Source organism: Oncorhynchus mykiss, chromosome 7 (assembly GCF_057628025.1).
Source record: "Oncorhynchus mykiss isolate SJ-2025 chromosome 7, ASM5762802v1, whole genome shotgun sequence".
Taxonomy (NCBI): domain Eukaryota; kingdom Metazoa; phylum Chordata; class Actinopteri; order Salmoniformes; family Salmonidae; genus Oncorhynchus; species Oncorhynchus mykiss.
In genome coordinates, this window is record NC_143028.1 from 50,022,952 (window position 1) to 50,167,130 (window position 144,179).

The 144,179-nt window shown below is 42.9% G+C and overlaps 3 protein-coding genes across 10 annotated transcripts; 1 reads left to right on the plus strand and 2 right to left on the minus strand.

The window, feature by feature from the left end:
* Positions 1-909: 909 nt before the first annotated feature.
* On the minus strand, positions 910-72,472 carry pax7b (paired box gene 7b). 8 transcript variants are annotated; one of them, XM_036981870.2, is made up of 9 exons: positions 71,954-72,472; positions 70,340-70,575; positions 69,581-69,722; positions 69,217-69,345; positions 40,299-40,486; positions 27,425-27,590; positions 26,648-26,841; positions 4,294-4,543; positions 910-2,948 (listed from the first exon to the last, which is right to left on the minus strand). In XM_036981870.2, exons 1-9 carry the CDS (start codon positions 72,036-72,038, stop codon positions 2,833-2,835), a joined length of 1,506 nt encoding a protein of 501 aa, XP_036837765.1. In that variant the 5' UTR covers positions 72,039-72,472; the 3' UTR covers positions 910-2,832.
* Positions 72,473-84,820: 12,348 nt separating this feature from the next.
* On the plus strand, positions 84,821-87,879 carry LOC110528024 (small ribosomal subunit protein bS16m). Its single transcript, XM_021609802.3, has 3 exons — positions 84,821-85,007; positions 85,639-85,905; positions 86,952-87,879. Exons 1-3 carry the CDS (start codon positions 84,995-84,997, stop codon positions 87,071-87,073), a joined length of 402 nt encoding a protein of 133 aa, XP_021465477.3. The 5' UTR covers positions 84,821-84,994; the 3' UTR covers positions 87,074-87,879.
* Positions 87,880-100,752: 12,873 nt separating this feature from the next.
* Positions 100,753-108,369, minus strand: LOC110528023 (ERBB receptor feedback inhibitor 1). Its single transcript, XM_021609801.3, has 4 exons — positions 108,096-108,369; positions 105,109-105,309; positions 104,400-104,482; positions 100,753-103,954 (listed from the first exon to the last, which is right to left on the minus strand). Exons 2-4 carry the CDS (start codon positions 105,258-105,260, stop codon positions 102,822-102,824), a joined length of 1,368 nt encoding a protein of 455 aa, XP_021465476.2. The 5' UTR covers positions 105,261-105,309; positions 108,096-108,369; the 3' UTR covers positions 100,753-102,821.
* Between the last annotated feature and the right edge of the window lie 35,810 nt (positions 108,370-144,179).

Sequence of the window (144,179 nt, forward strand, 5' to 3'; positions counted from 1 at the left end):
CATCATTACTTTTAGTGAGGTGTTCTCCAATGGAGATGTGTGGTCTGGAGCCTGGCTGTACACACACATAGCCAGAGAACACACTGCTCGGCCCACTGTTCTATTCTGACTCCTTTCCCTGACAGGAGAGGTCCCCATCCTGTATGGCATCAAAGCTGTGCTGCTGAACCCCTGGACAATGTTTCACACTGAGAGAGGTCAGAGGTCAGACAGATATGTAATGGTCCACAGTAAGGTCTGCACTCGGATCATGAGTCCATAAGATCAAGTGCTGGAATACACCTTCCCCATGCTCCTGTCTGCACTTGTAGGTGTGGAATAATAGGTTTCCTCTGGTCACTATCAAAACGTATTGGTCTCTCTCTCTCTCTCTCTCTCTCTCTCTCTCTCTCTCTCTCTCAACTAACAACCTCTTTTATACAATTATTCAATTTAGGAAGTTTAATGGAATTTTCTCCTAATTTAATATACAGAATTCCCTACTTAGCTTGGCTCAAAACACTGCATTTTGGTTTAAAGAAATTCATACAATATAACACAACCAAAAACAACAGAAGGAAACCAGTAAAGAAAACAATCAAATACATTGACTTCCGCAGATCCCTTGCTTAACTACCACTGAACATTGTTGTTGTTTTAGTATAAAACATACTCTTTATAAACAAACAATACACAACCTGCTACTGTACAATTCCCATTTAAAGGCGACAAAGGGTTAAATCCTGACGTGGAATATGAACACGTAACTCACTCCAACTGTTGCAATTTTTTTTTGAAAAAATCATACACAGATATAAATGAGAGATTGGTGTGAAAGTTCAAGTTATAATTCAGCCCAACATAGTTTGTGTCAAAAGTCAACTATGAGTGCTACACAAATGTTTAATATTAGCTATTCTTTAAAAAATGTTTTGTTTTTGTACATTTCTGCGAGTGTGTCGGTCAAAGCAGGAGTTGAATGTCCAGGGGATTAGAAGGGGGTGGATCCAGTTGGAGCCAGAGGGGGCCAGCCAGGCCGGTTACCTGTGCCCTTTTCAATTCAAAGGATTATTTGATTTGACAAAGTGCATGTGAATGGCACAGTTTGCCTTCTCTTAATCTCATCATGGGCAGAGAAGGAATGTGACTGGCATCAGTCAGCCATGCTGGAGGATTGTTTCAAAGGAATGTGACTGGCATCAGTCAGACATGCTGGAGGAATGTTTCAAAGGAATGTGACTGGCATCAGTCAGCCATGCTGGAGGAATGTTTCAAAGGAATGTGACTGGCATCAGTCAGCCATGCTGGAGGAATGTTTCAAAGGAATGTGACTGGCATCAGTCAGACATGCTGGAGGAATGTTTCAAAGGAATGTGACTGGCATCAGTCAGCCATGCTGGAGGAATGTTTCAAAGGAATGTGACTGGCATCAGTCAGCCATGCTGGAGGAATGTTTCAAAGGAATGTGACTGGCATCAGTCAGCCATGCTGGAGGAATGTTTCAAAGGAATGTGACTGGCATCAGTCAGCCATGCTGGAGGAATGTTTCAAAGGAATGTGACTGGCATCAGTCAGCCATGCTGGAGGAATGTTTCAAAGGAATGTGACTGGCATCAGTCAGCCATGCTGGAGGAATGTTTCAAAGGAATGTGACTGGCATCAGTCTGCCATGCTGGAGGAATGTTTCAGAGGAATGCACACTTGGTCCAAACCAACATGGTAAACAGCTACATGTGATTTTATATCTTAATTAAACAAAACATATATAAAACCTGGCTGGTAATGAGAAGGGTCATTTATAATTAGCTTTGACACTATGTTGGTGTTGTTTAATCTCCTTCCATTGTTAAAGTCACATAGAGCTTTTGGGTAGGGGGTTTAGTCCTCCTTGGCAAGGTCCATATTTCTAAACAAAATCCATTCATTTCCCCAATCCTGTTTTTTACAAACAATGCCCTCCTCCCCATGGAGTACAGCTAAGGATGGATGTTGGGAGGGGGGAAGCCATTGGCCGCCAAAGCGCAGCTAATTCGCAGTAGAATCCGCCCAGCTAGACTTCCCACTGAGTGGCCAAGTTCTTTAGGAATGTCAAGTTGAATGTGAAAGCGGGAAGGTCAAATCGCTCACGAACATTAGAGCTCAGGGTCTAGGCGGAGGAGCCCCAGCCTGGAAAACAATCAGCTTCTCTCCGACTGGACCGACACACACACACACACCACTGCAACCCACCACATCACCTCAGTCATCTGCTAGTATTTCACACGGAGAGAGAAAATAACTATGAAGGGAATAACAAACAAAAATAGAATCACATTAATCATAATTGTAACAGCAATAATAATATTAACAATATTGATATAAAAAAAACAAGAGTGATAATCATTTCAATGATATTGGCTTAGTGAACTATTATAAACAACAAGGTCAAAGTACATTTGGAAGTGGCTCTGAGGGTTGTGCTGGACTGGACTGCAGTGTGCACCCAGGGGGCGCGTTCTCCATGCTGGCTGGGGCCATCATCTCTGGGTTGCCTGGGCAGAGCCAATCAGGGAGGAGGGCACATAGGAGTGGCAGAGCCACGGTTTAGGGGTCTTGGGGTATAGGATCGGGCTGCCTGTTGGCTATCCATGGAAAGGCAGTTCTAATGACAAGTCCTCTCGTAATCAAGAGGCAAAAAGACACTCTGACATACACAGAGACATCCTGACTGCCTGCAGGGTGGGGAGGGGGAGAGAGTGCTGCAGTGGTTAGGCTGCAGGGAGGGTGGGGGGGGGGGGGGGGCAGCAGCAGGGTTGTATATGTTAAAGGGGTGTTGAGTTTAGACTGGGTGGAGCCAGAAAGAGGCTGGCTGTTTCAGTAGGCCTGTCCCGTCTCCACCTGCAGCAGTCCCAGGACAGCAGAGTGGTCTCCCAGCTTCATCCTCCTCTGGGTGGACAGACTCACGTTCTTAGTCAGGTAGTCCACTGCAGCTAGAGAGAACAGACACACAGATAAACGTGAGCATGTGAGGGATATACACACATAAATATACATGCACAACACACACAAAGAAACATACACACAACATACACACTGACAGGTGGCCAACTCCTCAAACACACCCCTTTCTGTCCTTTTTGTTCAATGTCATTTTCTTTTTCTTTCTGACTCCGTTCAAAATTACTTGTGGCAGAACTAAGTGGAGTAAAATGAGAAATAATTAGAAAACAAAACATTCTCTCTCCCATGCCCTGTCTGAGGTTGACACAGACTTGGCACAGGGCATGTGCCACCTCATAGAGTCTCCATGCTATCAGTCAGCATGGTCCCAGTGTGTGTCGTGTGTGCCAGTCTTCATTACACTTAGCATCTCTGATTTCATGCCCTCCACACTTCCTATCCCGGATCATTTTCATCAGTAGACAGCAGCTTTCTTTTCTCTCCTCCGTTCATTAGCCAGCCACTGTGCTCAATCACTGTCTTAATTAAGCACACATCAGATCACATCCACACCGCCATCAGTCTCTCTGCTCTGCAAGCTGGCTGATAATAACGCTACTGGCATACATGCACGCACGCACACGCACGCACGCACGCACACACACACACACACACACACACACACACACACACACACACACACACACACACACACACACACACACACACACACACACACACACACACACACACACACACACACACACACACAACAGGACCAAAGGGAGGCTGGCTGGGGAAGTGTGGTTCAGTTTACCCATTATGAAGGGTTGTGACACAGCATCAGTCAATAATTATGTTAATCTAATCAGCCTGTTTCCTGTCCACAAGTGTGCGTGTGTGTGTGTGTGTGTGTGTGTGTGTGTGTGTGTGTGTGTGTGTGTGTGTGTGTGTGTGTGTGTGTGTGAGAGTGCGTGCATGCGTGTGTGTGTGAGTGCGTGCGTGCGTGCGTGCGTGTGTGTGTGTGTGTGAGACAGAGAGAGAGAGGGGTGGCTAAGAGGACAGGGTGCCCCTTAGGGTGTGTTAGTGTCTTTGAAGTGGCCCTCTCCTTGTTCCCAGCTAAGCAGAGCAGAGTGGGGTGTGACTAAGCCAGGCAGCACCGGAGGGTGAATCATAGGCCTTTATCAGACAGACCAGGAGTCAAAGGTCAGGGGGCAGCTCGGCCCAGGAGGTGGTGGAGGTGGGCACCATTTCCTCTAATTACAGTACCACTGGTTCCATTTCATATGAGGTGGAAGACATGCAGGAGACTTGTATTGGTGAGGTCAGATGGGAACTGCATTCAAACACACTCCCTTCCTCACATTCACACATAAATGCAGATGCAGTACTTACTCTGTCCATACTGACTGTACTGGTATCCGGCGGTGACGGGGTCCACACTGTAGCTGGTGGCGCTGTAGGTGGGGGGACAGTAGGACTGGGAGGAGCTCAGGCTGTCCACCCCCTTGATGGAGTCAGAGCGCTGGCTGCAGCTGGCTGAGATGGGGTTGGAGGACTCCAGGCTGCCGTGGAGGGGGGAGATGGAGAAGTCATGTTGGGACTGGGAGGGCACGGCGTTGGGGTTACTCAGGATGCTCATCACCTAGGGAGGGCAGAGGGGAGACAGAGGGGGGGTTAGAGAGGCCTAGGTCCTAAACAACACATGGATGGGATTGAGTAACTACACCAGCAAGTTGCAGCAAACACTGGGAGTTATCACATTACTGAGTTGTACAAAGGCAGCTAAAAAACACCCATTTAACTTTGAAACATGGACCAACAAAAAGTCTTGAAGTCATAAAAAAGGACAGGGGTGAGAGAGAGAGATGGGGTGAGAGAGAGATGGGGTGAGAGAGAGATGGGGTGAGAGAGAGATGGAGTGAGAGAGAGAGATGGGGTGAGAGAGAGATGGGGTGAGAGAGAGATGGGGTGAGAGAGAGAGATGGGGTGAGAGAGAGATGGGGTGAGAAAGAGATGGGGTGAGAGAGAGAGATGGGGTGAGAGAGAGATGGGGTGAGAGAGAGATGGGGTGAGAGAGAGATGGGGTGAGAGAGAGAGATGGGGTGAGAGAGAGATGGGGTGAGAGAGAGATGGGGTGAGAGAGAGATGGGGTGAGAGAGAGAGATGGGGTGAGAGAGAGATGGGGTGAGAGAGAGATGGGGTGAGAGAGAGATGGGGTGAGAGAGAGAGATGGAGTGAGAGAGAGAGATGGGGTGAGAGAGAGATGGTGTGAGAGAGAGATGGGGTGAGAGAGAGAGATGGGGTGAGAGAGAGATGGGGTGAGAGAGAGATGGGGTGAGAGAGAGATGGGGTGAGAGAGAGATGGGGTGAGAGAGAGATGGGGTGAGAGAGATGGGGTGAGAGAGAGATAGGGTGAGAGAGAGAGATGGGGTGAGAGAGAGATGGGGTGAGAGAGAGATGGGGTGAGAGAGAGATGGGGTGAGAGAGAGATGGGGTGAGAGAGATGGGGTGAGAGAGAGAGATGGGGTGAGAGAGAGATGGGGTGAGAGAGAGAGAGATGGGGTGAGAGAGAGAGAGATGGGGTGAGAGAGATGGGGTGAGAGAGAGATGGGGTGAGAGAGAGATGGGGTGAGAGAGAGAGATGGGGTGAGAGAGAGATGGGGTGAGAGAGAGAGATGGGGTGAGAGAGAGATGGGGTGAGAGAGAGATGGGGTGAGAGAGAGAGATGGGGTGAGAGAGAGATGGGGTGAGAGAGAGATGGGGTGAGAGAGAGATGGGGTGAGAGAGAGATGGGGTGAGAGCGAGATGGGGTGAGAGAGAGAGATGGGGTGAGAGAGAGAGATGGGGTGAGAGAGAGAGATGGGGTGAGAGAGAGATGGGGTGAGAGAGAGAGATGGGGTGAGAGAGAGATGGGGTGAGAGAGAGAGATGGGGTGAGAGAGAGAGATGGAATGAGAGAGAGAGATGGGGTGAGAGAGAAAGATGGGGTGAGAGAGAGATGGGGTGAGAGAGAGATGGGGTGAGAGAGAGATGGGGTGAGAGAGAGAGATGGGGCGAGAGAGAGATGGGGTGAGAGAGATATGGGGTGAGAGAGAGAGATGGGGTGAGAGAGAGATGGGGTGAGAGAGAGAGATGGGGTGAGAGAGAGAGAGATGGGGTGAGAGAGAGGTGGGGTGAGAGAGTGAGATGGAGTGAGAGAGAGATGGGGTGAGAGAGAAATGGGGTGAGAGAGAGAGATGGGGTGAGAGAGAGATGTGGTGAGAGAGAGATGGGGTGAGAGAGAGAGAGATGGAGTGAGAGAGAGAGATGGTGTGAGAGAGAGATGGCGTGAGAGAGAGAGATGGGTGAGAGAGAGAGATGGGTGAGAGAGAGAGAGATGGAGTTAGAGAGAGAGATGGGGTGAGAGAGATGGGGTGAGAGAGAGAGATGAGTGAGAGAGAGATGGAGTGAGAGAGAGATGGGGTGAGAGAGAGATGGGGTGATAGAGGGAAAGAAAGAGGTGCCAGTGAGTTCAGTGTTTAGCGTGGGGACAGCGCGGGGACAGCATGGGGACAGCACGTGGACAGCGCGGGGACAGCGTGGGGACAGCACGGGGACAGCAGGGGAACAGCGTGGGGACAGCACGGGGAGAGCGCGGGGACAGCACGGGGACAGCGTGGGGACAGCGTGGGGACAGCACGGGGAAAGCGCGAGGACAGCACGGGGACAGCACGGGGACAGCGCGGAGACAGCGTGGGGACAGCACGGGGAGAGCGCGGGGACAGCATGGGGACAGCACGGGGACAGCGTGGGGACAGCGTGGGGACAGCGTGGGGAGAGCGAGGGGACAGCGTGGGGACAGCACGGGGACAGCGTGGGGACAGCACGGGGAGAGCGCGGGGACAGCACAGGGACAGCACGGGGACAGTGTGGGGACAGCAAGGGGACAGCACGGGGACAGCACGGGGACAGCACAGGGACAGCACGGGGTCAGCGTGGGGACAGCGTGGGGACAGTGTGGGGACAGTGTGGGGACAGCGAAGGACAGCGTGAGGACAGCAGGGTCTCAGGGTGATAATAGAACCACCAGCAGTGCCAGACAGCCCCTGTATATCCCAGAGCCTGGGGGCTGAAGGAGGCCTGAGGCCTACACACCACAACAAGCACTGAGGGAGTCCCTAATCCCCAGCCCCTAGCCGAGCCATCTCATGAATAGTAATGGAGTTGGAAGCAGTAAACGATCCCCTTAGATCAGATCCCCAAACAAATAGACTCTACTAGCCTCACCGAAGGGCCTACTGCTAGTATGAGTTACAGTTACGGCTAGGGTAAGTATTAGGAGTGTTATTTATACAGCATGAGTGCATTTATTTAATACTCAGCAATATATTTCATATTCATCTACAGGAAATGCAAACTTGCAGTATAATTGAGGTTTACATTTTTTTTTAATTGTAATTTCCATTTTGAAATGTCATACTTGTTTGCCCTATCAAATCCTACAAAAATTGTCCATTAATTATAATCCACATAATCATTTACATGTCCTGTTGCTGTAGGGTCATTTTCCTACTGTAGTAAAATGGTTCAAAATAATAACCTCTCTGGGATAGGCGGGACCCACCTGGCCAATTGCCAGGTAAAATGCAGAGCGCCAAATTCAAATAAAATACCATAAAATTCTAACTTTCATTAAATCACACATGTAAGATACCAATTTAAAGCTACACTCGTTGTGAATCCAGCCAACATGTCCGATTTCAAAAAGGTTTTTCGGCGAAAGCATAAGAAGCTATTATCTGATTATCTGTTTTCAATACAGGAGGATCACAAACTAACGCTACTTTTCTAGTCTTGCGCAACTCTCAAACAGTACACATAATGTTAACCTGATCCAAGATGGCCGTACTTCTTCATTACACAAAGGAATAACCTCAACCAATTTCCAAAGACTGGTGACATCCAGTGGAAGCGGTAGGAACTGCAAACAAGTGCATTAGAAATCTCGTTTCCCAGTGAAACCATTGAATAGACAGTGACCTCCAAAATTGTTTTTTCGGAATGGTTAGTCCTCGGGGTTTTGCCTGCTACATAAGTTCTGTTATACTCATAGACATGATTCAAACAGTTTTAGAAACGTCAGAGTGTTTTCTATCCAAATATACTAATAATATGCATATTTTATATTCTTGGCATGAGTCGCAGGAAGTTGAAATTGGGCATGCTATTTATCAAAAAGTGAAAATGCTGCCCCCTATCCCAAAGATGTGTTAAGATCCTACATCTGTACACAATCATAAGTTAACAAATAATAATCCACTAGTGCTATGAATGTTATTATCTCCATTAGACTAGAGGCACAGGCATCACCACAATGCAGTGCAGACGGACGTTTCTACTGAGCTTTTGCCCTAAACATAAAATGTTGAATTAGACTTATATTTCCCTTTTAGGAAAGCAGAGGGAGAGACTCTTAATGGGGGAATTGGTCCCACATATGCTTCCCTTCTATTGCATGGAAGCATCCTCCCCAACATCAGGTTCACGTTGTGTCTCGCTACGCTGGGCTGGCCTTTGGCGCTTTGGCTGCTAAACCAATTAGCTCATCATGGAGGTGGTTACACACACACGCACACACACACACACACACACACACACACACACACACACACACACACACACACACACACACACACACACACACACACACAAAGGTTTAAACACAGTTCACAGAGCTGATGCTGTGGTGCAAAATATCCTACAGAAGGACAGGGCTCCAGTCAATCTCCAGAGTGGACATCTCAGAAACCTTTATACTGTAGAACTTCTTCACTGCATACGTATGCAGTCATACTGCTCAGCAATGCATAGCCAGACACACACACCGCATACGGAAAATGGATCTTATTCCACAAATTAATCTTATTCTGAAAAAAAAATTTCTGAGGAAATATGAAGCACTTGAGGCACATCAGAGACATAAAGGCTGGTTAGCGATTTCCTCATGTTAATTCTATCAGCATGGAAACCCCCAGCCTCCTCCAACCCCACCACTTATTTATACAGAACATGTGACATGTATCTATGAGAGGGAGATTCATGACTCTCTGCATGCAGGACACATGGGATGCTCCCTCCCAGATGGACCGGAGCTGCAGAACAGACTCCGTGTGGAACCTTCTGTCCCCTGCTGTATTGTGCTGAGCTGTGATGTACGTACTATGCTGTGCTGGACTAAGATGTGCTGGTCATGTGACGTGGGTGTGGGGAAGTGCTAGTCGGGGGTCCAGGGAGACAGCTGGAGGGGTGGGCCAGATATAGTCATCAGTTAATTGAAGCTTGATTACATCACTTCCTTATTTAAACATGAAATAATGAAGCAGCCAATAATCAGGGACTGTGCTCGAATCAGCCCTATTACTATTCATAGGTTTAACTAGCTCTTCAAAAGAGAAGGCTACTTTTCATGGACAATTTTATAATTTATTTTTTTCCCGTCAAGATTGCAAAGAAGTTTGCAGTTGTAAAAAAGAGAGGATTGTCTGGAAGGTTGTATCCTTGAGATGCCTCTCCTAAAATCACTCAGATGATTTTGGTTAACTTTTGCTGGAGGGGGGAAAGGTAAGCTCCTCGATTGAGCCGGGTTCATATTAGCTATCTGTAATGTCTTTCTGCTTTCACACAGCTAAACAAAAATCAATGCCATTTCACCACTTCCCCCTATGATCTGATGTGGGTGGAGATATGGCTGATGCTGAGTATCAGCTGCAGGGTGTAAAACACACCCTCAACAGGCCTTTAGACCTGCTCTGCTCCAGAACAACACCACTCAATACACACTTAACCAACACCCTCACTCTCTTTCAGAACAGCCCTCCACTACACCCCTGTCCCCCCCCCCCTCTCTTTCTCTCCGTACAGCGTCCTCAGTGTTCGTTTGTTGTTTGACTTTGTGCTAGGGCTGTTGGAGGAGATAATGTGAGACAGGAGCAGTTTAAAGGACACTGCTCCAGGGCGTTCCCTGCCTCGCTCTCTACAGATAGATTACTTTATAAATAATAATAAAAAACTAATTAATTCTCTCAACTTCTGAGCCCTCCAGCCCCGCGGCGGAGTGAATGGAGAACTGGAAGTTGATACAATGTGCATCCTTTCAGATAAACAAAATAGAGCATTTGTGACACAAAAAGAGGTTCTTTCATACCCTGCTAATTTCCTTAACAGTCAAATTATATTTTTGTGTCTGCTTAAATGTTTGATGAGCCTTTGCTCATTGTTAGATTTGCTGCCAGAATAAAAATTGACTTGCTGTGAGGAAGTTGACTGACAGAAAAAGCAAAAGGCAATATTTCTTTAGGCTACAACAAAGAGGAAAAAATGTCATAATTTTCTTACATACAATACTCACTAAATTCCCCACAGTGACATATTCAAACCACCGTTTCAAAGAGATGCCATCCATCACAATGTTATTTAATACCCTTCATTATCACTACTTATGAAGCACCCAATGTAATATCCCTAAACAATATTTACATAATATCTTTACAGTCACGTAATGTGCTATGCCCATCTTAACCCTTGATTGACCACAGAGAGCTTCAATTTCCTTGGTGTCCACTTTGCTAAGGACCTCAATGTCCAAACACACCAACACAGTCGTGAAGAGGGCACGACAACACCGCTTCCCCCTAAGGAGGCTGAAAAGATTTGCCATGGGCCCTCAAGATCCTTAAAAAGTTCTACAGCTTCACCATTGAAAGCTTCTTGACTGGCTAAATCACAGCCTGGTACGGCAACTACTCAGCATCCGACCGCAAGGCGGTACAGAGGATGGTGTGTACGGCCCAGTACATCAATGGGGCTGAACTCCCTGCCATCCAGGACCTCTATACCAGGCGGTGTCAGAGGAAGGCCCTAAAATTGTTAAAAGATTCCAGCCACCCAAGTCATAGACTGTTCTCTCTGCTACCGCACAGCAAACGGTACCGGAGTGCTAAGTCTGGGACCAAATGGCTCCTGAACAGCTTAAATATTTTTGACTCCATACACACACACTGGACTCTCCCCACACACTCACACATACTTACACTGACACGCCAACACATACACACACACTGGACTCTCCCCACACACTCACACATATTTACACTGACACGCCAACACATACACACACACTGGACTCTCCCCACACACTCACACATATTTACACTGACACGCCAACACATACACACACACTGGACTCTCCCCACACACTCACACATATTTACACTGACACGCCAACACATACACACACACTGGACTCTCCCCACACACTCACACATACTTACACTGACACGCCAACACATACACACACACTGGACTCTCCCCACACACTCACACATACTTACACTGACACGCCAACACATACACACACACTGGACTCTCCCCACACACTCACACATATTTACACTGACACGCCAACACATACACACACACTGGACTCTCCCCACACACTCACACATATTTACACTGACACACCAACACATACACACACACTGGACTCTCCCCACACACTCACACATATTTACACTGACAAGCCAACACATTCACACACACTGGACTCGCCCCACACACTCACACATACTTACACTGACACGCCAACACATACACACACACTGGACTCTCCCCACACACTCACACATACTTACACTGACACGCCAACACATACTCACTCACTCACTCACTCACTCACTCACTCACTCACTCACTCACTCACTCACTCACACATTACACGTACACACATACGCCACACACACACACATACACACTCATCACATATGCTGCTGCTACTGTCTATTATCTATCCTGTTGCATAATTACTTTATCCCTACCTATAGTGATCGGAAAGTATTCAGACCCCTTGACTTTTTCTACATTTGGTTACGTTTCAGCCTTATTCTAAAATTGATTGAACATTTAAAAAAATATAAATCTACACAGAATACCCCATAATGACAAAGCGAAACAGGTTTTTAGAAATGTTTTCTAATGTATAAAACATAAAAAACATATATACCTTATTTACTTATGTATTCAGACCCCTTGCAATGAGACTCGAAATTGAGCTCCGTTGCATCCTGTTTCCATTGATCATCCTTGAGATGTTTCTACAACTTGATTGGAGTCCACCTGTGGTAAATTCAATTGATTGGACATGATTTGAAAAGGCACACCTTTCGATATAAGGTCCCACAGTTGACAGTGCACGTCAGACCAAAAACCAAGCCATGAGATCGAAGGTTGTCTGTCGAGCTCCGAGACTGTGTTGAGGTACAGATCTGAGGAACGATACCAGAAAATGTCTGCAGCATTGAAAGTCCCCAAGAACACAGTGGCCTCCATAATTCTTAAATGGAAGTAGTTTGGAACCACCAAGACTCTTCCTAGAGCTGGCTGCCCGGCCAAACTGAGCAATTGGGGGAGAAGGCATTGGTCACGGAGGTAACCAAGAACCCGATGTTCACTCTGACAGAGCTCTAGAGTTCCTCTGTGGAGATAGGAGAACCTTCCAGAAAGACAACCATCTCTACAGCACTCCACCAATCAGTCCAGTATGGTAGAGTGGCCAGACGGAAGCCACTCCTCAGTAAAAGGCGTATTGACAGCCTGCTTGGAGTTTGCCAAAAGGCATCTAAAGGACTCTCAGACCATGAGAAACAAGATTCTCTGGTCTGATGAAACAAAGATTGAACTCTTTGGCCTGAATGCCAAGCGTCACATCTGGAGGAAACCTGGCACCATCCCTACAGGGAAGCATGGTGGGAGCAGCATTATGTTGTGGGGATGTTTTTCAGCAGCAGGGACTGGGAGACTAGTCAGGATCGAGGGAAAGATAAACAGAGCAGAGCGATCCATGATGAAAACCTGTTCCAGAGCGCTCAGGACCCCAGACTGGGACGAAGGTTCACCTTCCAACAGGACAACAACCCTAAGACTGTAACGTAACAAAATGTGGAAAAAGTCAAGGGGTATGAATACTTTCCGAATGCACTGTATGTACATATCTACCTCAATTACCTCGTACCACTGTACATCAACACAGTACTTGTACCCCATGTACAGAAGGGCAAAAAAGAGTTTAGTCAGCCACCAATTGTGCAAGTTCTCCCACTTAAAAAGATGAGAGAGGCCTTGTAGAATTTTTTATGAATTTATTTGCAAATTATGATGGAAAATAAGTATTTGGTCAATAACAAAAGTTTATCTCAATACTTTGTTATATACCCTTTGTTGGCAATGACAGAGGTCAAACGTTTTCTGTAAGCCTTCACAAGGTTTTCACACACTCTTGCTGGTATTTTGGCCCATTCCTCCATGCAGATCTCCTCTAGAGCAGTGATGTTTTGGGGCTGTTGCTGGGCAACACGGACTTTCAACTCCCTCCAAAGATTTTCTATGGGGTTGAGATCTGGAGACTGGCTAGGCCACTCCAGGACCTTGAAATGCTTCTTACGAAGCCACTCCTTCGTTGCCCGAGCAGTGTGTTTGGGATCATTGTCATGCTGAAAGACCCAGCCACGTTTCATCTTCAATGCCCTTGCTGATGGAAGGAGGTTTTCACTCAAAATCTCACGATACATGGCCCCATTCATTCTTTCCTTTACACGGATCAGTCGTCCTGGTCCCTTTGCAGAAAAACAGCCCCAAAGCATGATGTTTCCACCCCCATGCTTCACAGTAGGTATGGTGTTCTTTGGATGCAACTCAGCATTCTCATTCTCAACTCGTCGTGTTTTTACCAAAAAGTTATATTTTGGTTTCATCTGACCATATGACATTCTCCCAATCTTCTTCTGGATCATCCAAATGCTCTCTAGCAAACTTCAGACGGGCCTGGACATGTACTGGCTTAAGCAGGGGGACACGTCTGGCACTGCAGGATTTGAGTCCCTGGTGGCGTAGTGTGTTACTGATGGTAGGCTTTGTTACGTTGGTCCCAGCTCTCTGCAGGTCATTCACTAGGTCCCCCCGTGTGGTTCTGGGATTTATGCTCACCATTCTTGTGATCATTTTGACCCCACGGGGTGAGATCTTGCGTGGAGCCCCAGATTGAGGGAGATTATCAGTGGTCTTGTATGTCTTCCATTTCCTAATAATTGCTCCCACAGTTGATTTCTTCAAACCAAGCTGCTTACCTATTGCAGATTCAGTCTTCCCAGCCTGGTGCAGGTCTACAATTTTGTTTCTGGTGTCCTTTGACAGCTCTTTGGTCTTGGCCATAGTGGAGTTTGGAGTGTGACTGTTTGAGGTTGTGGACAGGTGTCTTTTATACTGATAACAACTTCAAACAGGTGCCATTAATACAGGTAACGAGTGGAGGACAGAGGAGCCTCTTAAATAAGAAGTTACAGGTCTGTGAGAGCCAGAAATCTTGCTTGTTTGTAGGTGACCAAATACTTATTTTCCACCATCATTTGCAAATAAATTCATTAAAAATCCTACAATGTGATTTTCTGGATATTTTTTCTCATTTTTGTCTGTCATAGTTGAAGTGTACCAATGATGAAAATTACAGGCCTCTCTCATCTTTTTAAGTGGGAGAACTTGCACAATTGGTGGCTGACTAAATACTTTTTTGCCCCACTGTATATATTTTTTCTACTGTTATTTGATCTTTTTTCCATTACTATTATGATTTATTTGATTGGATTCTGCATTGCTGGGAAGGGCCTGTAAGTAAGCATTTCACTGTTATTCTACTGCATTGAATTTGATCAGGTCAGAATGCACCTGTTTATCCAGGGACCTGCACTACCCACAGAAAATGTTCACTATACCTGTACATTTTTTTTCATTTTCACTAAAATATTTCACAGACAAAGTTTTTGCATCTGAAAGAAATAGTGATACAGTATAAGAGAGAAAGAGATATAAAACGAGGGGAAAGAGGAGAGAGAAGAGACAGAAAGAGAGAGTGTGAGAGAGAGGATTTGGGAAGTACAAAGACTCCTCTAGGACTAAAGTTGGCCTGAGGGCCAGCCTGCCTGAAGAGCTGATAGGACAGCCCTGTGTTCCATTCCCGGCGCCAGCACCCGCGCCAACAGACCCCACTCCACAAACTCTGCTCTTAATCTGCGCAAGACTGGATTAGCTCCCTGTCACCGATAGCTCCTGTTCTGCCCAAATCGAATGCCCGCAAGATGTACCTTTAAGTTCGGCAGAGGTCACTGGGGCAGAGAGGAAAAAATAAGCACTCCAAATGTCTGGAAGTTATCCCGAGGGGCACAGAATAACATCTCACACCTTGGCAGATCTGCCTGGCTGATACACGCCTCAGCTGGGAATGACTTAAGATCAGGGATGATGATGACACCAGATTTGGGTCGATTTTTCAAGGCCAGTCCTGTGGGTGTGATTACAGAGAATACGTGTATGGTTGAATTCACTGACCTATAAGTCAAGTAAATTGAGTATACTGTGTGGTTTGTGTTGGATGATTGAGGAACCAAATACATGTACATAGAAAATAATTCAAACTTGTGCAATGACTAAAATGATTAGGAATATTCCATATCAAATATCGAATATTTGAAAATGATTTCTGAGAACTGGTTCCAAAAAAGACTTTGAATCCCATATTACTCCAAATCTAATTGAAACCTTATTTTACTGAGCAATTCAAGAATGCAGGGTGAAATGATTTTGCGATGAACACAATGAAGTCAAACTTACAAATCAAATGAACAGCATAAATTCCTTCATTTGGAAAACAACTAGGAAAGAGAATAAAGTACTTAAAGATCAAGGATTTTTTCTAAAGAGTCAATAGCAGTGCAACCCCAAGTCCAGCCCTCCCTCCCCCTCATCCCTCCTTCTCACATGGGCAGCCCAGCGGGCAGTAAGGCCCCTCATCTGAGCAGACAAAATGGCTATTTAAAAATAACAGAGATTGCATAAATTGAATTAAAGCGTTTTGGTCATGGTGGAGGTGGTGGGAGCAGTGTGGGACCAGGACGCAGACGGCAGCGTTGGTGGCAGGCAGCAGATGACGGGTCCTGGCCTGCGTGTCAGCGCGTTAATTGGCCGCGGCACGTTAATCAAAAGTGAAAAGTGTCTTCTGCCGCCAAGGAGGCAGAGACAGGAGGAAGAGAGGGGGAGGATGGGGAGTAGAGAGAGTGGAGGGAGAGAGAGAGAGAAATAGGTATTTGAAGAGTGTGGGGTGTATGGCAGGGAAGGGGGGTGCTAATTGTGTTCAATTAAGTACCTGATTGGCACTGACAGAATCTGGGCATTGACATGCCGGGCACAGATGAGGATGATTAGCGGGCATTGGAACAAGCTGTCACTTCTCACAACATTAGCCATACTACCACAGTGTCCCCCAGACTCTCTACTCCGCTCTCTAACAATTCTCCCCACAAACACTGATCTGCACCATTTTATCAAACAGCTAAACTGGAGACTTAAGCAAACAGAATATCAAACGAAATTCCACAAGATATTAAAGCTAGAATCCTTAATTGAAACCATTACAAAGCATGCTCCCACCCCCTGTTTTGCTAAGGGATGGGGCTGGAGAAATGTAACCGCTCTCAAATTCATAGAAAGAGCTATAGTTGCAAGGACTCACCATCTATGATATCAAATGTATAATTGTAACCATGTTTTGGGGCTATATGGTGTTTGTTTACATTTACCTTGTTTACAAACATTGGAGTAAAACAAGCTTATATTTTGGTCAACAAATGGATGTAGAAAGCAATATTTCATCAAATGTAATTGGAGAATAATAGCTTTGTAATAGATTTGATTAAATACATTTTCTTCTCTGACCCATTCCCCGCCCCCGCCCGTCTTCTCTATCCTTGTGTTCAATGGAGCACAGCTGCCTGCTACTAGCCAGAGAAAGGACTCCCTCCCTCCTAAACGGCCCACTGTGCATGCAGGGCCCCTCACTAACCAGAGGTTACGTCTATTGGGCTGCAATTGGAGAACGTGTGGGGAGCAATCCTCTATTCTCTGCTAGTGATATGCTTGAGTTACTATGGGATGGATTCAGCCACCAGGAACAAGAGCAACCCACTCCAATACAAAATCACAGACACGCACGCACGCACACACACACACACACACACTGCAACTCACCTCGCACCGCCGCCTCTGCCAAATTAAACGGCAGATTTTCTGATTCCAGCAGAGAGGTTTCAGTGAGGCAGGGCTGTGTGTGTGAGGGAGCAGCTCGGAGAGGAAAGCGAGGCGGATCGGGGAGCGCGGGTGGGGGGGGGGTTGTTTGCTGAAACCAGCAGGAGCCAGGCCTAGTGAAAAATGTCAGGTCAAATTGTTCTTGACAGTGTTAATATCTGCACCTCATAGTCATAATTACATGTAAATAAATAGTGAAATAGCTCTCAGCTGGATACTGAGAGGAACGGGCTGCTACACCAGACAACCAGAAGGGGACCAAACCACCTCGCATATTGTAATTTAACTGGCCCACGAGAAGGAGGGAGGGGGAGAGAGAGAGAGAGAGAGCGAGAGAGAGAGAGAGAGATATGGCCAGAGACAGAGTATTAATCACGTCCATGCACCTGTCAGAGAGGCATCTGGAACTAACAGGAAACACATGCAGCCAGACAACATCCCCAGCGTCCAGACGGCTAGCTAGGCAGGTTGACTGCAGCCCAGCCCTGCTGCGACCCTGCCACCCCCTGACCCCTCCCACAGAGGTCACAACAGTGTGCATGCCTCATACACCAGACTTCACTTCACCTGCCTCAGCATTAACATTTCCCACTCCAACAAGTGGAAGGTGAGAGACTGTGAAAATATTAATGATAATAATAGTAACACTTGGTTATAATATTATGAAATGGAGTAGAGGAAATAATGCCACAAATGTATGGAATAAAACTTCTTCAGTATGTTCCACAGTGTACACCGGTGTGTAATTGGTATTCAAGATAGAATCGATGTGCCTACACTTAAATAAAGGCAATACCATTCTCCATCTTATATGCATTTTGTCTGCATGGGACACACATGTGAATCCGTCTCAGTCATTTCCTACTTAAATCATCCACTTCTAGAACTTGCTGAAATGTATATTGGCGGTCTCCGCTAGATAAATGTCAATCACATTCCCTTATATTGACTATTTATCAGGATGCAACCGCTCACTTTCTGCAGGAAATATCTCTTACCAGCACACAACACTCTGGCATTTAAATAGCATTTTTATTGTCCGCCAAAGCCTTTCATCTGCCTCTCCAGGGGGAGAAGGAGAGAGACGGAGAGAGAGAGAGAGAGAGAGAGAGAGAGAGAGGGAGTAAACGTACTATTGGCAAGAGTTGTCAAAAAAAGAGAAGGGGAAAGGTTGGTAGATAATAAATAAATGAAACCACATCCAAAGATATTTTTTTGAAACGAGAAGCAAAGAGCGTATTGGTTTCACTTAGCTGCTCTAGGGGGGTTAGAGGTTGAGGTATAGAGATCGCAGGCATGGAACCAACCACAGATAGAGAACCCATTAACTGGTTTAGAGAGTACAAGCCTGTTTGGGAAAAACATTTGACCTTTGCGTCATATAAAATACCCACGCTAAAAGCACCTAAAACCCCATTCCATCTGATACATAGCTAAACACAGACAAAGCCCCATATCGCCAATGTTTGTACTTGTATATTTGTGATACCAGCATTCCTTTCCTCTGAGTTCAGACGTGTTAAACAAGCAGCAAGCCCTAATAATATATGCTAAAACATATAGCCAGTGGATATGATTTACCCATGATTCTCTTGGTAGCTGCCAACAGCAGGTCTCTTTTTTTTAAGCCTCTTATATCTTTTTTTATACTTGCCAAATTGAAACAGTATTTGTTTTAATGGAAGTTCTAATTAACGTCTATGTATTCCCCCTCTTGCTCTGCGAGAGGCTGAGCTATGAATGCAGGCTATGTACTCATCCCCTTTGATTTCTTGTCAGTGGAGCTTGCCAGCTGACATGGTGCCTGGTGAGAGGCTTAATGCCCAACTTTTAATAATGTGGGGGACTACATGAGTCTCCCTCTCTCATTGGTATTCAGGTGCAGGATGTCTTGTTAGAAGTCAGAGAGAGGGGAGGAATGGAGTCAGAGCCTCTAGATTGTTCCCTCCATTTTCCCTCTATCGCTCTCTCTCTCCCTCTTTTTGGCAACGACTAATGTTGGCGTCTTAAATAGAATTCATCCCATTTTTAAAGAAGCGTCAGTGTGCTCGCTAATGGAAGAGAAGAGCGGCAGCGGCAGCTTGGAGTCTCCCCTGGCTTATCTCTGTTAGACAGTTGGGGAAGTCGTTAGCGTTGCGAGCGTAGCGTGGTGTCAGCGTGCGTTGTGTCAGCGTAGGTTGTGTCAGCATGCGTGGTGTCAGCATGCGTGGTGTCAGCGTGCATGGTGTCAGCGTGCGTGGTGTCAGCATGCGTGGTGTCAGCGTAGGTTGTGTCAGCATGCATGGTGTCAGCGTGAGTGGTGTCAGCGTGCGTAGTGTCAGTGTAGGTTGTGTCAGCGTGCGTGGTGTCAGCGTGCGTGGTGTCAGCATGCGTGGTGCCAGCGTGCGTGGTGTCAGCGTGCGTGGTGTCAGCGTATGTTGTGTCAGCGTGCGTGGTGTCAGCGTGCGTGGTGTCAGCGTAGGTTGTGTCAGCGTGCGTGGTGTCAGCGTGCGTGGTGTCAGCATGAGTGGTGTCAGCGTGCATGGTGTCAGCGTGCATGGTGTCAGCGTGCGTGGTGTCAGCGTGCGTGGTGTCAGCGTAGGTTGTGTCAGCATGCGTGGTGTCAGCGTGCGTGGTGTCAGCGTAGGTTGTGTCAGCGTGCGTGGTGTCAGCATGCGTGGTGTCAGCGTAGGTTGTGTCAGCGTGCGTGGTGTCAGCGTAGGTTGTGTCAGCGTGCGTGGTGTCAGCGTGCGTGGTATCAGCATGCGTGGTGTCAGCATTCGTGGTGTCAGCGTGCATGGTGTCAGCGTGCGTGGTGTCAGCGTGCGTGGTGTCAGCGTAGGTTGTGTCAGCATGAGTGGTATCAGCGTGAGTGGTGTCAGCGTGCGTGGTGTCAGCGTAGGTTGTGTCAGTGTGCGTGGTGTCAGCATGCATGGTGCCAGCGTGCGTGGTGTCAGCGTGCATGGTGTCAGCGTGTGTGGTGTCAGCATGCGTGGTGTCAGCGTGCGTGGTGTCAGCATGCGTGGTGCCAGCGTGCGTGGTGTCAGCGTGCGTGGTGTCAGTGTGCGTGGTGTCAGCGTAGGTTGTGTCAGCGTGCGTGGTGTCAGCGTGCGTGGTGTCAGCGTAGGTTGTGTCAGCGTGCGTGGTGTCAGCGTGCGTGGTGTCAGCATGCGTGGTGTCAGCGTGCGTGGTGTCAGCGTGCGTGGTGTCAGCGTGCGTGGTGTCAGCGTGCGTGGTGTCAGCGTGCGTGGTGTCAGCGTGCGTGGTGTCAGCATGCGTGGTGCCAGCGTGCGTGGTGTCAGCGTGTGTGGTGTCAGCGTGCGTGGTGTCAGCGTGCGTGGTGTCAGCGTGCGTGGTGTCAGCGTGCGTGGTGTCAGCGTGAGTGGTGTCAGCGTGCGTGGTGTCAGCGTGCATGGTGAGGTGCAAAGCAGGCAGCCAGGCAGGCCTGGAGACACAGATCAAAGGGAGGCATGGGTGAGAGCCGCTCTGCCTGCCTCTGATCCCCTGTGTGTGTGTGTGTGTGTGTGTGTGTGTGTGTAATTCGTCTAATTCCAAAACACACACACACACACACACACGCACACACACACACACACACACACACACAGGGTAAAACGGAACACTAACTAACTACCATGGTTTAATCCTAACACACATAACCCTTTACATTTGTGGAATATTTTATAGTTATACTTTTTGCCATTTGGGAAAATAAATAAACACATTGAAAATAATCTATGCTGAATCCATAAGGATTGGTAGCCTCACTATGTACATACTGCATCGCTTCACTTTGACCTAATCAGTCCTCTTGTGGACCTGGTTGATCCATTCCAGGTTTGATCCAAAGGGTCAAATATGTTGATTACTCATTGGCAGGTATAGACGCGTTTTTCAGTTGTAGTATGATAAACAGCCCACTACACCCTGTGTGTGGTTGATCAACTGACAGTATTTTCCTGTATGTTATTTAGCTCGGAGTGTCCCGCTGTATGTTATCCTCAACTTCAACATCCCTGGGATTTGCAATGTTTGTACTTCGTTAAAGAGGGCTTCTTCCTTTAGAAGAAGGTTAGAACACAAACTATTGGTACTGTTGAAGCCTCATGAGGAGCAGTTGTTTTCTCTACTCTCCCAGCAGGTGTCCCTGTCATGCAATACAGAGGAATTCAGTCCAAACGGCTGCCAACGAACACATCTCCCAAGAACAGCAAGTGCTTCAAAGGCTTATATGGAGTTTCCTATGACCTGATATTGTTTCTGGAGAAGATGTAGACCACCTAAGCTATGGTTACAGTTCCTTTTACAGTGCTAGTTCACCATGCCATAACCAGGTACAGTAGGCTTTGTAAATAAAGTACCTTTGCTTAAAATGGATAACAGATAGACAGTTGGAACAATTAGAACAAATTCAAGGCTACATTTCATTAGAACAAACGTGAAATTGTATTTATTTTGCTGTAAGTTATCGGCCGTGTCCGAATGACAATACTTGCGTTCTAAATAGTAGGCTTTAAGGTATACCAAAATGTTAAGTTTTACAGTATGTGAAAGTCTGAAACCTGAGTATGCCTTAATTGCCAGGATGCCGTACTCATTTCGGCTTTTCATTTAGTAGAATTTTGCTGCACACTATTGAGGAAGAGAATCATCTTTTCACGACCATGTGTGTTTGACAACAGCTGATAATCAGAATAGGGGACAAGATCTACAAAAATGAACGAAAGGCGGGGAATGCACAACTGCTCATTACATGACGCCTTCTCAGCAAGGAGGAGTAGTATGTTTCTTAGTGTGTACGTTTTTCTAAATAGTCTGTAGTACTATTAATTAGTACACAGTATGTCGTTTCAGTAAGTTCTTCAGTCACGCCTTCATTATGGATGATGCGAATTTTCGCAGCTTTTTGTAAAAAATTGCGCAACATTTCAAAGTCGTGCTACTCATGCCAGGAATATAGTATATGCATATGATAAGTATGTGTGTATAGAAAACACTCTGAAGTCTCTAAAACTGGTTAAATCGGGTCTGTGGCTATAACAGAACGTGTTTAGGAGTAAAAATCCCTGGTAAAACTGTTTACCAAAAACACAAAAAAAATATTTGTCCGCCATTCAATGTATTGTTTAAGGCGACCTAAAATAAATGAGGATCCCCTGTAAACGCCTACAGTTTCCACACGATGTCGCCATTGCTGTCAATTTCTGTGAAACTGTGAAACTGAAAAAATGGACGATGATTTCCAGACTTGCTGCTATCGAATACAGATCGCCCCGTGATCAATTTGATACATCATTAACGTTTATTAGTACCTAAAGTTGGTTTAGAAAAGTCGTTTGAAGTGATTTGTAAAAGTTTATAGGCGACTTTTGTAATTTTAAAAAGTGATGTTGCGTCTTGTAAATGGGCTTTTTGCAGCATCAGACTGGCCTTCAGCAAATGACATTTTGGGTATACAATGACGGATTTAATCGGGAAAAAGACCCAATTGTGATGTTTATGGGACATATAGGAGTGCCAACAAAGAAGCTCGTCCAAGGTAATGAATGTTTTATATTTTATTTCTGCGTTTTGGGTAGCGCCGGCTACCGCAAAATCTGTTGTTTACGTGTCGTGCTGGTATTTTGGGGGGGTGCATGCTATCAGATAATAGCTTCTCATGCTTTCGCCGAAAAGCATTTTACAAATCTGATTTGGTGGCTAGATTCACAACGAGTGTAGCTTTAATTCAGTACCTTGCATGTGTATTTTTATGAAAGTTTGAGATTTATCGAGTACTATACTCGAGTACTATAGGTGGCGCTCTGAAATTTCCGCTGAGCTGTCCCTGTGCAGGGACCACCTCCGTAAGTTAACCAATTACTTTCTGCTTATTAAGGTACTGTAAAAGGAATCGTACCTGAAGCTTTGGCCACAGCATGGCATACTTGTTTATATAGTAACAACTTATTGGAACGCCCAGCACAGGAGATGAGAAGCAGGTACATGGAGTGATCCATTTAATATAGACAGACATGCAACAGAACAGGAACTGCGTCTGGACATAAAGACGACACGACAAACAATACTACTACAGGGAACAACACAGAGGAGCAGACATATACACAGGGGTAATCAACACAGTGAGGGAGTCCAGGTGAGTCCAATGAGCGCAGCTGCGCGTAATGATGTTAACAGGTGAGTATAATGACGGGTAGCCTGGTGGAGGGGTAGTGGGAGCAGGCGTGCCACTTATAGTTTGTATGTCATTGTGAGTATATGGTGAAGACTTCCAAAATATGTTTCACAAATGAAAAGTTTGGGAACTATTTGTTGTGAATGAAAATCCTCTCAGGTCTTCAAAGCAAGAGAGTTCCAGGTGATTGACACAAAATTCCCTCCATCAAAAAAGCAATACTAATGTTTTCAGTCGCTGCTGATATTTCTGTTCCCTGCCTCCACCTCATACTCCTGGCCTCTATCCAACACATGCTGATATTTCTGTTCCCTGCCTCCACCTCATACTCCTGGCCTCTATCCAACACATGCTGATATTTCTGTTCCCTGCCTCCACCTCATACTCCTGGCCTCTATCCAACACCTGCTGATATTTCTGTTCCCTGCCTCCACCTCATACTCCTGGCCTCTATCCAACACATGCTGATATTTCTGTTCCCTGCCTCCACCTCATACTCCTGGCCTCTATCCAACACATGCTGATATTTCTGTTCCCTGCCTCCACCTCATACTCCTGGCCTCTATCCAACACATGCTGATATTTCTGTTCCCTGCCTCCACCTCATACTCCTGGCCTCTATCCAACACATGCTGATATTTCTGTTCCCTGCCTCCACCTCATACTCCTGGACTCTATCCAACACCTGCTGATATTTCTGTTCCCTGCCTCCACCTCATACTCCTGGCCTCTATCCAACACCTGCTGATATTTCTGTTCCCTGCCTCCACCTTATACTCCTGGCCTCTATCCAACACCTGCTGATATTTCTGTTCCCTGCCTCCACCTCATACTCCTGGCCTCTATCCAACACCTGCTGATATTTCTGTTCCCTGCCTCCACCTCATACTCCTGGCCTCTATCCAACACCTGCTGATATTTCTGTTCCCTGCCTCCACCTCATACTCCTGGCCTCTATCCAACACCTGCTGTTACACCAAATGAAACAGGACCAACACAACAAATCTGCTCTCATAACTCTGGCCCAGCCACAGCTTAACCCCCCACCCCACCCCTTGACATAGCTAGTGCCTCTCTCTCAAACTAGCCAAACTTATATCCCACATGACAACAACCCCTGTGCCGGTGTGGATGGCTTTTCCAGCGGCCGTAATGGGAAAACGTTACGGGATTGGGATGGGTGCACCTGTCGGCAGGATTCCATTACAGACTTGGTAGTTGGCCAACACAGACCATTTACTGGGAATCACAGAATGTTGTCCTCTTTACCAGTAACGGGTAGCCCATCAGTACCAGACACCAGAGAAAATAGCTCACATATACCAACACACAGACATATCTCCTCTGGACAGATGCTGTCTGAAAACCCATAATATAACATTATAATTTCCATCATGATGGTGAGTCTATTTGTACTGGTTTGTTATTTCATGACATAGAAGGAGGAATACAGGAGAGAACTAAATCAACGTCAACAACAACATTCAAGATGAGATGCATTTGAGAGAACTGAAGGTGACGTCTGTTTAACTACAGACAAGCTGAGTTGTGTGTGTGTGTGTGTGTGTGTGTGTGTGCGTGCGTGCGTGCGTGCGCGCGCGCGTGCGTGTGTGAGCATTGAGGCAGTGTGAACTCTGAATCCTCTGTCAGAGAACATCCATCACCACATAGTGAGACAGTGAAAGGAATGTCACATGGCTATACTGTGAGCGGTTAAATATTCTACCTCTGTGTTGGTTTTAAAGCATACCTGTAAAATACCCAAATATGTAGTACAATAAACCACCTTTTGCTTACAATTCTTATTTTCTTTTAAACCGACTTAATATAATTATTGAATATTGAAAATGATTTTCTACAGTTATTCAGGTTGTAATCCCCAGTGCTAAACAGGAAGTGTGTATTATCCAAACACATAATGGAATGCTTGGGAAGAGAGGGAGAGAGGGGGAGCTGCTGTGTCGTCAGCCCGTATTCAGTACTGTAGAGCCATTAATGAAAAAAGCGTTCCTGGTGTTTCCTGCAGGTTTGCAGTGAGAGCATTAGCACTTAAAGCCCCTGTGCCACGATTAATAATCAAACACCCTGTGAGCCTCCATGTTATCCTCCACCGCTCCAGCAGGAGAGAACATCTCATTTTTTGTCACCAAAATCCTTCATTCTTTCTTCCACGAAGAAAGAGGGGTATTACCAAGAATATTTGAAGAAAGAAAAAAACTCCCAATAAAACACGTGTGAATGAGGGGGAATTGCGGACAAATGCAGTAATGAAATTCATTTTCAACTCTTTACACACCATTTCAATCGTATTTTCTGCTTGTTAACCACATCTTGTTGGTGAAGGTGGGCAAGACTGGCCAGTATTGATGGGTAATTGTGTATAATTAACTCCTTACACACGATTTGCCTCAATACAAATCATTTTACATTCTGTGCTACCTACTTAAGGCTCAACCCCTTACATAGAGTCACATTTAAACGCTCCTTAATGAGGTGCCCAAAGAAGATAACATGTGGAATCTCCAGCTTTACAGAAACACATCACACACACACACACACACACACGCCAACACACACAAGTGGACACAGGGGCAAAGCAATTGTATTTTCTACGACAGAAGAGAATTGCTCGGTGAGAAGGCAATCTAATGCCTATTAATTCAAACTCCAATTGGTCAGCGACGCGTCTATTACTCTAATGCTCCACCGTACTTTCACCGTGTGGAGGGCCGAGCAGAGACGAGAGGAAAGGGAAGGTGAAGCAGTAGGGCTGGGGGTTTAGGAGGCCATGGAGGGGAGCAGGGGAGCCCGACACAGCCTCCCACACATTTACTGTCCCTCCTCTACAAGCCTACCGTAGCCAGCCGTTTCCTCTGCAGACAGATGCTGCACGCAGCCCAGACTGAGAGCTGAAGACGGCTGTCGTACAAGATTAATGGAATACCATATAATACTAAGGTCTAAAAACTTTGAACAATTCCTTGAAGAAGATTAAGTGCCTTCATTTCTAAGCTTTAGCTAATTATTTCATTCACATGTGTTTCTCATGTTCGAAGTAGGATTTTGATGTCCCAGGAAAGTGGAAACCGCTGTTTTGGAGCCGATGTGCCTCTATCAAGATTAATTTTAATTTGTTGATGTAAATCCAATTGTTTTACAATTGTAGCAATTTAAATGAGCCAATGAAAACCCAGAGCTTTAGAAGCTAGAATAAAAGACGATGGATTCCACTCTAATTGAGTGGTGGTTCAACAAATTATATACACAATTTTAACCCTGGGTCATTGAATCATTAAAATGGTCAGATGTCTATATCAGAAGCATTTTTTGTAAAAATGTAACTTTATGTAGCTTACGGTACACATCCATATCAAAAGAGGCGGAACAGGGACGAAATAGGGGAGACTTGTGCCCTTGGCCTTGAACTGACCTGTGGGGAGAGGCCGTTGCTGACCGGGTTCATGTGGTTGCTGGCAGCTGATTGGCTCATGAAGGTGTCTGAGTAGCTGGAGAAGCTGTGGCGATTGGACGAGAGGCCGTAGGGGGAGCTGCCGTCAGAGAGCCCGCCCTGGTGCATGGAGGACGGAGGCAGGGGTTGGGGCCGATGCAACGTACTGCTGCCATCTGAACCAATAACAATGACACGGAGCATGGGTAAGGAAGTGAGACAAGAGAACCACAACTAAATATACTGTTCTCAAACCTCAGCCTTGTAAACAACTTATTGCACCTTGATGGTCTCAAACCCCCAGACTCAGATCAAAAACTAAAAATAAGGAGATAAAATGATGTTTTAGCAGTGGCTTATGCCGGCTCAGACATAATGTGTCCCCTTTTCATACTGTATGTAGCTTAGAAATATCCTGCTCTTGATTTGATTTGAAACTCCGTTAAAGCCTTAGGCTGTTTCCCTGTCATTGTGTAACACAGGCTAGTTGCTGTATAGATCCTATATTTAGCACATAACTGTTTTATGATATAACATTCTGTTAACATGTTCTAAACGTGTAGCAGACAAAGCATAGATATTTGTAACCCAAGTGATATTTAGAGTAGATCAAACACGACCATTTACACAAATATTTGAGCCCTAAACAGAGCCTCTGGGATAAGCAGATGTGGAGGCTTGTGTCTGAGTGTGTGCGCATGTGTGTGTGCGTGTCGGTGTGTGTGTGTGTGTGTGTGTGGGCATGTGGGTGTGTCTTACCCTGTGACAGTGTAGTGCCGGGGTATGAGGACTCAGGTAGCTGGTAGGTAGGTAGGCTGGGCATCCCTGTGGGCGGGAAGCCTCCAGGTAACAGGTGGTTGAAGGCGGCCAGCTGATTGGCTCCTGCCTGCTTGCGCCATCTGGCCCTTCTGTTGCTGAACCACACCTGGAGGGAAAAGAACTGATGAGGAGGACGAAGAGGACAAACTACAAACAGAGAGAGAGAGAGAGAGAGAGAGAGAGCGAGAGCAATACAGACAGAGAGAGAGAGAGCGAGAGAGCGAGAGCAATACAGACAGAGAGAGAGAGAGAGCGAGAGAGAGAGCGAGAGAGAGAGAGAGAGAGAGAGCGAGAGCAATACAGACAGAGAGAGAGAGAGCGAGAGAGAGAGCGAGCAAGACCGAGAGAGAGAGAGAGCAAGACAGACAGAGAGAGAGAGAGAGAGAGAGAGAGAGAGAGAGAGAGAGAGAGAGAGAGCGAGAGCAATACAGACACGGAGAGAGAGAGAGAGAGAGCGAGCAAGACCGAGAGAGAGAGAGCAAGACAGACAGACAGAGAGAGAGAGAGAGAGAGAGAGCGAGAGAGAGATAGAGAGCGAGCAAGACCGAGAGAGAGAGAGCAAGACAGAGAGAGAGAATGTCTACCTTCCACTCAGTTTAGCTACTCTATGATAAGCCGTCTGTAAGAGTGAAGCACCCTCTAACTCTCAGCAAGCACAAGGTTGTGTATACCAGAATAGCCATAATTTTCTCTTCATGTTCTGTGCAAAGGAATAGGTGAATATGTTAACACAATGTATATATTATCAAATGGATCTATGATTCCAGAATGCTCCAGATTAATTGTGTGTGTAGTCCTACCACCTGTGATTCATCTGCCTGTTGCTGTTAAAGATGGTGTTGGTGGAGCTAGCTTGTCCCTGGAGGAACCAAAGCCTGCATGGAGGTCCAGTGATCTGAACTTGTTGTTCTTCTTAAGTGGCTGAAGCTGTGATCTGTGTCAACAGTCTGCCCTAAGAAGTCATTAAGGGGTCAGAGGTAGGGGCCACAAGCTGCATATCAGACATCTCAAGTATGTTTGTGAACCTATTAGACACTTGGATGCCATAAAGAATGCCACCACAGTTGTGCATACTCTCTTGCCAATAGTATGTATACTCTCTCTCTCTCTCTCTCTCTCTCTCTCTCTCTCTCTCTCTCTCTCTCTCTCTCATACTTAGTGAAATATTTCAATGATATTATACTAAGTGGATGGATTTAGCAGTTTATCTGTAATTTAAAAAAAACATGAATACATATTATTTTTCGCAGTCTAACCACACATTGTTTACATCTTGGTAGCTAAATAAAATGTAGAATTATATCAAAATGCAACTACGAATGCACAATGTCAACTCCCTGAATGGAAGTGACTAAAGAGAGTCCTTTATAACTGCAGTGATTTACACATTTTAAAAAGGCTTCTGCTTCAACAAAACATGAATATAATCAGGTCTTTTGAAAAGAGCAGCCATACAGCCAGCAACCTGTTCCATTTAACCAAGACAAGGCCTGGGCCCAATGTGGGCTAAAGGTTGAAGGACACTGATCTATGCCTCGCACTGGCAATTCATCAGAGTTTAATACACTGTCAGCGCAGTTCATCTACTGTTGTGTTTCAAACGGCCTGGCCTATTGTGAAGCCAGATGAAAGGAGGGGACAAAAGGGCTTCCATACGCCAGTCAGAACACTGGGAACAAAGAGGGGGCGTCCCTTTTAAACAGCTCTTAAAGAGTCTAACTTTCAAGGGACTAACACAGGGACAGACTCACTGCTATTGAGGCCTCTCCTCCTGAACGCAAACAAATGCTGCACATAAATTCACATACACAGAGATCTCAATCACATAAAGAAAAATCTCAGTTTTGATTGTCTGCCTCATCAAGAGCATCTCATGATAAAAAGGGACTGAGATAATAATACCTCACTGTCCAAGCACTCGTGAGAAACAAGTCACTCAACTTCTAACCCCAACCAACAGGAAGCCTCTTCTGGAAGCAGATCATTTCCTCACACTTTCCATTCAACAAACAAACTCTTCTAGACCAAATAAAGAACTGCGATGGCTCAGGGCTCCCTGCTGCCCTCACTGATGTGGCTGCTATTGGGATGTAGTGGAGCGTGGTGCTGGTTCTGAGCTGGAGCTGGACAAACAGCTGCCTGCCATGGGGACACACCCCTTCCTTCCACACACGCCCAATCACCCGGCACTGCAGTGCCACCTCACCTCTGACCTCTGAACCTCACCCCACACCCCGCCCCTCTTTTATGTTCCATTACACTTCCTTATTTTTGTCAGTCAAGCCACAGGCAGGAGGTGTTCTATCATGGCAAACACAAAACACACAGAAATGCCTTGGCCACTTTTTCTTTTTCCTTTGACTTCACTTTAACACTCGCTCTCTTTCTCTCTCTCTCTGTCTCTCTTTCTCTCTCTCTCTGTCTCTCTTTCTCTCTCTCTCTCTCTCTCTCTCTCTCTCTGTCTCACGTTCTCTCTCTGTCTCTCTTTCTCTCTCTCTCTGTCTCTCTTTCTCTCTCTCTCTCTCTCTCTCTCTCTCTCTCTCTCTCTCTCTGTCTCACGTTCTCTCTCTGTCTCTCTTTCTCTCTCTCTCTGTCTCTCTTTCTCTCTGTCTCTCTGTCTCTCTGTCTCTCTCTGTCTCTCTCTGTCTCACGTTCTCTCTCTCTCTCTCTCTCTCTCTCTCTGTCTCTCTCTCTCTCTCTCTGACTCTCTTTCTCTCTGTCTCTCTGTCTCTCTGTCTCTCTCTGTCTCTCTCTGTCTCACGTTCTCTCTCTCTCTGTCTCTCTTTCTCTCTCTCTCTGTCTCTCTTTCTCTCTGTCTCTCTGTCTCTCTCTGTCTCACGTTCTCTCTCTCTCTGTCTCTCTTTCTCTCTGTCTCTCTGTCTCTCTCTGTCTCTCTCTCTCTCTCTCTCTCTCTCTCTCTCTCTCTCTGTCTCACGTTCTCTCTCTGTCTCTCTTTCTCTCTCTCTCTGTCTCTCTTTCTCTCTGTCTCTCTGTCTCTCTCTGTCTCTCTCTGTCTCACGTTCTCTCTCTCTCTCTCTCTCTCTCTGTCTCTCTGTCTCTCTCTCTGACTCTCTTTCTCTCTTTCTCTGTCTCTCTGTCTCTCTCTCTGTCTCTCTGTCTCTCTTTCTCTCTTTCTCTGTCTCTCGTTCTCTCTCTCTCTGTCTCTCTCTCTCTCTGTCTCTCTTTCTCTCTCTCTCTGTCTCTCTTTCTCTCTGTCTCTCTGTCTCTCTGTCTCTCTTTCTCTGTCTCTCTGTCTCTCTGTCTCTCTGTCTCTCTGTCTCTCTTTCTCTCTGTCTCTCTATCTCTCTGTCTCTCTTTCTCTCTCACCCATCCACTTTAATGAGAGGGGTGTCTGTGAAGCGCATCTGTCTAAGTGAATTTACTCCGAGGCTTTGAACGAGCCCGCTGCGACGCCTAGCTACTCAAGTCAACTAAAATGCCAACGGCTGCACCGCTATCGAGTTAACGCTGGCAAACATTGGGTCCAATGTGACCAGGTCAATACTGTATTGTTGGGCGAGAGGGGGCCATGCGTCACTGCTGATTCAGAGGAGATGGAATGTTTTCTCCAGCAGCCATGGGATCTACAACAGCAACAGGCGTGCACGCACATATGCACGCGCACGAGTGCACACACACAGACAAACATGGACACACAACACAAACAGGAGGAGCATTTGAAGTTGTACTCTGGAACCCGATCACAAAGTCACCTTGGACCACAGATTATCCACTGCTCTCCCCAATCCGGTTGAATTCCTCTCCACTACAGAGAGAGAGCTTCATCCCTGCTCCATTTCACCTCAAAGTCTGCTACTACAGCATCCACCTCTGTCCTGTTTTGCCAGTGTAAGAGGTTTGCTGGTTGCCTGGCTTCCTCTACACTTGGACTACAATGGACTATGTTCAGTATCCCTGAGAGATACTGGAGGAAGTTGGAGGGTGGGGGGATGGTAGAAAACCTGGGGCACAACCACATCTCTTAGGACTAGAGCTTAGTGGAGCCTGGGAGACAAAAAGAGACCCGCTTGAGCTACTGGGCTGAGCTGAGCTCAGACATGGAGGGGGGTGGCATGGGACTGTAGGGGGGGTTGTGGGAAATTAAGGTTGGAACGAACGTCAGGCAAGTTGAAGGTCCTGGAAACATCCCCGAGTCTGGTGAAGTGAAGGTCTGGAGAGATATGTGTTAACAACAGTTGCTTTTATCTCGTTTTGATTTGGCAGCGGCACATATACAGTGAATCCTTTCATCCCACTGGGCAAAAACTGGTTAACCAACATTGTTTCCAATTCATTTCAACACAAATAATCAATGTGATGACATTGAATCAATGTGGAAAAATAATTGGGTAAAAAAAGGGCTTTTAGCATTTTGTTCACCCAACCTAAATCCAATGACATGGTACATTTTCTTGTTGATTTCACATTGAATTCATGTTAGTTGACAACTCAACCAAATTTAAATGAAAATTAGAAATTGATCGAGTGTCTTTGCCCAGTGGGATGTTATCTCTTATCTGAGAGGGTGGCCTGGGTCTGTATTCCACCATTTCTCTAGACCTCACTCACTAACACAACACAATGGACTCTACAGAGCTGAGAATCCCATTCGCTTATCACTGATCTACGATAACACTAACACAACACTGCAATGCATGACATTACATTGCACTCAAACCCTTTGTCTCAAATAGGATCTAATTGTCTTCATTTAAAGTTATTGTAACTATTCTACATTTCTTAAGACAGCGGTGCCACGTGTACACATTCCACAAAGTGAACTATGCGCTACAAAAACAAGGATGAACCCTTCTTCTCATGTATTCTCAACGGTGCACTCCACAAACACAATGACCACAGTAGTGCAAAGAGGCAAAACAACATAGAAATCCTCATTGGTTTTAAACCATGCGCTACCCACCCTCACTGGCTCTGGCTGTTTCTCTCTCTGCCTGCCTGCCAGACTGGCACTATGCTAATTAGAGAGGCTGTGAGGGTGAATTTGAGAGGAGAGTGGGATTAGCTCGATAAGTATCAGGAATACAGAGGGACGGAAGGAAAGTCATTTCAATTCTAATAATAACAAACTGTTCCAACATTCACACGGATGCATTGCAACAATTTCTCCTCCACAATCTACATAAACGCAATTCATTCCTTTATGGAACCGACATAAAGCCAGACTGGTGGGAGCATGGATGCATGTTGTGTTGGGTGGGCTCTCCTACTGAATCCTAATATGCCATTCTCTCCTGCCATTGGTAATCACCTAGCATAGAAACAACCTGGTAAATCTCTATTTCATGATATATCTCTGTGACATCATTGTGTTTAACCTAAAGTATATAATACGAATATATCTGTCTTTCCTTCCTGTTTGGCCCTGTCCGGGGGTGTCCTCGGATGGGGCCACAGTGTCTCCTGACCCCTCCTGTCTCAGCCTCCAGTATTTATGCTGCAGTAGTTTGTGTCGGGGGGCTAGGGTCAGTTTGTTATATCTGGAGTACGTCTCCTGTCCTATTCGGTGTCCTGTGTGAATTTAAGTATGCTATCTCTAATTCTCTAATTCTCTCTTTCTTTCTCTCTCTCGGAGGACCTGAGTCCTAGGACCATGCCTCAGGACTACCTGACATGATGACTCCTTGCTGTCCCCAGTCCACCTGGCCGTGCTGCTGCTCCAGTTTCAACTGTTCTGCCTTATTATTATTCGACCATGCTGGTCATTTATGAACATTTGAACATCTTGGCCATGTTCTGTTATAATCTCCACCCGGCACAGCCAGAAGAGGACTGGCCACCCCACATAGCCTGGTTCCTCTCTAGGTTTCTTCCTAGGTTTTGGCCTTTCTAGGGAGTTTTTCCTAGCCACCGTGCTTCTACACCTGCATTGCTTGCACTTTGAGATATCAGCTGATGTACGAAGGGCTATATAAATACATTTGATTTGATCTTTGATGAATGTGTGACAATATGTCCCTTTCAGTTTTGGGGGATTGACAAGATGGGTCAAGAACTCTGCAAGATTTGGTTGTTCAACATGAAAATAAGACATTCAATAGAAAGTCTATAATCTATTCTGTGACACTATGAGGTAGTGCTGGGATCTCTCCTCAGCCTCTCCATAGAGGCCTCAGAGATCAGAGACAGGGCACCACAGAGACAAACAGAGCAGGATCCTCTACTCTCTGTGTCGCGGCTAGCATCAGAAGCCTAGCGCACTCTCCAGATAGAGAGAAAAACGTCTTCCCAAATTGATTTCTACGCTTCATAAAAGGCTATGCTTATACCTTATTAGATCCCTCTAACTATAATAGCTACATGCAGAATGTTTATTGGTAATGAAAGGGGATCTATGTGACAGATTCGCTAAGCGAGCCAGCCAGCGCCGCCACCGCTCAGATGAGTCTCCTCAGAAGAGGTAGAGTCGGCCTCGTAAAAACTTCAGCCTAAATAGAAGAGAATGTAATTCACTTCATGTGTGAGGAGGAGAGGAGCACTGATTTACAATGCTAAGGCCCAGGGTCTGGCCCCCCTCCCTCTGTTCTCTACCCTCCCTCGCTCAACAGCAACCCCCGCCACCTGGCCCAAACTTCTGAAGGATAGACACAAGTGATGCCCTTTTCTCTTCTTAATAGTCTTTGGAAGGACTCCACTGCCTGGTCCAGTCAGGAATGAGTGTTTTATTTCAGATACAGAATGGCAGCACAGAGAGTGGGGCGCTCAGAGCAGGAGACAGGTAGCTAAATTTATAGGGACAGGTAGCTAAATTTATAGGGACAGGTACCTAAATTTATAGGGACAGGTAGTCAGATTTATAGGGACAGGTAGCGAGATTTATAGGGACAGGTAGCTAGATTTATAGGGACAGGTAGTGAGATTTATAGGGACAGGTACCTAGATTTATAGGGACAGGTAGCAAGATTTATAGGGACAGGTAGCTAGATTTATAGGGACAGGTAGCTAGATTTATAGGGACGGGTAGCTAGATTTATAGGGACGGGAAGTGAGATTTATAGGGACAGGTAGCGAGATTTATAGGGACGGGTAGCTAGATTTATCGGGACAGGTAACGAGATTTATAGGGACGGGTAGCTAGATTTATAGGGACGGGTAGTGAGATTTATCGGGACAGGTAGCAAGATTTATAGGGACGGGTAGCTAGATTTATAGGGACGGGTAGCTAGATTTATAGGGACGGGTAGCTAGATTTATAGGGACGGGACACTAGATTTATAGGGACAGGTAGATAGATTTATAGGGACGGGTAGCCTGGACCTAATGGCTGTGAGATATGGATCAGATCCCCTAATTTGTCAGTTGGGGTGATAAAACAGTGGGCTGGGAAAGGGCTGCTGGGAGCTGCTGGGTGATGTGTTTTAGGTGGTGGTGGGCCTGATGAAGATGGATGAGATAGTGTGACACAAGATGGCAGGCAGGGAAGGGAGGAGAGGGGGTTTGGGTTGGCTGAGTTTATGGGGCAGTGAGTTTGGGCTGTGGAGTCACTGGTAAACCAAACACTTGTCACTTCTCGTTAAACCAGGCGTCCTCCTGAGCACCCTTCCACACAAGAGCTCTCCGCTTGGAGTGGGTCCATTTACCCTCACAGATAATAGTTAATGTTACTGACTGCAGTGTATACCACACACCCTGCTTTATAGATGATCACCTAGAGATCAAAAACAACTAACAGGGTAAGCCGTAACCACCACCTCAAATCCTACTCAAATCTTTAAGACCTTACAACACCGCCCTTCTGCTGGGTTTCTCCCTCACAGCACTGCCCTCTCAGCCTCCCTACTCGTTGACATCTGGAAGATGCGTCATTGCAGCTGTGCTGGAGCAGGTCAGCTCTCAGGCCAAAGGTTCTTCAGTCCTGCCCAGAGATGGACCATTTGGGTACCTATGTGAAAACCCAGCTGGCTGACATCTTCAAAACGCACTGCACTAAAACTGTCAAGTTCACACACCAAAATCCATCCTTTGGCTTTTTTAAATGTATTGATTGAATTTGGAGCAGTTTTAGAGAAGAGGCTTCACCAAGTTGTTCTTATATCAACATGTCTCCAGTGGTCAGTGTGGTTGTTTTATTGAGGATGTGTCTGAGGACTTTAGCAGGTTGATGAGGAGCAGGGTAAGAGCAGGTTGATGAGGAGCAGGGTAAGAGCAGGTTGATGAGGAGCAGGGTAAGAGCAGGTTGATGAGGAGCAGGGTAAGAGCAGGTTGATGAGGAGCAGGGTAAGTCTTTGGTGTTCAATGGGGCAGTGCTCTAGCAGAGCCAATGAAAAAGACACACATGACTCCTGAAAATGAAACAACGCTACAATGGGCTCCATAGTCCGTCCAAAATCCTCCTCCCATCTACCTTGCCAAACCGCTGAGCAACATTGAAGACCGATGGTCATTATTTACTTTGGTTAACTAGAGTCAGTTTCTTGGGGTGACCTTCTCAGAAAATTAAGTTTGATTTGATCTTTGGAGACTTTCAAAGCGTTTCAAAATGAGATGATGAGGGAAACTGCATTAACAAATGATGTCCATGATTTAAATAACTCAGGTTTTCACATGACATCATTTAGCTCTATTATCTCGCAGGAGAGAAAAAGTGGCCTTTTAGTTTTCAACCCTGTTCATTTTTTTTCTTCATTTTTAGACTTCAAATTACCATCGATTCCCAGAAATACTCGAAAGTGGCAAATGCCTGAAGGGATTCTCTCTAATATGTCAATGTAATTGACCTACAAATATGGTTGTGAAGTGCCTGGAACATGGACAAGACAGAGGACTCTCTATGCTCTGTAGCCCAAGGGTTCCCAGTGGGGTAGATCGAAATTATTACTATTTTTATGTGTATTAAACAACAGATTAACTGAATTTGGGGTCAGTGAAAAAAGTTTAGAGGGTGCGATACAATACAATGTAATATTATTCATCCAAAATGTATGTTCTTGACCCTTAGAAGCACATGGGCCTGGGAGGCTCACGGGATATTGGTATCCACAGTATTATCCCCAAAAAAGTATTCTTGTATTCCCCCCCACACATTTTTGTTGTTGACATAATCCACTGTCATTTAAGTTTTAAAACTGCAATATTTTCTCTCTGTCCCATGGCAAAATGTGTAGAATTGCAGGAAATTAGCTTTAAAACTGCAGCATTTTCACTGTGATGCAAAGAGGGGGGCTTTTAAAAAAACAATCCCAGGGCCCGAGACCGAATTAGTGCAGCCATGCACTGCAGAAGTCATAGTCAAAAAGTATATTTTTATCGCACTCTGAAGTAGGTGTTGTGTTCTGATATTATGAGGGGGTCCACAATAAATTTGCTATTGCTAAGTGGTCCCCTAAACCAAACAATTTGGGAACCCCTGCTCTAGCCTACATGGCACTCTGCTCAACCAATCTTACATAGGTTTGCTGGATCTTTTCATCTTCGAGACCAATCACAATGAGCTTCACAAGCTCCACTCTACAGGGTCTAAATTCAAAAATCTGTCCAAATGACATTGTAAATACGAAGCATTGTAACCCATCTGTCATAACTCAAATTATATTAGACATGCATGTCTTTTCCAGATGTATTTCATGAGACATGCTTTACACTGTAATGGAGGAGAATCTTCAGAAAAAGAGATTCATCAAATAATAACTGAAAGACCTTCCCAATCTCATGTCCAATTGTGCCTCATAAGCATATTTGAAACATTCTGAAATGTAATATAGCGCAAGAAAATATGCATGAGATAAATCTCTCAGCATCCTCCACCGAGTGCTGCAGTAACCAGTTAGACATCTTTCTGTTTGGAGGGTTTGCGAGACAGACAAAGACATGTGTGGAATCAGTTACCCCTAACCGCATGTTTGGAGTGTGAGGAACAGTTAGCGCGCGGGGTGGTTCAGAGTTTGGGAGGTTCAAGGGGAGTGAGCGAGGGGTTGTGGTAAGAAGAGAGGGTTGCCCTTTTTTTTACTAGCATCTGATTGATTAATGTTGTTGTCAGGGCATGAGGTCCCTGGAGAGGATGAGGGACCCTCCATGATATGCACATGGTTTTACAAGCGGCGGCAGGCTTGAAAGTGAGAGATGCTGGCCAAAGGCCGAAATGAGAAATCCATCAGGAATGCATTTCCTCTCTCTCTCCCTCTCTTTGCCTCACTCTCTTTCTCATCTCCTCTCTCTCTTTATCTCCCTCCCTCCCTTCTGAACAGCTGCTGCTATAACTCTACTGTATTTTCCTTCAGTGTTACATAAAACCACATGGTACACAAGCTGTCAGGCAGGTCCTGTGGAGTCTTGGGTGTAAAGCAATGGAGCCTCCCCTGTCAAGGCCTTCTTAGAACAGATGAGGACTCACAGACACAACTCCCAGGTGAGGTGAGGAGGTAAAATATGGGTAAAAAAGACCTGCACTTGGATGAATGAATATTGTCGCTAGTAACTCTACATACCTCTAGCACAATCTTCAAATTTTGCTGCCTTAAAATGTCATCTAAAAAGGAATTAAATGGGATTTGTTTTGCCTCCGATCTACACAACATACTCCACAGTTCCGAAGTGAAAGAGAGGTTAAAGAAAATGTTCCAAGTGATACAATGAAGATGTCTTGATTGCGTGTCTTCACACCCCAGAGTTAATACTTGAAGGAAGAACCTTGGGCAGCCATTACAGCTGTTCATCATTTTGAATAAGATGATACCAATTTTGCACAACTCTTAGGGCAACATACAGTATATCCATTGCTTTTGTCAAAATTGTTTAAGCTCAGTACATTTGGATGGGAATCATTGATTGGAAGCTATATTCAAACGTTGCCTCTGATTTTAAAGCAGATTCAACACCTCTTGGAAAGCCATTCTGGTGTCTTTGGCATTAAAAGTTGTATAATTGCCCCCCCCCCCCCCCCCTAATAAAACTATGTCAGTGTTAGATTTTCTCTGGGGTGTGAAGACAACGCAATCAAGATGCCTTCTTTTATTATTATTAGTAGTAGTAGTCATTTTTATATTTTTTATATTATTATTTCACTTTGAAAATGTAGAGTAAGTTGTGTAGATGGGTAGATTTTTATTATTTCGTAAGACTATGGCAGGATATAAAAACTGAAGTTTGTCATGTACAGTTGTGGCCAAAAGTTTTGAGAATGACATAAATATTAATTTTCACAGTCTGCTGCCTCAGTTTGTATGATGGCAATTTGCATATACTCCAGAATGTTATGAAGAGTGATCAGATGAATTGCAATTAATTGCAGTCCCTCTTTGCCATGCAAATTAACTGAATCCCCAAAAAACATTTCATCCCTGCCACAAAAGGACCAGCTGACATCATGTCAGTGATTCTCTCGTTAACACAGGTGTGAGTGTTGACGAGGCCAAGCCCGGAGATCACTATGTCATGCTGATTGAGTTCTAATAACAGACTGGAAGCTTCAAAAGGAGGGTGGTGCTTGGAATCATTGTTCTTCCTCTGTCAACCATGGTTACCTGCAAGGAAACACGTGCCGTCTTCATTGCTTTGCACAAAAAGGGCTTCACAGGCAAGGATATTGCTGCAGTAACGTTGCACCTAAATCAACCATTTTTCGGATCATCAAGAACTTCAAGGAGAGCGGTTCAATTGTTGTGAAGAAGGCTTCAGGGCGCCCAAGAAAGTCCAGCAAGCACTAGGACCGTCTCCTGAAGTTAATTCAGCTGCTGGATCAGGGCACCACCAGTACAGAGGTTGCTCAGGAATGGCAGCAGGCAGGTGTGAGTGCATCTGCACGCACAGTGAGGCAAAAACTTTTGGAAGTTGGCCTGGTGTCAAGAAGGGCAGCAAAGAAGTCACTTCTCTCCAGGAAAAACATCTGGGATAGACTGATATTCTGTAAAAGGTACAGGGATTGGATTGCTGAGGACTGGGGTAAAGTCATTTTCTCTGATGATTCCCCTTTCCGATTGTTTGGGGCATCCGGAAAAAAGCTTGTCCGGAGAAGACCAGGTGAGCGCTACCATCAGTCCTGTGTCATGCCAACAGTAAAGCGTCCTGAGATCATTCATGTGTGGGGTTGCTTCTCAGCCAAGGGAGTGGGCTCACTCAGAATTTTGCCTAAGAACACAGGCATGAATAAAGAATGGTACCAACACATCCTCAGAGAGCAACTTCTCCCAACCATCCAGGAACAGTTTGGTGACAAACAATGCCTTTTCCTGCATGATGGAGAACCTTTACATAAGGCATAAGTGATAACTAAGTGGCTAAGGGAACAAAACATCAATATTTGGGGTCTAAGGCCAGGAAACTACCCAGACCTTAATCCCATTGAGAACTTGTGGTCAATCCCCAAGAGGCAGGTGGACAAACAAAAACCCACAAATTCTGACAAACTCCAAGCATTAATTATGCAAGAATGGGCTGCCATCAGTCAGGATGTGGCCCAGAAGTTAATTGACAGCATGCCAGGGCAGATTACAAAGGTCTTGAAAAAGAAGGGTTAACACTGCAAATATTGACTCTTTGCATCAACCTCATGTAATTGTCAATAAAAGCCTTTGACACTTATGAAATGCTTGAAATTATACTTCAGTATTCCATAGTAACATCTGACAAAAATATCTAAAGTCACTGAAGCAGCAAACCTTGTGGAAATTAAAATTTGTGTCATTCTCAAAACTTTTGGCCATGACAGTACAGGAAAACAGTGCTTTAGATTAGTGTGATAAACACCTGGATAATGCTCAGCAGCCATGACAGTACAGGAAAACAGTGCTAAACACCTGGATAATGCTCAGCAGCCATGACAGAATGTGTGTTGCATTGACTGTTTGTGTGTCTAACTAACCTGCACGCGGGCCTCAGTGAGCTTGGTCCTCTGGGCCAGCTCTTCCCTGGTGTAGATGTCTGGGTAGTGTGTCCTCTCAAAGGCTTTCTCCAGCTCCTCAAGCTGCTCGGCTGTGAAGGTGGTGCGGCTGCGACGCTGCTTCCTCTTCAGGGGAAGGTCCGGCTCCGACTCCACGTCTGAACCCTCATCTGTACGATTACCTGGGCCAAAGGGGAAGAGGGAGAAGAGGGGAAGAGCCAGCTCAGTTAATACTAGGAAATACACTAAAATAATACAAGGGAATTTAGTAACAATGGAAAGGAAGTCCATTTTACTGGTTAGTTATTTATCTCTTCAGTTGTCTTTATTTGTTATTTTTTATTTAACCTTTATTGAACCAGGTAGGCCAGTTGAGAACAAGTTCTCATTTACAACTGCGACCTGGTCAAGATAAAGCAGTGCGACAAAAACAACAACACAGAGTTACACATAAACAAACGTACAGTCAATAACACAAAAGGAACATCTATATACAGTCTGTGCAAATGTAGTAAGGTTAGGGAGGTATGGCAATAAATAGGCCATAGGGCAAAAATAATTACAATTTAGCATTAACTGGAGTGATAGATGTGCAGATCATGATGTGCAGGTAGAGATACTGGGGTGCAAAAGAGCAAAAAAATGAATAACAATATGTGCATGAGGTAGTTGGGTGTGCTATTTACAGATGGGCTGCTGTGTCTGTGTTTACCCTCAAGCCTCTGTTCTGACAGCATTTTTTGTTAATTAACCTAAATCATTGAAAAAGGCAATAAAAAGTAGGGCTGTGACGATACCAGTATCACAATATGTTTTCCATGGCGAAATAAATGTGACTCTGGATAACAACATAATGATTTTCCAACATTAGGGCTGTTTTCCTAAAGAAGTGAAATCTACTTTGTGCTTTGTTTCCATGTCACGATACTCGTTAGTATCGCGGTACTGTTATCATCCCAGCCCTAATAAAAAGGATGGATGAAACCCTGAAATGGTCAATACAAGCCCTAAAAGCCCCTTTTAGTAGTTTAGGGGCAAAACCCACATCAGAGGCTGTCGCTTGAGGGGGAGAGGCTGCAAAGAAGCTTCAAATGACAGCTTTCCCTCTCTCCGAGCACAACAGAGCAAATATTATCTTAATCTGTGGATATTTATACAGTGTATAAGAGGCCTGATACCCAAACCTGCCTTGAGAGAGAGAGAGCGGGGGAGAGAGGCGCCAGAGGCTGGAGGCAGAGGGCCGCAGGCGGTTGGGGGCAGGAGGGGAGGGGGCGCTGGATGGAAGGGTTAATCTACCCAGGCCACCTTGCTGTTCCTCACCACACTATTCTCTCACAATGGCCCAGGGCACACTGCTGCTAAAAAGAACAGTAGAGCCAGAATATACAGAACACTACAACAATATCACACCAGAACCATTCAGTCCCATATTCTGTCTTTCTATGATACTGCTGTCAATAAATGAATTACAATATATCTTACAGTACTTTTAGGCATTCAACTAAGCTGCTGCATTTTCGCTAGAGGAATATAGATACTGCACAAAGCCATCCAATCCTGGCCAAGAGGAATGTTTCTGACAGCGAATATGTATTACCACAGCACATTACCATTATAACTGAATTTAGGAAATTGCATCATTTTCACCTCCTCTGCATGTCTATTCAAACTACATGGCCCTGTTCATTTCCTGTTATAAAATGCATATTTTCACAAATGTGCTCATTGAGACATTGACAAGCCAGTGTTGCTCTAGGCCTAGCTGGATTGCATCATACATCTACAGTCCAGAAGGAGAGAAGGGTAAAGAACAAAAAACGAGAGATAGTCTATAGAACAAAACTCATTGTCCCTTACAGAAAAGCTTTCTCCCCAACTATAATGACAACCATAACGGTCTTCTGAGAGTTAGCCCAGGTGAATCCCCTGTATTGGCTATGGGCACAACTAAGCTCAGTTCAACAAAGCCCTCTCGAATGTTTCAGCATACCACATGGACAAACTGAAGCCAAATAGCCTTCAAATAACAACTGTGAGAATAAAAGAGGAACCAAATCTGGCTGGGTCTCAAGGCCGGCTCTGGAGTTTAATTAAACAAGGAATTATGGGATTATATGGAGACTATCATTACAGGCCACTCGATGAGTCTTCTGAGAACGTCTTTTTGTCCCCCTGAGCTCACGCCTAACGATTCTCTGCGGATTACATGCGGCCGCAGGACATGAGGCCGCATTCATTAAATCAATTCTTTCGTCTAACCCTTTTTAATAAAGATTGATTCCCCAACACTGGCTCCCACTTTTGTAGAGAACAGCCTTGAACATACAATGTTGAATATGTACATATATGGCATATCCCTTTGTTGGTTTTATGAGGATGCGCATAGCGATTTGCCGCTAACTCGCCATGACAACACTTGAGACCGGCACAGCGGTCTATAGATCACTTTTCAAAGTCACCTCTGTGTCCTACAGGGCGGGGCAAGGGTGGGGGGAAAGGGGGGCCATGCGGGCAGAGAGGAGGGCTGCTCAACGGTTTAAAACCAAACAGACACCACAGAATTCTACTATTCTATTTTGCTCATATTTCTCTTCCTTTGTTTATCTATGTGATCGGATGGAAAGTTGCGTAAGTGGATATAGGCTAGCCAGTACTTAAAACATTTAAAAAATGAATCCTCCCCCTATACTCCAATGTTAGCATTTTGCAAAGGATTTACAAACAAACTGCATGACAAACAAGACTAATGACTATGTACTGCCACCTGTCATTGAGCCCTGGTTATAGTGACATGTGTCATAGCACACAACACATCTGTTTGCGTGCATGAACTACAGGCAGCAAGCAGCAAGCTCTCGGTGAAGGTCAACAGCCCTATTAGATGTGAGTTTGGGAAACAGGGATGTGAGAAGCAAACCTCATCTCTATCCAGATGACATTTTTCTGAACGGGATGCCAAGATTAATCAACAACACTGGGGCCCCACCTGTACCAAAATGGGTTGTGACAGAAACAGAATTCCAGTTAAATGCACTGTATGGTTCCTCTCATTGTTGGTGCAACACAGAGTTGCATGGCTGTCTGGTTAACATATTTTACTGGCCACCCTATTTTCAGGTAAAACCCTTCAGCAGACAACATAAGACTATCTACATAAACAAACAAGTCGAATTATAATGACACTGCGTGGATTACACAGTATCCACATCGTTTCATTTAAATATGTCTAACATGTTATACTTTATTCAAACAGCTGGAAACAAAGGGGGAGATAGGCAAGCAGGAGAGCAGACAGGCAAGCAGGAGAGCAGACAGGCAAGCAGGAGAGCAGACAGGCAAGCAGGAGAGCAGACACGCAAGCAGGAGAGCAGACAGGCAAGCAGGAGAGCAGTAGGAAGGGTAGACACGAGGACTGAACCCCGGTCTTGTGACTGGCCGGGAGCGTTACCGATAGATCACGGGCTCTGCACCAAATCTTTTTATTTAGTGGTTGTTTGATATTTATAGATGCAGTGCCTCTCGGGCCTAAATTATGGAAGAATAAACACTTACTATCTGTTTCCCAGACAACAAAGCTTTTGAATTTGAATAACACATGTCTCCTTGGTTTACAAATCTGTCCATGTTGATACAGGACAAAATGCTGGATGATTAGCCTACTACCTTGGAATAAACTCAATCCCTGTGGGCGTTGAGGTCAATTCTCTAACACTTCTTGCTGCTTTGAAACAATAAGGTACATCCTGATTAGACCTGGGTATAATGCCTCAGCTGTAATTCCATTGGAAGGTTCTGGGGATATTGATAAAGCACTCGTGCCTCATCAGTTATCATAGCAATTAGGGCCTAATTATGTATACCATCCAGTGGGTATGATTAGACAGCCGTGTATCCTCCTTCAGGGCCCTCAGAGGTCCTGCTCAATATTGATTTAAAAATACAGCAGTGTTTAAACAGAAATTAACCAGATATTGACGAGGTCTTCTAAATCAGAAACATTTTTTTAATGTTTCAAGTAACAAGGGGAGACAAGTAAACATGTTATACTGGAAGAGCCAATTGTTTTACTGACATAATTTAATTGAATCGCTTTACTTATGAATGGAGCCATATGTTTCCCAAAGAGATTGTTTAAGCTCTCTGTTACCTCTTTCAAAAATCACAGCTTTTTCACAAAGCACTACTATTTCTAACAATATCCATAGTGAGACAGAATGTCAACTCAGGTCAGAACACAACCAACAAAAGTGGTCTTGTCTCTGAGAAGCTGAGCAGTTGGTTAATAGTTTAGCGGTGAGTTTAGTGTGAGGTTTAAAGATGGTCCTCCCTCTCTCCTGATGCTCCTCACTGCTGACCCCACGGTCTGCTCAGAGCTCAGACTGCAGGCAGATGGAATACTCATCACGCGAACCTCTCCAAACCCCCTCCCGGACAGCCCACTAACCCTATGGACTGTTCTTCTCTTTCTCCCATCCTCCTTCTGAGGAGCCCCTACTCTCTCTTTCCCCCCTGGGAGACAGGCTGAGGTAATATGGCTTAGATGGACCTTAGATGGATTGCTGTCCAAGGCTGTACAGTCAATAAAGACTGCTGGCTCCAATGCTCCACAAGAACATTATGCTATAATAAACGACAAGCCCTACAATAGCAATGTCTATTAGCAGTGAAGGGGACAGAGAAAACATACAATGACAGTCTAGAAAATGATCACAAAGAAACAGAATCTAGGCTACACTCCAACACCCACAGCTACTGTATAACTGATCACCACAACACTACAACACAGGAGGCGAATAGTAACGCTTCAACGTGGCAACACAAAATTCCTCAATGCCAAGATGTCTAATATGGTCAAATTCTAACCAACATTGTGTCAGTGAATATTTAGGTAAAATATTTAAAATATAGGTCAGAAATTGATACTTGTACTATGCATGGTAGACCTGGGAGGTATTTAATGATAACAGGTGGTTAAGAAGCCTCCGTGATGACACATGGGGTGGAAGCATCATTCTTCGTCTCTCAGATTGCCTCTGAGTCAGTATTAGCTCAACACTATGGTGTGTATCCTCCTCCCTGTCCCATGCAGGGTGTTTCTGATACCAGAACCAATGGCCTCAATATCAGCTGTACCTTTCCAAACTACCCAAGACAGAGGGACAAAAACAGACAGGGCTTTGGCAGTGCAGCATTAGCTCATAATGGCTCATTTTGAAAAGCATATTAGTTCCAGCATAATTACAATCAGGCCTCACGCTCAGTGTTCTGCAGGCATTCACAGGACCAGCCTCAGAGCACCCAGTCACACCAGTTGACTGTGACTGACAGCACATTTTCTTTATTGGTAGTATTTTTTTCATTCATTCCCACAGGACGAAAATAACATCCCATCTTTTCTCTCTATTTATGTTTACTTGTTTATTTTGTGCATGCCTTTTGTCGTTGTTGATGTTGCAATTATACTTTTTGTCAGTCGGAGGGGAGGAATATCAAAAGGCCTAATTATGCAAACAGGCCCTGTGATAAGCAGCAAATGTCTGAGATGGGATCTGCTATCTCTGACATCCATCTGTCTCTGTGCTGTCTCCTGCTCCAGGCCTGAATATAAACATCTCTTCCTGTCACCAAGACTGCATGGGATTCAACCCCAGATACTGGAGAGGAGGGATGTTCATGCAGCAACATCAAATAGCTGACAACTTCTTCTTTTCAATTTTTCAAAGAATGGGGCAGTTTTTCTCCTGAATGCACTGCCCTGTGTGTCCCTCAGTGTTGCGAAGTTAGGAGAGCCATAGGAGATGATTCAGTTGTGCAACTGGAGGATGGATTTAACATAGAAACAGTATAGTACTTCATGAAAACAAACCTTGTAGTACTCCATGAAAACAAACCTTGTAGTACTCCATGAAAACAAACCTTGTAGTACTCTATGAACACAAAACGTATAGTACTCCATGAAAACAAACCTTGTAGTACTCTATGAAAACAAACCTTGTAGTACTCTATGAAAACAAAACATATTGTACTTCATGAAAACAAACCTTGTAGTACTCTATGAAAACAAACCTTGTAGTACTCTATGAAAACAAACCTTGTAGTACTCTATGAAAACAAACCTTGTAGTACTCCATGAAAACAAAACATATTGTACTTCATGAAAACAAACCTTGTAGTACTCTATGAAAACAAACCTTGTAGTACTCTATGAAAACAAACCTTGTAGTACTCTATGAAAACAAAACGTATAGTACTCCATGAAAACAAACCTTGTAGTACTCCATGAAAACAAACCTTGTAGTACTCTATGAAAACAAACCTTGTAGTACTCCATGAAAACAAACCTTGTAGTACTCCATGAAAACAAACCTTGTAGTACTCTATGAAAACAAACCTTGTAGTACTCTATGAAAACAAAACGTATAGTACTCCATGAAAACAAACCTTGTAGTACTCCATGAAAACAAACCTTGTAGTACTCTATGAAAACAAACCTTGTAGTACTCCATGAAAACAAACCTTGTAGTACTCCATGAAAACAAACCTTGTAGTACTCTATGAAAACAAACCTTGTAGTACTCTATGAAAACAAACCTTGTAGTACTCTATGAAAACAAACCTTGTAGTACTCTATGAAAACAAACCTTGTAGTGCTCTATGAACACAAAACGTATAGTACTCCATGAAAACAAACCTTGTAGTGCTCTATGAAAACAAAACATATTGTACTCCATGAAAACAAACCTTGTAGTGCTCTATGAAAACAAAACGTATAGTACTCCATGAAAACAAACCTTGTAGTACTCTATGAAAACAAAAGGTATAGTACTCTATTGAAACAAACCTCATAGCACTCCATGAAAACCAACCTTAGAGTACTATAAGGTTTGTTTTCATAGAGTACTTTAAGGTTTGATTTCATGGAGTACTATAAGGTTTGTTTTCATGGAGTACTATATGAAAACAAACCTTTTTGTACTCCATGAAAACAAGCAACAAGAGGAACTACCCACTCAGCAAGACAATGAGCCAGAGACCGAAATACAAAACTCATACAATACAATAATTCATAAAGAATCTTCTCTGTTAGTTACCTCAGTCGCCAACCAGAAAACAGCTCCAACATGATAATATGGCAAGGATGTACCTACCTAATGTTAATATGCTGAAATCAACTTGAATTATCATCGTCTCCCCAGGCACCAGTGACCTTTTCAGAGCCTGGCTTGGCATTTATCACAAATTGAATCTGGAGTTGATGATCAACAGCCACTAGTATGGCTACTGTTATCAGCTTCCAATAAACAAAAGTAACTACTCTAAATGAAAAAAGTACAGTAACCGTATTGCACAATTTAGATTATGAGTGTGGTTGAGAGTCAACTATGGATGCTCAACCAAGCTCTGACTGTATAAATATACTTAAATTACATCACATTGATCTTCCCCTCTTCTCTCAAACCGTACAATCAGTTCTGTCCACTGCTTAACAGGTGGCTTAGGACAAAGGGCAGGTGTCTCCCGAGAGACTCAAAAGTGAATGGGAAAAGATCCTTCGCATCACTGTACATCTCATACCACAAGAGTACTATGATCTAGAGGCCCATAGCTACTCACTATAACCCCCTCCTCATTAATTTAGGACTAAAGCTGAGCCTCACATCCAACCAAAAATCCGACCTTCAAGTGTTTTCTTGTGTCTCATTGCCACTGTCAAAAATGTGTCTATTTTCCCTCCGATCTACATTCCAAAGGACAATTCCGATACTTTTCTTTTCTCTGCTCTTGGATAGAATCACATTCCTTAGAAAGGAGAGAGCGCCTGCAAAACAGGAGAAAAAGGCAAGGTAGAAAGACATGCGGCTCTATAATCTTTGGCTCTCTTTTTTTATTTATTTTACTAGGCAAGTCAGTTAAGAATAAATTCTTATTTTCAAAGACAGCCTAGGAACAGTGACTGCCTGTTCAGGGGAAGAACAACAGACTTGTACCTTGTCAGCTCGGGGATTTGAACTTGCAACCTTCCGGTTACTAGTCCAACACTCTAACCACTAGGCTACCCTGCCACCCGGCTCTCACAACAAACAATTAGCCCCATTTTCATTTTTTGAGGTCGGGCAAAAAATAACGTGGAGTGGAGAAAGGAGAGAAGAGAGGGAGAAGCAGCGAAAAGCTGTGCTCTTTTATGGCTCTTGTCATATGGATGAAGGCGCGGCGCGTCCATGAGAGCACACGCTCACCTTCAACAACAGGGCGTCCATGAGAGCACACGCTCACCTTCAACAACAGGGCGTCCATGAGAGCACACGCTCACCTTCAACTACAGGGCGTCCATGAGAGCACATGCTCACCTTCAACAACAGGGCGTCCATGAGAGCACACGCTCACCTTCAACTACAGGGCGTCCATGAGAGCACACGCTCACCTTCAACAACAGGGCGTCCATGAGAGCACACGCTCACCTTCAACAACAGGGCGTCCATGAGAGCACACGCTCACCTTCAACAACAGGGCGTCCATGAGAGCACACGCTCACCTTCAACTACAGGGCGTCCATGAGAGCACACGCTCACCTTCAACAACAGGGTGTCCATGAGAGCACACGCCCACCTTCAACTACAGGTTGTCAATGAGAGCACACGCTCACCTTCAACAACAGGGCGTCCATGAGAGGACATGCTCACCTTCAACAACAGGGCGTCCATGAGAGCACACGCTCACCTTCAACAACAGGGCGTCCATGAGAGCACACGCTCACCTTCAACAACAGGGCGTCCATGAGAGCACACGCTCACCTTCAACAACAGGGCGTCCATGAGAGCACACGCTCACCTTCAACAATAGGGCGTCCATGAGAGCACACGCTCACCTTCAACAACAGGGCGTCCATGAGAGCACACGCTCACCTTCAACAACAGGGCGTCCACTGGGCCTCCCGGCCCTTTCAGCCCAGAAAGACAGACTCCTCAGGGGGCCATTAGAGCATGAATAGAGGCCTGACAGCCCTGTGCAGCTCCGCGGGGCATCCATAAACGCTGACATATTGACTCCCCAGGCCTCTGCTCTGCTCTTTCTGCCTGAGTGTGAAACAGTGAAGGGCATGAAGGGTGGATTCTTCTTTTTTATACATACATTCTACCGATTGGATGTGGGATATTACTAACAATATGATCGTAGTCCTTTTCAGAAAGGCCTTCTTATTGTGTGGGAGAAAATGCTGTTTCTCAGAAAGCGGGTAAACTAGTATATTCATACTTTTATCAAATCTTAAGATTTCCCTTTTGTTACATTGTTGTTATTTGCACAAAGACAAAATTAACAAACAAAAGTTGTTGTAGTTGGAGTTTTTCAAAGCAAAAAGTTATATTACAATTCTGATGGATATTTTGGAAAGTCTTCACAAACAAGTCTGTTAGACATAATAGAACTTTAACTTGGAACTAAGTAACAACTAAAAACTTTATGTGACTATGATACCAGGAGTAAAATGCACTCTCTCCTTAAAGCGGTGTTGCTCTCTGCTACTGAGCCCAGCTTCACACCAGGTATTCTGGTGTTCAATGGGAAGTCATTCCCTGGGATCCATGCTAATTGAGGTCACAGTAAAAGTAATGAAATGGTCCCTGCTAACTGGCACCGGAACTAGAGCCCCCGTCCTCCAACAAAGGCTCCTGAACCTACCCAGGAAGTCAAACAGTAACTCAGGGCTATGAGTGGAGGCATCTGGGAGGAACAACTCATATTCTCAACAAAGCCAAGGAGAGATTACTTTACACAGAATAGGAATGCACAGCAGACAATTTTCATGCCCCAGGAATGCTTCCTAATTTTCTGGACAATGTCAGACCGTAAACATTTGTCATTGTGCAAGTTTTTATGGTGCAAGGGACAGCTGGAAGAGTAGTGATGGTGTCTGTGAAGTGAAGTCTTTTTTATCACAGTCAAGGGAATATGAAAGTACAAAATCCCCGAACTTAATATCCATAATCCATAAACACAGAAATTGTGTAGAATTGCCAACAACGTCCACCATTTTAAAACATGTTGGCAGTCTTGTTTAAGGGACATACCACTACACAATACACCATAAATCTGACAATAACTACCTAATGGTCCTGGAGGATAACCCCTATACTAATGATGCCTCTATTACTACACACCTAATGGTCCCAGGAGGATAACCCCTATACTAATGATGCCTCTATTACTATACACCTAATGGTCCAGGAGGATAACCCCTATACTAATGATGCCTCTATTACTACACACCTAATGGTCCCAGGAGGATAACCCCTATACTAATGATGCCTCTATTACTATACACCTAATGGTCCTGGAGGATAACCCCTATACTAATGATGCCTCTATTACTACACACCTAATGGTCCCAGGAGGATAACCCCTATACTAATGATGCCTCTATTACTATACCCCTAATGGTCCTGGAGGATAACCCCTATACTAATGATGCCTCTATTACTACACATCTAATGGTCCCAGGAGGATAACCCCTATACTAATGATGCCTCTATTACTATACACCTAATGGTCCTGGAGGATAACCCCTATACTAATGATGCCTCTATTACTACACACCTAATGGTCCTGGAGGATAACCCCTATACTAATGATGCCTCTATTACTATACACCTAATGGTCCCAGGAGGATAACCCCTATACTAATGATGTCTCTATTACTACACACCTAATGGTCCCAGGAGGATAACCCCTATACTAATGATGTCTCTATTACTACACACCTGGGACACAGCCACCATAAGGCCTAAATAGGAAACGTAATGGATCATGATGCTGGGCATGAGTCTGACACAGAATTACTGAGGTAATAACCTACGTGCACAAACACTGTAAACAAATAAATAAATCAACAAACAAACAATTGATTGTGAAAGACAGACAATCTCAAGATAATATGAGCAAGAATTAAAGAAGTGAAACCGATAATTCACTCTTTCATTTTGCTTCATACACTTGAATGAGATTCAGTAAATTCTAACTGAACAAACACTAGCGTATTTCCAAATAGTTCCTGAGGATCCAGAAATAATATTTCCTGTTTAGAGGGTTGGAGGGGGACATCAGTAAGTCGTCACAGTGCTTGATATTAACATTTGAAATCTGTGCTCCATAGTGTGGCTTTACAATGTAACGGAAAAACAAAGCTTTTTGAAATGAGAGTACATATTCCCCAAGGAGAGAATGACAGAGGATGCAGAAATAAGCCCATTAGTTGAAAATGGAGGACCAGGCACCATTTGAAGTTATTTTTCAGGCTAGAATGGCAGCTCCACCCCACCGTTTCAACTCTCCATAACATTTTAACTGGGTGGAAAAAAACACAATTCTGATTTGCAACACTTACGGGAAAATGTTTATTGTCTTTGTGCGTGTTAAAAAACGTCCTCAACCACAATTAAAACAAATGAAGATTGCAGTTGCAAGGCAGATTAAGAGCATAAAATGGGAAATGTTCTGGACATAAGTAGCAGAGGCTAATGGTGATTTTTAAACTAGCAGACCATGGTCAATGTCTCTCATTCATCACTAAGAGAGCTGGGCACACTGCTCTAAACGTAATTACTGTTGCACATTATGGGGGCTATTCCTGTTTTGTAATAAAATTAGCCAGAAATGCTTGTTGTGTTTTCTAATGCCACACATTGGCGTAATGCAACACACTGTCCTGATCTGTGCCAGCTGTCAAACACTGACGATACTGACAGCCAAGGCAAATCGTAAGAAACGTTTTAAAATCAATTCTGAGGAACTGAACAGCACAACCATTATAATATGCTCTGAGAACACAACAAAGGAAGCCAGATAGCCTGCTGTACTGTATTCATTCATATGTCATATGCATGAATCATTTTCTCTAGCCACTCTCAATTCTACTGTTTGTCAAAACAACAATGGCTTAATTACCCAGGAAAGATCTATTTGTGTCAGTGGTTCCAGTTATTACACTCTGCCTTCATATTTTGTCATGATTAAAGGCCTGGGATTCATGTGCTGGTCATCACTGCATATTTTGTCATGATTAAAGGCCTGGGATTCATGTGCTGGTCATCACTGCATATTTTGTCATGATTAAAGGCCTGGGATTCATGTGCTGGTCATCACTGCATATTTTGTCATGATTAAAGGCCTGGGATTCATGTGCTGGTCATCACTGCATATTTTGTCATGATTAAAGGCCTGGGATTCATGTGCTGGTCATCACTGCATATTTTCCTCAGCAGCACAAACCATCTAAATATAGTCTACACAGTAGAAACCAAATACAAACAAAACAAGACTGGACAATTGGAAGTGAAAAATAACAACCGATTCCAATATGTTCAACTGAGTGAGACAAAAGATGTATGAACTAGCAATGAATCTTGAGTCAAATTACATGACTGTGAATCACAAGCAAACAATAGCAAAACTTGATAGACACTGTAAATACGGAGAGGTTGTATTATATGAAGAGATTTCTAGGTATTCATCAAATCTAGCTCATATTTGAAGCAAAGTAGATATACGGGGGGGGCTTTGAGTGGGAAAGGTGAGAGCTGCTGGTTTTACGGGTGCAGTCCTGTAATGCATGCTCTCATATAAAACACTGGTGACAGAGCACTGCTAGTAGGGCAGGAACCAATAGGAACGTTACAGAGACAGGTGTTCTGTCTAATGGAATCATAAATACTAAATAGAACAGTATTTTATCTGATGGAAGCTTTAAGGCAGAAATCAAAGATGCCATTGCATGTTGGTTTGGCTCATGATATGTAAGGCCTGCATAGACATGATCTGTAAGGCCTGCATAGACATGATCTGTAGGGCCTGCATAGACATGATCTGTAAGGCCTGCATAGACATGATCTGTAGGGCCTGCATAGACATGATCTGTAAGGCCTGCATAGACATGATCTGTAAGGCCTGCATAGACATGATCTGTAAGGCCTGCATAGACATGATCTGTAAGGCCTGCATAGACATGATCTGTAAGGCCTGCATAGACATGATCTGTAGGGCCTGCATAGACATGATCTGTAAGGCCTGCATAGACATGATCTGTAAGGCCTGCATAGACATGATCTGTAGGGCCTGCATAGACATGATCTGTAAGGCCTGCATAGACATGATCTGTAAGGCCTGCATAGACATGATCTGTAGGGCCTGCATAGACATGATCTGTAAGGCCTGCATAGACATGATCTGTAGAGCCTGCATAGACATGATCTGTAAGGCCTGCATAGACATGATCTGTAAGGCCTGCATAGACATGATCTGTAAGGCCTGCATAGACATGATCTGTAAGGCCTGCATTGACATGATCTGTAGGGCCTGCATAGACATGATCTGTAAGGCCTGCATAGACATGATCTGTAAGGCCTGCATAGACATGATCTGTAAGGCCTGCATAGACATGATCTGTAAGGCCTGCATAGACATGATCTGTAAGGCCTGCATAGACATGATATAAAAACAGAGAGCGAAAATAATAATGACCGTTTACAGATTCACGGGCCATACATATAACAAAATGTATGTGGTCTACTTGTATGTCACTATCCATCAGCATTGAGCAATTATTATGTGGTTTAACAGCATGAACAATTCAAAGTACAGTATAATTTTTTTAAATCAAAAACATTACTTGAAATAATTTCATAAAAAGACCTGGTTCCATTTTGATCAAATAATGAAAGTTGTCTGTCCCTTTAAGGAAGGGTCCCTTATTCCTCCCTCTGACCCTGACCTCGTCTGCTGGATCGGACAGTGGTATTAGGCCACACCAGGGGCTACTCCCCACTAGTTTGTGATCTCTCAATATCCTGACCGACTAGGACCAGTTTATTGCTAGCCAACACTAATGATGGGTATTTCATGACAACAAACCCCATTGTTTCAGGAGGTCATTGGGTGGGTTGATGTGTGCTTGTTTATTGCTGCAAATGGTGAAGGCTTAGCCAAGGTTATGTTGTTGGCAGCTTCCAAAGAGATATTCTTCAGGGGCTGTTTGTGTTGCTTTATCATTACCACAGGAACAATGAGCGGCAACCAACAAACACCACAACTACTTACTCCTCCTCATGAGCGATGCGGAGTAGGGAAACGGAAAGGGGGATACCTAGTCAGTTATACCCCTGAATCAGTACATGCTACACACACCAAAACGATCAAACAAAAGGCCCCCTATTTTCTTTTTCAAGAGCCCTGGAAGAGGGTGTCAAGGGGATATATCAAAGCAAACAATTAAATGAGATTGTGGCTCCTCCAAAAACAAATACTACAGGTTCCCTAGTACTGAAACCTTTCCAACTAATCTCCACCACTGAGGAGAACCCTTGTCTCTTCTGGTGGCTTGGCCTAGAATCAACAGTGAGTGAGAAATAAATGGCCTTTAAAAAACATTGCTTTTCTTGTCAAGACAGATACCCACTCAAGAGCAGCAACAGTCCAAATGTCTACTCATTCCCTTTCCAATCCCTCTAGTGTGTTTAAAGTGACACCTCTGTCTCTGTCTAATGAGAGAGAAGGGCTGTGGTCCCCAAGGGCCAGTGGTCCTGTCATCACTGAATGTTGCTTTCCTCTGGACAGCCCAGTGATTGTCCACTATCAACGTTAATACCCTCCAACCAGGATTCATTACAGCTCTAAATCTATGAATGAACTAGCCACGGGCTGGAGCAAACCAACCATTAACAAATCACTGGCCACAAAAAGAAATAGGTCTCCAAGGACTCCAGACTATATTGGATTGCCAATACGAACCAAACCACAGACGTTTGAGAAGTTGAGAAAAACAACAGAAGAAGAGAGAAATACTCCAGAGCCCATCATGACTCCACTTGGTAAACTAACACAGTATTGATCGTCTCGTTTTTTGTTTGTTTAGAAAAGCCTCATCCCTGCTAATAGCTGTCTGAGAGTGTAATCTCTCCCTTGTCCTCCCCCTCTTCTATCCTCCCCTGCCAACTCCATTGATGTGTTTCTTTTCACTGGGCCTCACATAGTTCGGGTTCAATGTGGCGCTGGGGCTATGGTAAGGACTGGACTGGGGCTAGGGTAAGGACTGGACTGGGGCTAGGGTAAGGACTGGACTGGGGCTAGGGTAAGGACTGGACTGGGGCTATGGTAAGGACTGGACTGGGGCTAGGGTAAGGACTGGACTGGGGCTAGGGTAAGGACTGGACTGGGGCTAGGGTAAGGACTGGACTGGGGCTAGGGTAAGGACTGGACTGGGGCTAGGGTAAGGACTGGACTGGGGCTATGGTAAGGACTGGACTGGGGTTAGGGTAAGGAATGGACTGGGGCTAGGATAAGGACTGGACTGGGGCTAGGGTAAGGACTGGGGCTAGGGTAAGGACTGGACTGGGGCTATGGTAAGGACTGGGGCTAGGGTAAGGACTGGACTGGGGCTAGGGTAAGGACTGGACTGGGGCTATGGTAAGGACTGGACTGGGGTTAGGGTAAGGACTGGACTGGGGCTAGGGTAAGGACTGGACTGGGGCTATGGTAAGGACTGGACTGGGGCTAGGGTAAGGACTGGACTGGGGCTAGGGTAAGGACTGGACTGGGGCTAGGGTAAGGACTGGACTGGGGCTAGGGTAAGGACTGGACTGGGGCTATGGTAAGGACTAGACTGGGGCTAGGGTAAGGACTGGACTGGGGCTATGGTAAGGACTGGACTGGGGCTAGGGTAAGGACTGGACTGGGGCTATGGTAAGGACTGGACTGGGGCTAGGGTAAGGACTGGACTGGGGCTAGGGTAAGGACTGGACTGGGGATAGGGTAAGGACTGGACTGGGGCTAGGGTAAGGACTGGACTGGGGCTAGGGTAAGGACTGGACTGGGGCTAGGGTAAGGGGCTCTGGACTGGGGCTAGGATAAGGACTGGACTGGGGCTAGGGTAAGGGGCACTGGACTGGGGCTAGGGTAAGGGGCACTGGACTGGGACTAGGGTAAGGGGCACTGGACTGGGGCTAGGGTAAGGAGCACTGGACTGGGGCTAGGGTAAGGACTGGACTGGGGCTAGGGTAAGGACTGGACTGGGGCTAGGGTAAGGACTGGACTGGGGCTAGGGTAAGGACTGGACTAGGGCTAGGGTAAGGACTGGACTGGGGCTAGGGTAAGGACTGGGGCTAGGGTAAGGGGCAATGGACTGGGGTGCGATTGTGTTGCTAATGTTGACACCTGCCAGATCAGGCCGGGACTGTTTGGGGTCCTGCGCTCTACGAGCTGGATGCTCCAGGGGTCACAAATCACAGGACTCCCTCTGATTATGGGAAGCAGAGGTCCAGCAACTGACTGGACTAAAGAGAAGGGCTGGACAGAGAAAGACAGTGAAAGACAGGTCATGATGTCAAGGATTGTTGACATGGTGTTCTGTAATGTATTTTTGAACTTTTTGAACTTGATAAATAAAGATGTGTAAAATAAAAAAAAATAAAAAACCTAGATAGTAGTAAGAGAGAGAGAGGGATATAAAGTGACACACCTTTATCAAATAAAAGGAAGGGGACAAATGTGTTTTGATGTATACAACAACATTATTGTGATATTTCTCAAAATCCTGCAGTAAATCAATGCATCAGGTTATTCAAAGAAAAAGAAAAAGCCACTCAGTAATCTGTTATCTCCTTGTTAATTAACAGTAATCTCAGTAATCTGTTATCTCCTTGTAAAGAACATTAACAGTAATCTCAGTAATCTGTTATCTCCTTGTTAAGAACATTAACAGTAATCTCAGTAACCTGTTATCTCCTTGTAAAGAACATTAACAGTAATCTCAGTAATCTGTTATCTCCTTGTAAAGAACATGAACAGTAATCTCAGTAATCTGTTATCTCCTTGTTAAGAACATTAACAGTAATCTCAGTAATCTGTTATCTCCTTGTAAAGAACATTAACAGTAATCTCAGTAATCTGTTCTCTCCTTGTAAAGAACATTAACAGTAATCTCAGTAATCTGTTATCTCCTTGTAAAGAACATTAACAGTAATCTCAGTAATCTGTTATCTCCTTGTAAAGAACATTAACAGTAATCTCAGTAATCTGTTATCTCCTTGTAAAGAACATTAACAGTAATCTCAGTAATCTGTTATCTCCTTGTAAAGAACATTAACAGTAATCTCAGTAATCTGTTATCTCCTTGTAAAGAACATTAACAGTAATCTCAGTAATCTGTTATCTCCTTGTAAAGAACATTAACAGTAATCTCAGTAATCTGTTATCTCCTTGTAAAGAACATTAACAGTAATCTCAGTAATCTGTTATCTCCTTGTAAAGAACATTAACAGTAATCTCAGTAATCTGTTATCTCCTTGTAAAGAACATTAACAGTGTTCCAGACAGAATAAGAACTAAATATTTTTTTCCAGAGCAAAAACTTAAGAAAAAAATAGTTTAAAATAATGATATTACATTAAAACACAGCTAACCACAGCACATAATTTACCACTGCATCTATCTGAGATAAAACTGCTAGCTGATCTCTTTGTCTACAGTGGAAATAAGAAGATAAGAATGTGTGTAAAAAATAACATTTAGTTTACTATTAGATTCTTACCACTACCAGTAGTCGATGTTACAATTTCCTTACAGAACTGACTGAGGAATGGGAAAATGCACTGTTGTTTGTTTCATGGAAGAGGACAATTGTCAATTTGTCATTGAGTTAAGAATATTCAACTGTCTGGCTATTCTGTGTAGTATACAGTATCTAAGTGTGCAGGGAGAAAATCACCCTGGCCATGACAGTCAGTGCCTGCCCAGATCCTTCTCTCCCTCCCTCTCTTCTACAATGTATGTTAATGCAGGAAAGGCGAGATCTGAGCTGCAGCAGAAGAACCCTTTCCTTTTAAACTGCTGCTGTCCAGCCGGATCGTGTCAGTTTGAAGGCCCCATTCAAAAGTGTTCATGCATCTGCCTTTGAGACACAATAGCAGCTAGTTTATAAACTGTCTGCCTGGGTGCCTAAAGGCTTTAGTTCTTATTGTTTTCAGCCCCTTAACAAACTTTTTGGAGGAGTTCATCAACTTGCCTGAATAGCCTATACAGCGAGTCTCAAGACAGAAAATAACAGAAGGTTCTTTTCTCCTCCCTCTTCTTTCTCTCCTCCTTTTCTAGTGGCCATTCGGCTGACAATGGAGAGACTAGGCTGTCAGACATCAGAAGTCCCAATACAAGAGAAAAGGTATTCAATTAGAAGAAAAATGCTTTCAAAAAGGGAATGGAGACAATTGAATGTCCACTTCTTCTAAACCAGGGAGAGGATGATTCAAGCTCCAAAATCTATTATGCAATGGAATACACAAAACTAGATTCAAAAGACAAACAAAGACATAATCAGATAATATATTAGTCTCATGGGGATGGATGCCTGCACTTGAGTTTTGAAACAACAATTTTGTAAACACTATCAAAAACACTATCGAAAAAGCCTATTAAGATGTTAATAAATATTTGTTTTTTTTTTAAGATGTTTAGGACATCCATTAGACATGGAGCACAAATCATGGTGACGCAATAACATGTAATATTGGCTGTAAGCCATTAATCCACTGTTACACCTTTTAAAACGGTGTTAATTTTTGCAGACTTTAAAGGCTTGATGGCCATAATTGACGCAGTAGTAGAAACTTTTGAAGAAAAAAAGATCATCCATCGAGCAGTCCAATTCGAAGCGCTCTCATACTCATCCCTTTCTAGGTCTCCCCAAAAAGACTTGAAAGCCGCATTGGCTGGGCCTGACCAACCGCCTACTGTTTCCCACCGATGCACATGAGCATTTAAACGGCCTAATTAGATCTGACAAGTTAAACGAGTTAGTATTAGAAAAGGAAAAGCTGGTCAAGTTATAATTTCCGAGTCAAACTCTTGATCCCCTAGCTTACCCCTGTCATCCTTAGTAGTCTCAGTCTCCACATAATGGAGTGTTTTGTAGAATGCCACAGAAGGCAACATCCATCAATCTTATTGCTAATTAATAATGGATCCCTTTATTAATAATAAGAATAATAAGAATAATAAGAATAATAATAAGAAGAAGAAGAAGAAGAAGAAGAAAATAAGAATCATATAATTTTAAAAGCATTATAGGTGTACTGTAAACGTATGCATAGCCATGCTCAACATTAGCAGCAAGAAACAAAATAACTAAATCTAAAGACCAGATAGTATTATATGTGCCAAATTATATTATTTTTGGTGGAAAAAGATATGGTAGTCTGACACCTTCATATTTGTGTCGATCTGCTCAATGAATAGGCCTACAATATAAATGAATAGGCCTACAATATAAATGAATAGGCCTACAATATAAATGAATAGGCCTACAATATAAATGAATAGGCCTACAATATAAATGAATAGGCCTACAATATAAATGAATGGGCCTACAATATAAATTAATAGGCCTACAATATAAATGAATAGGCCTACAATATAAATGAATAGGCCTACAATATAAATGAATAGGCCTACAATATAAATGAATAGGCCTACAATATAAATGAATAGGCCTACAATATAAATGCCCCAGGTGCATTGCAATGTAAGAATCGCTGGATTATGTTGATGAGAATCTCGTTATTTAGTTTTTGTTCAATAATAGGTGAATAGTAATAACAGAATCCTACATTGTGTCATTACCATCATAATTGTATTAGTATTATTCGTTTAGTCTATATTTTCGACTGAAAACGGTGCTTTCTTGCACTGGCGCCGTCATGCGGCATTATTTGAGAAACGTTTTGGAAAAGTTGTCTGAAAGCATTAACATAGCCTACCTTGCGTAAGCCTACACGTGGCCCCTCTCTATGGGATACATTGATGAATTACAGGGGGAACTGCAATGAGCTGGATTTGTAGGCAGTAGCGTTGCATGGGTAGAATCACTGGGAAGCCAGAAAATAAAGCCATATTACAACCTATGTGTTGTGATAATTGTGTTGTTTGCTCTATAACCTGTTAATTCATATTCCTTGTGACCGTGTTATGTAGACCTAAGGCCGAGACAATAAGAAGACACAGTGGCAGAATAAACCACACCTTTGTTTCAACCACACCTTTGTTTCAACCACACCTTTGTTTCAACCACACCTTTGTTTCATCACAAAACTGTAGCAACCTCTGTTTGGTAAATTCCACAAAGCATATTGCATGTAGCAAACAGTTACCTGACCTACAGCATTGTCAAGCAAGTTAATGATTCTGACATTTTCCGACCATTAAACAACTATTGATTTAGAACCACAGAGAGTTACCGCAAGTCGCAAAGAAAACAGGAGCTGCCTCCACCATTTCCGCACCATTTCAACTTCAACATCATTAAATCACCTATACTTAGTCTAAAAGACACCAAAAAGGATTTTGTCCAATCAACATAAACTAAATATGATGTGGCTGTCCATGGTTCTGATATCTGTGTGTGTGCATGTAGAAAAACATGTTGATCACCCTACTTGTAGAGAAGGGCCAATGACCTCCTCCTCTCTTTCATGTTGATAAAATGGTCTATCACTCTGTCATGAAGTACATACTTGTTTTGTCCTCGGCTACCTGGCTAAAATGATTGCTCGCTAGCCTAAGTTCCTTTCATGGGCAATGTTAGCTAGTTAACATTAGCCTCCTACTACTACATATTGAACTTACATCCTCTCAGGCCAGGGAACAATGTATGAATTAATGGTTGGATCACAATCACCATTATAATCATTGGCCAGTACAGAGAACGAAGTAAAACCACAAGTCCAAATCTCTTTCTCCATCCATGGCTAATTTAGAAAAGGGACAATTTTAGCTAGCTCTAGTCACCGGAGGACAACAACACAACAAGATGCAACAATTCAAGTTGTTTCTGACCAACGCTCTCAATGCGATTTGATAGGAGTGACGCCAAATCCAAACTGCCTTCCCTTGACACTTTTTTTTGGTGCACCAGGACCAGCTCACTCAATTTAGTTCAAAGCTGATTGGCTATTATTTTAATTTTTATTAAGGGAGTCCAAATGTTCGCTGGCTTCCCTTGTATTCAATGCTACTGGCGGCAACAATGTCAAACTCTTTTGGACCAGACAACATCAGATATATGGCCTACACATACAGGGACAGAAAGGTGCTGTTTCACTCGCTCAGATGCTCTCTCCGGTGAGATACATTCAACCTCTTGCAAATTGCAGGGCACCAGCCATGCTCAAGTTAAACAAAAAAAATGAAACTGAAATATGTCATGCAATAGCTTTAAACTAGCGAATCGTTTGGGAAAATTTGGCATTATATACGGACCAAAAATATAAATGCAACACACACTGAGGGGGGAAGAGTCACTGTCGTGTCCTCTTCATGACTGTGTTGGTGTGTGTGGACCGTGATAGTTCCTTAATGGTGGACACTGAGGAACGTGAAGCTCTCAACCCACTCCACTACAGCCCTGTCGATGTGAATGGGGGAGTGCTTGGCCCTCTGTTTCCTGTCGTCCACAATCAACTTTTTGTCTTGCTGACGTTGAGAGAGAGGTTGTTGTTCTGGCACCACACTTCTAGGTTTCTGACCTCCTCCCTGTAAGTGTCTCATCGTCATTGGTGAGCAAACCTACCACTGTCGATGATGTTGGAGTAGTGCGCGGCCACACAATCGTGGGTGAACAGGAAGTATAGGAGGGGACTAAGCATGCACCCCTGAGGGGCCCGTGTTGGATGTCATCGTGGCGGATGTGTTGTTGCCTACTCTTCCCATCAGGAAGTCCAGAATCTAGTTGCAGAAGGAAGTGTTTAATCCCAGGGTCCTTATTGGAGGGCACTATGGTGTTTTAAATGCTGAGCTGTAGTCTATGAACAGGATTCTCACATAGGTGTTCCTTTTGTCCAGGACTTTCAGTCCAGGCCTGTGTACTTGCATCCAGCCAATGATGCCTTATATACAGTGGGGCAAAAAAGTATTTTGGTCAGCCACCAATTGTGCAAGTTCTCCCACTTAAAAAGATGAGAGAGGCCTGTAATTTTCATCATAGGTACACTTCAACTATGACAGACAAAATGAGAAAAAAAATCCAGCAAATCACATTGTTCTATTTTGGTTTCATCTGACCATATGACATTCTCCCAATCTTCTTCTGGATCATCCAAATGCTCTCTAGCAAACTTCAGACGGGCCTGGACATGTACTGGCTTAAGCAGGGGCACACGTCTGGCACTGCAGGATTTGAGTCCCTGGCGGCGTAGTGTGTTACTGATGGTAGGCTTTGTTACGTTGGTCCCAGCTCTCTGCAGGTCATTCACTAGGTCCCCCCGTGTGGTTCTGGGATTTTTGCTCACCGTTCTTCTGATCATTTTGACCCCACGGGGTGAGATATTGCGTGAAGCCCCAGATCAAGGGAGATTATCAGTGGTATTGTATGTCTTCCATTTCCTAATAATTGCTCCCACAGTTGATTTCTTCAAACCAAGCTGCTTACCTATTGCAGATTCAGTCTTCCCAGCCTGGTGCAGGTCTACAATTTTGTTTCTGGTGTCCTTTGACAGCTCTTTGGTCTTGGCCATAGTGAAGTTTGGAGTGTGACTGTTTGAGGTTGTGGACAGGTGTCTTTTATACTGATAACAACTTCAAACAGGTGCCATTAATACAGGTAACGAGTGGAGGACAGAGGAGCCTCTTAAAGAAGAAGTTACAGGTCTGTGAGAGCCAGAAATCTTGCTTGTTTGTAGGTGACCAAATACTTATTTTCCACCATAATTTGCAAATAAATTCATTAAAAATACTACAATGTGATTTTCTGGATTTTTTTTCTCATTTTGTCTGTCATAGTTGAAGTGTACCTATGATGGAAATTACAGGCCTCTCTCATCTTTTTAAGTGGGAGAACTTGCACAATCGGTGGCTGACTAATTACTTTATTGCCCCACTGTACATAATTGCATGCAGCCCACCTGTTGCAAGTAACTGAAGCAATACATGAAAGGCAATACGCCCCAAAATAACATTTTGATAAAAACAACCATTTCTATTTGAATTATGACATAATTACGTTGGAACAAGGGTATTGACAAAGCATTCCACCAAAATAGAACTTGACTCAAGTGTCTGGAGCACCCATCACCATTATACATGGAACATCATATATCTCTGGATAGCTGTTTTTCGAGCATGATATATCCCTGAAGTACGTGGGTGGACGCACATAAGAGGCACACATAACCAAAGTGTCAAGACAGACCATATAACTATATCATTATTGAAAACTATACCATGATATTCTCATTAAAAGAAGCGTGTGATAGGGTCAACACAAGTTCTAGTGTAAATATGTTAAGTAAAACCAAGGCGGAAATGACAGGAACATCCTGCCGACTATTGCTATAACCGGGGCCTTGAGGGCAATTCTTCGTCATTTGTGCCATATGATTTGTGTCAGAAAATCTGTTCTGCAACCCCCATGCACACTAAATACCATGGTGCTAACAAAACGGCTGAAAAAGTATCGACCACATTAAGGAAATGTGAAGTGAGTAGTCTAGTCTAGATTAAAAAGATCATCATCAACAACAACAACAACAACATCATAAACAACAACGAGGATGACGAAAACATGCATGGATTAAATTATCCTAAAGTGATGATGTATCTTAATTTAGTTTTGAAAAACTTAGGAATCACAGTACAGGCCAATATTTTTTTATATTTTTCAAGCATGAAATGTTAACCTTGGAATGCAATATCGCATCCAATAACAATGTACGGTAAATGAACCGGGAAATTAAATCCTTTTAAGATTTAAGCAGGAAAGGATTCTGAACTTGTCTTTATAAATGAGGTAGAAATTCCCATGTCTTCTTCTACACTTCTCAAAGTCCCTTAAATAGCTGTAGAGGGAAGATTGTCCATTTTTGAGAATCCCACAAGAGATCGAAAAACCATTCTCCTAAGTAGTGTGCACATGATAGGACTTGTCCCACGTGGAAAACATTGCCTTAATTAAAAGACCAGATCAGCCAAAAGACGTGCAGGCTTCTAAACACTGTCTGTCAGTTTGTAATACGATGAACCACCATTGTGTTTGTGCAGCAACAATAATGTTTCTGATAAGCATAAGGATCGAGTTGTCCTCATCTACTTTCTCTATTTCCTTGGCTTGCTCTCTATTATTATTAATATATATTTTTTAACAAGACTGCGGAGAACGAAAATCCTGTACATGACAAATTCGGGGTCCCCCTCAAATTCACAGGTCACCCAAAACAGTGGGTATAATTGCGCGTTAACGCTCCTCCCGAGGAGAGAACGAATCGAGACCTAATCGTTCAAATGTTTTCTGTATCCGTTTAACGTGTCATTACCATCGGTTGACGTGTTATTTAGAAATCAGCCCCGTGACATAGGCTATAAATCACCGTGTGTTCAGATACCAACTCGAGGTGTGAAAATATTGTTCCTTCATCACAGTGGCGGGTAACGATTAAAGGGGTCCATACTGTTAATTGTATAAAAGCTTGTAAACCATGACCCCTGCTAAATATTGTTCACTGTCGAAGAAATCGGCTTCGGTACTAACGATTTAGCATAAATTACCAATGATTGTGTTAGTTTTGGAGAGCGTAGAGTCTTTAGCCTATGTTAGTGACTGATTTATGCGTTTTGACTCTCAAAATTCAGTGTCCTGTCAAAATCAAGACAAAGCTTAACTAACAAACCTATTTGAAATCTAATTATGACCGGCTTGGGTAATTTGATTGGTTCCAGGATTACACCATGGTCTTTATCGTGATTTTGACTGTCCGTTTCCATAAAATAACCATGCATGCTTACAGTAGACTCTAATTTACATTATTTGACAGAAATTGGTAGCCTATTGTCATTAGTAGGCTGTAAATTATTTAAAATCTTTACAAACCTTTTTAAATAGTTCAATGTGATTTCTTAATTACAACTAATATATTGTTTTGAACCAGAACATATTTTTTTAATTATTAATATATAATAATATTATTATTGGGCTATTATTAGGCTATTCGTATTCTTTATGTTATTATATTATATTATTATTGTCAATAATATCGTAATCGATTATATAATTATCTCTTGCGAGGGTTTTCAGCTTTTGCCCTCTTGTGTGTAAGAAATCTACCAATGAAAATTCCAGTGAAATGTGGCGAAAGCGGGCTGCGGGGAGGTTAATCCGAGTTTAATGCAGTGAAGCACAGCGCAGGGTCTGGGCTGTGATGGGTGTGTTATCTCTGCCCAACATTTGGGTCTCCCTCAATTTCAACCCAACCAAATAGCTGCAAGAAAGTGCGGATGGAGTTACTCTCAATGCCTGAGGATTTTTTTTGTATTAATAGCTAAATAACTTCCCCATACTTTCATTAAATCTCTCTCACACACTATTCCAGATGGATTTGTTTGAAGTTGTCTCTTACTTCATTCCCCTGTCCTTCTCATTCAGCACGGCTTTAGACCCCGAAATATAGCTACATTATATTTCCGGAGATGTGTGTGTGCATGCGCTTGTGTGTTTGTGCGTGTGCGTGGATGCGTCCAACACACTCATTTCAATGCTGTCTTTATTTTTGGTCTTTATACATTTTAAATTGTTTCTGTCGTTTCATAAAGTCTGCAACTTCTCAGTTCTCATAGATGACGTGATTCTTTACTAACCCTTCGCATAAAACATCCTTGTTCTTAATCGATACCCATGATCATTTAATTGAATGTGCACACAGAGAAAGCGAGCTTGGAGCCTCGGATTGCCTGACACCACAGTGGCTCTCCAATGCTCTCTCTCGTGATTCCTTCCCAACGCCCAGAAAGCCCGTCTGACCTCTGTTTGATTAAATTGAGAACCACAGGTAATCCGAAGATTTGCTGAAGTGTCCCTTGCCTCCACCTCGCCAATTCATCCAGGCTACAGAGGACCGTTTGTTGGTTTAGTTATTATAGATTGTCCCTTTAAAATGGGCGGATTCATTCTTTCCCTGTCGTTCTGACCAGTCATGCACAAACAATATACCTTCTCCAGGATAGAGAACATGCACGTGTGGCGTTTTGTCTAACCCCTTTACCCCGTTGGTCGCCTAATTCAACTTGTCAGAATCATCGCAGCACCTCACTATCACTATCACGTTATTGAGGATGGCAGGTGGAAAGAGTATATGGATGAATATTCTTTTCAAAATGACATAGGCTAAGGCTGCGTTCCTTTTATAAACACGTGTGTAGGGATACCAAGACAGTGGAAGTACAGCTTTCTATAAACTCTTGAATATAATCTTATATATCATCTCCACACATCGTGCTGATCTATCTCCATTAAACTACGCCAAGTGGCAGCGGTGTAAGGCACTACATCTCAGTGCTAGAGGCGTCACTACAGACCCTGGTTCGATTCCAGGCTGTATCACAACCAGCCGTGAATGGCGGCGCACAAATTGCCCACCGTCGTCCGGGTTAGGGTTTGGTCGGGGTAAGCCGTCATTGTAAATAATAATTTGTTCATAATAAAATAGCCTATTGCAACTTGCTTGAAATTATACATTGAAAATAGCCTACTTGTTTTATCATTTCGGATTACACAGAAGATAAATCTGTGATGCAACACTCAAATATAGTCTATGAATAAATAGACAAATAAATAAACACATTTAATAAATCTAGAGAGCTCTGAAGTAAACCACAAATCTCCTAAATGTGTCACCAGGGCGAGCTACTGTGAGCTCCGCTCAGAGATGAAAGTGAAAAGAAATAAAAGGCTCAATTTAATCTGCTTTAAAACCCTTCAACATAACGTTTGTGCTTCAAACTCAGAGAGTGAGGGGCTGATTGGGGATAAATACATTTCTTACCATGCCTGCAAGCTATTACACCCCACTCCAACACAGCCACCTATTCAACAGACACGTTTCCATTACTTACGCTAATAAGTCTCAACGTTATTAAATGCCATCCGGATGGTAAACTGTATAAGGACAAATACGAATCTTTTTAAGAATTAAAAAGCAAATTTGGTATGTTCTGAGTTTACGAAGACAGATCTGACGCTGTCATTCGTAGGCCTACGTGAGGTTTCCAACATTCTGATGTGACACTGTTGCAAGTAAATTCATATTTCATAATGCATGGTCCGACCAAATCTTCGATGTAAACATGGTCATAACGGACATCTGTTTTCTATTCGTGTGTTGAGCATCGAATAAGAACAATCATCAACAGAAAAAATAGCAAAGCAATTAGGAAAAATTGCAGTTAAACATTTGGCAACAAGTTCACCTTGGAATGGAACAAGATAAAAATCCCTTTGAAATCAGAAGCCGAAATGTTACTGGCTCTACCAATGGGTAATTTTGCCTGAAGTGTTTCTAGCCAAAGGCTATCTGTTTACAAACTGAAACGCCAACATTACACCATGCAGCTAAGAAACACAATGATCCGAGCTCTAAATGGATAAATGGACACAAACCATTTAAAAAAAGAAAGCACCGTTTTGCACCATGAAATGCGTTGGCTATTCTCCTCCAACAGATTATTCCGTAATATTACAAAACTATCTACCAGCGGGGTATACTGAATAATTCATTTCCCTTTATATGTACCCTTGCCCTTTGTCCAAACTATTTTCTTTCTCTGGTTGCGGGTTTTTGAATGAGAATGGACCGGACTATTCCCCTTTTTGCTGCCCTGTTTTCTAAGATTTGGCTTTGTAGACTTTACCTCGGAATCTTCACTTTAGAAAAGCGTCATTGGAGAGAGGTTTTGCGACTGAAGTTCATCTTCAAGTTCGAATAAGCTTGGCTGTGTATTTTATGGGGAAAATATTTTTGTGAACTATTATCTAAACCCTATTCAATGATGTTTGATCTTCTTAAATGGCGACCTTTGTCTCTTTCAGGACAGGTTTGTATAAGCACTATGATTTTCTCTCTCCCTCTATATTCAATGACAGAGAGCGGACTGACAAGTGGTACAATAACACGAACTAACTAACTGAATTACATTTTTTCATATAGACTTAGGCTATACAAAAATATGAATTTGAGTTATCTTAAAATACTAGCTAAATAAATAATGTCGCTTATTCCGATTAGCTATAATGTTAAAAATTGTAATATTCACAATAAGCGTTGTTATTTTTAAATGTTAATCATTTGTTTTAAAAACGTTTGTTACCAACTAGTTCATGTGTGCAAGCATTAACATAATTGCCGTGAGTATTACGGGGATATGGCTGCAGAGAAGAGCCCTCCTCGTCTCAGTTAAACTGACAGTTAAACTGACTGATGTAGTGTCTCTAAACCGACATTGATTGTCAAACCGGTCAACTGTCAGCTGTCGTTTAGGAAGATCGTTAAAAGAGCGAGAGAGGAATTTGTAAAAACAAATACATTTTCTGGAGCTAAATAGGCTACCTTCCGTCAGGGCTCACATAAATAATTGAGTAATTGAGTAAAGACTGACTGGGATTTCAAAGCATGAGCCAATCTGCGAGAGGATTTTCCGATTTACCATAAAAGTATAAGAATTTCCCAAGAGATATAGACCATAGAAAAATACATTTAAATCAATTGTTGACCTAATTGAAAATTACAAGATTATTAAAAAAACAACTGTAGCTTCACCTCCAAATAATAATAAATAAAATAATTATTCATTATATAGGCCTAATAGAAATAGGGTGTAGGCCTACTAAAATGTAATAATAACAACAATAGCGATAACGATAATAATACAAATAATGGTTGTTGATGTTGATGATATTGCTATTGGAATAAGCAGGTGCCTAATACAGTGTGTGTATAGGATAAAAGTACGCCTAACATTTTATTGTTTAATAAGACAAATAAGAATGACACGATTTAGTCACAATTCATAGCAAAGTAAGCCATGTTTTTCTTTGCTGGCCTACCTTTATCGCCGAGAATGCCATCGATGCTATGCTTTGTTTTCTTTTCTCCGTCTTCATCCTTCTTATCACTATCGTCGTCGTCATCTTTCTTGCCGAATCGGGCCCTCAGAACTCGGCTGATGGAGCTCACTGAGAGAAAACCAAATAGGCCTTGGATTACAACAAAAAAGTCCTACGGTATTTTGTGTAGTAAAATAATGGTATATGTATATGCTCATCAGCTCATGTCAAGACAATGTGAAAAATGATAAAGTTACAAAAATAGAAGTACAATATATAAAAACTGCATATCAAATCCAGCCTGTAGATGGGTTCATGTCTCATCCCCTTACAGTAATCACCATAAGAAGGAAAAGTTGCTTACCAGAAGCCTCACCTGAAGGAACTGTGCTTCTGTCGCACACCCCGTCCTTCAGCAGCTTGTCCCGGATCTCCCAACTGAACATCCCGGGGTTTTCTCGCTTGTACTCCTCAATCCGCTTCTCCACATCCGGAGTTGATACCTGCTGTGGGTTTTATAACGTGCAACGGCCAGACACAGAGAGAGGAAAGTCGAAACAACGTTTAATTCACACGAAGAACATGATATTGTAATGTATATGGATACAAATACACATAGCCTACGTGTTTCCCTGATTGGGAGTTTGAAATGTAGACGCATGCCTTCCTACAACATTTCAAGGCCTATAGCCCAGTCATTTCGTTAAATTAACTGCGTAAATTTTCTAAACCTGCTACGAAAAGCCAAATCTGACGTTTAATTCGACAAAAACTGGATACCTTCTAGCCATTAACCTATAGCCTATGCTACTAAACTTCCTGACTGAAGGCCTAGTTTCGAGATGTACGGTTCGTGTCTTCATAGGCTACCTCACAAATCAATCACACACAAAACTGCATGTATTTCACTCCATGCAATAGTCATAACTTATAGGCTATAACTCGTAATGTTTGTGTGTGGAAATGTTTGCATCATGCAGGCATGCAGGTGTGTAAAATGCACGTGACATGATAACTGACGAAGAAGAAGAATAATTGGTAGTCTTACACGAATTGCAGGTCAAGGTGTCAGCTAGCTGAAGTCGATTGTGAAATAACGTAGAAACTATAGTCCTCCACTCACCCTAGGCTTGCTGCCTCCTATTGCCCCGGGACGAATCGAACCGGTCTCCTGGTACCGACAGAGGATTTTGGAGACACAACCATGGGAAACTCGTAGCTGTCGCGAGATTACGCAGGGTCGGATGCCATGGTGGGCCATCTCTACTATCTTGTGTCTGATATGATTTGGCAGCGGCCTCCCGTTGATGAACACTCCACCGAGCTGGTTCACCCGACCTTGGCCCAGGGGGGTTGATACTGTTCCACAATAAACATATTCAGGTCCTGTATATTGTCCTGATGATATTGTAATTGTTAAAGTTTAATGCGCAAGAGATCAAGTTAGACAACAATGCAATGACAAAGAGGGCAATGTGAAATTATGTTAAGGATAAACAATTAAATATGTTGATGTGAAATTGGTTTGGTACTATATAGGCCAACTTTAAATTAATTAATATCTTGAGAGTTATTTCACATAGACAATAATTCAATACAAAATAAGTAGGCCTGGCCCGTAGTTCTTGACTATCAATTTTCGGCCCAAATCCCATTATCATGCGCCTATAATAATCATCATAATAATATTATTTATCATTATCGTCATCACAACCGTGATAATGATACAGTAATAATATATGTATGGATGTGTCGAATGGATGAACGTGAGAGCTGGTTGCAGCTGGTTGCAGCAAATGTATTATACTAAACTATAAGATAGACACATTCCAAACATATCCCACAGACCATCCATTCTTAGTAGAGAACCCTGTAAATACTCATTCCCAGTCAGCCTGGCTGGCAGGACGTATCATTAGTGCCATAGAGCACTTGAGGATCTAATTTCATATTCAAGAGGCACTGAAGAGTGTGGAACTTTCCACCTTGATTATTCCTAGTCATGCTGTACAAATATTGATGTGATCCTTTGAGCTATCTCTTTGCTGTGTATTTTGTTTCCATTTGCAGCAACAAGATACTTCAACAAATCCTGGAGCTTTTGGTTTTGTGCATTTTCATTAAAAGCTCTTGAGCACGAACAGACTGTGGGACCGATTCGCATAAATAGGCCTACCTGCAAATACAAATTGGTATTTTTCCGCGCATTTGCTTAGGTCTTTTTTATTTTATTTCCTCGCATAGTTTATAATTTGACTCATGAAGTTATCTTAGCAACCATGTCACCATTGGTTTAGTGCGTTTTTAATTGCATAAAACGATCACTAATCAATCAGGAGGATAGGCCTATCACGCATTCAACATTCTATGAAGTAACATTTTGATCATCCATATTGCCAGTGACATAGGTAAACATAACAAACACTAGAAATAATACATTTAAAGTAGGCCTATACTTCTACAATCAACATCTAGGCCTGTCAAGCCATGTTAGGCTGTCTAGTTTGTAACACAACCATTTCATTTTCCCTGTATAGTAGCCTAGACCTAAATTAATAGACAATAGAAAAAACAATTATCTAATATTTCACAAAGATGAGCTACAACAAATCAAAAACACAATTGCCTAATATTTCCTAATCTTTCACGAAGATGAGCTATAACCTCCCTCTAAGATGACGAGTTAGTTTTTGTTGCAACTCTCGAGAATTTTTTCCAAGTTAAAAAGATGCCGTACCTTCCAGAGGGAATCCGGTGCGGGGGTAGTTCTGGCCTGGCGCAGGGCGCATCATTCGAGGCACTGTTCCTGGTAAAGTAGCCATTCTAGCTACTGAAGCAACACCGGGTGGGCACTGATACCAAATTCTTATTCGTGCAAAGTCCAGACAAGAAAATATAGGTATACGCCGACAGGATGTGACGAAATGTCTCCTCTCAAAATGATAAAAAGGAGACAATAAAATCGTAGTCCCAGTCAGAGAAACTCCTAAATAGTAAAACCCCTCCAACAGAAAAAGTGGTGATGTTCGTCACCTGGTTGGTGAGTTTGTGGGGTAAAAGAAGACCCCTTTAGCAAAGGGTTTTGTGCAGTGTTAAGGGAGGGTTGCACCTTGAACTCAAATGTGTAAATGGGCAAAGTTTATTTAAATCTTTACCTTGATATACGTTGTCAGCTAGTTTTAACGTCTGCCTACTGGTTGAAAGTAGTATAAGTGGCCAACTTTGGCGCGCGTTGTAGGAGGAGACACTGAAGCGCGCCGATAGGCTCGACGGGCCTTATTTAATTCATGACGGGGGGAGTGGGTATAGCCGCGGACTTGTCGACCAATCAGACAACCGCATGGGAAGCAACGCACTCATGCAGTTTTGAATTGATTGCATCAGTCCCTCCACATTACAAAACTAAGAAACAAAACCAAACAGATGTGATGGTAATCATTATACCTGAATAAAACACGACTCCTTCTTTGCTCTGTCCACACACGTGAATCATTATAAACAAGATGTATTAATGTATATTTGTGTAAGTACAATATTCACAAATCCACATGGTATTATGTATGGATGTATGTATGTATGTATGTATGTATGTATGTATGTATGTATGTATGTATGTATGTATGTATGTATGTAGCCTATGTATGTATGTATGTGTGTGTGTGTGCGTGTGTGTGTGTGTGTGTGTGTGTGTGTGTGTGTGTGTGTGTAGTAACCTACATTCATTGTTTAAACTTGGAGATAATTATTTGCTATGTTGGCTTAAACTTTTTATGATATCTGATATCAGATAGTAATTTGAGGTTCAACACTATAGGAAAAAGACTACACGAAAAGTGCAGTAAAGGTTAAAGAAGTTAACTGAATATTAGGCCTACTCCAAGAGCAACTCTATTCCCCCGCTCAAAGTCACCCTCATTTCCATGGAGATAGATTCGACCTTTACGTTGAGGGACTGACTGACTGACCATTGAGGTGCTTCAGCAATCTATTCCCTTACCTGCCTTATCCTACCTTATTTGGACACACTGTATATGAACTTTTTCTATTGTATTATTGACTGTATGTTTGTTTATTCCATGTGTAATTCTGTGTTGTTGTTTGTGTCGCACTGCTTTGCTTTATCTTGGCCAGGTCGCAGTTGTAAATGAAAACATTTTTTTAAAGAAATCTGGCATAACTGCCATCATAAATTGTAGAAAGAGGCCCAACAAGCGCCTAACTGTGAGTTGCAACTCATGCAATGACCAATAATCAAGATTAGTAAAGACCCTATCTGGTTTATATCTGTTTTTACGACTTTTCAATTGTAGACTGAAGTAATTGTAATAGACTATAATGATCAAAGCAGAATTTAAACATTTAGGCCTATCTGACAAGAAAATGTTCAGCGAACTAAAACAATACAAATATAAATATAATATAAATACATCTAAATATAATATTTTTAAAAAGTTAACTTGGATGTATTAGAGGTGATTTTTAAAAAGTATAGCTCACAGGAATGTATTATACAAAATCACGCGGAATACTTTTTAAAATACATATTTTTACAGTGTGTTCACAGACTGGATTCAGCAGAGTAAGCTAATTCAGCAAATGTCTAGGGAATAAGAGGGGGTTTCCGTAAGGGTCTCAGCAGCGTTATTGATTTGATAACAATATAATAGACTAGTTAGCCTGTCACCCGCGTTCTCTTCTGCAGAAAACACCTGTAGGATAGGCCTGTATGAGTTTGCGGTAGCATATTTCATACAGACACGGTTCCTATTGCTATTTAGATTTCATCCGTGGAATTCAATATCACAATATAGGTGAAGACATTCTATTTTGGAAATTAACATTTTAACTTCAATTAGGCCGAAAATTGCGTGTTGAGAACATCAAATCATTTTCAGTTAAACGTGCAAGCTTCTGAGTATTACAGTAACTCCACCGATCTATGGCGGTAGTAGGCGGATAGCCTAACAGGTAGGCGTAGAGAACACTTACAAGAGGGACCTTTCAAATAGCAATAGCTTAAAGCTAATTCTAATAAAAGTAATAGGTTAAAACTATTAGCCTACATTCTTAAGTAGCCTAAGAAAGAAGACTAGGTTGAAAGTCGCGTGTCAACTCTGTGGGCCTGCAGTGCATATACAATTGCTGTGGAAAACAGTACTGGTGGAAGGCAATTTCACAAATAATTTTTGCAACAATTAGGGAGTGTGGAGGGGTGAAATGGCGATTTCACATGCAGATGCGCGGATGGGGAGGACCTGGTACCCTGCGGAATAGCTATGACCCTAACCCTGCCGCTTTGGTTTTCTTCACATGGGATAGAAGGCACAAAGAGCCCGCCTCACCCTCCTTGGAAGACTCACCGAGCATTGGATTAAGTCAAGCATCAATCACGTGAAAACCAAACAAAAGCGTTTTCTAGAAAAACATTCTTTAGATGGAAACATCAGCTGTCTTTCTACTACCTTTAGCGAGGAGGGATGTTACCAATACGTTCGCTCTCTCACGATAAAAATACGAATATAAATCACCTTCCCCTCAACTGTGTTTTTCAAACCTCATAATAATGTAAGGCTGGTTCAGTATTACTTTTTTTTACTTCAAGTATCATGTGAAGTTTGTGTCTGCTTTATTGAAATTCATGTAAAAGGATTGGAACATGTTTATTTAAATATTATACAATCAATAAACAGTAAACATTCACATATTGTTCTTTCTTTAGTGTGGATTATTTTGGTTGATATTATGTCTATCTTTATGTAGGCCTAAGTACAATTCTAACAAAAGTGCTGATAACCATGATAATGATGATAATATTGGTTAATTTTATTTAAAATATTATAGTATTAGGCCTAACAATGTCAATATCAACCTGTCAGGCAATATCTTTATAAAAGTGTGTTTATTCTGGTCCACTTGCTTTTAGGTTTCCCATAAGGAGTATGTAAAAATAAAGGAAATAGCTATGCATTATTTACTCAATGCATTTATTTGCAATCCACAGCCATAATTAACTTTTGTGATTAAATTACAAATTCAGCACCCCATTACCCTTTACTATTAAATGAAGTTGTTATAACACTAGATTTAACAGGTTTGTTTTGTACATTTTAATTTAAGGACAAACCGATTGCAAGAAACGCATCCCAGCTCCTGTTCACGAACTGAGATTCTGAGCTCTTGGCAAACCATGACACCAAAATACTTTTTAAAAATTGAGTCAACATTAAGCACGGTGGGCTATTTCATTTACACAATCATTGTGTTGCCACTTTGTCTGCATGATTAGCTTAATACGTTTAGGCGCGTTTCACACGATGGGGCAATGATGTACGCTAATGTCCGCTAGAGGGCGATGATCTTTACTTTACATGCCCTCTCCATGTCCCCTATATTCACGAGGTAAACGAATGGCTGGTGAAAGTACAGCAAACTACATGCAGGAGAATTTCAGGAGATAATTGGGTATATTTGTCCAGAGAAAGATGTCTCGTTGTGACAGTTGATTGACACCCCCCCACCACCACTGATACACGTCCCTGCATCTGATTCCAATAAGGGACTGTCACTTGTTTCTTTTATCAAATTCACAAGACAGAAAACACTTCCCCTTTCAACATATTGTCTCCAGTCTTATCTTGATCTGGGTTGTTCTTCAAACACTTTGCTACAAAGCCTCATTATTTATGACATGGCAATTACCCAAGTTTCTTTTTAGCTTGTAGATGAATACTGCTGTTTCTCTGCAAGGCATCCTATCTCCATCCTGCATCGACTCATAGTGCCTTGTACAATTGTTTATCTATTCATGTTGGAAGTACACAAAAAAAGCCTACCTTTGATAAGAGCATTGCTTATTTAATCACCATAGTTTGAACAAAGTAAAGTATTACATGAATATGGTTTTAATGACATCTTGTATGTGGTGTTACCAACTTGAAGCATTACTTTAACATTTTCCTAACATAATTGAAAGTTCCCTAACATTATACTATTTTCCCCCTGCTATTCCCTTCTCTTTGATATTAAATAGTGTCTTCAGCAAAAAAAAAATGGAATGCTTATCCTTTTGTTGATATGTAAAGGTGTACATTACAGAGTTTAAACAAATTGCACACTGTACAGAAAAAAGCTATTTACAACATACAACTAAATTGGATACAGACAACCAGTGCAAATATTTTCCGCCTAGTAAAATAGCAAATCTTGGGTCCTTTATTAATGTCCTCATAGAGCTTGTTGTTATTTTACTTTACTATAAGATAAGACTCCTTCATGATACAAATCACTTTTTTCCTCTCTCTGGAGTCTCTGCCTTCACACACAGCTTGTGAGTTCCACTTGGTGTGCATTGTCTTTCAATTTGAGACATATTTGGATAAATTATTATCTTGAACAAAAACACATCAACATTTCTTCTAAAGTATTTCATGTCCATATAGAGGTGATAGAGTGGCAGAAGGGTCTCTATCTCTCCTCTGTGGCCTGGTCTGTGTTCAGACAGGTGCAACTGCTGCAGACCAGAGCAGACTACTGCCAGGACCATGTTTGTTATGTGCCAGGTCCTCCCACTTAGAGTGCACCGTGACGCTGCAGCTCAGACACTAACACGTTCTACTTTGCTCTGCTCTGCAAATCCAGCAGAATCTTGTTAACTTGCTGGGGCATGTTCACATCTGCTTGGAATTATCCAAATGTGTTATTGCTTCCGTATGCAAATTATTTTTATCAGGATGCAGAGAGAGATACTATATAAAATGGTCTTGTAAGAGGAAAGGAGAGCTGCTTTCTTTAGTTAATTAGAGGGTGCTGTTTATAGATACTCATCTCATTAATACAAACAGACGTATGCTTAAGGGAGACACTGGACAGACAGACACAGCTATGGCTCTGATAGGCTGATGCTGTGCCCACAAGATAGAGATGACCATGACAGAGTGAAGTGGAGAGGAGGGCAGGTGAACTCCCTCACAGCCAGATCAGCAGCATCACTAAGTAACCCCTGAGGGGAAAGGAGATGGGAGCGGGGGAGTGGAGGTGACATCAGGCTGGCAGCAGGTGTCCCCAGCTGGATGGGTGGGTGGGGGGTGAGGGGGGGTAGAGGGTGATCCATGGCAGCGTGGGTGACATCCTGTCACTGCTCATTATTGCATGAATCCTGTTGTAACCTAAAATCCCTAGCTCACTAGATTGGTATACAGTAGACATCTCATTGACAGTATGGAGGCTTGGGAGATGAAGAGCCTGTCCAACTAGTTTGTTTTTGGACATTTAAACTTTGGGTACATGAAAGTGTTGGCTGCTCATGTGTTTACGTGCAAGGTGCGGGATGCTAAAGCCCTGCCACTGAGAAAGAGAGAGGAATAGCTGTCCTTCTCACTAGACAACCCACAGAGGGACAAACACACGGATTCTGGAATAACCAAAGGCCCCTATCGCCTTGTGGCAGAGCTCACCTGTCTCTTCAGTTAACAGCCCAACACTACCCTAGTTTCCCTCTACAGTCAAATGTCACTGCACTTCAAATATACATCTACTTCAAATACCCCTCCAGTTTGAGTCTGTCTGTTTTATTTGTGTATGTAAGTGTTGTGGTGGTATCATGCCTGTTCCCTTTAGATCTGTAAAGAAAGATGTTATACTATAGCCTCTGTGTTTAATTGCATACATCCAAGTCTTTGATGATTTGCATCCCACCATCGCACAAGATAGTAGTGAATAGTAGATGGTGTAAAACAAGTCATGACTGTTCCTGCTGTGTTTGAGTAGGATAAATGCATGCAGAGCCACTCAGATAAAACAACCCTGTTGAGTGTCTGTCAGGGCCCTCAGATGACACAACCCTGGTGAGTGTCTGTCAGGGCCCTCAGATGACACAAACCTATTGAGTGTCTGTCAGGGCCCTCAGATGACACAACCCTGGTGAGTGTCTGTCAGGGCCCTCAGATGACACAAACCTATTGAGTGTCTGTCAGGGCCCTCAGATGACACAAACCTGTTGCTTGTCTGTCAGGGCCCTCAGATGACACAACCCTGTCGAGTGTCTGTCAGGGCCCTCAGATGACACAAACCTGTTGATTGTCTGTCAGGGCCCTCAGATGACACAAACCTATTGATTGTCTGTCAGGGCCCTCAGATGACACACACCTGTTGCTTGTCTGTCAGGGTCCTCAGATGACACAACCCTGTTGAGTGTCTGTCAGGGCCCTCAGATGACACAAACCTGACCAGAGGAGGACCAGGTCTGTCAAAATGTTTTATGTGTTGTATCACTGAAAGCCTAATCGAATATCATTTATGGGGGAATCAAACATTGAGCAGATATTACGTAGTAATGTGGTTTGTATGTGATTAAACACTCTATTTATGATTGCAAACACATCCCGGAATCTTGACCTAGACCATGTGACTATATTGTATTTACGTTTTATTCCATTATCACCATTAAATTTTCTCTGGAAGCCATTCAATATTTATAATTGCTAAGTAAGAGTTAGTTTATAAAAGTTATATTACTACTAAAACGCAAAGTGAAGATCAGAGCGAGCATGATATTTAATTTCAAGAGCATGAATATTTCAAACAATATTTCTGTGACTAATTTAAGTGGAAATCATGAACAGTATTTGATGAATGTGTCTTCGTTGATGTCTGATAAATTCTACAAAATCCCTATGAATATTAATACAAGAGATCCTGAATGTTTTTTGTATTAGCTAATTAATATGTATAATCTAAAAATCAAATCAAACTCCACCTTCCCCTTGCGACATTGTGTAACCTGCTGTAGTGGTGAAGTAGACTACTTGTCCACACTGTCAATACCTGAGAGCTCCAGTAAGAAACAACACTAACAAACAAGCAACAAAATACAAACCAAAATGATGTGCTCTGTGTACCACACTGTAAATTGTATGGTTTAACAAATAGACTTGAGGAGTTGTGCCCCATATTCACGTGGGTGCGTGTGCTTGTGTGTCTGTGTGTGTGTGTGACCTGTGTGTACAACATGTGATAGAACCCCATGCTGTGGCATCACGGTCTGATGTGCATGCCAAATCCTCTTGCCCTTTCACCCAAGCAACCATCCTGGCTCTGCAGCATCACCCCGTGCAGCAGCCATCAGTGGATCCTGGGATGGTGAGCAGGAAGTCACAGTGAGTGGACTGTGTTCCCCAAACATCTTCCCTTTAACAAGCTGTGACTATCCTGACCAGCTACTGACCAGACTGAAGGAACAATACATCTCAGAGTAAAACTAAAGGGACCATTCAAAAACACTTGCATGTTATTCATAGCCTTCACAAACCAATGGAGTTCCTATTCACCTCCAGGATAATTCCTGTTTCTTTTCGGCCAATGCTTTAAAGCACCGTCAGTCCTTTTCAAGCCATTGCAATAAAGCATGTTTCAAAGATATTTGTCTCAAGGTTGTGCTGCACATACACCAGAAGACAACAGAAGGCCACTTACAAATTGTCTAACAAAGATATTGATGCTGTTTGTTTTAGAGACAGATCCATCCATTTAGCAACAAAACTCTTCAATTCTTCAACTCCTAGCAGCATGTGATAGACTAGTCGTGTTTTGCTCTTAATCAGTTAAAAGCATCTCTTTGAAAAAGCCGAAGGAAGAAAGCAAGTCCTTTGTTTAATGAAGATGAAAGTAACAGCCTCCATTTTGCATGCTGACATAATTAGTCTCACTGAATCCATCTGAGAGATCAATCAGTGGAAAAAGACAGAATTTGATCCCCAACGTGAGAGAAAAAATGTCCCTCTGTCTGTCTCTGTTGGGTCCATGGGTTCATAGAGGATGGATGGCACCACTGTAGCTGGACAGAGACAGCAGGCAGGGGACTAAGTCAGACTTGAGACCTCACAGTGGACTGAGATCAGACATTTCTTTATGTGGGTAGTTGATTAAACGTGTTCAAAACTGTACGCGTTCTACAAGGCTGGGAAGCTTGTCGGTGATAACATGGGATTGTTTTTAATGAGACTAATTTAAACTGCAGGTCTGGTCCATCCAGAGACAACATGTGGATTGGCATCTGAATACTTCTCAGGTAAAGTTAGTCAAATGTGTGAGGTTCCATATTTTCCTATGTTCCAAAGGAATAAGTATCTATTCATGTCCTTTTCCACAAAACAAGATTTGCTTTACTGTTTCAGTTCAAGCTCCAGTAGTGCACACATGGACGAAATCTGTTTGAAAAATCGTATCGCAAACTCTAAAATGTCTTGCAAATCACACTGAAGACAATGCGGAGGTTTCAGTCAAGATGTGAAACACAAATGTTAGCAGAACAGATAATCTAATTGAGAATGGGTAAGAAGCATGCTTTGGTTATCATGTTAGGGATGGGTGTCATGGGAGAGTCTGTGAAGCTTCATCTGGCCTCCTTGGCCTCCCCTCTCCTCAATAATCTGCTTGATAAAATGAATATTTGGGACAGACATGCTGGTTAAAATGTTTCCCCAATGAATGTGTGAAACTGGCTTACTGGTACTACACGGAGTCAGTTCATCTCACCCACCTCTCTGTTTTCTGAGTGGGCATAGGCTGTTCAATCTTTCTAAAAGAGCTCATTGACTCATGTCTTTTCTTCAAGCCCAGTGTCTTGTTCAAACGACTGGAGGGGACCTGTAAGGCTTAGCTATATCTTAACTTGAGTAAATCAGTTGTGTGCATTTAGGTGTTATTTGCAGCCATTATTAGCTTTTTAAACATAATCATAATTTCTGAAGGTGGCCAACTTCTATCACAACTTCATTTCATTTAAAGCCACGTCTTCAAGGGGTTCATTCTGACTCTTTCCTTGTACACTATCTGGTCATCTGAGCATCTCTAACTGAACTGTCACAGACGATTACGGCAGGAACAACTCCTCTTGCTGTCCCAAAGAGCATGTGGCCCTCACGAGAGTATCAGCTACCACTGGACTCAACGTCAGTGTTCACTTAATCATGCACTGCCGATTCACCATGCTAGATGCATTTTGCTCGCTGTCTAGCTGTGTGAAGTGTCTATTCATTTTCTGATTTTGCACAGAAAAGTGGTCAGCACAATAATGACGGTGTTTCCCTGTATATCATCTCTAGTTATTTCATGGAACTTTATGTGTGTTGGGTGTCTGGGCCATCAACAACTCCACATGACCGGGCCTGTTGGATTGCAAATCAACTGGTTAACCCAATGATCTAACCTGCATCATTTTTGGGGATATGTGCTTTAGAAGTAGACAGTTATTGAATAATATTCAAACCATTATACATGTGTGGTTGTGTATCACACAATAAATAGCCAAACTATAACATGTCCTATCCAGTCACTAGGTGTACAATTATTATATTCATATGATGGAAATGTACAATAAATCGGGGACATTCATAACATTAGAACTAGATACAGAATAATCTCTTCCACAAAAATATCATTTACATGACAAAAGCTAATTCAAGGGACGACAATGGGTGATTTTGTAATTTTGTACTGTGTGATGATGATACATGTAGATTTAAAAATGATCATGCAGGTAGATCTCTGTCTTTTTTTGTATCAATTGTGTATTAAGGATGAGAAAATGGTAAACATGTTCACATAAGCAAAACAGTTTGCTGTCAAGTTCCTGCAGATAGGACTCACAGTCATAAGAGAACGTACAGGACTCCCTGTTCTGTGTTAAATCACATTTATTTATAAAGCCCTTCTTACATCAGCTGATATCTCAAAGTGCTGTACAGAAATCCAGCCTAAAACCCCAAACAGCAAGCAATGCAGGTGTAGAAGCACGGTGGCTAGGAAAAACTCCCTAGAAAGCCCAGAACCTAGGAAGAAACCTAGAGAGGAACCAGGCTATGAGGGGTGGCCAGTCCTCTTCTGGCTGTGCCAGGTGGAGATTATAACAGAACATGACCAAGATGTTCAAATGTTCATAGATGACCAACAGGGTCAAATAATAATAATCACAGTGGTTGTCGCGGGTGCAACAGGTCAGCACCTCAGGAGTAAATGTCAGTTGGCTTTTCGTAGCCGATCACATTCAGAGTATCTCTACCGCTCCTGCTGTCTCTAGAGAGTTGAAAACAGCAGGTCTGGGACAGGTAGCATGTCCGGTGAACAGGTCAGGGTTCCATAGCCGCAGGCAGAACAGTTGAAACTGAAGCAGCAGCACGGCCAGGTGGATTGGGGACAGCAAGGAGTCATCAGGTCAGGTAGTCCTGAGGCATGGTCCTAGTGCTCAGGTCCTCCAAGAGAAGAGAGAAAGAAAGAGAGAGAGAGAGAGAGAGAGAGAGAGAGAGAGAGAGAGAGAGAAAGAAAGAAAGAAAGAAAGAAAGAAAGAAAGAAAGAAAGAAAGAAAGAAAGAAAGAAAGAAAGAATTAGAGAGAGCATACTTAAATTCACACAGGACACCGGATAAGACAGGAGAAATACTCCAGATATAACAAACCCTATCCCTGACTGACCCTATCCCTGACTGACCCTATCCCCCTGACACATAAACTACTGCAGCATAAATACTGGAGGCTGAGACAGGAGGGGTCAGGAGACACTGTGGCCCCATCCGACGATACCCCCGGACAGGGCCAAACAGGCAGGATATAACCACACCCACTTTGCCAAAGCACAGCCCCCACACCACTAGAGGGATATCTTCAACCACCAACTTACCATCCTGAGACAAGGCCGAGTATAGCCCACAAAGATCTCCGCCACGGCACAACTCAAGGGGGGTGCCAACTCAGACAGGAATATCACGTCAGTGACTCAACCCACTCAAGTGACTTACCCCTCCTAGGGATGACATGGAAGAGTACCAGTAAGCCAGTGACTCAGCCCCCATAATAGGGTTAGAGGCAGAGAATCCCAGTGGAGAGAGGGGAACTTGCCAGGCAGAGTTGCTCCAGCGCCTTTTCCGTTCACCTTCACACTCCTGGGCCAGACTACACTCAATCATAGGACCTACTGAAGAGATGAGTCTTCAATAAAGACTTAAAGGTTGAGACCGAGTCTATGTCTCTCACATGGGTAGGCAGACCATTCAATGAAAATGGAGCTATAGGAGAAAGCCCTGCCTCCATCTATTTGCTTAGAAATTCTATGGACAATAAGGAGGCCTGCGTCTTGTGACCGTAGCGTACGTGTAGGTATGTACGGCAGGACCAAATCGGAAAGATAGGTAGGAGCAAGCCCATGTAATGCTTTGTAGGTTAGCAGTAGAACCTTGAAATCAGTCCTTGCCTTAACAGGAAGACTTATACACTTATTATTTACTTTTAGACTTGTTATAGACTTATGTGCTGTGAGAACATATGCACTGCATCTGTTATCAAATATAACTATGTGTTCATTCATAGACAAAGGGCTATCAGAGTCTGACCCCTCCTCAGAGAAACCATGTGTTTGTCACACACACAGGAACAGCATCTCTCCACAACAGGAGTGTGAAATCACCATGTTCAACCAGCGAGGGAGTGGAGCTCCCAAAGGGAACAAATATCAGTGCACACGGTTTACATCATGCAAAGCACTGAACCCTCTATTCATGGGTCACTCTCAGGAAATCAATGTTTCTACTCCGCATTTGCAGTGGCTGGAGCGAGAGCTGAACTTGTGTAATCATCTAAAGACATCTAGAGCAAGGAGAGGACCACATTGGTCTGACTTTTAACTGATGCTTTTGCAGTGGCTAATAAATACCAAATGAATGTCTGAAAAATAACTCAACATGTCACCTCAATTTGATAGCCAATATAAATATTTAAATGAAGATTATTTATTGATATTGATACATCATTGATACAATGATGATTATTTTTCATTTATTATTAGATGTGTGTGACTGTCTATTTAAACAATCATAAGTGTTGATAAACACTTGTATAACAACTTACATGCAAAATTGTCCTCTTTTGTTGGAGATGATCATTCCACTTAGGAGCTCTGACAGTGTAATACAGTCCACTGGCGCCATCAGGTGGACATTTATGAAACTTAAAGGAAACGCTTCAAGGATCATCGCTTCCAATGGGGTGGTAGGGTTTTGGGATTGTTGCCGCGTTCATGTGCTTGTCTAAACTATGAAACTCTGAAATGTACGACTTTACAACTGGTTGAACACAGCACGTGGATAGAGCCCCACAGTGAAGTTGTCATAATACCCATAATAAAAAAACAGCTAAATGGTTCCAATCGTTTTTCCACCATTGATTTTTCCCATAGAAACACTTAAAATAAGAGTAAGCCTATACGAAACACAGCCCTTATTTTAAGTGTTTCTAAAATCCACTATAAAAAAATGAATGGTGGAACCACCGTTTGACCGCTAGGATTGATGGGTATTATGACTTATACTGTGGTACTCTATAACTACAAACGGTTAGCATTTCATACACTTTCTTAGTTCCAACTTGCACTTGAACGTGGCATATGTATAGCTGGATGGGTTAGCGGACAATGTAACAAAAGCGATGTGTGTGCTTCCATGGGACAGAAGTCAGCATGTTGTTGTGATTCTGGATGGCCAGTTTGCCATGTGATGAATAGTGGCTTGTTTCATCAAAAAATTGCAATCCGCACTCCGACCTGCGAGAGGCAGCAATACACAGTGTCAAGTGACAAAAAAACTACACAAAGAAGAACATCACTTCCTGTTTAAAAATGGCTGCACCCGTACTAATGTCACATTAGACATTAGAAGTGCTCTTTTCTGTAATGTTGAAAACGTGTTCGATCTCTTACGTATTCTTTGGACCTCTTTTGCAGGGTATACCTAAACATGGTCCATCTATGTAAGTATGATCAGGTTGCTATTTAACTAACGCTGTAAACATGGGCTAACTAGCACGTTGGGGTACGCTTATTAGCTACCCGGAAATGTCTGTACCTTTACTGTTGACGAGCCATGAGTATGGTGTATAGCAAGCTAGTAGTTTTTGTTTATTTCATGGAATACACAACAGATAGCTAGCTACACAATAGCTAGACATTGAGTGTTATTTGTATTATGGGATGGCCACTTACTAATGAGTTATTGTCCAGACATGAAATACTGTTGGGTGTGTGGTGTTCCCATTTATTGCAGATATTGTTAAAAGAGAGCTCCACCATGTTAAATAACCGTTGCCGTGGGTGGCGATCCAGATTCAAGTATTTTGCAGATAGCATAGTGTTATTGGAGCGGTTGTGGTGTGTAAGCAGTGTGAATCCCTAATTTACCTGGCTAAACACCTGATAACCTTTGACCTAGCTATGCACCTGACAAAACACACCACCTGAACTGTGGTCACAACTAATTGCTTACTCTTTGACAGAAAACATCCTACTTCAATGCTGTTCTATTTTTCAGCCAATTTAATTGCATATACATTTCACTTTTTAACAAAACAATACAATGCTGATTTTGTTGTATCATCCTTACAGCATCCTTCCTACTGAAGACGTACCATGGAGGACACATTGTCATCAGATTGGCAATGGCTGGCCACAAACAGTCTAACAGACCTTTCTACCGCATTGTGGCAGCTTACAACAAGCGAGCACGAGACAGTAAATACATAGAACAGCTAGGCTCTTATGACCCCCTGCCAAACATCTACAATGAGAAACTGGTCAGCATCAACTCTGACAGGATCAAGTACTGGATGGGCTGTGGTGCACATCCAACGAAGCCTGTGGCCAAACTTCTAGGTGTGTTCCCTCTACCCTCACCATGCCAACACACATTTTACAAGTTTATTGAAATTACCAGTGTAAGGCCTACTTCATGGAAAAGACACTAATTCCTAAACAACAAAAATAGTTTTTACAATTTTACTGAGTTACAGTTTATGTAAGGAAATTCGTCATTTGAAATAAATTCATTAGATGGATTTCACATGGTGGCGGTTGAATGGCATGACAATTTTTTTATTTTATTTAACAAGGCAAGTCAGTTAAGGACAAATTCTTATTTTCAATGACGGCCTAGGAACAGTGGGTTGTTAACTGCCTTGTTCAGGGGCAGAACGACACAGTTTTACCTTGTCAGCTTGGGGATTCGATCTTGCAACCTTTCGGTTACTAGTCCAACGCTTTAACCACTAGGCTACCTGCCGCCCCTTTTGGGCCTCAGGATCAAATGGGGCGGGATCTCGTATCTCTGTGCATTCAAATTGCCATTGATAAAATGCCATTTTGTTCTTTATCCGTAGCTTATGCCTACCCATACCATAACCCGACCGCCACCATGGGGCACTCTGTTCACAACAACAAACCACTCACCCACATGACGCCATACACATGGTCTGCGGTTGTGAGGCCGGTTAGATGTACTGCCAAATTCTCTAAAATGACATTGGAGGCGGCTTATGGCAGATAAATGAACATTCAATTCTCTGGCAACAGCTCTGGTGGACATTCCTGCAGTCAGAATGCCAATTGCTCGTTCCCTCAACTTGAGACATCTGTGGTATTGTTGTGTGACAAAACTGCACATTTAGTGACCTTTTATTGTCACAAGGTGCACCTGTGTAATGATGATCCTGTTAAGCAACATTTAAGAGAAAGAAGCTTTTTGTGCATATGCAACATTTCTGGGAACTTTGATTTTAACTCATGATACATGGGACCAACACCATCACTTTGTTCAGTGTAGTATACTTTTAAATGTAATCAATACTTCCAATTAAGTCTCAATGCTACCTGGGAATCTATGTGGTCTAAGACACTGTCAACCCTCTCATGTCTTCCTGTAGGACTGGCTGGGTTCTTCCCCCTGCATCCCATGACGGTGACAGAAACAGAGCGTCACAGGGCCCTGGCAGAACTAGCAGAGGAAGCAGCTCCACAGGATGGAGTTAAGCAGCAGCAACTATGATAGCTGGAGCATGGGGGACTGTCAAGCATAGCATGGTGTGGTTACTGTACACAAAGGACAGCTAGAAATGACATTCTCCTCCCAAAAGGTTAACTGTTTCCAAGTGAAAGCCTTTGTTCTATATGAACTATGAATATTCTTAAGCATTGCTTTTCCTACAAATTTTCTTTTTTTATTTCACCATTATGATAAGTGCTACATATTCACATCTCAAAAGCAAAGACATTTGTTACGATTTTCAGGCATTATTTTATATTAGCTCAGTCGCTAGGAACAATTTGTGTAAGTTGGTTTACAATTTGGCTTAACCCTGTCAGCTGTAGTTGCAGATATTCCACTACTGACGTGCTGCCAAGATGAAACTAATGTATTTTGCATAGAGGCCCCTGTGGGACAGTCATTTAACCTTTTGAGGTCCCATTTTAAATGAAAGAATAACGTATGTCGTACATAAAGTCTTCATATATAATCTAAGTGTATGTCATACTCTATAAAGGATGTCATAACCAGGCACAATGTAGGGTGAATTGCCAAATGTCACATACCTCATTGTGTATGTTTATGCACCATTTATAGAGCATGACATACAAATATAGAGGATTTGTGAAGCATTTATGTCGTGCATATGAAACATTTATGTATGCTATATAAGTTGTACTGTATTTAAAATGTGACCCTGTTGGATGGTGGACGCAATATTTAAGTCCGTCAAACATAGGAGAGTAATGACATACAGTGCCTTAAAGTATTCATACCCCTGGACTTACTCAACATTTTGTGTTAGTCTGAATAAAAAATGGATTAAATAGATGTATTCCTCACCTATCTACACACAATACTAGCGGTCGACCTCTACACAATACCCCATAATGACAAAGTGGAAACATGTTTTTAGATTTAATTTTTTTACAAATTACACTGAACAAAAATATAAACGCAACAAAAAGATTTTAAAAGTTGATTTAAAAGGAAATCAGTCAATTGAAATAAATGCATTAGGCCCTAGCCTATGGATTTCACATGACTGAGAATAGAGATATTAATCTGTTGGTCCTTGGCATATAGTTGATCAGAGGCTGTTGATTGTGGAATGTTGTCCCACTCCTCTTCAATGGCTGTGCGAAATTGCTGGATATTGGTGGGAACTGGAACACGCTGTCGTACACGTCAATCCAAAGCATCCCAAACGTACTCAATGGGTGACATGTCAGGTAAGTATGCAGGCCATGGAGGAACTGGGACATTTTCAGCTTCTAGGAATTGTGTACAGTTCCTTGTGACATGGGGCTGTGCATTATCATGCTGAAATGTGATGCCGGCGGCTGAAGGGCACAACAATGGGCCTCAGCTCTCAGGATCTCGTCATGGTATCTCTGTGCATTCAAATTTCCATCAATAAAATGCAATTGTGTTCATTGTCCATAGCTTATGCCTGCCCATACTATAACCCTACCACCACCACTCTGTTCACAACGTTGACCGCAGCAAATTGCTCTCCCCACGACGCCATACACACTGCCTGCCCAGTACAGGTGAACCCGGATTCATCTGTGAAAGAACACCCTTCTCCAGCGTTTTTACTACATTAAGGCTTAATCATTCAGGCAATTGAGCATTTCTTACCATTCTCATATCTCCATTGTGTCAGTTAATGCAAGATATTTAGGAAATGGAGTGAGATATTCAGGGATATTGGGAGGGTTTTAGTGATAGACACTGCTGGGCTCAGTTACAGTTCTAACATTGAGTGGAGATGTGTCCTGTTGTGTCCTAACCTGTCAGGGTGTGGAGGGATTCTTTATTTCAATTGTTCTGATACATTTTGCAGGGTTATTGTGGTGGAATGGAAATCTGAAGGGTTTGGTAATTTTATATATCATTTTATCCAGAAATTGATATGTTTACAGTTTTTTTTCCTGAAATATCTGGTTTACAACTATTTAGTTGGCAGCTGAATAGTCATTTTATAACTATCATAAGTTAGTCCCCCCCCCCCCCCCTTTTATCCATCAAACTGGTATTCACATCCCCACAGATGGATCATGGCTACTTTACTGATCATTTCCTGTAATCTGATGGGTGCTAATGAACCAAATAAGTACATTAAATATCTTGATTTGTTTTATACATAGGAATAAAGTTGACATTGCTCTATTGAAAGAGGGTGATGTCTGGAGACTTGAAAACAAATACTACAAACTGGCAGCTGCTTCCAGCTTTATAACTAAATCTAATGGGGTGCTTATTCTTATTTCTTATTCTTATTTCTTTTAGTTTTTTTTCTTAAAACTGCATTGTTGGTTAAGGGCTTGTAAGTCAGCCTTTCACTGTATTTGGAGAATGTGACAAATCAAATTTGATTTGATTTTTATTCTACATAAACGCAGTCTACCACTTACAATTGAAAACAGTGGAAATGATAAACAGGGCAGATCTACTTACACATTTTCCACTTTGTATGGAAAGAAAATAGCATTTGTATCTTTTTAGGCTCCAACTTCATATGACAAAGATTTTCTCAGTACTGCAACCAGAAGCATGCTCAATTGATCAGATTATACACTTATTATTGGAACTGACATGAATGCCATTATTGATTCTAAGCTAGGTAGATGTGGACCTTCTCATAGCTCATCACAAGTGAATGATCTTCATCTTAATGACTGTTGGCAAAGTTATAATCCCACAACTAAGGACTATACATGCTTTTCTGATAGATTTAAACTTTCTCGAGAATTGATTACATTTTAACATCTACTGATATTACAGGTAACATGGAACTTATAAAACCATTACTGGCCATTCTATCTGATCATAATCCAATTCTTTGTCAATTTCAAATCTTCTCAATGAAAAAGCTTGCACTGAGATGGAGGTTTAATAATAATTTACTACACAACTCTGACTTCATCTTTCAGTTAAAATCCAATCTCAGATATATATATTTAAAAAATGACTACTCAGTGTAGGACTCAACTATGGCATGGTTAGCTGTAAAATGTTTAACAAGAGGAAACACTACACATTTTTCTTCTAATTTAGAGAAATGAAGACTTCAGAAGACCAGTGAATTGTAAAATCATTGTAAAATGATGGAAGACTCTTAAAAACAACTATTCAACAAAGAGAGAAATTGAGCTTAAAACAAGTAGACTGGAACTTAATGACTTGTTGTGACGTAGAGCAGAATTCATTATGCAGAGGATGTGACAAAAATATTGTTTTCAAGGGAGTAGGCCTAGCCACTTACTGGAGCTGCAGCTTTAACATGCTGAAACATCATCAATACAGCTAATCAGATCCCCTACTAAAGGACGTATATCTGATCCTACAGAAATAAATACACTTTTACAGCATATTATTCAGATTTATACAGTTCCTCACATCACTTTGATACTTCTGTTTGTCGGCAGTTCCTGGAGAACCTTACGCTGCCCAAACTCTGTCAAGAAGAAACAGTTTTATTAGAGGAACATCCCACTTTATCTGAAATGAAAGCTTCTCTTTTAAATATCAAGAAAGCCAAAGCACCTGTTATTGATGGAATACCTCCTGAACTCATTCTCAACTTTTGGGTTGAGCTAAGAGCAGTTATTCTTGAATCGCTTAACATTGCTATTGAAAAATGACAATTCCACAGTGACATCAATACAGCTATCATATCCCTAATCCCTAAGAAAGGAAAATACCTCACAAATTGTGAACATTTTGGGCCGATCAGTTTAATCGGAACAGAAATTAAGATATATGCCAAAGCTCTCGCCATGCGCCTAGAGAAAGCTCATACATCCTGACCAAACAGGGTTTATTAAGAGTTGTCAGGGAGCCGATAACATGCGCGCCTGTTTCATTTGGTTGCTGAGGCTTCCAATCTTGATGCCCTGTGTGCTGTGTTATCATTAGATGCAGAAAAACCCTTTGACTGCTTAGAGAGGGAATATTTATGGCTTGTTCAGTTTTGGGGCTAGATTTATACATATGATTCGCACCATGAATGTGAATCCTTCTTCTATTATATCTACAGGCACTACCCATTCTAATCCATTTATCATACAACAAGGATGTAAACAAGGTTGTCCCACCTCCCCTATGCTATTTGCTCTCTCCCTTGAACCACTGGCACAAAGCATACGTCAAAATTAGGCTTCCTCACATATCAAAATCAAACAAACTGAACAAGCAATTTCTCTGTATACAGATGACATTCTGCTCTATGTCGCACATGCTCAGAAATCCCTCCAGCCAATAATGTCTATTTTCACAGCATTTAGCTCATGGTCTGGTTACCTTCTTGCTCTTTGTGCTGTTGTCTGTGCTCAATAATGTTTGTACCATGTTTTGAACTGCTACCATGTGTTGCTATGTTGTTGTCTTAGGTCTCTCTTTATGTAGCGTTGTGGTGTCTTTCTTGTCGTGATGTGTATTTTGTCCTATATTATTTTTATTATTTTTAATCCCAGGCCCCGTCCCCGCAGGAGGCCTTTTGCCTTTTGGTAGGCCGTCATTGTAAATAATAATGTGTTTTTAACTGACTTGTATAGTTAAATAAAGGTTAAATAAATAAAATAAAAAGTAAGTGTAAAGTGTGTGGCGATTCCCTGCAAAAATCCAACTGCAAGCTGGTGACGTATTCTGGCCACTAAATGGCGCCAAAGAGCAAGAGAATGCTTAGATGCCAATACAAAGACAAAGTGTTTGAACTGGAATTTCAAGTGATCGAACAAGATGCACCTGCAATACTTGGAAGATCAGCTTGTCTGGAAATGGGCTTAATACAGAGGATATATATATATAATATATATTCAAGCTTGAACAAAAGACAGAGACCAACATTTTGAGTGAATATGAAGATGTATTTACAGGACCTGGATGTGTTCCAGGAGTTCATCACATTCGATCCAGAAGTAACACCAGCGGTTTCCTCACCTAGAAGTGCCTGTGGCGCTAAAAGAAGAACTGGAAAAGGAACTGAACGATTATCACCAAGCCGTTTACCCATTCAGGAGGCTCAGTTTGCTTGACGACGACATCCATATTTTTCATGCCAAACAAAATACAGGTATGCATGGACCCACAGGATTTAAACAAAACCATCGAGGGAACATTATCCTTCACATACCATTGAAGAGGTAGTTGCTGAAATTCCTAACGCTAAGGTATTCTCAACTGTTGATGCAAACCAAGGATTCTGGCAAATTCAACTGGTTGAAGAGAGCTCCCGACTACACATTAAATACGCCGTTTGGGAGGTATTCATTCAAGAGACTGCCGTTCGGAATTGTGTCCACTCCACAGGTGTTCCAGAGGTGCCTCGCCCAGCATTTGAAAGGTCTGGAAGGTGTCATGAACATCATGGATTACATTCTTGTCGTGGGTGATGACACAGAGCAGCACGACCGGAGACTGAGACAACTACTAGACAGACTGAGAAGCATCAACTTGAAACTGAATAAGGACAAGAGAAACATCAGAATGACAGAAATCCGCTACATTGGACATGTGTTAAGAAAAGAAGGCCTGAAACCAGACTCCAAAAAGGTCAGAGCAATACAAGAAATGCCAGAGGACAAAGAAGAGCTTCAGAGGTTTATGGGAATATTGCAGTATCTAGCAAAGTTCATCCTAAATCTCTCAGATGTCAGCGCACCACTGAGGCAACTGCTGGAAGAAGACATCCAGTGGCACTGAGAGTCTGTACAGAAACAGAGATTCAAAAGCTTGAAAACACTTGAAAGCAATGCACCAGTGTTAAAGTACTCCGATGGGAAAAAAAAACACTGAGACTATCTGTGGATGCAAACTCAGAAGGCTTTGGAGGTGTGATCCTGCTAGATGATCAGCCAATCGCATATGGGTCAAGGTCACAGACTGGTGATAGTGTACGGCTGTGAGAAGATTAATCAATACTGTTATGGAAAACAGATCCAGCTGAAGTCAGACCACAAGCCCTTGGAAGTCGCTCCAGAAAGCACCAGACAGACTGCAGAGAAACAGTCTACACGTGACATACAAACCAGGAAAGGAGATGCACATTGAGTCGAACATACCTGGAGGAACAGAAAGAAATTGCTGGATGGTGAGCTGGATGTAAACTTCATCGCTCATCAACTTCCTTTTTCAGAAGAGAAACTGCAGCAATTCAAAACAGCAACAACAGAAGATGAAGAGTTAAGACTTCCTTTTTCAGAAGAGAAACTGCAGCAATTTAAAACAGCAACAACAGAAGATTAAGAGTTAAGACTGGTCACAGAAACAGTTAAAGGATGGCCAGACACAAGAAGAAAAGTTGAAAATAAAATACAGCACTACTGGACCGTCAGAGAGGACTTGACATACTGAAATGGACCACTGTTCAAAAGTTCAAAAGTTGTAATTCCTCAAAAAATGAGAGAAGAAATTATGATCTGACCAGGCATGGCTAAACAGATTGAAGATGTAGCAAAATGTGCAGTCTGCAACACACACAAAAACAACAGACAAAGAGAGCCCCTCATTTCTCATCCAATCCCAGAGAGAGCTTGGGCCAGAGTTGGAGTGGACCTCTTCCATTACAATGATGCAGAATATCTAACACGTGTGGATTATCAAATCAAATCAAATGTATTTATATAGCCCTTCTTACATCAGCTGATATCTCAAAGTGCTGTACAGAAACCCAGCATAAAACCCCATTCAGCAAGCAATGCAGGTGTAGAAGCACGGTGGCTAGGAAAAACTGCCTAGAAAGGCATAAACCTAGGAAGAAACCTAGAGAGGAACCGGACTGGTGGCCAGTCCTCTTCTGGCTGTGCCGGGTGGAGATTATAACAGAACATGGTCAAGATGTTCAAATGTTCATAAATGACCAGCATGGTCAAATAATAATAATCACAGTAGTTGTCGAGGGTGCAGCAAGTCAGCACCTCAGGAGTAAATGTCAGTTGGCTTTTCATAGCCGATCATTAAGAGTATCTCTACCGCTCCTGCTGTCTCTAGAGAGTTGAAAACAGCAGGTCTGGGACAGGTAGCACATCCGGTGAACAGGTCAGGGTTCCATAGCCGCAGGCAGAACAGTTGAAACTGGAGCAGCAGCACGGCCAGGTGGACTGGGGACAGCAAGGAGTCATCATGCCAGGTAGTCCTGAGGCATGGTCCTAGGGCTCTGGTCCTCCGAGAGAAAGAGAGAATTAGAGAGAGCATACTTAAGTTCACACAGGACTCCGGATAAGACAGGAGAAGTAGTCCAGATATAACAGACTGACCCTAGCCCCCCGACACATAAACTACTGCAGCATATATACTGGAGGCAGAGACAGGAGGGGTCAGGAGACACTGTGGCCCCATCCGATGATACCCCCGGACAGGGCCAAACAGGCAGGATATAACCCCACCCACTTTGCCAAAGCACAGCCCCCACACCACTAGAGGGATATCTTCAACCACCAACTTACCATCCTGAGACAAGGCCGAGTATATCCCACAAAGATCTCCCCCACGGCACAATCCAAGAGGGGGGGGGGGCGCCAACCCAGACAGGAAGATCACATCAGTGACTCAACCCACTCAAGTGACGCACCCCTCCTAGGAAGTGCACCAGAGCACCATGGAAGAGCACCAGTAAGCCAGTAATAGGGTTAGAGGCAGAGAATCCCAGTGGAGAGAGGGGAACCGTCCAGGCAGAGACAGCAAGGGCGGTTCGTTGCTCCAGAGCCTTTCCATTCACCTACACACTCCTGGGCCAGACTACACTCAATCATATGACCCACTGAAGAAACGAGTCTTCAGAAGAGTCTTCAGTAAAGACTTAAATATTACTACTCAAAATACCCAGAAATAACCATAGCTCAGTGGGACAACAAACAAACATCATTACAGCACTAAAGTCAATCTTCGCAACGCATGGGTGACCAACGTTTTGTGCTCTGACAATGGAAGACAGCTGGTGAGTCAAGAAATGCAAGACTTTGCTACCAGCTGGGAGTTCAAACATGCCACGTTGAGCACTGGATTTCCACAGTCAAATGGCCAAGTTGAGAAAGCACTTCAGACTGAAGAACCTGTTGAAAAAAGACAGCAACGGAGATCCTGACATAGCTCTCCTTGAGTACAGAAACACACCCCTGGATGGAGCAGGTCTCTCTCCTGCACAGCTACAAATGGGCTAGGAGACAGAAGACAAAGATTCCCAAATCAAAGAGACTGTTAAAGCCAGGACTCTATCAGCATGTTAGGAACCATTTCACAAGCTGACAACAGAGACAAAAACACTACTAACACGTAAAGTTTTGTTCATGAAGGAAGGGGAACGAGTCAGGATCAGACAAGACAACTAATGGCAACCACCAATTGTACTTGGAAAACATGGCCAGCGAAGGTCATACATAGTGTCATGTCTGTGACTATCATTAAATGTGAAGACTGTTATTTTATCAAATCAATTCTCTATGTGTAATTATTATTACATGATTAAACTAATCATGTAAACTTTAATTAACTAGGAAGTCGGGGCACCACGGGAAAATGTTTATAGAGTCTCTATTTCCCGAATCGACACTCCAGATATTTTCACATCTTATCAAAACAGTCGCTTATTAATGAATTGTACCTCATCAGTTCTCATTACTGAAAGTCACAAACCTTTGGAAATCTGCACGAACCCTAGCATAAATTATGAATCAGCGATATACAAATTGGCTTAATTATTTATTTACTATCTAACTAATTAAATCACAGAAATACATGAACCCCCATGTATGAACTAATTGTGTGTGTTATTACATGATACAAAGAAAAAGTCCCTAGTGGACGAACCCGAAATGAAGGCTTGGTAGACAAAGGAAAGGGGGTGTGGACCGCTCCAGAGCGGGAAACTCATAGCTGATAACTACACTCATAGAAATTACTAATACCTTACATGAACGACCGCTCATTCGAAAATAAATAGCAATTTACATATTTACGAGTGTATGTCTTGTTGCCTCTCTCTGTGGTCGCCGATCCATCTGCTGAAGAGTCAATCGACAGAAAGTCTCTGGTTGTGTTCATAATGGATACGTCAGGCGTACCCATGGTTGTCGCATAGAATAGATGTTTTGGCGGTTGTCAGTATTTTTGTACTAGGCTTCTGAAGGGGTTAAACCAAGGCCTCAAACCTTTTAAAAGGTTAATAAATTGTGTTATTATAAACGGTAAGGTGTCCTCTTTAGGAAACCTCAGTGTGTGTGTTAGCACACAGAGTGTCTGATGTGCCCTTAAGACACTATCAGAAGGCGGAAACCGCCTACTCTCATACTCCTCCTGTCTGTGCCCCACCGTGCCTGTCTGAGGTTCTGAGAATATGACTGGTGTTCTGCCGCAGGCTGCCGCAGGCCTGATGAAAACAGTCCCATGTCAGAAGATGCTTAGACTTGTTCACCTTGTTATGACCCTATACTTGTGATGAAAGGTCAAACCTACTTCTGAGCTTTTAATTGCTGACAAGACGGTTGCTGCTATCAGGGGGAAGTTAGATTTATTAAAATGTTGTTGCCAGGGAAAGTCACGCAAGGAGGACTTGGGGAGGCTATGTAAGTTGCAGGATGTCTTAGACACTTTGCATAACCTGGGGAGAGCTGTCATATACTGTACTCTGTACCAACTTCTGCCTACAATTGTATTACTAAAGGAGAATTTGAATACTTAAACAAAGAGTCTGTGTTTCCTTTCTACTACCAATATATATACGTTTGCTAATTATATAGACCTTATCATCTGTAGAAGAAATTGACCAACACTTTTTTTTTTACTTCTGTAGTGAATCGATAGTCTCAGAGTTTAACCATTTCCACCCGTGTAGCCAATGCTCCACGCTGTATGGTCTTGTTCTTTGGTGGAGCTGTATTGCCAACCGCTTCATATTTTCTGGTCTTAGAAATTCAACCATTTGCAACCTTAGCTTACACCATGGTTTGCGTGGTCATGTGTGAATTGCATCACGGGGGCTTTTATACTTTTGAGAAAAGTGGCCATCTCATGGGCATGGCTACTGACTGTGCATAAGTTACCATAAAATTCACATTGTTATTTAAATGTTTAAAAAAAAATACTTATTCATCCATCTTATACAACATTCAGAAGTAAACCTGACAGTCGGGAAATGGACACATTAAGAGATATAGTTCTGTGTGTTTCCTGTCCTTCATGAGATCACCAAAGGAAACACGCTCGACATGACTGACCCTTAACTGTCCACGGACCATTCCCACATTCTCAAAAATAGAAATATTGTTTAATTCTCCAATTTTGGGGATTATGAGTTTCTAAAGACAAGCTCTTTGTTCTCCATAGGCTCTCTCACGCCATACTCCATGGCAGCGAAGAGAGAGATTCTAGCAGCAATTTATGACCGTTGTAAAACCTGATGCGAGAGAGGGGGGAGCCACAATATACACCTCAAAAGGGCCACGTCGTGACAATTGTACAAACAAAAAATGAGAGAATCTGCAGAAGGAGCTGGACACCTGTTAAAAACATATGAAACAACACACCAAGATGCACTCAGAAACCATAGAAGACTTGCCTTTTCCTGTGGAAAGAGAACATGAAACAAGTGTCATAATGGAAGAAAACTACTCACCTGTGTGTTCTCCAGCTCCAACAACATCAAAACAAACAGTCGGAAGCAACAAAGTAACCACTGACACACCAGTGAAATCAACTCGAAGGCCAAAACACTACCAGTTTTCAAAAGACTATACTGAAAAACTGAAAAAAAAGAGACTGAAAAAAATAACCTGTCATAGTGTGTATAATTCAAAGTTTATAAGTGATCATCTGTGCTTGTACTTGAACCATGACATCAGATAAATGTGGTTCTTCTACCCGCATCCCTGCCTCAGTGACCTATATATTACAATAACATTTTTGCACTGATGCATTGCAAATAGTTGCACAGGACATTACTTTTTTGCCATGTAGAGGTGTAGCTAACTACTGGAACCACACACTGCTTCTTTTGGAAAAAGAAAATAAAATATGGGTGAAGTAGGCAAGAATGTCCTTTCTTTTTCAGCTTCCGACCTGCCTAATTTTACTCGAAAGATCCTTTTTGTGTTTAAAAGGATAAATTACACATTTTGTTAACATTTGACTACAGAGTGATATGATCTTGCAATTTGGATGTCGTGAACAACTTTTTCAGGGGTAGCTTTTCTTCCTCTAGTTTGAAGTAAAGTGGTAGCTTGATCAACTATATTTTAAGAGTAGTTTCTCCAACACTGGCCATTATTATAATGTTTGTATTTATTTCATCTTCATTTAACTAGGCAAGTCAGTTCATTTAGGGATAACCTCCTTTTTTACATTTTTCGCCTAAATGACATACCCAAATCTAACTGCCTGTAGCTCAGGCCCTGAAGCAAGGATATGCATATTCTTGGTACCATTTGAAAGGAAACACTTTGAAGTTTGTGGAAATGTGAATGTAGGAGAGTATAACACAATAGATCTGGTAGAAGAAAATACAAAGAAAAAACAACCAGTCTTTTTCTACCACCTTCTTTAAAATACAAGAGAAAGGTCATAGTTCTAACCATCACTCTGGTTGTAACTCCGATACACTGCTCCCATCTTGTGGACACTATGTGCAATGTTTCAGATGGATAACTTGAAGTATGAGTGAACTACAAGACTTTTAGTGTGAAGTCCCCAGGTACATTTGGGCAAATCGTGAAGGAGACATTCACATTCATATTCATAGAATTTTTTTCTGTTATAATATTGTCAAATCTGCATACTTGGACTTTGATTTAGCTTTACAAGTATTAGTAGCTATATTACAAGTTCAACATTTGCAAAACAACCAGTTTTCATAACTACAAAATGAAAAGGCATGTTGTCGTACAAGGTTAGTAGCTACATTTTACGACATGTACATGGTTTCATACTCCCGTAAAGCCCAGCTCATTGGCTATCTAGCTAGCTTTGGTTGACCCCGATTGGTGCTTATTTGACAAAGATACAGTTGTTAAAGTGATAGCCACCAACGTCATCGGCGTGCCATGAAGGCATTGCTTTCTGACCAAATATGGTGTCCTATAGGATATACTACACCCCTAATGATATAGTGAAGTCTTGTTACCTTCTAGGATCTCTGAGGAATACATACAAATGTGATTTTCACTTTCTTTGCAAATCGACCGTGCATGCTATATGGACCTTTTTAGGATATGAAAAATGATTTTATCTAACAAAACGACACTTCATGTTATCTTTGGGACCCTTTGGAAGAAAATCAGAGCAAGATTTCAGAATGTAAATACACATTTCACCTTCAGAGGTGAATTTATCAAACCTATCATGGTGAAAAAAAGTGTTTTGTTGTTAGGAGCTCTCCTCAAACAATAGAATGGCATTTTTTCACAGTAATAGCTATTGTAAATTAGACAGTGCAGTTAAATTAACAAGAATTTAATCTTTCAGACGATATAAGACACTTACTGTATATATACCAACATTTGTTGTTTCTCTAAAATCTGGGATCTTGACATAACGCACTGCATGACTTACAACTGTCCCGTTGACAGAACGCCGATCCTTAATTAAGAACAAATTCTTATTTACAATGTCGGCCTACCCTGGACAAACCCTAACACGGACGACGCTGGGCCAAATGTGCGACGCCCTATGGGAATCCCAATAATGTCCGGTTGTGATACAGCCTGGAATCGAACCAGGGTCTGTAGTGACGCCTCTAGCATTGAGATGCAGTGCCTTAGACCGCTGCGCCACAAAACTAGGAAATAACATGTATGGAATCATGTTGTATCCAAACAAGTGTTAAACAAATCAAAATATATTTTAGATTCCAGGTGACTACCTCATGAAGCTTGTTGAGAGAATGCCAAGTGTGCAAGGCTGTCATCAAGGCAAAGGGAGGCTACTTTGAAGAATCTGAAATATAAAATATGTTTAGATTTGTTCAACATTTTTTGGGTTACTACATGATTCCATATGTGTTATTTCATAGTTTTGATGTCTTATTCTAAAATGTAGAAAATAGTAAAAAATTAAGAAAAACCCTTGAATGAGTAGGTGTGTCCAAACTTTTGACTGGTACTGTACAGTTAAGTATTATTTGCAGTTGTCACTATGACAATGAACATACGGAATGGTCTTGTATTACCACCTTATTAATAGGCCTAAAGCATGAAGTGGGATGCATTGATCAGTTGATTGACAGGTGTACTGTAGAATGATAAACAAAAACCTTCCTCTAGTGTGGATTCTTGACCATTTGGGTCAAGTCTGGACTCACTAACTAATAATTTCAGTCCTTCTGCTCTGTGTTTAGCGGCCTTATAAATGATTGACTGCACTGACAAATATTTTCAAATAAAATAACTCTTCCAGTCATCATTCAAGCTCTGGACTCCCACAGTGAAACATGAAGCACCGAAGACCTGAGCCACCAGGACACCTAGCCTCGGAGTTGCTCAACAGGTAGCCAGGGGGGAAAAGAGTCATTCTTTCAACCAGGAAGGGGAAGGTAATGTATACCTGTCTGTCTAAGAAACTCTGCTTTGTGTTTGGACTGCAGCCAGCTGTAATGAGGCGCTGCATGAGGGTGTGGGTGGGGGTGATAAAACAGGCCCAACAACAGCTGAATCAGAGTTCATCTCACACCATTCAACACATGCAACTAACAGAATACAGAAGACCGATTCATAAATAAGTCATTTTATTTTCTCCTTTAAAGACTGATACATTGATCAACTATTCACAATGACAACTGGAATTATGTTAAATACTGTGACACAGCATACAGTTCTTTACTCCCAGTGCATTTGTTTCACCACAGCAGATCATGTAAATTCTCAATGAACTAAAGTCTTCATTTGATTTCATTGTTTCCGATAAGACATGGGAATAGGTTAAGGTTAAATAACAGCGTACAATGTAAACAATTTCTTATACATTAAATATAAAAAAATGGCCTCTTCTAGGTTTTTTCACTTTGCCCTGGAGGGAAAATGTACTGAAGTGACCATTTGACTTTAGAGCTAATCTGATATGGATTGGAACACGGTGTTTTATATCCAGGATTACTTCCACACACTTGCTACATTTACTATGTCATCACGATGGATCTTGAATAATCTATAACAATAAAATCTATATTGTTGCCTGGCCGCCAGCAGCCAAAGTCTCTGGACTACACCCACTGTAGTCACGTCAGGCAGGAATGCACAAGCAGAACAGGAAAGTCTGTGTCAGGTAGGTAAGCCCCACACAGTCTGCATAATATAGGTCTATGTTATCACGTGTGCCCAACATCTCTGTGATCCATGATCACTTGTGTATATATAATGTTGTGTTTAAAATTCTAAAACGTGGTATATTGACTGAGTAAAGTAGTGGTTTGATTGTCATAAGGGATTAAGAAATATTTGGCAATGTTTCAGTTATTTATTCTTCAATTCTAATTATTTTAGGATTACAGTCCACAAAATGTTGGGTAATATATTGATTTGTTTTTTTTACCTTTATTTAACCAGGCAAGTTAGTTAAGAACAAATTGTTATTTTCAATGATAACCCACTGTTCCTAGGCTAACTGCCTGTTCAGGGGCAGAACGACAGAGGTCAGCTCGGGGGTTTGAACTTGCAACCTTCCGGTTACTAGTCCAACACTCTAACCACTAGGCTACCCTGTATTCTGAGGGGGGGTTGTGTTGAAGGCAGTTAGTTCCACACATTGACTCACTGCTTGACCAACAACTGAGCTCCCCACACAGTTTGAGACAATTCAGTTGAGAAAAGCATACATTCACATATGTTCAACAAAAGAACTCCAGAGAATGAAAGTAATATAGGGGTTAGGGAGGATACACTTTGCAACCATGTATTTGGAAGCAGTGATGAAAAACAGGCAGAGAACAGTAACAAATATTGTTAACCTAATTTTCTACAATATGGTAGAAAAGTCACACAAAAACAGCAGAGAAAACAAACTTGCACCACGTACACACATGCGTAACAAAGTATAATCTGCACTAGACATCCCACTGGATACATGCAGACCAATATTCCACAGCCCCCACTGGTACAGAGTTGTACATCCAGTGAGGGAAACATAGAAACACACTGCCATCCATAAACATAGTGGTCTGATTAAGACTGAAATATCAACAAGGCAGGACATGTGCATTCCTATTTTCATGCTTATACAAAATAGGAGTTAGGGTGGGGAATCCTTCATTTAAAGTGTTTAAATACATTGGGATCTTTAGACTTCATAGATGCAACACAAGATAATAATTGCTTTACTGACCCTTTGTCCCTAAGTTGAGACACATAAGCAATATCAAAACACAATATACAACTCACAAAATGTCCTCTACCTGTGAGACACACAACACTGAGAACATGGAGGCACAAGTCCTGCTTATACCCTAAAACTGAACCACTGTATCAGCAAAACATTTACATAATGTACTGACAAATCATATTAAAAAAATAATCACTCTAAAATGGTTAAATATCACCCCCCCCCCCCCCAAACACACACAACGTTTAGCTCATGTGTTTTGATTGCAATTCCAAATGTCCCAGTAACTCAAAATGGTATATCAAAACCCCTACGTTTTTAGAATACTGAGGTAAAACTACCAACGTCGTCAGTGTCAAAGCAGCAGTAAACGTTTGAAGGCTTCAGTGTCCTGAGGCACTTTGTGCCCAGAGGTTGTTTGCTTGTGTCCAGTGGAGGCCTTCCCTAACTTGTCTCCTCCAGCTCAAACTAAATCCACCTGTGCTTTCCTCCTGGTCTGACAATCCCACTCTGGGTCTGAAGCCCCTCTACTGCGACCTGCCGGGTAGTCCATATCCCGGATGAACTTCTCCAAGTAAGGTTTGTCTAGGTAGGCAGGCCTCTGAGGAAGCAAGAAGTAGTGTGTGGTGCTGGCCTTCATGCCGTTCTCCATGACCGGCAGGATGCAGGGAGACCCCTCGCTGTTCTGCCTCTGTAAACCTCGCCTCACGTACTTAGGGTCTGGGGCAAAGCTCTGCGTGGGAGGCATAACACCGTTGAGGTATGAGGGGAGGCTCTTGGGGCTTGGGGTACGGGAGCTGCCTTGAGACAACAAAGGGTCCCTTGGGGGAACCTTCGGGGGCTTGTCCTCATCACTGTAGGCCCCAGAGGACACCTCAGCTGACCAGCGGCGGTAGTCTGCAGTCTTGATGGGCCGTGGGGGGATGGGCACGCGGGGGGGCACCTCTGGTTTGTCCATGCCCTGAGTGTGGCGGTGGTGACAGGGCATGCGCAGCGACGTGGGCTTGTTGAAGGAGCCAGCAGGCCCGGAATGAGAGCGCCGCAGCTTCCTCTGGGCTCGGTCCTGCTGTCTGGGATACAGTGGTTGCTCCAATGGCTGTTGCTCTACCTGCTCCAATCTTTGTTGTTGCTCCTGTTGTCGCTGCTGTGCCTGTATCCGCTGCTGCGCCTGCCGTTCCTGTGGTCTCTGCTGCCCCACTGGCCCCTCAAAGTAGGCATAGTTAATCTGTCCACAGTGCCTGAAACTCCTGCGGCTGGGGGCTCCGTAGCGGGAGGCAGAGGGTTTAGGGGGACACTGCTCAGGAACCAAGCAACGGCTGTCATCTGAACTGGTGAAGAACTCCACCTCATTGTCCATGGCCTGGTCAGGGGAAAGGTCTCCCCGCCCAGGGAGAGGGGGCAGGGGCTTGGCCCCCCGGCTAGGTGTGTGTGGGGGGCTGCAGCGTTCGTACACAGACAACCTCTGGAAGGATGGGACCACCTGGTCATCCTCAGCAGGGCTAGGGGTGGAGGGCTCAGCGCTGGATGACAGGGACAGATGGGTGGGACGGGACTTCTTTGAGGGTAACCGCTGTGCACCAGGGCTATGTTTCTGTCCTGTAGAGGTAGAGAGGAGAGAAGGTGGTTAGAAAACCAATTAGATATCAATTTTGACATTTGGTAATGACCAGAGAACAATTACAACCTTGGTACATCACTAATTAACTTTCGCCAGGCTCCCTAGGTTAGAAGTTTCCTGAAAGAGTGGAGGTCAGAGGCACACCGCAATTACTTGAAAGCAGTTCTCCTCTCAGGGTTTTGTTAAACATTCCCCAGGATATATTTAGAGCAGGCCAGGCCCTTGGCAGCCATTCTGGCTTTCTAATCTTATAGAAACAGGAAAACCTCCCAGTAAACATTGACCAGTTGGCTCAGAGGCATAGTATTAAATCCCTCCTTGTAAGGCTGTGTAGAAGGCAGAGGGCAAAAGGAAGGATTGTGGGTGTAAGTGGTGGTTGGTAACATAGAAATAGATTCTACAGTGGCTGGGTCCAGTACTCACTCTCAGAATTGAGCGATGGTGGCACCTGCTGCTGAAATTGAAAGTTGTATTCCGTGGGTGCTGCATCCATACTGAAGTACAAACTGTAAAATGAAATGACGCACATTGTTTAGTAATTGTCCAATCTGCATGTAGTTAAAATAATTCCAACCATCCCTGCAGGAATACCCTTGGTAAAATATTAACTGTAATAAAAATCATATTCTAGTAACAGGGGACAGACGTGAGCAGGGTTGGGTAGGCTACTTTCTAAACGTTATTGTTACATTTACTAGTTACCTGTCCAGAATTGCAATCAGTAACATATCTTTTGGATTACCCAAACTGAGTAACAGATTACTTTCAGTTACTTTTGGATGACTTTCCCTTTAGAGGCATTAGAAGATAAAGGATCCATCAAACACTTTGGTGTGTCATCATAGTGGTCACTGACTTGTAGTCAGACTTGCTCAGGTTTAACAAACTTAAGATTATTTTCAATGCAGGATTGAATGTCATTGAGAAAACAGAAAGGTGTCAATGTATTTTTTTGCAACTACCCTTTTTTAATTGAAAAGTAAGCCAATAGGTAATCTAGTTTCAAAAGTATCTGTAATCTGATTATAATATTTTTTGCTGGTAACGTAACTGATAAGATGTAATGTAATGAGATTACATGTAACTGAATACATGTCGTTAGTTACTCCAACCCAGCATGCAGCAGACTTACTTGTCCAGCTCATGGTGGTGGCTCCATGAGGGCTTGGCTCCAGCCATGCTGAGACAGTGACTAGCCCGCAGGAAGGGGCTGTCTGTGGGTAAACAGATCTCCTGGGCAGTCAGGCCCGCTGTGGACATACTCCAGGCACAATCGAGTCGCATCAAAGCCAGGAAACGCTTGGCTAGCCCCGGCTGGCTGCTACTGCTGGACCTGTAACACAGCCAAGAGACAGGAACATGAGTGAAAGTGAACAGGGTTCGAGGCAGGAGACAGTTATAAAAGTACGGTTAGATATGATCTATTTTGCTCATTGACAAATTTCCACCAACATGAGACACAATCCTCTGACGACGAGTGTCCTCTGGTGTTGTATTTTGCATGGAATAGCGGAACCTAAAAGCTTTCTCCATGTAGTAGAAAGAAATCCTGACGGGAGCCCCAAAAGATGTCCCTCCTTTCTTTTTTCCAGAGCTGTTAGCCTTCCCTCTCTCACTAATTAAAGAGCTGTGGCCTTGTGCCTCACACTCCAGTAGTGGTTTTTAAAAAGAACACGGAGAAACATTATCCTTGGCTCCTCTGGCTGTGGAATGACAAATGTTCAGGTTGATGGGACCTTAAAAGACACTTGTGCCCCTACACACCCTCAGGACAGAGAGCGCCATGTCACACAATGCTCTGTTTAGTTGCTACAGACAACATGTACATGCTACACACAGTACAGACAAACTACAAAAACAATACTCATTTTCTCACACTGAGGAAACAGACCACAAAAGAGGAACACCGCTAGTGACATGAATGTTCTTGTTAATAAACATACCACAGGTATAATGTGTTTCGATGATGTGGCTAGAACGCCTTGCAAGACTTTTAGAAGCATGTCTACTCACAGAAAATGTCTCAGCATCATGTAATAATGATGTCTAGCCTGAACAGCAATTTACAGTTGGTTCAAAAAACTGCAGCATCGAAATACGACATGATAAGCCTTTTAATAATAGATCATTACTACATGCACTATACCCATTGGCTTTAAGTAAAGTGTTAAGTCCTTCATACTGGATCTTATGTCAGTTAGAAACAAAATGGCTGAGTTGTAAACTAAACCCAAAACACTGACAGTGTCTTTATACAACAGCAGTGTTGATTGCGCCGCAGTAGGCAGGTATAGTTGACTGCAGATCTCTTTTAGACAGGACTGTTCCTGTAACCAGAGATATGCCTGGTGTTGCAAGCACTCCCCATGTCAGATGGCCTGGATGTTCCTGGCATGTCTAATGTGTGTCAGGGCTGAGTTAACAATGCAAGCATGGATCAGGAGGAGGAAATCAAGTCACATCTGTGGAACAAATAATTGTGATACTTTGTTTTACAGATGTGCCAAAATCCTGGCGTATCTGATTTCACATACCCTGCAAAGTAGTCTTTTGCTTTCTTGATGTGCTCATTTAAATGGCGCTGTTTGGTACAGCAGCACATTAAGTAATGTTCCAATGTAGTCCGTCTTCAGGAGAATATTCATCCCAGGCCAGACTAGTAATAGCCAGTAATTGTCATGCCTACATGACACCCTGACATTTTTTGTATGGACCATAGACATGTGACATTCATTTTAATTAGGAGCCTGTGGCCAGAAGAGGGGAGTGAATGCATCCCACCATAGCCCCCGTCTTCCTTTGAGTAGAGTTGTAACATGTGGGCTAGACCTGACCTGGGGGGGAGGGGGGGGTCATCTCTGCTCAAACGTTGGAGACCACTTCACAGAAGTCTATACCATGTAAAGCAGTTCATCCACTGTGTTCTGCATTGTATCAACAAATGCATGGCCAGAACAATATAGTCTATATCTATCTTCAATCACTAATCATCAGGATGTGAGAACACACCATGGCAGGTCTAGAGAATGGATAGATTGACGTGTTGTCCAGACTGCTAGTCATTCAGAAACAAAGTTCTGGAACCACAGAATGCCCGGGATGTCAGCTCGGGCAAAATTGTCCACCATGGCATCTCTCCATCCCTTGCCTAGGGCCCTGGATTCGGAGGTGATAGGAAGCAACTTGATCCTCAATAATGAACACCTAGGGGCTTGCACTTCCTCTGGCAAGAGGTGCAAAAATAGTTACAGGCAGCAGTTAACCATAGTCTACATGGAGTGCATTTAGAGGCAACAGGATTAAACAAATGGGTAGTTAGAGAAAATAATGAATAGGAACGTTGCAGGCAATTTTTTTCAGAGAACATAGTTTTTTGTTGTGGGAAGACATGTGGTAATCACATTTGTGATGATGACAATCTGACCATCTCTATTTGACATGCATAGCCTACCAGCAAAACACCAAGACCTAGAGCTCAGCAGTCACTCCAGGCCAAGAGGTCTGGTGTTACATACACACCATGTAGATACACACCAACAATATTAACCCCTTATCACCTTTTTCCTCGCAATGTACTACTTTTGCTCTATGTAATTGGGTGCCATTTCGAACATACCTTACTATAGCTCGTGACACATTGGGCACAGCAACACGTTTAAGTTCACACCCCACCTATAACACCCCTGCAGCGGTTTCCGAGCAACCATACTCGCTCTACCTGTGCTACAAGCAAACAGCGCGCACACCCCATCGCTATACAGGATCGATTGTAAGAGCTTTCCAAGGTGACTCACTCCATAATATACGTTTCCCGATCTCAAATAAGGATCCATCTTATCTTCATTCTTATGCCATTAAAAATGTTAATGTTTACCATACAAGGAGAACAACTTGTTCCAACTTTAAATTGCTTACTGTTTAACATATTGACTTAAGTATGAGAGGCATAATGATAGCGATATTAAATATAATATAAAGATATACCAGGGGGATACAATGTATGACACAATGTATCGGCTGGAATATAAGAGGGAATGAATCAATCACTGCTGTCGTCATCAACACACCAAAAAATTATAATAGCTACATGTCACGTCAAACCAAGTTTTTAGAGCTCACCTTACAACCTCGCAGTTTTCACATCCGCTGTCACTTCTCCAACCGTTGAGAATCCTCTATTGTCGACAGTTCTAGCTCCCCTGTTTTGCTGTAGACATTAGTTGGGCCAATCTAGAAGCTTCAGTCTTCTATGACACTGAGCCGAAATAAAGGACAGCACATTTTCCACTATAACTACTGTGTTCTGGGAGAGTTCTCAATACTGTTGTTGTGAGCGATGTTCTTTTAAGCTCCACCACACAACACAAGAACACTCTGGCTCCGCCTTTCACTCAGCTCTTAAAGACATAGCTTTCAATTTAAAGGCTTGTACACACAGCACCTGCAGTAGTAAACTACATTCATGAATATTTTATGGTTTCACTTTACATTAATAATGTATACTTAAAAGGATTTATAGGGGGTTATATGTGTTTTACAGGCTACACTAGGAGTAATTTACAGATATTTTATGAAGATGTAGTAAACATTGGTAAACAGTTGGTAAACATTGGTAAACAGTTGGTAAACATGGGTAAACATTGTGTCATTGCTTTATTGTACAATAGGCTATGATACATTATCATCTGCTATAACACAAGTCAGTTTTATCTACAGTACTTGAGTGTTGCACATTGCATATTGGGTGTTGCAGTGTTTTAATTGTTACAGATTATGCAGGGAGTACGTGTTCATAGTGCTTATCAGTAACAAATAAACACAGCACACATTGTTGCATTTGGAGCCCATAGTCCTACACTCTTATATTAGTTGGACTGGAGAGAGGGGAATATATATTTTGTACAGTGAGTTCACTAAACTGCATGTTGTATAACAGAATAAAGATGAGGTCATTCCTGTTAGAATCTCAGGTATGGATTTAACAAGCTGTTCTGGACTCACAGCCTCTTGTGGCGCCACAGTGGCTGGGCAGAGAGAGGTTGTTTGAGGACCCTAGACTGAACACAACTGCATTCAGAGAATACGACACACACATACATATATCCATTACAGAACAACCACATGATTTCACATATGGAAAATCACACGAATCATCAGGTGAAAACATGTTTTTGGAACACTTCACATGGGATCACATGTTTTCGGATGTGTAGTTTCATGTTATTACATGTTTCTTTACATGTTGTCACATGTTATCACATTAACTTCACATACGGTCACATGATCACATAAAAACATCAGTTTTTGGCGTAAGGGATACCTCTGTTAGTTACACTGTGTAGGTACCATTACCTCCATCAACACGGTGGTAGCTGCGCTTTATTGTTTCCACATAGACTCAGTAGAACAGACACAGCTCATGTAAAACACTCACACACCAGGCTGAAGGGAGACAGAGAGAAGGAGTGAAAAGGAGTGGGTAATGGAGATGGCTCCAGGGGAGATAACAAGGCAGGCACAGCAAACACACCACAGAAACACTCTAATCTATGCAGTATTTTCTCTTGCATGGTAACTGAATGGTGCCCACATTGTCTGGCTACTGCTCCTTATCTGATCTCGGTGGGACATTTTTATTTACCTGGGACCTGCTCTGTGTTTGTCAGAAGTGGCTGGGCAGCTCAGATGATGGAACAACAGTCTTTATAGACTTTACTCTGGTCATAAAGTCCCATGCCAGTCACTCAAGTCTGATACTATAGAGTCAAATTAGATGTGAATGAATTATAATGGACTTGTTGGAAAAAGCTATGACTTCATGACACTGTTTATGTTTTACACAATTATTACACTGTATCAAAACCCTTCAACAGATGTGTATTTGGCATTACTCATTTATTTTACAAAATGATTCACACTATGTCTGTTACAATGTGTGCTGGAATACACATTGCAACCAGTATTTAGCTACACTGCTACATGGCAAAAAAAGTAATCAACTACTGAAAACACTACCTAGATTTGAATTTAGTTAAACTACCACCAAGCTACTTCAAAATGTTTTTGAATGAATAGTTGAACTACATGTAGTCCACAACTTCCCAACACTGCTAATAACAGGCCCTGGCCGTGACCCTGTTCTCCGAGGGTGTCTTATGGGTTGGGAAAGGAAAAAAAAACACTTTTTATTAACACATGCATACTAATATACACTTTTACATGTGTGAAATATGACAAATATAAGCACCCACCAAATTATTATTATCATTATTAGCCATTAAAAGCGTTGTGTGTGTCCCTTCAACCCAACTAGGTTAAACTAACTAGCTACAGCCATGCATGCTAACCAAACATAGCCATACAATGACTAGAAACAAGTGAAGTGCTAAATAAATAGAGGCAGAAACTGGAGGTGGTTGGTGGGAACAGAGTGTGCTTGTTGCTTGACTTGGTAAATCCCCAAAGCTTTGGCCCCGGACCTAACAGGCTTATCGTTAGATATGTTACCCTGGATGGACCAGGCTCACTCTAATCCCCTTTCATAATCATAAAAAAAAAGTTTGAATTGTCACCTAAACCAGATAGGTAAAGTGAAATGTGTTGTTTTACAGGGTCAGCCATAGTAGTACAGCATCCCAGGAGCAAATTAGGCTTAAGTGCCTTATTCAAGGGGAAGAATGGTGGGTTTGTGAGAACAGATCACCGCATGGGTGTTTGTGGATCGGAAGGTGAGCTTGGGAGCTGTGTGTTGCTTGTGATGTCTGTGCAACTGCATCAATCAATACGTATTGCTTTCTTTATTTTGCCAGCTTTTGTTGCCATTACCTATTTACAGTGATTCCCTATTCACATTAGAGAAGAAGCATGTTACTGTGTAAGAGAATGAAATGGGAAAATACTATGATTGGAAAGATGATGTGAATGGATAGGATTGACTTGAGAACTTTGTGTGCTGAGTATTATTACCACATGCCCCGCCCCTCTCCTCTCCCACCACTGCTTCCTCCCCTAACAGAGCCGTCCTCTTCACTCTGGTGCGAGCCTGATGTCACCACACAGGATGTTCCTTATAAAGTCAGTCAGGCGGACAGGAAGGCAGGCAGGCAACACATTCACAGAGAAGTGAGGGCTTGGGACAGTTTATGAAAAAAGTACTGACAAAGCTACAGGCACTCAACATGTCTTACACCCAAACACAGGACTCCTCTATCAGGTTTACACAAGAGAAAATACATTACTTTACTCTATGGGTCTGTCATATAGTTTTTGATGGCTCAGGTTAAATCCCTTGCTGTATCCTCTTCAAGTATGCCAGAACTCATACCTACCTGCTTTTCTTTCAACCTGAGGGTATTTGCCATTATCATTCACCCTTTCCAACACCAGGATATTTATGTGGTATGATGTTACATTCTCACAGCTGATGATTATGGCTTTCTTTCCAGCAGGAAGGGTGGGGTGTGCCAGATAGAAGAGAAAGAGAAAACATAGCTGGAAATGACTCATCCACTATGGAGGTCATCAGGTTGATGAACTCTACCTGTTGCGGTAATCCTGTTGCATATGTGTATTTTCACTGTAAGTTTGAAGTTCACTTGGAATAGCAGAAATGGTGTCATTGGACACGAATAGTAGGATGATGTAAAAATAATGTTTTGTTATTGTGGCAAGCTGGGAAGTTTTGCTATGGTAGTAAGAGGGAATGAACTGCATACATTAGTAGACCTACACATTGTCATGCCCATACATAGTTATTGTCCTGTTTCTCTTGTAAAGTATATTCATAAATGAAGGGACATCAATGTTTTTTCCAACATTTACAGTAGTAAAAAGTGATAAGAAACTAGCAGGTCTAGGGCCAATCTGAAGCATATTATTGTGCTCAGTCAGTTCAGATGGGGGATCCAGATCCCTGGATGAGACGGACTCTGAGACATCTCCTCTCATGTATCTTGGCAGGAGAGTATCTCTGCTCAGACCCACACAGACAATTTCAAGCCTCTGCCTTGGAAACATAACACAAGTCCCCAGGCAACAGCCTGTAATAGGCTGTCATCTCTCACTAAAATGTAAATATGACCATATTACAACACTTCTAGCCATTATCCAAACCACGCGTTCAGGAATCCTCCAGCTGCCTCTGATATTAATCACTTCCTTTCTGGGAAACGGAGGAATTTCAGAGTACGCCACCACAGCAGTGACTTCTACGGTACTTCCATTTTAGTAGGATTAAAAGTAGTAAGGGCGACTCACCCATTGCATCATTCTTCACCATTATGTTGAGCTCTACGAGTGCTGGCACAGCCTGCTATTAGAAAGTGGTGGGTAGAGAATGGTCTTGGTGACAGAAGAAAGGTACGCAAAATTAGTAGTTTCTCTTTGAGAAATGCATTCAATTACAGTACTACTGTATGCTGTCTTCCAACTGTGTGTGTGTGTGTTATATGAGTGTGTGTTTGTGTGTGTGTGTGTTTTTGTGTGTTTTAATGAGGTTTCACAGTTGGGGGTATAATGACCCCTGGGCTTCAACACACCCATAAACACGCCTCCACAGACAGTACTGTCTTTTCTTCTTTTTCGATTTATACAAAGGAGCATCCATCATTCTACTGTATAAGCCACCTGTCTGCACTACACTGTTGGGATAGTTGGGGGTTGGAGTGATAATGACTAGGGTGGAGCGTGCATCCTGTCACCTCGCCTGTGCTCTTCCTGCTAGATTCACACAGTCCAGTGTGTCTGATGATGTTACTACCTAAATGTTTCTTCTGGGGAGAAGCTGTCAGTCCTCTGGTTCACAGTCAACTGAGTTCACAGCAAAACCAAAGGAATTCCCTAAGACTCATTGACACAGACGGAAGTATATCCATAGCAGGCCTTGTTTCCAGAGAAGTTTGACCTAATAGCCACACTTTTACAATAGTAGGCCAACCTTGTAGTACATGTTATGGGTTATTCAGTATGTTTTACAGGCTGTCGAAGATGATCGAACATTCATTTCGATAGCATTTAAAAATGCAATAATATTGTTCATCTATTACTCCCTAATCTAAACATGTTCTCACAAACACTTTACGGTTATAACATTTACGTGTTGTAATGGTTAACCCAGGAGTTCCTGGCATGCAGCCAATGAGTATTCCAGGTTTTTCTGTGTTTCCCATGGCAGTCTTCTGAGGTTGAGGTCAAGGCTTTGCTAATGTAGCGATCTATTAATCTAAAGCAAGATCTGATAGCTAGGAGAGTCAGCTCTCTCCTGGCTTCCTGATTCATGCCCTCTCAGGGGAGATATAGCAAACACAGACACACACTAGGTCCCCTACTCCTTGTGCCACTGATAAAGATTTCAGATGTTCTCTCCATTAGGGAGTGGGAGAGCACATACCTTCAAAGGGGCAGAGCTAATGGACTGAGGGATAGATCAATAACCTCAAGGTTAGAACAGCACAGAGCTTGACATTCCCCTGTGGGGAGAAAAACACATGTTCCTAAAGAATAGGAACATTTCTGAAGCATGAGATTGTTCATTTGACATATCATAGCCGATGTGAGTTGGTGTGTGCTGGGCTGGGGCCGGCCGGCATGCCTGATGACAGTGTCTGACTCATCCAGGGTAGAGTATGTACCTTGTCAGGACGGCTTTTGTTCCATTCTCCACTGAAATTAAGCCCTATTGTGAAGTCAGAGAGGCTACCTAATCTGATGCAGGGCTGCATCCACATTAATTCCTGACACTGGAGTTGCTTTGGCTCAGTGCTCACTGGACTTCTTAATGGGTAGGCGTACGGGCTCAGGAGCATGTTGTCACGGCCCTACTCTCATTTTCCATCCATGTACAGCGGTTAGGCTGTGTGGATGCATTCATTCAGGGGGAAGAGCGTGTTCCAGAGAGGGTTTGTGATGCGCGGTCTCGTACTTAACCCAATCATGAGGGAACGGAGACAATGAACCGAAGGGTCACATGCTGAAAGCCAATATAGATGAACAGCCAATCTGTGCCACAATAGCCTTTATGGTCAGCCCTGGCGGGCCTGTAAATTAAACTCTTTCACCAAGGCACCTGCAAGTTCCCGAACCTTTCTGGGGGGGGAATGGCTCTAGCCCTCACCCTCCGATCCAACAGGTCCCAGACGTGCTCAATGGGATTGAGATCCGGGCTCTTCGCTGGCCATGACAGAACACTGACATTTCTGTCTTGCAGGAAATCATGAACAGAACGAGCAGTATGGCTGGTGGCATTGTCATGCTGGAGGGTCATGTCAGGATGAGCCTGCAGGAAGGGTACCACATGAAGGAGGAGGATATCTTCCCTGTAGCGCACAGCATTGAGATTGCCTGCAATGACAACAAGCTCAGTCCGATGATGCTGTGACCACCTCAGACCATGACGGTCCCTCCTCCTCCAAATCGATCCCGCTCCAGAGTACAGGCCTCGGTGTAACGCTCATTCCTTCGACGATAAATGCGAATCCGACCATCACCCCTGGTGAGATAAAACCGCGACTCATCAGTGAAGAGCACTTTTTGCCAGTCCTGTCTGTTCCAGCAACAGTGGGTTTGTGCCCATAGGCGACGTTGTTGCCGGTGATGTCTGGTGAGGACCTGCCTTACAACAGGCCTACAAGCCCTCAGTTAGGCCTTTCTCAGCCTATCGCGGACAGTCTGAGCACTGATGGAGGGATTGTGCATTCCTGGTGGAACTCGGGCAGTTGTTGTTGCCATCCTGTACCTGTCCTGCAGGTGTGATGTTCGGATGTACCAATCCTGTGTAGGTGTTGTTACACGTGGTCTGCCACGCGAGGACGATCAGCTGTCCATCCTGTCTCCCTGTAGTGCTGTCTTAGGCGTCTCACAGTGAGGACATTGCAATTTATTGCCCTGGCCACATCTGCAGTCCTCATGCCTCCTTGCAGCATGCCTAAGGCGCGTTCATGCAGATGAGCAGGGAACCTGTGCATCTTTCTTTTGGTATTTTCAGAGTCAGTAGAAAGGCCTCTTTAGTGTCCTAAGTTTCATAGCTGTGACCTAAATTGACTACCTCTGTAAGCTGTTAGTGTCTTAACGACCGTTCCACAGCTGCATGTTCATTAATTGTTTATGGTTCATTGAACAAGCATGGAAAACAGTGTTTAAACCATTTACAATGAAGATCTGTGAAGATATTTGGATTTTTACGAATTATCTTTTAAAGACAGGGTCCTTTTTTTGCTGAGTTTAGTATGGATACCTCAGAATTGTCAAGCCAGGCAGAGAAGGACTGCAGTTATCACCCATTATCTCTGGGTTGTTGTTGTTGATATGCATCTTCTTTTTTTTATAATGTAACAAAAGAGTTGGATGAAAAATACAGTAATCATTTTATGTGCTTCTTAACTAAGACCCTACCATAACTTTTTACCAGCTGAAGCATGAAACAGTACAGAACATGCTTTGTTTTTTGAGGCTCTTTTGTTATTTTGTCATGTGCAGGACAATATCAATGCTATATACAGCCCACTAAAAGTGGTTTGGATGATACAGTATGCTGCCTGTGCAAGCGTGAAACAAACACATCTGGCCCCTATCACCAAAGGTAGGTGCTTTGCTTTAAAGCCAGTTTGAAATATGGGACAGTGGAGGCTGGTGAGGGGAGAACGGCTCTCAATAATGGCTGGAACGGAGCGAATGGCATCAAACACATGGAAACCATGTGTTTGCTGTATTTAATACCATTCCACAATTCCGCGCCAGCCATTGCCACAAGCCCATCCTCCCCAATTAAGGTGCCACCAACCTCCTGTGATATGGAAGTATGGACTTGGCAGTCCTGTAAATTAAACAACTTTAGACATGAGCCTCGTGGTCCCTGGCAGGAAGTAGACCAGCCGGGGGAACTGAGCCGCCCTGCCTGGCCCTACTCTGGCCCAAACACACTGGGCCTCTCCTCTGATGCCTGGAGGTGTGGGCGTGTGGGAGGTTTCCACAGGGCACAGCTCAGTTACCATAGAGCAAAATAACAGACACACTGTACACACCAAATGTACACTTAGTCCAAAAATACAAATCACACACAGACATGCCGCTAAGCATAGATTCCTAGCTGGAATCTTTTCAATAAATATCACGGTAACTATTGCATAATGGTGGACGGACAATAAATGCTCTTTGAAATAAATGCCCCAGACTAAAGCAGTCTAGTTCTCCTCACTCCAAAGAGGTCAAACTCAGTCCTTCAAAGGGGTTACACACCCACTGATGTGTCCCTCTAACCTGGGATCACTGTAGAGGACCACGTGGACAATAAAGTATATTGTATCATATGTTGTGATGGTTGACACCGATGATGACATTAATTCAGGGTGTGTTAGAAATCCTCTACTTTGACTGTCACTACCTGTCATTGTGGTCACTTTTGAGTCAGCTTTTTCAAAGGACCAGCAGTACAACATACATTCAGCAAAATGTTGTATCCTTTCTTTATCTTTCGCTTGTCCCAAATAAAGTGTGCCCTCCTTTACACTCTCAAAGAGAGTATTCCCATGACTACAGAGAAAGTATTAAGAACAGTTTCTGTTCTGAGCTGGCTTATTTTCCTCACTTTTGGTTTTCAACAGACTTCAGACAAAAGCCCCTCTTTCTGTTTGAAAATCTGCTCCCAAATGACTCCTACATTCTCATTATGTCTCCCCTCTAGTTAAGAGGCTGTGCTACCATCTAACTTCTGTACAAAACCACAATTATGTGTATGGAGACAGGCTTAGTTTACTGCAAAAGCAAAATAAGTTTCAGACATGACTGTGGCGTTTGTGTGTACTTGTTCATGTGGGTGTGAGTATGTGTGTGTGTGAAATCATTTGTTTTATCCAAAATAGACCTAGTTCACAGACAAAGGAGGTGTGTGATACTTACATTCTGGGTCAATAGAGTATTGAGAAAGAGGAATAAATTAGTATAGTGTAGATGAAAAATGTAACAGTCCAACAAAGAGTCCCGCAAAGTTCAACAGGATAACCACAACTGTCCTGACAAGATCAACTTTCTAAATTCACTTTATGATACCAAGTCCAATTATAATCCCGAAGCCAGAGCCAAGGAGCCAGGGCCAAGGAGCCAGGGCCAGGGAGCCAGGGCCAAGGAGCCAGGGCCAAGGAGCCAGGGCCATGGAGCCAGGGCCAAGGAGCCAGGGGCAGGGAGCCAGGGCCAAGGAGCCAGGGCCAAGGAGCCAGGGGCAGGGAGCCAGGGCCAAGGAGCCAGGGCCAGGGAGCCAGGGCCAAGGAGCCAGGGCCAAGGAGCCAGGGCCAGGGAGCCAGGGCCAAGGAGCCAGGGGCAGGGAGCCAGGGCCAAGGAGCCAGGGCCAGGGAGCAAGGGCCAGGGAGCCAGGGCCAAGGAGCCAGGGGCAGGGAGCCAGGGCCAAGGAGCCAGGGCCAAGGAGCCAGGGCCAAGGAGCCAGGGCCAGGGCCAAGGAGCCAGGGCCAGGGAGCCAGGAGGCCATGTTTACAAATAGCACCGACAGAGATAGAGTGTGCCTGTGGGAAAAAGCTGTTCTGTGACTACCATCACCTTAAAGAGAGAGAAGAAGTGGGAGAGACAACGACAGACAGGCAGGCAGGACCCATCCAAACTTTTTTCTTAGATTGTTTGTAGAAGAGACAGGTAACCATCTTGAATGATGGTACTGTACAATACAGTACTGTCTGTATATACCATAAATAATGATGTCAAGGATTATTTAATGGACGTCTTACCATGACAGTGGGAGGGAGAGACAAAGATAGACTGTGGGTGTCTCTATCTATCATTACTGACTCAAAGTGCACATCAAAATACCCAAACAGGCATTTCGGATGCATAAAGAATGTTCATAAAGCTTTCTGATAAAACAGACATTTTCCATAAAACACAAACATACTGTACTGTACTGTACTGTACACTCTAAAACATGTATTTTGAGGTCTTCCCAGTTCATTTGAATCCTTTTGAAATCTGCACATAAAATGTTCCCACCAGCAGGATATCATCAAGGCCATATTATTTACAGCTCTGACCCAAACTCATTTGAAATTCCACTTGGAACACTATGAAAACCTGTCTGTTTATAGATTTAGAGGCAGAATACAAAGTTGTGTGTGTTAGAAAGTTTGATAGGGGACTTACGTTACTCAGTATTTTCCTATTTCTTAAGCTATTCAACATTTCTATCTCATTAGCCGCATTGCTAGAGGTGGGTAGGGAAGCCAAGAGGCACCAAACTCTGATGCGTTGTACTAGTGGAAGCATACCACAACGCTCAGATAAGATTATAAGCCATTGAAAGCGGTCCAAGTGCCCAGCTATTCCTCCCGTTTCCAACAACGCCTTTCACGGCTATTTCTTCCTCCTCTCACTTCCTCTATCAGGACAGGAAGCACCCTGCCCAGAGCGCCCAGCTCAGAGAAGGAACAACCGCTCCACTTCATTCAGCTTTCTGTGTTCCCTGCTCTTGGGCAGTGTTCATTTTGGCAGCGATTTCAGATTTAGTGTTAGTCTTAGTTTTAGTCATTTTTCTGCTATTATCAGTCCACTAAAACTCTGGATACTTTAAGTCTAGATTGAGTCACAGTCATTTTAGTCACATAATAGTCAGTGCATTTTTTTCTCTAATAAATAATGTACCTCTAACTTCCATCATGTGCACATTCAGATAGCCTTGTCCATCTAGGCCTACTTTCTCCTCATATAAGTTTGCAACATTGCTTCTGTGGCAGATAGTAACCAATGCCAGTCATAATGAACCATTATAGGCTATTGCCTTAGGTACAGGTTAAACAATTTACAGCTTTTCTCCCCATCATAGCCATCAAAGGGCAATGCCAGAAGTATTTCTGTACTCCTACAATTCAGCAAATAGCCTAGCATTAGTTTTCCCAATCGGAAAAAAGCAAACGCAACTGGCATTTGCGGGAACACGAGAGAAGCAACCCAGATTAATAAACTTCTGATGTGATCGGAGTTAAAATATCTTATATGAAAGCAAAGATTATCAAGACATTATTGTTTCTAATTTAGGCAATTTACAATTGAAGTGTTTTGGCTGCACATCAGTTCAAAAGAGAGAGTGATTGAAGAGACCGCCCGGGAGCTGTGTGTGTATAGATCTGGCTCTGCTCAAGAAGCAAGCGCTACTGAAAGACTTTATCGGCCAATGAGACGATTGCATTAAATATTCTGCATAGGCATGCATGCTTATCATTCGACACAACAGATGAAAAGAAGCTTCATGTCAAATTGAATGTCCATTACTCTCACGTGGAATTCTTGTTCCGTTACATTTTCGTCAACTAAACTTAAAAGTAATTTGTAATAGTTATTGTTTTTTCAGGATCATCTCGCCTCATTATCGTCAGGAAAATGTGGACATTGAAGAATATTTTCCTTAGTTATTGTTGACGAAATGAACACTGCTTTGGGGTTGTGTCAGTGGGAAGGAGACATAGCATCCTGCTAAGTGTTAAGAGAGTAGTGTGTGAGAGGCAGCGGGATACTACTGTACAAACAGCGACAGCACAGGATGGACAACCCCGAGAGAGACAGAGCACTTTGTAGAAGCATGTCAGCATGTTGTTAAAACACACTGGGAGAGAAAACAGGTCCTTGAAGAGACATGAAACTAGTGTAGTAATGTTTTCCTAGTCCAGGTCTTGTCCTGTCACCCTGGGCAACCAAGTAACACTGTGTTTCCCAACAGAGGGAGGTCGGCAGGCTCAGTGGAGATAGATAGGGATGAGAAAGGATTATCAGAGACGTGCTGACCAGTGCCTAACACCTCACACAGCCTAATAAATAGGGCCCTCCCTCCCGTGGGCACCGGCACACGGGTCCTCACTGTGATGTAGAGGCTCCTTATAAGACAAGGGAAAACAGTACTATGTCATCTTCCTCCAGTGGTGTAGTATTGTACAGTAATATTAGCAAATAATGAATCAAAGCAGGTTCAGTGTGTGGTGGTAGTTACATTATGTGGCCAAGCAGAGGTTGACTGCCCTGGTGATTCAGAGTGAAAAGGGAGATAAAGAGAAAGAAGGAAAGATAGATAGAGAGAAGGAAGGAATGGGGAGAGGAGACTAGTCACTGGGGTGAAACAAGGAGAGCAGCCTCCCACACTGACCACAGAGGGTCTGACTCATAGCTTGGCTGCCTGGCACACAAGACTAGGGCAGGGAAACACTGGCCAGCCTAGAGACACAGCTCTGCCTAAGCCTCAGATCCCTCAGTTTACATGCTCTAAACACACACCCCAGGTCCCACTCTGAAACCAGCCATTCTGTAATGCTAGCCAAAACTACTGTAAGATCAACATGGAGGTGACCATGGAGAATACAGTCAGAGCATAGGGTCATGGATGTCACTTGGTTATGGGTGTAACATTAAGCTGCCAGGCACCAATAATGATTGTTAAGTCCTGTGCTTGGCCTTCCATACATTGCACTTGTATATTGATTTATGGCATAGTGGTGGAAAAAGAGTCTGTCAGATCAGAGTCAGTAGTGATGACCACGTGTTCTCTTTAAGTGCGTGAATTGAACCATTTTCCTCTCATAGCAAGCATTCGAAATGTAACAAGATACTTTTGGGTGTCAGAGAAAATGTATGGGTGTAAAAAGTATATATTTCCTTTAACATTGTAGTGGAGTAAAAGTAAAAGTAGTCCAAAAAATAAATAGTTAAGTACAGATACCCCCCCAAAACGACTTAAGTACTTCAAATTATTTATACTTAGTTACTTTACACCACTCGTTGGGACTATTCTGTACTGTAAATACAGTATATAATTGCTTATGTCAGAGGTGGTTGTTTGCATGACCTCAGCATCTAGCACACTGTGTGCTAGCTTGTTATTGAAGTTCCCTCTATTTCCACAGTCTGTCATATGCACATTACATAACAGGGCCATTCCCTGCTAAACATTATCCAACACTGTCTAGAGCAGTGTGACAGCCTCTTTCTTCAAAGAGCACGCCATGTAAACTGGCCAGTAAACCTGCTTTGTGTCATTTACTTTCTTAGACAGTGAGAATCCACACCTACACTACCGTTCAAAAGTTTGGCGTCACTTAGAAATGTCCCCATTTTTTGTCCATTAAAATAACATTCATTTGATCAGAAATACAGTGTAGACATTGTTAATGTTGTAAATAACTAAAGGATTGATTTTTCAAAATGGAATATCTACATAAATGTACAGAGGCCAGTTATCAGCAACCATCACTCCTGTGTTCCAATGGCACGTTGTGTTAGCTAATTCAAGTTGATCATTTTCAAAGGCTAATTGAAAACTGAAAACTGTTGTTCTGATTGAAGAAGCAATAAAACTGTCCTTCTTTAGAAGGTGACTATGGGATGCTGGCCGTCTAGGCAGAGTTGCAAAGAAAAAGCCATATCTCAGACTGGCCAATAAAAATAAAAGATTAAGATGGGCAAAAGAACACAGACACTGGACAGAGGAACTCTGCCTAGAAGGCCAGAATCCCGGCGATGCCTCTTCACTGTTGACACTGGTGTTTTTCAGGTACTATTTAATGAAGCTGCCAGTTGAGGACTTGGGAGGCGTCTGTTTCTCAAACTAGACACTTTAATGTACTTGTCCTCTTGCTCAGTTGTGCACCAGGGCCTCCCACTCCTCTTTTTATTCTGGTTAGAGCCAGTTTGGGATGTTCTGTGAAGGGAGTAGTACACAGCGTTGTACGAGATCTTCAGTTTCTTGGCAATTTCTCGTATGGATTAGCCTTCATTTCTCAGAACAAGAATGGACTGATGAGTTTCAGAAGACAGTTATTTGTTTCTGGCCATTTTGAGCCTGTAATCGAACCCACAAATGCTGATGCTCCAGATACTCAACTAGTCTAAAAAGGCCAGTTTTATTGCTTCTTTAATTAGGACAACAGTTTTCAGCTGTGCTAACATAATTGCAAAAGGGTTTTCTAATGATCAATTATGCTTTTAAAATGATAAACTTGAATTAGCTGATAAACTTGGTGGCTAATAATGGGCCTTTGTGTGCCTATGTAGATATTCCATTAAAAATCAGCCGTTTCCAGTTACAATAGTCATTTACAACATTAACAATGTCTATACTGTATTTCTGATCAATTTTATGTTATTTTAATGGACCAGAAACGGGCTTTTCTTTCAAAAACAAGTGCATTTCTAAGTGACCCCAATCTTTTGAACGGTAGTGTACATTAAGTACTGACAGTCATCCACATTCAAGTTGGTTTTCACTTCAAGTTTCATTCTATTTCCAATGAAATCACACTAACCTACAGGAAGAGAAACAAGGTACTTAGACCTGCACTGTCTCTCAAACACATTTTCCTCACAACACCAATGTTGTGCATCTCCCCATTATCCACTCACACTTACAAAGAACAAAAGCTGTGTCCCTACTATTCACATTGTTCCAAATGTGCTTCCACCCTCCCACTGCCCCCTAATATCTAATACTCATGTTTCTGTTTTGGCCCCTCTCTGTCCCCAGTCAGTTTAAATCCCTCATTGTTGTTTCCTCTGTGTCCAAAGAGTTTACAATAACTCCTATTCTTCTGGGTTTGTTTCCGCCTGTACAGTAGCTTCCACTTTCTAGTTGTTTACCTCTGTGTCTCCAGTGTGTTTACAATCCCTCAGCGTCTTAGAACATCCTGTTACCTCCCACTCAGCAGGCCTGATAACCACTCAGCTCTCGTATGGACAACCAGATAAGGCCTATTGATGACGCCCCAGGTTCAATGGCCAATGCCCAGTCTGTAGTCTCATATTAGTTTCAGAATTTCAAGATGTAACAGGTTGTTACAGCAATTTTAGGTAAAAACTGAATTAAATAAGTCTTAAATATAAGGAATACATTTCAGCCGTTTAAAAAATATTTCTGCTATTAGGATTTTTACGGTAGGAGCATTTCTCTTAAAGAGACAATACATCTGACTGCAGTCTCGCCCGTGACCTCTGGAGGTGGCGTGAGCATTTCACAAGTTTACACTACATTAAAAGGTCTAGCTGATGGTATTTTCTCAAAACCTCTAGAGAATCTATCATAGTGTAAATATGACCTTAGATGTAGTCTCATGCTATACTGCAGTCTCATACTTAGTACATGTGACACCAATAGGTTCCCTTCTCATCACCGGGGAAGTCTCCAGTGTATTTACTGATGGGACAAGATGAAATCTCCTCTGGCTATGGAAGCAGCAGAACGACGCACAGAGTAAGAACACACTCGGTTCATGGAATACTCAGTTGTCATCGAGTTATTCCTGGTTTGACTAATTGCAGGTCTCGCTATGTGACTATGAGTCAACTACTGGCAGAAATTGATTAATGTTTCTGAACATAAGACTTTTTTTTTTGTGATTGGCGAGGAGTGGGAGGTGGAGTGCTGGCGGAGTGTGCCTCACTGCAACCTGGTCTCAGAGCATTTAGTATGGTTCTTTACGTAAATCCGAGACACCCCATTTATTTTAAGTTATGTTTCTTATGGTATCTATTAATTTGTAAATGTCCATCACCAATTTTGTATGATATGTTACGAATTACAATTCGTATTATATGTTAATAATTTGAAAACGTACAATATGGGGCGGCAAGTACCATAGTGGTTAGAGCGTTGGACTAGTAACCGAAAGGTTGCAAGATCAAGTCCCTGAGCTGACTAGGTAAAAATCTGTTGTTCTGACCCTGAACAAGGCAGTTAACCCACTGTTCCTAGGCTCTCATTGAAAATGAGAATTTGTTCTTAACTGACTTGCCTGGTTAAATAAAGGTACAAACATTTTTTTTTTTTAATGAATCTGCAGACATGTGGGTTAGGGGATAGGGTTAAGTTTAGGAGTTACTATATGCAATATTGGATAATTGTATTTGTGTATCTCATGCATTTCAATGAGTACAAGCTGGTCAGGCTGAAATTCAGCTATATTTGGACCAAAACGGACAGACTTAATACAGGCCAGTTTTTGGAAAGACAATTTTGGGCAAAATAAAGTCCATGACAGATGGACCTGATATAGCTGAAAATTCACCATCCGTGGAAGTCACGTGCTGGGTGGGTTAGGTTACAGGGTTAAGGTTAGGGTTAGCTAACATGCTAAGTAGTTCCAAAGTAGCTAAAAATGTGTAAATAGTTGAAAAGTTGCTACTTAGCTAACATGCTAAAAGTTGTCAGTGAAGAGATTTGAACTCGCAACCTTTGGGATTCTAGACGTTTGCATTATACGTCCACCCCAACCAACCACCTTTATTTTTTTGCCTTAATGTAACCATACCAAACATATCATACTAAATTGTTGTCTTGGATTTATGTACAGAATAATATGAAATGCTCTGAGACCAGGTTGCTTCCTGAGGTGTTGTCTTACCCATAGCCTTCCAGTCATTGTGCTATCTACTAAACATGCTAACAGACACACTTGGACTTCCAGTCATTGCGCTAACACCAGTTAGCATTGTCTCACAAAACTACCTTTAACTTCCTTCATATTGGACACAGAGACATACAAATGGTATCCACGAGTTCATCTGACGCTGGAGAAAAATGCCGAAGTATCCCTTTAATCAGCGTTATGTGAGTTGAGTGGACTTCAAAAGGATTCAAAAAGTAATGTTTGCTCAAAACCACATCGTCATTATCACATTTTCCAGCATGCATTATTACAGATTGATTTTTAGAATTGTTTCGTTCAATACCTGTGTTTTTGCATGTACATTGATTGGTTGATTAATCTTACGCTACAAAATTTGTTATCTGTTAGTAGTTTGAATTTTTGCAGTTACTGAGATGGCTGTTCAAGTTACATAATTTAGGTATTCGCAATAATCAGTCTTTCCTACCACAGCAGTCATTCTCAATGTAGGTTGCGGGTGATTAAAAGTTCAAATAGTTGGATATCCTCACTCTGGCTGGATTCCAATAGGAATTACATATCACTTTGCAAGCCAGCATAATGTGACTTGTAGGCTTGATGTGGCCTGTAAAACAGGAGTTTCATACCACTGCTTTAGGGTGTCACTAGGCCCTCAAAGAAAGGCCTTGTGTCACGGCCGTCGAAAGAAGAGAACCAAAGTGCAGCGTGGTGAGCATACATTTCTTTTTATTTAAAATGTCGCCAACAAAACAACGAAAAAACAACCGTGAAGCTCACAGGGCTATAGTGCCACTAACAAAGATAACTACCCATGCTGAAGGAGCGAAAAGGGCTACCTAAGTATGATTCCCAATCAGAGACAACAATAGACAGCTGTCCCTGATTGAGCACCATACTAGGCCAAAACATAGAAATAAAGAAACATAGAAAGTCCACCCCACATCACCCCCTGACCTAACCAAATAGAGAAATAAAATGTCTCTAAGGTCAGGGCGTGACAGTAGCCCCCCCCCCCCCCCCCAAGGTGCAAATTCCGGCTGCAAAACCTAAACCTATAGGGGAGGGTCTGGGGGGGGGGCATCTATCTGAGGTGGCAGCTCGGGACATAGACCCCGCTCCACCTCTGGTTCACCTCACTTTGGTAGCGCCTCTGGTGTGGGGGCCGACCCCGGACTGGGGGCCCTCGCCGCCGACCCCGGACTGGGGACCCTCGCTGCGGGCCCCGGACTGGGTACCCTCGCTGCAGGCCCCGGACTGGAGGCCGTCGCTGGAGGCTCCGGACTGGAGGCCGTCGCTGGAGGCTCCGGACTGGAGGCCGTCGCTGGAGGCTCCGGACTGGAGGCCATCGCTGGAGGCTCTGGACTGGAGGCCGTCGCTGGATGCTTCGTGCCATGGATCATGACTGGAGGCTTCGTGCCATGGATCATCACCGGAGGCTTCTTGCCATGGATCATCACTGGAGGCCTGGCTCTGGGAGCAGGTACAGGACTCAACAGGCTGGGAAGACTAACAGGAGGCCTGGTTCTGGGAGTGGACACAGGATACACTGGGCCGTGGAGGCGCACTGGAAGTCTCGAGCTTAGAGCCTGCACAACCCGTCCTGGCTAGATGGTTACTTTGGCCCGGCACGTGCGGGGTGCAGGACGCACTGGGCTGTACAGACGCACCGGAGACACAGTGCGCAGAGCCGGCGCAGGATATCCTGGGCCATAGAGACGTACTGGCGGCCAGATGCGCTGGATGCCCACTCTAGCCCGGCCGATTCGGGGAGCTGGAAGGTAGCGCACCGGGCTTTGAACGCACACTGGAGACACCGTGCGCTCCACCGCATAACACGGTGCCTGACCAGTACGACGCTCGCCACGGTAAGCACAGAGAGTTGGCTCAGGTCTATAACCCGACTCCGCCAATCTCCCCGTGTGCCTCTCGTGCACGCCTCGTTGAGCCAACTCCTCGTAGCGTCGCCATTTCGCCTTTGCTGCCTCCAGCTCCTCCTTGGGACGGCGATATGCCCCAGCCTGGCTCCAGGGTCCTTTACCGTCCAGGATTTCCTCCCAAGTCCATGAGTCCCCCTTACCATGCTGTTTGGTCCTTTTGTGGTGGATAGTTCTGTCACGAGCGTTGTAAGAAGTGGACCAAAGCACAGCGTGGTTAGCGTACATTTCTGTTTTTATTTAAAATGTCGCCAACAAAACAAGAAACAAACAAACAACCATGAAGCTCACAGGGCTATAGTGCCACTAACAAAACCCACGCTGAAGGAGGGAAAAAGGGCTACCTACGTGTCACGAAATGGCTCAAAGCCCATAACAAAAGGGAGACAACGTGGAGATAAGGAGTAACAAAATATATATTTATTAAATAAGAAACTAAGTATAATATACAATGGTGTGTGTAATCAGTCGTGTGAGTGTTTTGCATGCATGAATGTGATAGTGCAGGGTGTTGAAATGTGCCAAAGCAAACAAACGGCCACCAAGAAACACAACAAAATCTAGAGAGGTGTCTGCATGGAGAGTCTCCTCCATGAATGTGGAAGAGGTCTATCTATCCTGGGACACACCTGGCCCAGGTGTTTCCCATGTAGCTGATGACCCTCTCAACTCCGCCCACCCGGCATCCTAATAAGGAAATAAGAACAAAGAGCGAATACGGCAGACAGAGTGGGAGGGTCGTCACACTAAGTATGAGTCCCAATCAGAGACAACGATAGACAGCTGTCCCTGATTGAGAACCATACCCGGCCAAAACATAGAAATAAAGAAACATAGAAAACAAAACATAGAATGCCCACCCCACATCACACCCTGACCTAACCAAATAGAGAAATAAAACGGCTCTCTAAGATCAGGGCGTGACATTATGATATATGTAATGTATTGTCTCAAAGAGATACATTTTAGACTGGAAAATATGCAAAACAATTCTAAATTGAGTGAACATACAAATCAACATGGGAATGTTTGTTGGTTCAGCTATATGCCCAAATGTTGAGCAAACTCACAATCCTATTGCAGCTGGTTACCTTACAATTGTATGTTGAATCCCAAAAATGCTTTACAGTGTAGCAACATAGCCTATTATATAATATTTTCTGTTTCAGAGAGATTATAAGGCCGTAAATCACAGAATTGTGATGTCTCCTGTCCCCTGGACTAAGAAAAACAACGGAATCAGTCATTAATCCTCCCAAAGGCCTGGGAATAGATAAACAGTATGCAGCAAACTCAACCAAACCTCTCCACAGCTCTCCTCCTCCTCCTCCCTGGGCTGTGTGGGCCAGTCAATGAGCCAAGGATGAGAAAACAAAGCCTTGGGAGAATAATGCTGTGTCACATCCTATGTTTACAGAGCTCACCATTCCGGTAAACATGGAGAAAACCTCAACAGTCATTATCCCAGAAACCCATTCTACCCACACGCTTGGTTGGTTCTGAGGAACAGGACTTACGTTAGAGTCTACTAATGACTCTGGTCTGCTGTGATGACTTCAGATCTCAATATATTTTGTGGGGAGGCATTCAATTTTGTTGGGTGTAGGGTTTCATCCACATACAATCCCACACATTGTTTGTTTGACGTGTTGCCCTAGTGATACAGTAGAGTCATCCCTCAATAGTTGACCTGAATAGATGAAGCAGGGGAAGAGTTGAGCTCGGCTTGTTCTGTGCAGGATCTTTTATATGTACATCCCGTCCCCCCCATAACAACCCTGAATGGGGCCCAACAAAAGACATGTCTTATGGTATTTGCCCTAGTCAGCATTATTTTCTGTGCATTTGTAGAACCTTGACACATTCATACATTTGTCCTTTTTGCAAGCATCCATGCCAGGACCATATTCATTGCTTCCATAATACCAAATCTCCAGGTGGATGTGTAGCTAGGGTACTGATCAGATTGAAAGCCAAAGTTCTGTATGCAGCAACAGATTTGCAGCACCGGAGAGCAGCACATTTTTCCCTGCTGTGTCTTGGGTAAACCCTTCCAAGTTTCAAGTTTCAATGTTTATTTACCATGTGCCCAGGATACGACAGGTGTAAAGCAGTCAAGTGAAATTCTTAGCTTGAGAGCCCTTTCCCAACAATGCAGTGATAGTAATAATGATATTGCTAATAATAGAAAATATAATACAAATAATGACAAAAATTATATATGTTGAAAAAACATGAGAATGCAAGTATACACTGAGTGCACAAAACATTATGAACATGCTCTTTCCATGACATAGACTGACCAGGTGAATCCAGGTGAAAGCTATGATATCTTATTGATGTCCAGTGTTAAAACCATTTATCAGTGTAGATGAAGGGGAGGAGAAAGGTTAAATAAGGATTTTTAAGCCTTGAGACAATTGAGATATGGATTGGGTTTGTGTGCCATTCAAAGGGTGAATGGGCAAGACAAAGGATTTAAGTGTCTTTGAAAGGGGTATGGTAGTAGGTGCCAGGCTCACCGGTTTGAGTGTGAAAGTGAACTGCACCAAGGAACTGCACCACTGAGTTTTTCACACTCAACAATTTCCTGTGTGAATCAAGAATTTTGGCTGTTCTTAGGACAAAAGGGGGTACAACTCAATATTAAGAAGGTGTTCCTAATGTTTTTTATACTTGAAATATAGTGAACCCCCCCACCACCCCTCAGACAATCCCACAGGTGAACAAGCCAGATGTGGGAGTCCTGGGCTGGCGTGGTTACACGTGGTCTGCTCTCCTGAGGCCGGTTGGACGTACTGCCAAATTCTCTAAAATTATGTTGGAGGCGGCTTATGGTAGAGAAATTAACAAACAGCTCTGGTGGACATTCCTGCAGTCAGCATGCCAGTTGCACGCTCCCTCAAAGCTTGAGCCATCTGCCAAGGTTTTCTGCGTTTATATTTTTGTTCAGTGTAGTATATATACAGTGCCTTAGAAAGTAAATCCAAAAAAATTCTCTACACAGCGAAAACATGTTTTACATTTGTTTTTGCTAATTTATTGCAAAGAAATACAGAAATATCAAATTTACATAAGTATTCACACCACTGAGTGAATACTTGTAGAAGCACCTTTGGCAGCGATTATATGACTCTGACATTGCTCATTCTGATATTTCTCAGTTCCTTTATTAAAACTTTTAGATTATGTGTATGTTGTTTTGCATTCTTTTCTAGGTATTATTAGCTTTTATTTTGTCGAAGCGTGCATAACATGCATTGAGTTTGTCTGGTAGAGAGGAATCATTGGGCTGGGTCTTCCTTTATAATCCGTAATGGACCCCTGTCACATGTGTTGAGTGTTGGATCTGGTGTAATAGGATTCCACCTTGTTCCTGTATTGTCCTTTTGCCTGTTTGACGGCACTGCGGAGTTCATAGCTGGACTTCGTGTCGTCAGCCGTAGCTTCAAGGTTGGCTTTGAGAGCCCTGTGTGCCGTAGCTCTGTCATTAAGTTTAACGCGTACCACAGTGTTAATCCAGGGCTTTTGATTGGGGAAGTATCGAACCTTCACTGTGGGAACAACGTCGGCGATGCATTTCCTGATGAAGCCGGTGATGGACGTGATTAGCTCGTCTATGCTATTGGTGGAGTATATTCCAGTCCTGCAGCAGACCCTCCGCCTCGGAGGACCATTTTTCTATGGAGCACATCATGGGTACTTCCTGTTTGAGCTTTTGTTCGTAAACAGGAAGCAGGAGTATAGAGTCATGATCTGATTTGCCAAAGGGGGGGACAAGTGAGGGCATTGTATAGATTAGATCAGTACATAATGTTCACTAAATCTGAGAGCTGTGAGAATGGGATTGGTAACGTTATACTGTGAGGAGGAAGACTGGGTGTCTCTGTGCCCTGTCGTGACAGGGACTGAGGGACCAGGGAGGGGCAGTGGCACTGTTGTTTGTTCTTCCTTGACCTGGCACAACGGGCCCATCTCTGCTCTGTTAGCTATTTGATATGCAGGAGGGATATATGGCTGCCTCCTGATTGTTTAGTGAACCTATGGCACCAGCCGGTCTGTCTCGCAGGTAGGATCTGCACCTGTTGATTTAACAGGATAGACAGTAACCAGTTGCCTCACGCAGATTGAGTCTCTCCTTTCTCATATGGATGCAATGTGTGTAACAGGTGCTGTGTAGAAGGGGAAAAAAAACACTGGTTAGTATCAACTGTGGACCTGATATCTAAGTAGTGTGAGTGGACATAAGTCAGGGAAAGTATAGAATCAGAATAGAACCATATCCAACAGGTACACAACCTAGATACTGTATGTCACACAAAAAAAATCCCATCAATTGAATTAATAACCCTGATCCACAGTACAGGATTCCTGTCATCTTATGCCTATCAAAATAGGTCATCCATCAAATGAAGGTAAACAAGTATTGTCTTTGACCTTGTGGCACAAATGAAAATGTTTCATAAGTGTGATTTCACACTCAGAGACGGTACACCCTTGAGTCATATGTACTTGGGGCAAATCCAAAGGCTTGTCATCTGTGACTGGTTGAACCAGATCTGTCAGATGTGTCAGTGTCCTTTCTCCCTGCACAGAGGGTGGGGTTTACCCATGCCCTGTCTGTGTATAGTAATAAGGATTTACACTACAGGTTTACACTAATAGAGCTCTTTCTAGAGTTATTTCTGTTTGTGACAACATAGGAGAGTCCCCCCTTTCCATATACAAAAACACATACAAATACATACCTCACCTCATGGGCTGGGCAGATATCAGATCTCTAAACCTATAAGATAATTTCATGATGTAAAGCACCCTTTACAGTTCAAATCAAAGGCACACAACACCAGTACCTTGTCGTTGTGCAGTTAATTTGAGGCAACGGAAGTTTGTGACTGTTTGGACACCCCATTGCAAGCTGTTATGGGAGGCATTCAACATAATGCAATAGACTTTGAGTGTGTGTGCGTCTGTGGGTGTGCATGAATGTTTGCACATGTGTACTGTCATAAGTGACTGTACAGTCCGTCAATGAATGTATGGACGCATTATGCCATATTTACCTGCACACTTTCACCAACACCTTGGGGTTTGTAGGTGAAGTTATTTCTAAGGATGAATGAATCAAGCACAGCCTCTCACTGAACTGAGCAAGTCTACAAAAAAACTACAAATGTCAAACAGGTAAGTCAGGATTTATGAAATCAGAAAAATGTGTGGCTGCGAGGTTCACTAAGTGCTGTACAACACAAGACTTACCCACTGATTTCAAACCCCTCCCCACTCCATGCTCTCTCTCTTTCCCTCTCATTTATTTTGAACATACATATGTTTGGGTGCACTGGGGGTCCATGTGTGTGTGTGTATATGTGTGCGTGCGTGTGTGTTTGTAAGTGTGCAACGCTTTCCTCAGTGTTATCTCTCTACATGTGTCATATTGTCAGAGTTTACAAACAGAGATTGTCTCCCGTTACTGGACACCATGTCTATTCAGGCTTCCCCTCCCCCTGCACACCATCCCAATGTCCGGGCTCCATGTGGAAGTCTACAGGCAAAGGTCATCAGGTCACATTCCATCTGCCGGCTGGCATTGTGCCCCAGGGTTACTGTGTGTGTGTTTTTCAAAGTGGAGTGTGCCACAAACTGCATTCTGTCAGTGTACAAAGCATTGCAGGAAGGCTCCACAATGCTGACAGATATGCACACACACACACACACACTCCGGTTATGTATGAAATAGAGATATTACCATACACTGTAGTCAGTTGTGTGATTCATTTCATTTGCTTGCCACTTCCTAGGCATGCGCCGGCAGTAGTAATGCACAGTGTCTAGAGGAATTCTAGAAAGCTGTTTCACAGTCCCTGGCAGTTTGAAATAGAAGTGCTATGAGAAATTAGCATGTGCTTGAGGGTTGACAATGATCCTTCAGAGTTGATTTCAAGAACGTGCTGTATGGTTGATTTGGGGTCTTTTTATAGCTTTGACATTTTAATGCATTGGTATACGTGAATGAAATTATAACTAAAGTAATTCTTAAGTGAGTCTAAGAGATTGCCATGACTCTAGGTCAATGTCTGTCAAATGATTGGTATGGGTCAGAAGCTCCTCTGACTATATTAGAACTTAGCCTCTGCTGTGTGATAGCATGTTTTGTTGTGGTGACAGTCCAGTGAGAGAGAGGAGACCCAGGTAATCCCTGGCTGAAAGACGATTTTCTCAGTCTGGCCAGCAGCAGTGAGGCAGGGCGGGCCGGTGGCCAATGGTCATGTAGAGGGAGACACATAGCAGGTCTCTCTGTCTGTCCATGGTGGATGATGGGACAGCCGAGGGACTGAGAGAAGACAGAGTGTTTATCTCTGGAACAAAGCTACTTATATCATAGTACTACCAACCCCCAGCACTGAGAATAAATGCCTTTAAGACTGAATGAGGCTTTAATTATTTTACGAAACACACAGTAACCTAGGAATTGGTTTGTTTCATGCAGAGTCCTGAGACCAGACTAGACTATAACTCAAACAAGGCAGTGTCCCAGCGTTCCAGGGTTTCCTGGAGCGCTGTACCCTAAAATTCCAAGAAACTTGCTGGAAATCTGACTTGAGGCAACAGTCATTCCCCTGCCCCGTCCCCCACAGTCCCAATAGGGTGGCGCAGAGTGTGAATGAGTCCACAGAGTGATCACTGCCATGGTTGACAGACAAACTGAGTCAGTGCCGCATTCCAGTGGAGTCAACTATCCACTTTACCCCCTCTCTACAACCCACCCACCACACACACTCTAGCACACCCCTCTCTACAACCCACCCACCACACACACTCTAGCACACCCCTCTCCAACACACAGTCACACATACACCCAACATGTTCTTCACATGTTAACCATATAACATAGCCCAACCTCACACTCCCCCGCCACACCCACACATACAGCCCAAGTACTATTCTATGCATGTCAACCATCAACTTTTTTCTTGCCACACACTCCGCAAATGAATAATAGATAATAATTTTGTGGGTGCTTACGTTTGTCCTATTTCATACATTTGACAAAACTGTGTATTAATACACGTGAAATGGAAATGTGTTTTTGGAAATCCCAACTCCACCGGAAACTCCATCGGAGAGTGGGGTCACGGCCATGGTCAGCCAGCGACCCTGGAGAAAAGGGGGTTAAGTGCCTTGCTCAAGGGCACATTGACAGATTTTTCACCTTGTTGGATTGGGGATTCAAACAGCAACCTTTTTTTACTGGCCCAACATTCTAACTGCTAGGCTTCCTGTCGCGCTATTCCCGCCACACACTCCCCTTTACATCCATAAAACACACACCATACACCCTAACCTCCCCGATAATAAAATACACAACATAACACACTCAGAAGCACTTTTCCTCACGCTACAAGCACCAGTCACCAAAAACGACATAAAGTACAAGCAATCTCTTTCACCCCAAAATAACCTTTGAACAGTCTCAATAGTTAATTTCTCAATCGGCTAGATGTATTTCCAAGGATTACTGAGATGAAAACTTCTGGGAGAGCATCACATCATTACAGCTGCTGGGAAAAGCCACACCCACTGACTATATCAGCAGCCAATGAAAAGTGTGAGACAACGGTCACATGACTGTGTATGTTGAGACCCACACACACATTAATAATTCATACACACATATCACATAGCACTGGTAGGACCACAGTAATGTAGCCCTCACATACAGTATATCCCACTCAGTCTGGTCTGGATGCTGCTGGGCAACCAACCACCACTCCATGATTCACCCACTCAGTTTCTAATCCACTGCAGCCTTTTACCAGCAGACCTGTATGGGGCTCAGCACATAGGGGCAGGTAGTAATGAGGAAATAATTACTTTAACGTAATGTATACACAGAGAGTCAGGAAACAGGTGCAGGAGGGGATTTTAATAAATAACCAAAGAAAATGAACAAACATGAGGAGCGGACATAACGTGAAAGAAAACAATAACACCTAGTGACTGAAGAACACTGAGGGCTAAATGAAGGGGGAGTAATCAAGGAGAAAATGATGAGCAGGTGTGGACAATGATGGTTGCCAGGTGTATGCAATATGGGTTGCCAGGATCGGTGGTTAGTATAGTAGACCGGCGACGTCGAGCGCCGGAGGGAGGGAGCAGGGAAGGTAGTCCACTCACTTGTCCCACACTGACCTGATTGCAGCTAGCTTGTCTCTCTGCCACCAAGCTGGTCTGGTGTCTCGGTTATCGAAGCGGATAATCCTGGAAATAATGTGGAAGTTTTTCCAGAGACATTGTTGTACGGAAAGGTTCTCTTTCAGTTTCTGCATCCCACAGGGATTCTGTGGATTCCCCATTGGATCTGAAAACACAAGCAAGGATAAGAACCCCAAAGTATGCATGCAAATGAGCAAATGGTCCATCTGCTTCCAGCTCTCTTCAAATGCACACCTTCCCTCCAAATGAGTGCAGTCCAGAATGATTTCCTGGATGTTGTCTGGGATGAACAGATCAAAAGAAGACTTTATGTCCTGTAACTGCCATCTGCGTCGGCCCTGGTTGCATCCTTATCACATTGGCAGCCATGCGGGGTGGCTCATTCCTTTGGCAAGAAGACCATTCAATTTCAAAAATATATATATTTAACTCTGTTTATTAATTATTTTACACACACACAGACAACACAAAGCAATACAAGTAATATACTAATGTAGAAAAAAATAAAAATAAAAATACAAATAAAAAAATAGCTTTAAAGATACCATACTTTAGACAAGTTAAACACACCAGGCAGAAGGATACAGAGGTTAAAGGGCAATCTATAGTACAGGGACAGAGCAAACACCTCACCATTGTTCCTGTAAACAGTCAAGGGATAAGGGTGGAGAAATGCAACCACTCACAGACAGTCATGGCCACAGACCGACCATCCACTGGACCAAAAATAAAGTTTACAATGCATTAAAATTAAAATAAAATAGAAAGAGCACTTTAAAGCAGCCTTGTTTACCAGAAAAAGCTCACTCTTGCCTAGATTCAGCTTGTACCCTGAGATTGATCCAAACTTTTTAAGAACAGATAGGGCACGTGGCAATGAGGTATCAGGGTTGGAGATAAACAAAAGGAGGTTGTCAGCATATAGCGAGACCTTCTGCTCCCAGCCCGCTCTGATTATACCTTGAATGGCATCATTAGAGCGTAGTGCAATGGCGAGAGGCTTGATTGCCAAAGCAAACTACAAGGGGGAGAGTGGGCAACCCTGTCTGGATCCGCGGTGCAAGGGAAAATAGTCAGAGGACAAGTTATTAGTCCGTACTGAAGCCATGGGGAAAAAATAAAGAATCTTTATCCACGCAATGAATTTGGGGGCAAAGCCAAATCTATAAAGGGCAGCTGTTAGGTAATCCCACTCAAAGCAGTCAAACGCTTTTTCGGCATCAAGTGAGACCACCACCTCCGGGTCCTCCGACGCTGGGGAGTACAGTATATTCATAAGGCGCCTAATATTGAAAAATAAATGCCTATTTCTCACAAAGCCAGTCTGGTCAAAGTGTATTACTTGGTGCAGCAAGCCTTCCATACGGATGGCTAAAAGCTTAGCTAGGTTTTTGTAATCACAGTTTAAAAGCGAGATTGGGCGATAGGATCCACATTCCAGGGGGTCTTTGTTTTTCTTTAATAGTAATGAAATTAAAGCCTGATAAAGACTAGGCGGTAGCTTTGAAGTATTAAGGCACTCTGCAAATAGTCGAGACAAGAATGGGCAAAGCAGACCAGAAAACGTCCTGTAAAATTTGGTTGGAAAACCGTCCGGACCCGGTGATTTACCACTTTTCATTGCGGACACTGCTGTTGCAATCTCCTCAAGCGTAAATTCTTCTTCTAGACTGTCATGGGAGTCTGTATCAATTGAAGGCATATTCAAGACATTAAAGAAGGAATCAATCAGCAAAGGGTCTTGAGGGGATTCAGAGGTGTATAGCACAGAGTAAAATTGTTTGAATTGATCATTGATCTCTTTATGTATAACTGGTGGCACCAGACGGGGTCCTTATTTGTGGGATTAAACGTGAGGCCTCAGATTTACGGATCTGATGTGCAAGGAGTTTACTGGCCTTGTCGCCTTGTTCATAGACTTTGTATCGAGCTCGCAAGAGTAACTGTTCAGCTTGCTTGGTAGAAAGCTCATCAAATTCAGATTGGAGTAGTTGGAGCTCTTTATGCAGATCAGAGGAAGGATCCGTAGCATACTTCTCATCCAATGTGGCTATGGACTCGCTCAGGTCCCGAAGTTGCTGAGAGCGAACTCTGTTTTGGTTGGCTGTATAGGAAATAATTTGGCCACGTAGGTATGCTTTGTGAGACTCCCATATGGTAGAGCAGGACATACCTGGTGTTGAATTAGTTTCTAGGAATAAGGTGATTTCAGAAGAAATTTAATTGACAAACTCCTTATCTGAGAGTAAAATGGGGTTGAGACGCCATTGATAACACATAGGAGGTCGCTGGGGGAACTCTAGTTCAAGTACTAATGGTGAATGGTCAGAAATAACAATACTCTCGTAAGTACACTGCCGAAGATTAGGCATAAGTTTTTTGTCCAAAAAGAAGTAATCAATCCGGGAGTATGTTTGATGAACATGAGAATAAAAGGAATATTGTCTATCTGTAGGATGTAGGAAACACCAGGCCTCAAACATAGCATATTTCTGAAGAAAGGTTTGAATAAGTAGGGCACATTTAGATGGGTTTGTGAGGACTTGTCAAGAACTGGGGACATTTTACAGTTGAAATCCCCCCCTAAAATCAACAAATGAGAATCTAAATTGGGAATAGGTTATTGCTGATCCTAAGGGACGATACGTCATAGTAACCGGTGAACTGTTTTCTACCCCTCTTGTTTTGGCTAGTGTTTATGCTCCCAATTGGGATGACACAAGTTTCATTTCTTCCTTTCTGTCTGCTATTCCCAATTTAGATTCTCATTTGTTGATTTTAGGGGGGATTTCAACTGTAAAATGTCCCCAGTTCTTGACAAGTCCTCACAAACCCATCTAAAGTGCGGTCTTAAACCTAAACCCACAGTCCCGCTCTTTAAAGTCGCGTTTAGTTAGTGGATCAAGCAGCAAAAATAAAGATGATGTATTTTTTTCAAATAAAAAAAGGTGAATCCCTTGTGCAAACGGAATGACAAAAGCACCACTTGTAGATGTATATAATTATATTCCCAGTCTCATAACAGGCATTGAGAGAGAAAATAAATAAAATGTATAAAGGCTCTCAGCCCAAAATCTAATTTGAAGTAAGGAAATCGTAGTAAGACAATCAAAAATAATAGTAATTATAATAGTAGTCTAGTTGACGCTGAGACAGCTTACAACCAATACCAAAAAACTATGTGTGCGTGTTGAACGTTTGCTGGGCATAAATGGCGCTCAAAACTTTTAAAATTGAAGTGAGACCCCAAAAATCGTGTAGCCTCGGGAGACATTTACTGTTTACTAGGTCAATGCAAACGGATGCAGTAAACAAATAACCAAAAATATTTTTAGTCACTGAGACACTGTGTAAACAAACTGAATAGGTGAGCGAGACAGCCTAGAAACACAGGAGTTAAGTAAAACCTTAATACAATTAACACACTAGATTATCAAAACATTAGATCACATCAAATAAGCCTGAATGGGTTCACCAACTATACAAGACTAGCCTGTTATATCTAAACATAATTGTACCACAGGTTGGTTACTTACTATCCACAGTTCGCAAGCATCAGTTGCTGAACTGTGAGTATGTTCAAGACTTCTTGAAGTGACGTTGAATGTGAGCCATAGCCTCATCCAGAGATTCAAATGTGTAATCTTTACCCTCATGAGATGGCCGGGAATCGCAGTCCATACTTCACACTTGGATGGTCCCGAAGTACTCATTTGGCCTGTCCGTAAGCTGCGCGCTGCCTGGAAACAGTGGGGGAGTAGTCCTGGTAGATGGAGAAGTTCTGTCCTTGAAAGCTCAGAGTGGTATTGCGGGCTCGCCGGAGGATCTCCATCTTCTCATGAAAAAAGTGCACTCTGGGCTTTGGGCGCAGCAACCGGTGGGCTCGATCAATCAGGGGCTTTTCATCTAAGGCAAAAACATCCTTCAGTAGCCCTGAAACGAAATCCGTGGAGCGATGCATTTCCGCTGACTCTGGGACCGATACAAGTCTCAGATTATTGCAGCCAGAGAATCCCTCTAAACTCACACAGCTCTCCTTCACCTTTTTCAAATCCGCAGCTAGGCGTTTCACTTCAGCCTCCAGGGATGTAGTTAAGTCGGAGACATTAGTAGCGGAGGTCTCCAGTGCTGCAATCGTTGTAGTGTGTGACGCAGCTGTTGTTTTGAGTAATGTGATTGCTGGCACAGTCTCGTTCCGCAGGATGGTTAAATCTGCTTTTAAAGTATCAGAAACCTCCTGTATTCTGGCCTCAATCGTAGCAACCACCTCTGTTTCCATTTCAACTATCTCAGAGCGTAGTAGTTTGATGGCCTCGAGAATGTTCATTTCAGCAACGCCAGGCCAAGCCGCACCCCCGGGTAAAAGTGTGCGTCCCCGGGCCCTCAGACTCAGGAGAGGGTGGTGATGAGAGCGGGTCTTGTAGGCCGGGTTTTCTCAAAGTCATGCTTTTGGCCTTATGTTTGGTCGACATGCTGACATTTGGGAGCAAAGTAGTCTTGGTTTTTACGGAAAGGGATCACCAAATTAATATTTGAAAATAAATACGGTTCTGCTGCAGAATTCACAAACTTTAAGAATACCAATACCAGCAAACGGAAAACACGTCAGTCGCACATGGCGTCCCTCCTATCCCCCAATTTCAAAAATATTTGACATCCATTTTTCTCCTCCTGCAGGCTGCTGATCAACTGGTTGCTGACAGGCTGGTCCTGGTTGAGGGTCAACCTCATCCTCTTCTTCCAATTCACTATCAAACTCCGAATTGACAGAAACATGATCCTCATATTCTGAAAATGCTTAATCTTCCAAAGTGGAAGACGCTCCTTCCACACTAGCTTCTGCCTCTGCAAAATTGATTTCTAAGGCCCTCTGAGCAGAGAATTTATGACATACTGAGTGATTGTGGTAAGTAGCCACACCTGCAAAGCTATTTATTTATTGTGTCCCTCCCCCAATTTGCACCTGGCTGGGGTAGAGTGTGGGGAAAATACAGATTATAGTATCGAAATAATGTATTGTAATAACATTGTGCAGGTTTCCGCAAGACATTGTGTAGTTTCACACAATACAAAGTGTAAAGAGTGCGAGAAAAGCTGGAGACAAGCAGACAGGCAGGGACACAGACAGGTTCTTGGTACTTTGTTGAAACAGCAGGCCCAAGGAGGAGAAAGCCCGAGTGAAGGTACACAGCAAACCTTTTATTTTTTTTATACATGTTTTCACCTACACACATTTCCAAACTTTTATAACCCTCGGGTCCAGTGGACCCGAACACCACATACAGTTGAAGTCAAACGTTTACATACACTTAGGTTGGAGTCATTAAAACTTGGTTTTTCAACAACTCCACAAATTTCTTGTCAACAACTATAGTTTTGGCAAGTCGGTTAGGGCATCTACATTGTGCATGACACAAGTAATTTTTCCAACAATTGTTTAGACAGATTTCACTTATAATTGACTATCACAATTCCAGTGGGTCAGAAGTTTAAATACACTAAGTTGACTGTGCCTTTAAACAGCTTGGAAAATTCCAGAAAAAGATGGCTTTAGAAGCTTTTGATAGGCTAATTGACATCATTTGAGTCAATTGGAGGTGTACCTGTGGATGTATTTCAAGGCCTACCTTCAAACTCAGTGCCTCTTTGCTTGACATCATGAGAAAATCAAAAGAATAAAGCCAAGATCTCAGAAAAAAAATTGTAGACCTCCACAAGTCTGGTTCATCCTTGGGAGCAATTTCCAAACACCTGAAGGTACCACGTTCATCTGTACAAACAATAGTATGCAAGTATAAACACCATGGGACCACGCTGCCATCATACCGCTCAGGAAAGAGACATAATCTGTCTCCTAGAGCTGAACGTACTTCGGTGCGAAAAGTGCAAATCAATCCCAGAACAACAGCAAAGGACCTTGTGTCACAGCTGTTGAAAGAACTGGACCAAGGTGCAGTGTGGTGAGCGTACATATTATTTTATTTAGAAAAGACGCCGAACAAAACAATAAACACTACAAAACAAACCGCGAAGCTAAAGGCTATGTGCCACAAACAAAGTCAACCTCCCACACAGAAAAGAGGGAAAGGGCTACCTAAGTATGGTTCCCAATCAGAGACAACGATAGACAGCTGTCCCTGATTGAGAACCATACCCGGCCAAAACATAGAAACACAAAATCATAGAAAACGAAACTTAGAATGCCCACCCCACATCACACCATGACCGAACCAAATAGAAACAATAAAAAGCTCTCTAAGGTCAGGGCGTGACACCTTGTGAGTATGCTGGAGGAAACCGGTACAAAAGTATCAATATCCACAGTAAAACAAGTCCTATATCGACATAACCTGAACGGCCGCGCAGCGAAGGAAGAAGCCACTGCTCCAAAACCGCCATATAAAAGCCAGACTACAGTTTGCAACTGCACATGGGGACAAAATGGGCCAAAATTCACCCAACTTATTGTGGGAAGCTTGTGGAATGCTACCCAAAACATTTGACCCAAGTTAAACAATTTAAAGGCAATGCTACCAAATACTAATTGAGTGTATGTAAACTTCTGACCCACTGGGAATGTGATGAAAGAAATAAAAGCTGAAATAAATAATTCTCTCTACTATTATTCTGACATTTCACATTCTTAAAATAAAGTGGTGATGCTAACTGACAGGGATTTTTTTACTAGGATTAAAGTTCAGGAATTGTGAAAAACTGAGTTTATATGTATTTGGCTAAGGTGTATGTAAACCTCTGACTTCAACTGTATGTCATGAAAATGTGTTATTTTACATGTTCTTCACAGAAAATGAGGCCAATGAGTCTCAGGTTGAAAAAAATATTAATTGTATCACTTTTCTTTTTGTAAACATTGAAAATGGGTCCCACATATCGGAACACCACACAAGGGTTAAACAATTTACAGTGTCCATTTACTTGAGGTGTTCACCCTTGAATCTACACTTGAAATGTTACACTAAAAAAATCAACAAGAGTTAACACTGGACAATTTGCTGTTGTGGTATGAAAGGGACACATCTGCGCGCTTCCATACATTTCAAGAGCCTTTTCGAATTCTAAAGAACCGTAAATGCCACGTCAAGAACCCCACACTTAATTAAAAGGTTCTTTACCGGGCAGAAGTTCTCTAAGGAACCTTAACAGCTGAGGATGAACCATTTAAAGAACCTTTTTTCACTGTACTTACCTCTTTCTAATTTTGTCTATCATTCTTTCCTTTCCATTCATTTCCTTCTCTCTGTATATATCTCTCTGTCCCTCCCTCTCTCTTTCTCTCTGAGGCGGGTGGTTGTCAACTGTACTGTTTAGAGGTGTGTGATTAGTACAGGCTGAGTCAGATACAGGTGTTTTGCAAGCTAAGGCAGGCCTCTGAACACCTTCCGTCTTATTTTAGCAGCAGCCCGCCTCTTCACACGCAAACCTTTGTTCGGAGGAACCAGTGCACACAGGTATCATTCATCAAAGTGTGGAGACAGCTAGATGTAGGGCCTGCAGGTGTGCTCTGCCTCTTGCAGGGTTTACACTGGGGTTGGATAACACACACTGATAGTTAGAGTGTTGGGCCAGTAACCGACAGGTTGATGGTTCAAATACCGGAGCAGACAAGGTGATAAAATATGTTGCGGTACTCTTGAGCAAGGCCCTTAACCCTAATTGCTCAAGGGGCGCTGTACAATGGTGACCCTGACTGTAACCCCACTCCCTGAGGGTGTATCAGGGAAAGTTAGGATACGCAAGAAACACATTTCCAACATATACTTGTGTGTAACAGAACAAATATAAGCACCCCCAAATTATTATTATTACAGACATTGCGTCTTTTAAACATACAGTACATGGGTTTGTCTTGTGGCTGTTAGGGTCTTCTGTACAGAACAGTGACCTCTGTATCCCAATGCCATATGCTGTCATTTCTAATGCATGACAATGGTGATGACTGCTATTGTCACCTGCTGTATAGTACTGCAATGTGGATTTTCCTGTAAGGTTACCATAGTACCGCAAAAGCTCCGTGTCTAAAGAGCTCTACTGAGTCATCGTTCTCTGTAAAACAGGGGATATACTTGAGTAAATAAAATCCTACAAAAGATGTAGTTATTAAAGCTAATGTCTGTTCAGAAACAATACATGTATTTTATCAAGGCCCATATAACCAGTCTGAGTAATCTCATAGAACATTGGCGTGCCTCCTTCAAAAGTAAATAATACGGTCCCTTTTGGATGTTGAACGTTATTGAAAATGAAACCTCTTGAAACTGCTTTTTATCTAGCTGAACATTTTCTTCACTCTGTCTGGAAGCAATATCTAATAGTGGCTGAGACCGTACTATTTAAGAATATAAAGATTTTTATTGGTTTCCCCAAATACCCGAGGGGAAATGTCATTACCATGTGCTATTTTAGTTGAAAAGGAAATGACAGAAACTGTGCCTACGGTATTTTATATAACATTTCACATTACTATTATTTATATTATTTTACTATTTTGAAGTGTTCTTATTGCTAAGTATTCCTCATTGTCATGTCTAAATGTCCACATATGCCTTGATGATATCAGAAACATGTATTTACCACATCAAAATGTCAATATTTTACATTATTTTAGGAATTATCTAATAACAAGCATACATGGTTCACAAATGGGAAAAATCATCAATATCAATTTTAATTGATCAATATCAATTGTAAACCTTTTCCTCCAAAAAATGTAGCGTGATGGTAATGACTTAGCGTTGTGGTAAATCAGGTAAAACAACTGATAAAAAAATACCATTGAACATTTGAATGTCACAGTGGACATGTTTCATTTGATTGAAGATATAGAACACACCATTTAAAACCCCCAAAACAAAGTTACATGCCTCAATCATTTTGGGATTCAATGCATTAGGCAGAAATACATGTAAAGGGTTGGAAACACTGGTTGACGTTCAAAAAATGATTGTTCACTTGCTGCGGTCTATTGATTCAGACTCATGAGACAGGTGTGTGCTCACACAAGATTAGGTTTGCCCTTAATACATTTTATTGCTTAAAGAGAGAGCAAATTTCCTCCAAGACTGTGCCATCAAATAAAATCAAACCAAATCCTATTGGTCACGTGCACATGGTTAGAAGATGTTAATGAAAGTGTAGCGAAATGCTTGTGCTTCTAGTTAAGACGGTAAAGTAATATCTAACAGGTAATCTAACAATTTCCCAACAGCTACCAAATACACACAAATCTAAAGGGGTGAATGAGAATATGTACATGTAAATATATGGATGAGCGATGGCCGAGCGGCATAGGCAAGGTGCAATAGATGGTGTAAAATACAAGTATATACATATGGTATGAGTAATGCAAGATATGTATACATTATTAAAGTGCCATTATTTAAAATTGCATTTTTTGAAGTGACTAGTGATTCATTTATTAAAGTGGCCAGTGATTGGGTCTCATTGTAGGCAGCAGCCTCTCTGAGTTAGTGATTGCTGTTTAACAGTCTGATGGCCTTGAGGAAGAAGCTGTTTTTCAGTCTCCCTGTCCCTGCTTTGATGCACCTGTACTGACCTCGCCTTCTGGATGGTAGCAGTGTGAACAGGCAGTGTCTCGGGTGGTTGTTGTCTTTGATGATCTTTTTGGCCTTCTTGTGACATCGGGTGCTGTAGGTGTC

Bases quoted from the DNA above. Each gene is read 5' to 3' on its own strand.
- pax7b (XM_036981864.2), bottom strand. From the start codon at position 72,038: ATGGCTACTTTACCAGGAACAGTGCCTCGAATGATGCGCCCTGCGCCA. The intron at 40,499-69,216 runs GTAGGCCAGCAA...CCTTTGGCCCAG, and splicing joins TGGCATTCTCGGCGATAAAG to GTAATCGTACAGATGAGGGT. The intron at 26,842-27,424 runs GTAAGACACACC...TTATTGGTTCAG, and splicing joins CGGCACTACACTGTCACAGG to ATGGCAGCAGTACGTTGCAT.
- LOC110528024 (XM_021609802.3), top strand. The intron at 85,906-86,951 runs GTGTGTTCCCTC...GTCTTCCTGTAG, and splicing joins GCCTGTGGCCAAACTTCTAG to GACTGGCTGGGTTCTTCCCC.
- LOC110528023 (XM_021609801.3), bottom strand. From the start codon at position 105,260: ATGCGACTCGATTGTGCCTGGAGTATGTCCACAGCGGGCCTGACTGCC. The intron at 104,483-105,108 runs GTAAGTCTGCTG...TTCATTTTACAG, and splicing joins CACCACCATGAGCTGGACAA to TTTGTACTTCAGTATGGATG. The intron at 103,955-104,399 runs GTGAGTACTGGA...CTACCTCTACAG, and splicing joins ACCATCGCTCAATTCTGAGA to GACAGAAACATAGCCCTGGT.